The following is a 139,187-nucleotide window of genomic DNA, read 5'->3' as shown; positions in this document are numbered from 1 at the left end:
CAACAAAACAGATGTAGTTATTTTAATAAAGTCATTGTAACTTAAGAAACGATTAAGTACTGTACAAATTACTACGTATATTAAAGTATGGCCTCGAAAAATCGAATTCTACGTGTACGCTAAGCACCTTGCAGTTTAGGAAGCGTCTTTAGCAGCTATTTCATTTGAGAATAAGTAGCTCTGTCTGTTTCGCACATATATTAAAAGAAATATGCACTTTTAAAATATTAATACTTCGTAATATTAAAACGATGCCGCCTTGTGCAAATCTCCATATGTACTCTGTGAATCATATGAATTTGTTGATGTAAGTTACATAATCCGGTTTTAACCTATCAGAGCCGCATTCGCTCCACTCGACAGCCAATGAGAATGCCCAAAAACCTGAGCGTTTCGTGTGACGGACGGACAGACGCCGTGCTTGCATTGATAGTTTAGGACTAGCGCTCTGGCCGCGGACGCTAGGGCATGGTTGGTTGGTGTAGTGTGGGCTGACGGCCTCCGGTGCGCTGCGGCGGATTAGAGAACATTTCGAAATCAAAGCTAAATGCATTATATGCATTACGTGCCCTACCAAGTTCGCGTTCCAAAGATCTCTCTGTACACAATATTGTTGGTGTGTACGTTCCCGTCCTCATCGATGGCCTCTGGATCCACAGCAATTTTGATCGCCTTCCTTGAAGTCACTCTCGACAACGCCACATAAAGCTGCCCATGGGCGAATACCGGTGATTCCAAGTATATACCCACGTGGTGGATCGATAGTACTTTGGCCAATGGTAATAGTCATGGCGAGCGCTGGAGCTACGGGGAACTGTTTACGCTTGAGTTTGAGCGGGAACTCCTTGTCATCGTCCTCACCATAAAAGACGATCCGAGGAATGAACACCTTCTTACCCTTGAACGGCCCGGACATAATGCTGGCCTCGACGCTTCTCTCGCCCAGTGACACAACCCGAAGCCGCGCTCCGTTGCAAAGTCCTGCGTCGCTATTCAGGTTTCTAATCGTGATGATAGGTGTTCCAACCTTCAGAACAATCCTGTGCGGAGGGATACCGGAGAAGTTAAGATAATACAAGAGCTCCTGCTCAAACATATTTGCATCCGCGACCCCTTCGAGGCTGCTCCCCGAGAGATACTCCTTCGTTTTACCCGAAAGCCGTTTTGCAACCATGTCGTTGATACGCCGAACACTTGTATTTGTGGGGGCTAGTATGGCTCACTCAACGAAGTATTCATCGGGTAAATTCTCGGTATCAACGCCCGGGTACACTGCATCTATGAGTGCGTTGACGTTGCGAACTCGTCGGTCTTCTTCAACTTCGTCCAAATCTCGCTCGTGTTCCTCGTCCGCCGGAGGGGATAGCCTGAAACTTGGGGGAGGCTTCATATCCGCGTCTTCTTCATCAGAGGTCATTTGCTGTACCCGTCGTTCTGGAATGATACGCATGCCGCGCGGGAGGCATATATCGCCAGCACCGATCTCATGGTTGACTGGGTAACGGCCTTCTCCAATTAAAAATAAAAATTCAGAGAATTCCACGAACTCAGCCGCACTGGCCGCGTTTGGGGCGGTGCGGACACGCATGTTCTCGGTTAGCCGCACTTGACGCAAATGCTCCAATAGCGGCGAAGACTTGAAGCAAGCTTGAATCGTCTCCGCACGCGTAGCATCCTTCAGTACAGGTATAATCTGGTGGTGATCACCGCTGGACACCATTACCTTTCCGCCGAACGGCTCCAGCTCGTTCTTCATAATACCCCGAAGCGACCTGTCAACAGCCTCAAAGCAAGCTCGGCTCATCATCGGCGCTTCGTCCCAAATGATCAAACTCGCGCTACGAATCAATTCGACTTTTTGTCTCTGCCATGAAAGGCTGCACGTCGACGGCTCTGTTAGTTTGAGGGGAATCCGTAACGTCGAATGCGCGGTATGAACTCCAGTTGCCAGAGTGGCTGCAATCCCACTCGAAGCAACCGCGATGGCAGCCTTACGTTGCATCCAAACGTGAGCGATTATTTGCTCGAGTAGAAACGACTTTCCTTTTCCACCCGGACCACCCAAAAAGAACAGCTTCTCCCATCCAACCGGTCTGCTCACAGCAGCAATAACTTGGTCAAAAATATCCCTCTGGTTGCTGCTTAAGGGGTCTGCTTGCTCCGCAACATGCTCCAGTTCGTTTTGGGGGTACGCGTCAATCTCTTGCTGGACAACATCAGCAGACGCTGTATCCGGATCGTCCATTTGAGCAGATACATCGTCGTAATCGGCTAGCAGAGGAAGGCCGTACATCTCGAGGGACGTTTGGCTCGGAACCAAGAAGTCAGCCAAGTTCTTCGACACCTTGTACTCCGCCATTCGAAGACGCGCCTCCTCTTCGCGTACATTATGCAGGTCTGCGTCTCTTACCTCAATGCTTCGTGCATAATCCTCTGACATATCCTTCTTGAACCTGTCCCATTGATCTTTGGCATTGCCAGGCATCGAGTAAACCAAAATGATGCCGAAGAGTTGCGTAGCTGGTACGGCATCTTGACCTCGGCGGCTTCGCGTAAGCAATGTATCCACTCGTCGTCATTTTCCAAATACCCAAGCGCCAAAGCTGCTTGCTGATATGTAGGATGTTCCGTACCATCAACCGTTCGAAGATCCGCAAAGGATTTAGGCTAGCGTCGGTTACACAGGAGAAGTCGCAAGTAGAAGCGTTCCGGGTCCTGCGGAGATACGTGTACCAAGCGTCCTAGAGAAGCAACGTACTTCTTATACGGTTCCCACGTCTTGTGTTCCGTCCACTTGTACTTCCGCGGTACATCCTTGTACAGTAGAGTGGCCGTAGCTTCTGGGTTACGCGCGCACAGCTTGAAAAACCCCGTCAACATTGATCTGTCCCCGCGGTTAATCAAGTTGTGAAGCTGGGGGTCGTCGCTTGGTCGCGATAAGCAACCATGCTCATTCTTTCCAAGTGGATAGGTAGCGTCACGACAGAATGTGTTGATCCTTGTGTTGGATGCATGAATAGCCGCATGCAAGCTTCTACCGGAGAAATATACCTCCCGAGGAGATACAGAAGAATTTCGCTCGCCCAAATTTTTTCGCCTTCAATCGTTATTGTCGTCATGTCTGAGCCCTTGTAGACGTACTTGTAGATGTACTTGATGGCCTTGTTCGTGGCACCAATCTCGACCGTACTGTGGCAGTTTGATTTCTGCAACAGGAACGAACTGTACGGGACCACCCACTGATTGATGGTCGCGTTGTCCCATACGTTCCCCTATGGCACAAATTCCATCCGGACGGCGACCAGGATTGCACGTGGGGTATTTGTCAGGGGTCATCACCGTTTCGTCCGCGAGCGCCTTTGAAAACTTCTTGGAACACCTTCCGTTCTTCATGCACGTGCAGCTCGGGCTCTGTTGACCACAGGGTCCATGCAGCATATTGGAAATCACCGTATCGTACAGCTCGGGGTACTTCTCTTTATCCGGGAGCTCCGAGGACACCAGCTTATCGACGTCTTCCTTGGTAGTGGGCTTGTCCTCCGGACGCAGGATAAGCAGTATGTGGGCGTGGGGAAGACCACGCTTCTGATATTCCACTACATGGACTCAAGCGGCTTGAATCCCCAGCACACCCTCATCGAGATCCTCGTTAAGAGCTTTTAGTTTCTCCTTGAACACGCGAGCCACGATGTCCGGTCGGTCGGATTCTTTCTCCCCACGGCGTAAGCTTTCCTTGATCTCAGGCCAGGTCGGGTTGCATGTCATCGTAATGAACAGGTTCGGGGCTCCTGTTTCACGGACGATTGCCATGGCATCCAAGAAGTGTTGGTACATGTAGCGGGGACCACCTGTAAACCGTAGAGGTATGATGATCTTGCGTCCTGCCTCACCCGCATCTGGCTCCGCTGACTCCTGCTCCGTATTATTCCCACGCCGAGTCCTACGTATGGCGCCTCGTCGTCAGCTGACATTCTGTGATTTTCAACAGACTCGCCACGCAACGCGTCCGTGAGTCCTTGGAGAGTTTCCAGCCTATATTGAAGTTGGTTTTTCTTGATGAAGCGCAGGCGCTCTTGTTCGCATTTGGACCATTGGTCAACGCAGTACTGCTGCGTTAGTCGCCCACCGCGCAGGATAAGAGAATTACTAACCGTCCGGTCATAAAGCAGATACGCCTCATATTCCCGAACGGACATCGTCAACGGGTCATCGTGGCGATCGACGGGATTATCAACGTAGGGAATATCGTAAGTCCATCCATTCTCCCCATAGGGTGACAGTAGAGGGTAATGCAGCGGGTCGTAGGTAACGCTCGTCTCAAAGATGGCTTGAAACCTCCTCCTGTCGTGTGTAGGATAATAGTCCGATGCTCAGCCGCGTTCGTGTCGATCACAACGGCTGCCACCTCTGATGCCGTTGGGGTGTTACGCGTATCCGGACTCGCATTTCGTGTGACGTGCAGACGCAGCTTAAGGTGATCTCCCTCCGGAAGAAAATTACTCAAGGATAATGACGGATCATGCTCATCAACGTCTTCCCCTGCCACTCGGCGTCGTTCGTGCACCCTGATGGCTGCTGCATACGCATCCCAACCACGATCTATCAATAATCTACGCTCGTTGATAGATTCTTGTGTGTACGGGTTGTGAGCCACCATCATCTGGTTAATCGTTTCCATAACGGCTCGATCGAGGCATTGGGTCATGTTCATACGGCTTCTCACACGTGCATCCATGTCTGGATCGTTAAAGTAAACTCGGGCATACATGGAGCGGCCGAAGGTAGGAGGTAGCAACGATCCATTGCGGTGGCACACTGACCCTTGTACACGGAAGTTGTAGACACCATTTCGTGTCACGCTTTCATCGACATTAAGAGGCCGAGACCGCGAAGCTCCTATGGACGTAAATGCGAATACGTTGTTGTAGGCCCGGATTGACCGCATGAAAGTCGGGTTTTCGAAAAGTGTTAGAAGCGCATCAGGTGCTGTTCGCGAAGTCGGAACGAACACCAGTCCGTTACGACAGCAGCATCCGTCTGTCTCTTGCGGAAAGTTCCAAGCGTTGTAGTAGTGACAACTCGCTTGTTCTCCCCGTTGTCGTCCGTGTAACGCGTAACGTAATGACGGCCACCAGCCACTGTGGAAGGGTCAAAACTGTCGTGGTACGCGAGGCCCTTCTTATACTGCCGAGATCGCCTGCGAAACCGCTCTTGTTCCTTTCGTTGCTCCCTTTGCTCACCCGTTATGACCCCCCTTCGTGCTAAAAGCGCGGCAGCTTCTCGGGAGTGCTGTGCTTGTCGATGCTCTTCGGGCATGTCTCCTCTGTGCTCTCGCCGTGCAGATGCATCTCGCGCGCACTCTGCTTGTCGCTGATCACCTGACACTATGCTCTCTCCGTGCTGCAGCATTCTGGCAGCGCTCTACTTGCCGCTGTTCATCCGACATGCCTTCTCTGAGCTCTCTCCGTGATGCAGTGCTCTGGTTGCGCTCGGCTTTACGCTGGTCATCGGTCATGCATCCCCTGCGTGCCTCATGTGCCGCCGCATCGCGATTCCTAGCGTGCAGGCGATAGTCCTCTGTACTTGTGACTCTATGGCTGGCTTGGACGTTTCGAAGGTGTTCTTGATGAATTTCAAACACTTCTGGTGGCATTCTACCGCGCCGTGCCCTTGTTCGATCGGCTTCTTGTCGGCGGTCTCGGGTAACCTGAGACTCGGATCTGTTAGCTCGACGAATTATTTTCCTGTCCGCGTCCTTCGCTCTTGCCCGTTGTTTTTGTGAGTTCGTCATAGCTGCTCGACTAGTCTGTGCTTTTTCCGCATCACGCGCACATTTAACCGCAGCTCTATCGTCATCTGCATTCCCTGACGCTCCAATCTGAAAACCGCGAGCATTGACGCCAGGGTCTTCGCGATGTGAGTCGTCGTTGATGCTCCGCAGGATCATCTTCTTCTGTCTTCTCATCACGCTCTACCGCCGGACCAGATACTCTCATCTGTCCGAACTCAGCTGGTGCTGGGACTTCAACTAACTCGAGCTGCTCCAATTCTTCAATTGCCTTGCGATAGCGGGTCACTGCCTTACGAAGCCTCTATTTACGGAGTTGTCTTTCCTTACGCGACTCTTCGTGGGATTGGGATGCGCTCTCACGCCGGGCTCGCTGTACGCGATCATCTAGTTCCTCGCGGGTAATTCTAATCATTGGACAGAGTAAGTCGAGTTAATTCTACAGCAAAGCCCGCTACTCAGTTGTTGGGAAACCTTTTTCTTTTCGTCGGGGCTCGTGCTATGTCCTCGTATCTTGAACTAGAATGTCGCCTGATTTAGATAGAACAAAATCGAATTGGCTATTAGACTCGAAAGTCTAAGTGCACTGGGAACGGTTCTACAGCTATTTCATGAATATAAGCACCAGAACATGGACACGGTAGCTTAAGCAACGTGGTATTCGAATAGAACCCCGATCTTTCCTTTCCAGTACTAATCCAGAAGCCCTTTGTGAATATAGCACACCACTGTCATTTCCATCCCGGCTCCTCGGATTACAAACAACTTAGGGGTATCGTCACTCCAGGCAGCTTGTCGGTCCAGTCAGCTTTAGCTCAGGCCCTCCCATTGGCCGACGTGTTACAGCCCTCAGCTCACGTTCCGCGGGTCCAAATTACCTTGCACGGCTGTGGACCAAGCAGCTGTACATGGTAATTCAGACGCCGCATCGCGCTGTTGCCTCTTGGGTACGTCAAAGCTGTTGCCTCAGCCTCTGCAAATGCATTGAGTTCTCCTTCGTTCTTGTAGATCTCCAGCTCTTCACGCTTACTTCGTCCACTCGCACTGCTGTCGATCGCCGGCAACGCCAGAGAGCTCTTGGTCCCATCACCACAGTCATCATGATCGACAGCTTGGTGACCACCTTTTATCGTCGAACCCCTCGCTTCCGATGGCGAGAGCGTTACGACCTGAGTCTGGCAGCGGCTTAGATAACTTCAACGCCTCGTTCTCTTTGAAGATTCCAACAGCCCCCTCGAAGTCTTGCCCAGTTGACCCACCCGTAGTTGCTCCCGAAGTCGCTGAAATGCCACACGCTGTAGTGGCTTCGTCAAAATATCATCAAGTTGCTTCTGAGTTGGGCAATACTGCATCGCTGCATCCCCTCGCTGAATCACATCCCGGATAAAGTGATACCGGATTTTTATGTGCTTGCTCCGAGCGCTGGCTATCTCGTTCTTTATCAATTTAAGCGCTGACTCTGTAGCACGATTGTCTTGTCCTTGGCCCACAATCCAATTTCAACGAAAGTTGTTTCACCCATATAGCCTCCTTCATGGCCACTGCTGCTGCGACGTACTCGGCCTCCATCGTGGAGAGAGCTACAAACGTCTGCTTCTTAGAAGCCCATGCGATAACGGCACCATTAAGCATAAGAACTGCTCCTGATACTGACTTCGCATCCGATGAGTCTCCTGCCCAGTCGGCGTCCGTGTAAAATGTCGCGCGCCATTTGCAGCCTGCACCTTGCCCACTCTTAAAGAATAGTCCAAATGATGAAGTGCCACGAAGGTAGCGCAAAATTCACTTGACTCCCGTCCAGTGACTTTGTCGAGGCCGGGCTACAAATTTTGCCAAGTAATTGACTGCAGCGGTTATACCTGGTCGTGTACAGTTCGAGATGCACAACAATAATCCAATTTCCTTCCTCATCAACCCCGTATTCATCATCATCTCATTGTCGTCAAATGATTTCGTCGTATCCATGGGTGTGTGTACCGGTCTGTATGATGCCATTTCCATATTTGCCAGCAATTCCTCAATGGTGTCGCTTTGGTGTAGGAAAATGCCTTCATCATTGCGCTTGATACAAATCCCGAGGCATTTTTCTGCATCTCCCATGTCCTTGATGTCGTATATCTGGCCCAGTAATAGCATAGCCTCATCGCTGTCAGCATCGTCTTCACTAACGATAATCACGTCACCAACGTAAAGTCCGAGAACATAACCTTTTTTGGAACATCTCCTTGACGAAGTCTTTGTTTCCACTGGGATGCAAGTGCCGCAAGGAATCGCATGCTTGTGATTTTCAGCACCGGTGAATAAGTCTCTTCGAAATCGATACCAAAACGCTGTGTAAATCCTCGAGCTACCAATCGTGCATTAAACCGTTCCAGTTCTCCACGTAAATTAATCTTGATACGAAACACCCATTTTGACGACACAACGTTTGCTCCGGCACCACCCTTGACGACTTTTCATGTACCATTTGATTGAAGTTCCTTTTGCTCCTTCTCGATAGCCTCTTTCCACTGCGGCCATTCTGGAGTCTGCATTGCTTCGTCCAGATCACGTGGGGTTACCATAGGTGGCGTAGCTGCTGCCAACAAAAGTGTTGCTGATCCTGCAAATTCTTCGATGAGTTCCTGCGGCAGCGAGAAGTCGCTTTGCCGCTTCATCCTTTTACGTGAGCCGAAAACACGGCGAGCTGTACCGGCACTAATAGGGTGCCCATGGTACTCGTCTTCGCCGCTGTCTGAGGTTTCACTGAGGTTGATAGTGGCGTTTATTACGCTTCCGGTTTGACGTATCATTTGGAGCGGGGATCTCAACGAACCCTGGGGCACTGCTTGTTTGTTCTGTTTGTTGTTCTGGTACGGATTCTTCTGCAGGCTCTTCTTCAGGCTGTGCTTGTTCCTCTTCAACGCTGAGTTGGTTCAGTGCTTCTTCAGTCTCTTTCTCGCGGATGTCCAGCTCCTCGATGTTCTGGACGTCGGAGCTAGCGATAATCTTCCGAGTACGAGGCAGAAGAAGGCGATAACCCTCCTGGTTCTCTGAGATCCCGATGGCTACAGCTTTCTCCGCTCGGCGCTTGACTGAGGCGGCCTTTGTGTGCGAGACGTGCGCTGTGCATGTAGAACCAAACTTTAATATGTGGCTTACTTTTGGCGGCTTTCCAGTGAGTACGTCCAAAGGTGGTTTGTAATCTGCGTTTGCTCTTGTTGGAAGTCGGTTGCGTATGTATGAGGCATACTTGACGGCATCTCCCCAGTATCGTTCTGGAAGACCAGATGCCCAGACCATGGCACGACCTGAGTTCATCAATGTCCTGTGCATGCGCTCGGCCTTTTCATTTGACGCAGATTTATCCGGAAGAGTTTCTTGATGAACGATGTCGTGTCGACTACATTGTTTAGTGACTTCATGACCTCGAAACTCTCCGCCACCGTCCGACCTGATCGTCTTTACTGTGACTCCAAACTGGCGCTCAAATTCGGGTATGAAGTTCATGAGGTGTTTTGCCGCTTCATCCTTTGTCTGCAGCAAGAAGACCCTGTTGTAGCTCGATGCATAGTCCACAATTGTAAGCATGTGCTTGTTCCCGTTCCTGTCCAGTTGAATTTCTGTCTTCAGGTCTACGCAGAGAACTGCCCCAAGTTGGTCGGTGGGTGCGGATGTAGATGTATCTACTGTAGGCTGCTTCGACTTGCTTTGCTTTGCTTGTGCGCAGGACAGGCAGAATTTTAGCTTCTTTGAGACGACATCCATGTCCTCCGTCAAACCGTGGTTGTACATACTTAGGAGATCCTGGAAATTGAAGTGCCCTAGACGTTCATGCCAGTGCTGTAAGGTTGCCTTCGTCATCTGCGCAAACATCACTGCTGCGTTGCAATCCGTGCGTGCCGTCTCGCCGTTCAGGATCCACATTTTACCTTGGCGTTCAGCAATGGCGACTATGTCATCACGCTGATTCGTCAGCGTACACGCTGATGCTCCAAACGAAGTAGTGATCCCGTGTTCCCCGAGGTCAGTGAATGAGATCCAGTTGCGGTCAAGACCTGGAACTTGGTGCACTTCGTGTAAAAGAACGGATTGCGTAGTAGATCTATTGCTTGCGCGGACAATACAGCTTCCTTTAACGTTAGCGTGGAGCAGGCCACCATTTGCATTTCTGATGATCAAGTCAGATGGCGAAGTGCCGAACAGCGGAGTGCTCGTGTAGCACATGTGGTGTGGCGCTCCTGAGTCCACCAGCCAGTTTGTTGACGTTATCTCTCCGTGCTCATTTGCCATCCACAGCCCCGCGCTCTCATCGTCACTTTCGTCGGCATCGCGTTCTAGGCGCTGAGCTTGGGAAACCGAGGCCTGCTGCTGTTTCTTCGGCTTCTTACACTGCAAACGCTTGTGGCCTGGTTCTCCGCAGTTCCAGCATGCGATTGTCTTCTCGCTTGTGTTTGCTTGAGCGTTGTGATTTTGCCTCAAACCTGGACGTTGCTGACCAGTGGTTTGAAATTGTTTCTGCTGTTTAGGGCTGTTACCTTGACTACCGCGCTTCTTAATAGTGTTGCCGTTGCTGTGGTGCTGTCCTTGCTGCTGAGGTTGGCGAGATACACTCCCTTGGCCTCCGGGTCGCGCACTACCTACGCGCCGTCCGTCATCCTTGAGACGGATCAGTAAATCGACGACCTTGTCTAGCTCGTCCATGTGATTTGTGTTGGTTTCGTCGATCTTGCTGAGGAGAGTTGACTTCCCCTCCGGGCATGCATTGTTGCAGACCGTTTCTAGCAGTAGCTGCGATCGATCTCCCACCATTAAGCGCTCGATAAACTTGAGGTACGTGATGTACTGCTTCCACGTGTCTTTTTGTCGCTTAGGTGCGTCCATGCGTCTGGCCAGCTCATACTGGCTTAAGTGGCAGCCGAACGCTTTCTTCAGGTGCACCGTCAGGTCCTCGTAGCTCACCTCGCGGTCGACCACGAAGTCATGGTAAGACCGGCTTGCTTGGTCCTCCAAGAATGTGCCCAGGACTGGCGCCTTTAACTGGCTTGACCACGTGGACTTATTTAGAAGTTTTTCCATTCTGATTGCACCTTCAATTTCGTTCAGAAAATCTTCGAGTCCAGCTCCTAAGCCAGGATCCTCCTCCTTGTCATTGAACCGTCGGCAGTGAATGTCCTTAAGCTTCGAGGACTTCTCAGCGGTCCCTGGTGAATGGGTCGGCTTCTGCTCGACAGGTGGGTTGATCTCTTCCACCTCTTGCGCTTGCGTCTTGTACTCTTCCTTCGTGCGACTAGGTGCAGAACCAGTCGTTTTGCTCTTTGGCGTATCGTCTAGTCTGGTAATTCCGTAGTTGATGACTTAGTGATAGTTGACTGTTGGGCGATAATTGGTCGATGAAGAACGTTCAGACTGGTCATTTGGGACATCGCAGATGCCTTCTGTCCCCAACCTGAGGAGCTTTGATCGTCACGCTCCGACTGCTTGGGCTCTTCGACTTCTTCATCTAACTCGTGACTCTCATAGTGCTGCTTGCGAAGTGCTGCTTGGAGTGCAGCGAGTCTCTGCTCCGCCCGGTTTTTCTTGGCCAGCATACCTTGCTGCATTCGGATGACTTCCATAGCATCGTCCATACGGCTCTGGACTCTCCAGGCGCGCCGTTAATACCACGATCATCTCTGCGTCCGAAAGCTGTGTGATGCGGGTAGATGGGCTTGATTTTTTCGCTATATCCGGTGAGGTCGCATCTGCGATGCTTCCCGTCGTGTTGGTGTGCCGTGGCCGTCGCGGTGGCGTGCAGAATGCTTCTTGTTCGTGCACTCGCTCGCGTACTGCTTTATGTAGCTCAGTGTGGACGAATTCCAGGTTTCGACGGTGTGCTCGCTCTGCTCGTGCGATCGGCGGCATCGCTTGAGGACTATCGAGGTCCGTGAAGTCGAGCCGTCACGCGACCGACATCGTCGACGTCTTCTAATTGGTAGCGTGCGGCACTTGGGCTCAGATCCTTTTGCAACTCCAGAAACGCGCGGGGAATTTCCTGCCGTAGATAGAAGACCAAGTGAGCAGTTGATGTTAAAACTGAAAGTGATTTGAATCGTTAGCTTCGTCGCCGCCACTACATCTCGCTACTCCTGCGTACTTACCTGACAAGCACCATTGCGACGTCACCGTACATGTAGGAACGATGCGTCTTCCTTTCCGTCTGACGTCATCGTTCTGCAATCTGCAAATGCATTGAGCTCTCCTTCGTTCTTGTAGATTTCCAGTTCTTCACGCTTGCTTCGTCCACTCGCACTGCTGTCGATCTCCGGCAACGCCAGAGAGCTCTTGGTCCTATCATCACAGTCATCATGATCGACAGCTTGATGACCACCTTTTTATCGTCGAACCCCTCGCTTCCGATGGCGAGAGCGTTACGACCTGAGTCCGGCAGCGGCTTAGACAATTTCAACGCCTCGTTCTGGTGAAACGTCTGGGTTGACTTTGAAGATTCCAACACAAACGTCGCTCGGCAAAGATGTTTACTAACTGTTTCCAACTGAGAATCATCCAGTGCATAGTGATCCATGAGTGTCGTAGCTTTCTCCTCGTCCACGTCTGTCTCTGATGAATTTTGAATTGCGGAGGATCGCAGGAGCCGGAGGTCGAGGTGCTTAAAAACTAAATTACTCGACTGGAATCGCGATTCCACCGTTGAAAGATAGTTTAGAGATGAGGCGCGGCCACCAATTAGGAAGAAAAAATCTCCATTCGAAAACAACGAAGCCACAACATGGTAGCGAAACGCCACAAAGCGTTTACTCTGGTCCACTTTGTCAGTGAGTTTGATGTGGTTAAACGCCATCCCAATCTCATCGATCATGATGAACAGCGGACCAACTTCATCCGTCAAATTCTTCAAAACAATTCTGTGGTCACCGTGGGGAGACGAGAAGGCGAGAAATTCGGGTCTGAGGCCAAGATTGTCGTCAAAGTAAGTGTAAATTCCACCAAACATATTGATGACAGCCTTGTTACCATCAAACTCGCCATTTATGTCCAAGAGTTGCCGCGGAGTGAGCTCAATCTTGATCGTGTGGCAGCAACGCACAGTGTCCCAAAAGCCTCCTTTCTTTGGCTCTTCTTTTGTAATTTCCCCCATATCTGTCGGCATATCCGAATGTATTTCCGACCGAATGCTGTCTTTCCAAGGCCGAACACGTTATCCACGAAAGAAGTTATCCATGTGCTTCTTGCTGCGCGCGGAAATATTTGTTCTTGTGAATATCCAGAAGTTGTCGCGTAGTATCTTCACGATCGATGAAGAATAATCTTTTAGTCTTTGACAATAACTCGGCTCTTCTTATTTCCAGTCCCACTTTGAAAGATCGACTCGGCGTCGTTTCGTTGGGCTTTCACAGCTGTCGCTTTGATGTTCGCTCCATACCCTTCGATGCACAGGTACCGGTACTTCCACGACGAGGGCACTCTCCCCAGTTTTGCCATTCTCTTCAATACGATCACCCGTGTCTTCCTTTGGAATCCCCGTTGGGCCACTATATACTTCCAAATTCCTGAATACCTGAGATTTTTTGGCTTCACATCGTTGAGTTGGGCATGATCAATATTATTCTAAACTGCGGCTTGAAGATCAGCCACCGTCTTTCAATCAAGTAGGGGGGGAGAAAAAGGAGATGTCACCCGCAAGCGGAGAGCGAATATCAGCCGGAATCAAATTCTAGGGACTTCCACAATGAGCGCGTCGCCTTCAGTCATCCCATCGCCATCCAAGCTAATAGACGACGTCAAGAGACCTTGTTCCGGATCTCGGTAAGCCCCCCCCCAGTCCTTGTACATATTAAGGTAGGACGCATCAACTCCTTCCGTTTAACCGGTGCGTGGACCCCACCGGCTCCCCACATGGATGCACCAGCTGAAATCACACAAGCATCGCTTTTTTTTCTTGCAATATTTGTGAGATTTCCAATTGGTGTTGACTGAAATGCGATCCGAAAATAGGAACTTTTGTTTTTGGCAAAATTAGAAAATGGGATCTATCGGTCATTTATTCGGATTCAATGCGGATAGCTTACCGGTATTATACAATGGAGCGCTTTTCTGTATTTTCTAAAGGGTTAAAATAGCGCTTGGTGTCGTTTTCCTGGTTGCGGGACTTCGAGGTGGTGAAGCTACTTTTAGCCATTCACATACGCTGTTCACTCGACGTCGAACGAAACCAAAACTAGACCCGGTAAATTGAAGAATGGGCCTCTTTAAGGTGCTAGCGAGTGCGCTGGGAATGAAGAAAACGCAGGTCCGTATCCTCGTTGTAGGACTTGACAACAGTGGCAAAACGACGCTAGTGAATCATCTGAAGCCCAAGAAGAGCCAATCTCGTGAGGTCGTCCCCACCATCGGCTTTCAAGTGGAGGAATTCACAAAATCCAATCTCAACTTTACTGTTTTCGACATGTCCGGTCAAAGTCGCTACCGAAGTTTGTGGGAGAACTACTACAGCGACGTTCAGGCAATTATCTACGTGCTAGACTCCACCGACGCCATCCGTATGTGTGTGGCCAAGGACGAGCTAGAGCAGCTTGTTGAACACAAGGAACTGTCATCCAAGAAAGTCCCGATCCTTTTTTTCGCCAACAAGATGGATCTGCCGAGTGCGCTCACACCCGTCGAGTGCATGCAGCAACTCGAACTCGACAGTCTAGGGAGCAAGTCCTGGCACATTACGTAAGCAAAAACGAAAGTTCCTATTACTCTCTTTTTATTAACTAGCGTTGTGCTGTTCCTAATACAGTGCAAGCAACGCTGTTACCGGTCGTGGAGTGGAAGAAGGCATCGAATGGCTTGCCGACCAGTTCGCTAAGGGTAAATCCCGGAAGTGAGCCACGAGTAGCTAGAGCTTTGATAAGAATTGTATTACATTCGACCTTATGTCTTTAGCCTTTAAAGTATTCGTGTAGACATTACAAGAAGCAAGGAAGGAGAAAAGATTAACTCTTATGTCCTAGGAAAGCCTACATGAACTGCTCAGCTGGCGTAGCGGCCTTCTGCTGCTCGTTAGAAGTGGCGTTGTTGGCCTTCGGCACCGGCAGGAACAGCTTGAACTCAGGTGGCAGCTCCTCCTCAGAGTAGAGGCGGTCGGAGAAGTAGATGCGTCGGATGCGGCAGTTGGCGTGAATCTGCACACGCAGCGTCTCAATGTAGTTGGTTCCGTACGCACGACGCGTAAAATCCGAGAGGTTGAACTGGATCTGGTTCCAACCTTCGTCTAGACGCATGGGCATGGTACAGATGAAGGGTTTGACCCTCGTGGAGCTCTGGTAGTTGCTCGCTCGAAAGCGACGACGAACGTTCTTATCGTCTAGCACTTGCACTTCAAAAGTAAAGTACTTTTTTAGGTTTTTGATGATCATAACGAGGAACGGCAGCTTGATGCCAAGCGTCTTAGCCGGTTGGGCAGGACACGTGATGAAGTTGGTGCTGACGTTCGTGCCCATGATCTCCAGCACTGACGACTGGATGTCTTGGTCCGTTATACGCTTGATGTGGCCATTGCGCACCTGTTTGTCCCATATCTGCAGCGGCTTGCTTCTGTAATTGACACAGATACACAAGGAAAATGAGCGATGAGAGGAACACAGCGTTCACACGGACGTACCCAATGCTATAGAGGATGGACAGGAAACCCGACTGGAATGTGTTCTTGAACATCGTGTGCAAACAGCGAACTAAAGCACAGCGGCGCACGAGGAGCGTACCAAATGCGACGACACGTTGGACGGTTATGAAGGACGTCGCTTCATCATAGGAGTTTCGGTGCGTTAAAATAAATTCGGAAGATACTACTACTAGTAGTATAAATTAAAATAAATTTGGAAGATATTATCGTAAGTTAATGTGACCCACACCATAAGTTACTTGTCATGAAACTAAAGTTCCCCACTGTCGGTCGACAACAATGTTACATGTCATCTACCCTACTAGGAACACTGTCCTAACAACAACGGCAGCCAACGACCGGATAATTATCGCAACTGACCGTAAATACGTCAAACTTTTCCAAACTGACCGTAAAACATACACATGTCTATAAATGCTGTTTGATTGGTTACATTTGTTGAAGTTCACTAGTAAAAAAAGATCAAGCGAGGACGAATCCACATGTACCGCTCCATTACATAGTCGCTCACTCTACAACTATCATGGAACCAGGCAAGGTTAACCTTCAGTCCAAGTACGGGAGGCAGTCAGTTACATTTAGGGATGTATTTCTATCAGCGTCTGACAGTACAGCGTTTCTTCGTGCTTACGCTTTCAACGAGAATAAGTCAATGGGCTTTATTACCACACCACTCACCCCCCACATGGGGATCAAGCAAGGATGTTCAGGTAGCAGTAGATCCCCTAAAGACGCAAAAATTCCTCAGACGCTTGTATCTACGTAACATAGTTGACATAAACAAAATAAATTTTGAGATTACACACTGCTAGAGAAACACTCGTCCACGTACCTGTACGACGGTCCTGCTCCCCCAAAGCCTGGTATTCCTGTGAAGTTGGCTCGCTCTCTCCTCACGTACGGCTTGGTTGCTGCGAGCACAAAGTCAGTTATTCATTCCTGTGACGCTGACTCATCTGCTTCTTACGTCTTAATTTCCTTCTGAGAACCGTCTCGCCGTATTCAATATTAATCCTGCAAAACCAGCAGCGACAGTTGTCTTTAGTCCACAACACACACGCAAAGTAAGTGAGATACTCAGTCTGCACATACCCGTCTGCAGAACTTTCGTGGTCTCTGTGTACTCTTCTTGCTACCAATAGATCCGATCTGGCACTGAAGCAGTCTTTTTCTTTTGGATACTTGTTCTTCACCGCGTCCCAGTTGTACATCAAACCTTTTATACTGCGATGTCTCTTTACTTCATGTACAAACGCCGGCTGTGTAAGTTTTACGGTCAGTTTGGAAAATTTTGATGTATTTACGGTTAGTTGCGATAATTACCCCCAACGACCTGTTTTCAAACCTTTTCTTCTTTATTTTTGGTGGTTCAAGAGAACTAGACGACGTTTGCTTGTGTGGCAACGCCCTCTAGCCGCCTTCCCGATACTAACTTACAGCTTGGGGCCGAACTTGGAGTAGTCCGTCACGCCGGGGGACACGTACTTCTTGAAGTTCTCCTGGAACATACCGGCCAGCTTCTTGGCCGTGACGTCGTACGCCTCCTTGTCACTCCAGGCCTCACGCGGGTTCAGCACGTTCTCCGGGATCTCGCCGAGCTTCTTGGGCACGGAGAAGCCGAAGTTGGGGTCCTCCAAGAACTCCGAGTTCTTGATGGAGCCGTCCAGGATGGCGTCAATGCAGGCGCGCGTGTCCTTGATGCTCATGCGCTTGCCCACGCCGTAGCCGCCGCTGGTCCAGCCGGTGTTGACCAGGTACACCGACGTGTTGTGCTTCTGCAGCTTCTTCTGCAGCAGGTCCGCGTACTTGGTCGGGTGCAGCGGCAGGAAGGCGGCACCGAAGCAGGCACTGAAAGTGGCCGTGGGCTCCGTCACGCCACGCTCCGTACCGGCAACCTTGGCCGTGTAGCCGGACAGGAAGTGGTACATGGCCTGGCCGTCGCTCAGCTTAGACACGGGCGGCAACACACCGTAGGCGTCGCACGTGAGGAACACGATGTTGTTCGGGTGGCCTCCGCTCGAGGTAGGCTCGTGGTTGGGGATGTGGTAGATCGGGTAGGACACACGGCCGTTCTCCGTCTTGGACGTGTTGTAGAAGTCCGGCTCCTTGGTCTCGGCGTCCACGTACGTGTTCTCCAGCAGAGCATCGCGCTTGATGGCGTTGTAGATGTCCGGCTCGTTCTCGGCGCTCAGGTTGATGGTCTTGGCGTAGCACCCACCTTCAAAGTTAAAGATTCCTTCATCATCCCAGCCGTGCTCGTCGTCACCGATGAGGTATCGGTGCGGGTCGGCCGATAACGTCGTCTTGCCTGTGCCGGACAGACCGAAGAACAGAGCCGTGTCGCCGTTCTTGCCCTTGTTGGCCGAGCAGTGCATGGCCATGATACCGTCGAGCGGCAGCCAGTAGTTCATCATGGAGAAGATGCCCTTCTTCATCTCTCCGCCGTACCACGTGCCACCAATCACAGCCACGTCCTTCTCGATGTTGAAGGCCACAAACACCTCCGAGTTGAGGCCGTGCTTCTTGTAGTTCTTGTTCGTCACCTTGCAGGCGTTCACAATGGTAAAGTCCGGCTTGAAGTCCGCAATCTCCTCCTTGGTCTGAGGACGCAGGAACATGTTGGTCACAAAGTGGTGCTGCCACGCGAGCTCCGTGATGAAGCGCACTTTCTTGCGCGAAGCCGGGTTGGCGCCGGCGTACCCGTCGAACACGTACACCTTCTCGGCCTGGCCGTAGTGCTCGCTCACGGTCTCGTACAGCTCGTCGAACACCTCGGGGCTCACGGGCTGGTTGATGTCACCCCACCAAATGTTCTTGCTGGACGGGGCCTGGTCCACAATGAACTTGTCCTTGGGCGAGCGGCCCGTGAACTTGCCCGTGTCGATCGTGTACGTACCGTTCTTGACGAAGTGACCCTCGCCGTTCTTCTCCTCGTGGACGGCGATCTCGTCGTAGCTCAGGTTGCGGTGCACCTGCGTCTTGGCGTTCGTCACGCCGAACTTGTCGATGCCGAGCGACGCAGCAGTCGCGTTGGCGAACGTGCGCAGACCGAAAGACGACGAGAACGCCGGCGATGACTGCGCCATCTTCATGGCTCCGAGGCGCTGCACACGCAGGCTCGCACGCAGGGCAGAGGTGAACATCGTGAGACTCTCGAGTGGCTTCTAGGACGGAGGCGAAATGAGATGTGAGCGGAGAAAGATATAAGGTCGCTTCGCATTTTGGGCTGCTGACGTTGGTGGGATCACAGACATCGGATGGGCGATTGGCGGATAAAGGACTCACCATTTGGTCCAATCTCAGCCAACTCGAAAGCGCAAACACCTACCCTCGAGGTTGTGTTTTGGCCAATGGGAGTTAGAGATGTGTAGAAACACGCGCGCTGCTTGGACTCGATTGGTCAAAGAAAGCCTGCTGTTTGAATTCTTCAACTTGCGCGTGCGTGGCACGGACGAGGCCTGCTGCTGGCCACCAGTGCCGTCATGTTCGGCGGCGCGAAACATCGGCGCGTCACGCAGCGAGCGTCTTGCATTGCAGTTCCCCTTTCAGCAAAGCGTATGATCGGACAACAATTGGAAGGCAGCCTCCGGCTCGCCAGCGACAGCCTCAACTCGTTGGTGGACATGCCACAACTGTGAAGGGCGGCTCTGGTATTACCAGAGCCGGCTTACCAGTGGTAAGCCTGTCAGTGCCGCTTGTGACGCGCTTTTATCACGAGGTCATAGCAATCGAGAGAGCAAGGTAGATTTGCACCAACTTCAGCCTGCACTTGCTGCAGTGACTGCAGGCCCTGCAGTGCTGGAAGGTCGATCCATTTTGATACTGTACTGCTCCGTCACATGCAGATATCTACAGTGTCCACACTCAAGTTCACCCAGAGATCCCTAGCCATGCTAGCTGCATGAGTTTGCCGGCGAGTCGGTAGTTAGCACGAATCCAGCAAACGAGATGACCAGCTCAACCTAATTGCGGTTTGTTACAGAAAGACACATGTGGAGATCGCACCACCGCATACGCTCAGTCGTAAAGATACGCTCGCCAGCAGCACGCCAAGCACCAAAAGATTATTCCTGCCCGACCTGCCAAGCTGCGTAGAGCGCAGCATCCACCACGAACGCTAATCAGACTAATTGCTGGACGACGACACATGATTGTGTAGGTGAGCTGCATTGCAGGCATTGTTCCAGACACCATACAGTCCACAACTGGAAGGACGTCTGCCTTAGATTCCAGACACGGAGGGTCCAGTCGAGGCAGAATGAGAGCGACTGTTAATACTCAAGTTTTATAATCCCGACGTGACCATGGAAAATCACCATCTCAACTGTGGATTGTGGTGCGTTTCTGAGTGTGACGAAAGAGGCGTGTGCCGTCTGGACTGAGCGGATAGCTGCGCGGATGTACTTCACTAGTATAACCAGCAATTGCAATCACCGGACGGCCAATGATGTTGGTACACAGTGCAAATGGGTAACGTGTTCTTTTCAAGGTTTGTCTTGCAGCCTTCACAGCACATTGTGGCAGTAAAGTCAGTGGATGAGCCAACGAGACTGCAACGCCTCTCGTGGCAATAAGACCGACGGCGTCAGCGTGTATAAACGAACAGGAGGCGGGTAGCTTTGGCAATACTAACAGTAGATTGACATCAACAACGCAGCATGTCTCGAAAAAAATATTTGCTGTACAATATCTATCAGGCACTTTGCTGCTCTGTCTTCTTCTCTTCGTCACTAACAGCGGCCATGACACGCTTTACTTCTTCGCCAACTTCATTTACGCCGAGTGCACGTTCCAGGATTCCTGCAGATTTCCGTTCACGTCGCTTGGGTGGCTTTGGATTATCGTGGATACTTTCGATATGATGTTTCAGAACTGTCTTGTAGCCGAACCGAGCCGTACAACCGTCGCGCGGACACGCAAAGCGCTTTGACTTGCGTTTGTCGTGCACTGCGTTATAGTGCGCCATCAAGTTCGATTTACGCGTGTAAGCCTTGTCGCAACCGTCCATTGGACACGTATACTGTTTGCGCTCATCCAGTGACTCGAAATGAGTGCGCAGATGTACTCGCAGATACTGTTTTCGAGTAAAAGTCTGGTCGCACACAAGACACAGATGTGCTGGTGTCTCCTTGGCTTTAGCATCGTCCACAGCATCTTCTCCGTCCTCATTACCATGCTCGTTTTGCTTGTGAGTCTTCAATTCCTCTTCATCAAAGCATATTTCGCCACAATCGCAGACGTACACTTGGGTATCTGCATCTTTATTAGCTTCATGCTTCCTCTGGTGGCGTGTTAACCAGAATCTTTTAAGAAAGCGCTCGCCACAGTCCTCACACTCGAAAGGCAATACACCAGTGTGGACGTACGAATGAGCTTGAAGCTCACTCTTCTTCTTGAACCCTTTAAGACACTCGCTGCATTCGAATGGCAGATTCACGTTCCGATGTGAGCGCTTCATGTGTCTCGTTAGGCCATGATTGTATGTAAATCTAGCCTGACACAGCTCGCACTTGTATGGCTTACGTTCCTCCAGTGATTGAGTCGACCCTCGAACGTGGACTGTCTCGACGTGACGCGTTAGATGCTCTCTCTTCGAATAGCGTTTATCGCAGCATTTGTATTGACAAGCGAACGGACGGTGTCGCGTGCTTTGACTGTGTGTGACTAGCGCAGTTAAGAACTGGAAATGTTCGCCACATTCTGCACATTCGACATAGACGTTTTCGTTCTTGACGATTTCTGTGGTGCTCTCGTCTTTGCTTTTCATTGGCACGTCTGAAGCAACATTTTTATCGCATATTTTACACACCTTCACGGATACATTTGGAGCTCCATCTAGGCGTCGACGCTTGGCTGGTCTCGAAGCAGAGGCCGAAGGAGTAGCGGGCTCTGACGGGAGCAGCACACGCACTGCTGACATGCTACGACCGAACCACTGGTGGTGGCGTTTGCCACACTAATTAAACGCGTTTCACTGTGTCATTTGTGTCATACAGTACTAGCAAGGTGGGATAAATATTTGGTTCATTTCTACAAAAATGATACCAAAAAGAGGATTATAAATGTTTGGCTCATTAAATATTTACGCAAAATGCAGATGCCATAGCACATATGATGTGATTGCACACCAAAGAACCATGATACATGCTCGGTACAAATTTTCGAAAATTTGAAAGTTATGTGATTCATTGAACAGGACCAAAATGGCAAATTTGGTCGGAATTCACAATTCTAATATTTATACTTCAATAAGTCCCGGTGATTCGTTTGACAACATGGTGCAGATGGCGAAAGCACTCGTCGGCACTGGCGCGGCGCTGTCGCCGCGAGCGTTGGCCAAGCTGCAGGTGCAAGTGCAGGCCATGGTGCGCTGTCTCAACTGCCCCGGCGGACCTTGGTACGAGTAGCAGCCGCGTTCTCCAACGTTAATTGACTGGCTGTGCGGCTCACATTATACAAAGGGATGTGGGTGTTATGCTTACGACAGACACGCATGTGCAGAAGCTTAATCGCAGATTCCGCAAGAAGGACAAGCCCACGGATATCCTATCTTTCCCTTTCCACAAAGTAGGAGTACACACCCAGGCTGCATTGGGCAACAAAAAACTCACTTCGACTGCTACTGTAATTATGGCGACGGAAGGTGCGCGCGCCCGGGCGATTCCCGCGTATAAGGGCCCGGGAGGAGCGATACCTAGGAGACATCTACATCAGCCCGGCATACGTGCAGCGTCAGTGCGAAGATCCGCAGCTCGAAGAGATCACAACGCTGGAAGAGCGACTACCGGTGCTAATGGCACACGGACTCTGCCACTTGTTGGGGTAAGAACAGCCACGATGGTAACGAGGAGGTTTTTTGTCGACTGATGACATTGTGGCGATGCGAGACAGCTACGACCACGAGATGGACGACGACTACGAGCGCATGCAAGGGGCCGAGAACTATATTCTGAATCGCTACCGTCACTTCCTACCAACTATTTACAACGTCGACTGAAAGTGATCCGTAGACGCCGTGGCAACTCAATAGATTGTTGCTCTATCAGTGCACCGAGTACCTGTGACCAACTCAAGCACTCGTAAATGAAAAAGACGGAGAAGTGATGCTCTAATTCCGGCCCTCCACCATGTCGTACACCACGCTCGTCGCCGTCTTCATGATCATTGTCGTAAAACTGGCGTGCAGAAGACGCGCCAAGAACCCCGTGGTGCCAAAGGCAAGCACCTGGTTCAGACCACCGGCACGGTATTGTTGTCGGAATAATTCCACCACCGGCACCTTGACGCCAGCCTTGGATGCCTGCTGGATCTGTGCCACTAACACGTCCATGGGCAACGTCAACGCTGCGCTGAACACACCGCCAATCAGCGACGAGAACACCTGCTCGCTCGTCGTGAGCACACGGTCCGGGTCGTTGCGCTTGTATACGATGTTCTCGGCTTGGACGGAGAAGAAAAAGCGCGAGGACCAGTCAGCAACACGCTTCACCGAAAACATGCCGGAGCCCTTCATAAGCGCAGCGACGCCTTCCTTTTGTATAACCTTGAGACCAATACGCATGGAGCGCGACATAGTCTCGAGCGGCGTCATTTGCTCACGGAAAATGGGATCCGTCATGACGCGTGTCTTGAGCAGCAGCGTTGGGCTGAGCACAAAGCCCTGGAAGCCACCACCGATACCACCGGCAATGACCTCGGCTGTGCCTTTGCTGATCTTGTCCGTCTTGACCATAGGGTTGAGTGACGTGCGGGCGACGGAGTGACCCCAAGCGAAGACAGATCCCTTGGCCACTCCCTGCAGGGCTCCCCATGGGAAGAACCCGTCCCAAACACCCACGACGCCCTTGGCGTGCATGATCTCCTTGGTCAGATGCACGTACGAAAACTGTGGCCTGGTCTGCTTCATGATCTTGATGAACTCCAGGTAGTGACCCAGCGCGAACTCGTACGCGAGGCACACGCCGGCACCGACAAGCAGCTTCACGCCAGCCCTCTCGGGTTTGTGCTCAGATTTGGCGCTGAGGGCCAGCGGTCTGTACGCATGGGGACCGCTAAGCATGAGAGGGTGGAAGGCCCCGGCCTGGCGGTTCTTCTGCCACAGAGCGGAGCCAGACACGGAGCTGTAGAGCGCAGGGCCGAGCATTGGAGCTTCCGGGCAAGTTGGACAATGGACTCTCCAGGGGAAGCTAAGTCACTTTTCAAAGATCGGCTGCACAGATACTTGGAATTTGTATTAATTTTTGCGGAAAAGATTGCATCAATACAGCCACCACGACGTGGTCCACGTGTTTCTCTGCCAACTTTTAATACGTGTATGAGCAATCGCTGCGAGAATATCTCGAGCGGCAGATCCCGAAGGCGACCCAGGGCGGCGCACGACGCACCCAAGTGACCATCCCATACAATGCATGCCGACCTATTCTCTAGATTTTATATCCAGAGTTTTAGGGGGCGAGTTCTCTGCATTTTACATGTATCCGTAGTCCATCTATTGATATCTATGGATGATAATCTAGCTATTTCCTATACCCTGTCATAACCGTTTTGTATCGTTTGAGTGCTCAGCTAAAGTAGCTAGATAAAAAACGCTACCTTTGCACAAATAATACTCTCTCCGTTTCAGATTACTTGACCAAATTAAAGTTGTTCGAGCTTGCTGACAAAACTTTGGTCGAGACCAAATACAAAACGCACATAAAAATAATCAGTGCGATTAAGCACTCCAAACCATATATTTTAGATGTTCTTAATTCACACTATATTTATTATAACCTAGCAGAAAACAAGAAAAATTGAATCAGGATTTAATGTACAAATAGGAGGCTGAGGTTTCATTTATTCATCAAATTTTCAAGTAATTTGAAACACGATGTGATCAAGTAATCTGAAAGGGAGGGTAGTGTACTATGCACGTAGGTTGACCCATCTACCAAAGATGAAGACAAACTACCTTGCCAGGCTTGTATGCGATGAAACGATATTGTAACCTGCCAGAAACTATTAATCCAAGCCGCACACGCAGCATTACAGCTAATATCTTTTTTTGCGCGACAATAACCAGATCTTTGCGTCGGATTGAGGCGAGAGCGAGCATATTTTAGTTAGGTGTCCATTATTAGTCGGACACGGGGTACGTTTAGTAGTGCGCTGCAGATGTAACAAAGATATCTCGGCACTGGTATCTGCGGCAGTCTGTGGAGACGACGAAGCGACCGATACGCAACCAGAAGTGATAGCGCAGCGTCACGTCTACGTGGATTCGTACGGGCAGCTAAATTTGACCTTTGCACTGCACACCACACTTTAAAAATCTCATTAAACTGTTCTCAAGATCTGTGAGCAGGAGGTGATAGTATCTCGTATTTGGTATATAATTTGAATTTTACAAGGGAGCATCAGTCATCAAAATTACTCCACCACCGCCGGGATGCCCGCGCTCACATCACTGTCGATTTACTCTCCATGCTGACGAGCAGCGCCTTCGTAGCTGTCCTGCTTGTTCGTAGTCATGGCGCTTGTCTTTGTGCTCCGTTACGACCTTCGCAACTAAATATATCTATGTAGAGGGTCTCGAGATCAAACACAGTTTCAAGGAAGCTGGCGCTTCCCTTGACCTTGGTAAATTGCTTGCTCTGAGGCAAAACCCAAACTGCCCACACTAGCTACTCTTTGCGTACATCTATCGCCCTCTAGCTACTGAATAGGATGTACACATCTCTCAATTATCTATGCCAGCTTGACCTCACGCTCTGTGCGGCCCAGTGCAGTGGCCAAGGCTTTTACTCCTATGCACAGCCACTGCAGAACGGCATCTTCGCCAGGCATCCCGAAAAATAAATAATCTCGGAAAAGTATTCATATTTGGGTACCAATAATTTATTTTAGGAAGAAGTCGTAGGTGTACCCGATATTTATGCTCAGTACTCTGAAAAATCAATACCTTATTTTCCCTCCCCCGTGACCATTCATCGCATTTATTCCTTACTGAAAGCTCTCTGTCGCATTTTCAAACCTGCTACCAGCCTCCCAACTTCTCCTATATTCCCAGTCGCCACAATGACCGACAACCTGCTCTCTGCGCCGCCCACAAGGCCCACCTTCTCGCCCAGGCAAATCGCCACCTTCTTCTTCTCGCCCTGCGCTGATGAAGAAGGTGTGCCAACGGGTGTGTATGCGTGCAAGTATTGTGGGAAGTGTCGCAAGCTCAGGCCGAAGACGGGCTACTCTAACCTGGTCTCGCATGCTCGGACTGCGCACCCGGACTTCGAGAGCGCCGTGCGTGACGAGAAGGCATCCAATCGTTATCCCTGGCTGCGTTGGGTCATCACGGTCAACCTGCCGCTCTCATTCTGCGAGTCGAATGAGACCCGACGGTAAGTATTTCGGTATTTTATTTTAATATTTGTATTTGCACTCTAACTAATTTTTTACATAGGTATACAAAGCTTAACCGCATCTCCGAGGAGACACTGACAGCTATCATGGAGGCGGTGATAAAGGCCGTGGAGAAGGCTATTGGGGACGAGATTCTGAGAACTCTGGTCTCGTTCTCGACGGTTGGACCCACGGTACGGAACGCTATTTGGCGGTCTATGCATGCTACGAAACCTCGGCGGGCTTGCAGCTCCCACTTTTGTCGCTAGCCCCTGTGATGGATGAGCCCGACGACCAACTCAATGCGGATGGCCATCTCACGGCAATCAAGCGATTTCTGTCTTTCTTTGGTAAGTCAGTGTCCGGCTGTCTATTTTTAGTCGGTGACAACTGCGCGGTAAACAAACGGCTGGCCGATTTGCTTGGTGTGCCGCTTGTCGGTTGCACAAGTCACCGACTAAATCTTGCCGTGCGGGACTTCTTGGAGCCCAGCGAGGACGACCTCGAGGCGGTACAGCAGCTTATGCGTAAGCTTCGCACTCTTAAGCAGGCGGCGAAATTACGGTATGTTGAGAATCTGACTGTATAAGGCTTTTATGCAGTAATACTAATGTATGTGTAAACCATTTTGCAAATTTACAAAAACAGCACCAAAACACCACTTCGGGCGGTTCTGCGACAGGATACACGCTGGTCATCGACTTTTTCGATGCTGAAACGGGTACTTTCGCTTTGAGAGTTTATTTCCGCCGACGATGACGAGCTCGCTGACTATCTACAATCGCGGACAGCGCACCGGAAGCTTGCCGCGCTACTCGCCAGCCTGGAGGATGTAGAGTCAGTCTCCAAGCGTTTACAAGCTAACGGGCTCACCTTGCTCGATGCACGAGATCTGTTTGACGGTCTGAATGAAATTCAGCCGTCATTTGCGAAGTACATCGGTAAGTTAGCAAGATTTTGCCTATTTCAACTTTTACCTGACATTTTGTTTCTCTAACTGTTATTTTGTGTGCTTGGTATAGCCCCCGACGCTAATATCGTTCATTCGCCCGACTTTGAGAAGGCTGTGGTAAAAGTTTTGGCAGGCCACACTGCCCTACTCACTGATGCCGAAAATGCCACGTTAGAGCCGTTTAAGCGTCGAGCTAGTATGGCCTCGGTGTGTGAGCGTGCTGCGGTGACCAAGGAAGGATTCGCTGAGCGAATTCTCAAGCGCCGCAAAGCTCCTGCTGCACTGGCGACATACATGCTGTTGGGGGCGATTCCGCCGACTTCCAACATTGTAGAGCGATTGTTCAGTATGGCACGTGCAGTTCTGCGTCACGAGCGCCACCGGCTGTCGCCTATTATGCTTGAGATGATTCTGTTCTTGAAGGTGAACAGCTCTCGCTGGGATGTAGCAACTGTCGAGCAGTGCCTTTGGGAAAGCTACTGATGACTAGCATGGTCGCAATAACTTACTGTGCTACTGCTTTGTTTCCAGTTATTTATTTTCTATTCTTTGTCTGTGAGCGCAAATACTTATTTTTCTTTCCAACTTGCAATAGATCTATATCGTATTTTCGGGATGCCTGATCTTCGGACACTCCAGATTTAATGATATTATCCTAACTACGAATGTGCAATGGGCTAGCTTTACCCAGCCACTACAGTGGGCGGTAGTAGGGATCTTCTGATTGACAGTGACAGATGCCGATAACAACCATCAAGTGACGATTGGAGTTCAGAATTGCTGGTCCGAGCTGGTAATAAATGCAGGGTATGTATTTCCGAGTATATAGAGTATGTATACATAGAGTACAGACAAAGAGTCAGTTAGTCAGTCTAGATTTTGCTTAGTGGAAAGGAATCTAGTTGGCAGAAGCTTTATGGAGTGCCAGCTCCCCCAGTTGTGTGTCTACTTAAAAGACCTACTACAGAATGCTGTAATTTCTTACTGATCTACTTACGTACTGCTTACCCGTGTTCTCGACCCGGAAAGGCGCAGTTCTGCAACGTACTATATTAACTGTACAAATCACAGCTCGTGCAAAAATCCGTGGAGAGATAAGAGCAGTCTCGTGATCAGTTTGTGACGGAGAAGCACGCGTATCACTACACCACGAAAAAACGGTGTTTCTGTATATACCTGTCAAGCATAGCAACGAGTGGAGGACATCGATGAGAGTATGGAAAAGGTGACTCCTATTAGGGCGTGTTCGCGTTGTGCCTGAAGATGGAGATGATCGCATCTCACAAAATACGTCGAGCAATTGATTGGCCAAAAACCATTTGCTACAATTGCACAGCTGGAGACTAGAGGTGATATCCTTCTCCACCTATTGGAGGTGGAGACAGGAGACGGAGATAGAGACGAGAGGCTCACAATTTGTAATGGAGGAGAATATTGAAAAAGTTATGCAAGCTGTGTGTGCTGCAGAAGGACAAGCGGCTGTACTACTAGTCACCGACGACGAGCCCGCCACTACGGAAGGGCCAAGGGAGGTTCTTACGGTCTCTTCGCTTAAGTTTGAGCCCACGCTTCAATCTGCAGCCTACTCCAGCTGGTTTGAAGACAGTGATGTATAATGTAGCGCTACACTTATACACAGTACTTTTGACTTGCACTGGGTAACATCTACCTCGAAGCCACCCATACGGTGAGTCTCAGCAGCTAGGTAATCCCACGCAGCACTAAGGTGCTTTTATTCTTAGCTCCATCAAACAACCCCTTCAGGATGTCGAATCGCAATCTGAGCAGCACCTCAGCCGCCTTTACTGTCCACGCAAATTGGTGCTTTGCCTCATTCCTGCCTTGATTCCTGCGGCGTGGTGCATGGTGGTACGAGTGTATACCGGTATGGTAGCTGCGTCGTCTTCTGGTTGAGTAGCGTCTCCAGAGCCTAGCTGCATCATTCTTCGTTCTACATGAGAGCGTGGAGATGAGGAGTGACTTCTCGGTTCTAGCTCCGTGAGTGCCAAGCGCTTTGTGTCCACACATGGTCTCGGCACCTGATTGGTTTAGAGTGCACCTGGAGAAGGATACGTAGCGATGCAGCTGGAGGTGGAGATCATAAGACATCACAACCATCTCCATCCCAAGGCACAACGCGAACACGTCCTTAGGCGTGCATGGGAAAATTATGGAGTACGAGATTACAAAACAGCAAGTCCAAAATAAGTAATATTGCATTACTAATTAACTGCCTGCTTAAAAAAAACTGGTTTATTAGATCTAGGACAAAGTCAGAGTCTGGTGCAGCACAAATATTCATCTCAGTTTAATTAATACCTTTTCTTGTCGTTCTGAGGCTTACGCATGTTGTGGCACTGAATGAAGGCTAGCATTACACAGCGAAACTAATTCGGAATAATGATCCACTGCCTCCGCACTTTTCTTCTTACATTGCAAGGAAAAATTGGGAGCGCGGCTTCTTTAAAAACTAAACCGTAATAAATAGAAGCAACCTTCTATCGTCATATCGTATTGAAAAATCAATTTTTTCCTTCCCCTTACCCTGATAATTATCTACCTACTGAGTCTAATGGTCAACTCGGTCTGCCGCTTGCAAAAAGCAGTATGTGCGAGAAATATTTATTTGGTTTTCAGTGATAGACTGGCGGCTACGTATAGCTCATCGATAGGGCGTCCAGGAAACGTGAGTAGCTATACTAATAAATATTGCGTGTAGTTTTTTCCTAACTACATTTAAGAAGGAGAATACATTTAATCGTTTCTAAGCACAAGGAGCGTTTCTAACATGGCGACCTGTCGACCACCTCAGAGTGTTAAGACCTTCAGAACGTTCCCCTTACTGGTATTGTGCTTTGCAGATTGAGTGCCCCTCCGTTTTATAGCGTAGATCGAGCATGGACGGAGCATAAAACCTACCATAAAATGAGATGAGAAGAGGCAGGCATCAATTTTATCTATCCATCTGCTTCTCCTTCATTTCTAGTTCATAAGGAGTAAAAAAGTGATCAAATTAATGTGATTGGGAGTTTTGATTGGACAACAAAAGCGTTTTTTTTACTCAATATCACTTTAATTTAATGGCCTTCTCTTGGTCATTAAAAAAGCGATGAAGGGCGCATCAAAGAGGGTAGCAGTGACAATGACAGTAATATTGGCGCGTGTGTGAGCGACAAGCATCGCTGGCCATCTGAGCCAGACGGTTCTCTATGCAGACGAAGGTCTGGTTTCGGGATCTACGTGAGCCCGCTTTCGCTAAGAATGATCTGGCGTAGCCATTACGGTGGCTAGAGTAGATTCCATAACAACCAACGCTACTGGAAGGCCAAGTTTGCGTTTGTTACGCATGTCGTCATGCCACACCGCTTCATTCGGAGCTGCTTCTGAGCGTTCAGGATCGTCAATTACCTGGTCGCTGCAATTATCGCGACTCTCATCAATGTACAGGTCACCGCCGTAGCTCAGGCCCTCATCTTCATCGCTTGCCAGCCTCGATAATCTTCCCCGGCAACGCTGCCATCGTCACTTCCCTCCATTTCAGCTGAACCGTCTTGTATCTCGGCCAAAGGTACACCACTTTGTACAAAAAACTGGTTCCAAAACCCCTTTTTGTCACCGAGATACTGCAGAAGCAATGGCCAGTTGCTAGAATAGCTGATCGATTTTTCAGCAGTCCCCGTGGTGACTTTATCTGCCTTGATTTGGCCGAAAAGTGACTTCACAACGTTGAATTTGTTTCTAATTTGACCAACTGAGGTATTGGCGGTGTGCTTCTCGCGGATCTGTGCATGGCAAATATTACCTAAGAAATGCCCATAAGTCGTGATACGAAGATGGAGTAGTGTTTGCATACGTGCGTTAGTTCAGGTAAGGCGCGAGGGGGGGGGCATCCGAGCTGTTACAATGGCGAGGCAGCTGGGGGAATGCAAAACAAGCGGTAACCGGTAAATAAATAGGTATTGTGATCGGTACGAACTCGAACGACACATCGCTTTAATTGATCTTTTTGGTCGTTAATTCGATTACATCCTCACTTAGACTCTCTTTTAATGGACTAAAACTATATTTTGGCTAAGCCCCGCCAGCTCCGAGATTTGTTTTAAAATGGACTATAACTTTTGCTCTACCTAAGCTTTTTGAGTAAAGTGCAGACGCTCAGCTCTACGATGATCTGTGTAACTTCATTTGGAGGTTAAATAGCTAACGATCATTTCGTTTCGAATTACCTTTTCAAAACGACAAACATGGTCGATTTACAGGATATCGATGTGAATTTGATAGTAGATCGATACCAAGCGGTCGATTTGGCTGCCGTCACCCAATCTATCAGCCAGTCTAGCTTAATTGATTTGTACTTTTCAGATTTAACAAAACGGCCTCTATTTATTATAAAGCGAGCATCAGGCGGCCAGATCGAGTGATTTGTTTTGGGTCAAACTCTCCGCAGGCGCAATTCGTGTTTGGATCAACTCATACGCAACTTGCTCATATTTTGACCAATAACAAGACTACTTGCCGCATACGTCGGATTTGGTTCTCTACAGCCTTCCGTTGCGACACTTGCGCAGCCTTGTCCTGGAATCATTGTTGTGAGAAAGATAGCAAGTCGGAGGCACCGAGATCTTTGGTAGTGCTGCTTTTGTGTCCAAGCTGAACAATCGCGAGTAGGTACGGGTGCCCAAGCGTGTCATCTGCACCTGCACCACCCACTGACATGTATCCTGCAGATTTCGCTCTCGTTCGAAGAGAAGCAGACTGCGAAGCCGCCACTGCTCTAACGTGCTTTGGTACCGGTACATGATGTGTGAGGAGGATTTTACAACAAAATTTAAATCTATACAAGTACGGAAAGTTTGTGGCGTGACAGGGGCGAGCTATTGGTGTGTACAGTATGTGAATGACGCTCATCACGGTGCGCCATGAGCACGACAGAAAAATAAGCTACAATTGACGAGTCATCTGATGAAGATGATATCTTGAAGCACCTAGACGTTGCCCTCCGACGCAAGCAGCAGGAAGAGCAACAGCGTACGTACAGGGTCAACACGAAACGCAAAAAGGGACCGTACGCATTTCCTGTAGCCCGTGAGATCCGACGTTCAAATACCGCTGGGCACAGGAGCTTCGGAAGGCATTAGGTGCCGAGGGTCTAGACGAAAGTGCGACTAATACTGGTTCAGAATATTTCCGGAGAGTAGATACATATTTGAGATTTATTAAACACTACAGGAGGTCATGGGAACCCGTGATGAATCCTTTCCTGACAGCTCGCGCGACAGTATCAAGCCCCACCTTACATCATCGAGTTGGAGAATATTTCGTGCTTCTCGCGGCATACATTGCTACTTTGATCACAATGGATATCCCAGTGCTTGGGTTGCTACTTGCAAGGATTGCATACGTAAAGATAACCTTCCTAGGTTTCCTATCACAAATGACTTTTGGGTTGGAAGATTGTCGAAGCATATTGATGACCTCACTTTGCCAGACTACTTCATTACTCAGCTTGTGAGTATGACGATCATCACGCGGGTGATGCAAGGTGGGCTTCATCGTTGCATTTGGTCGAATGTCTTGACTTATGATTGCTCGCCGAGACCACCCATCACATTAGAAAACAGATCATATACCTTCTTCACGTGCACGTCCCACGAAATGTGCCCCAGTCTAGATTGCCTCACACAAGAAACCGAGGGTGACTTCACCCTCGAGACCTACGATCATCATACTCAACCCCAGGCGGCTTCATCAAGTATTCGGATCGGCATAGCTCGGTCGCTTCGCCCGGAAATCGACAATTTGCTACAAGGGGGAGCGGTCCTGATGCGTGCCTCTCAATTTTGCGCGTCCGATATGCAAGTCAATCCGGAATTTAGGAAATCTCCCTACTCACTCGCAGCTGAAATAGAGGAAGCAGTACATAACCCGGTCGAATAGCAATATATATTCGACGCTTTAATACATATATTTTTTTGTTTTTAGTATATTTGCATTGAAGCGTTAAAGTCATAACTTTTTTACGATGTAGAAAATGCAATTTCAAACTATGCAGCATTGGCAGCTTCGGCTGGGCCTCGAGAGTGCTTGGACCTGGAAATTTTTCTGGGTTGCCACGAATCGTTCATTGGACGCACGGACACGACAACCTTTATAAAGACGGACCCCGACTTTCAAATAATCTGCTGGTTCTACGTTGTTTCACCTACGGGGAGAGCAACGAGGCAATGGCCGTTGTAGCTACAGCAAGATTGCTATTCCGTTATGTGGTATGCGCGATTCGTGGGCAAGCCGCTGGAGATGACGTTCTTGGTGCTGTTGACGGAACCTAAAAATTGCACTACGTCGGGTGGACATAAGTGGACGTTAACACGTATGGCATTCGACTTGATGGACGTGAATACCGCTATTCGCTTGTGCCATTTACATACATGTTCGTGAAGTCCGAAACCATTATAAGCAACAGAGCGTTGTTTTCGTCAGTCCGCACTGGGGTCCTGAACTTCTTCCCTATGGATTTGAACCTAGCATTTGAATTCCTGGATCATTCTGACGCTATCGCTGTGTTGTTTTCAAAATGGTGCGTCTGAGTTATTCCGAAGCAAACCTAACTTGATTTCACTATGTATTATCAAGAAAAACTGACTTTTGTGCATGGATGTATGACATTTCATACAATGACTGATTTTTATACTGGGGAAGTTTAGGTTTGAAACGTGTGTCGCAGGCTATGTATTCTACACAAAGCTGTCGCACCCAGCACTGATGTCAGCGGCTCGTTCGCAGCACTTACCAAGACACAAGCCGCCGAGTCCGCCGAGTCCGCCGATCCTGTCGCGCTGCGCAGCACCTATCCGCCAGTCTCGCTTCGCTGCCCCAGTCCAACGGCTGCGCTGTGCCCCGCTACTCCTGGTCTCACGGTGCTGCGCTCCCCTGCCCTCTGGTCCCGCTGTGCTCCATTGCTCCAGTCCGCCGGTTCACTTCGCCGCGTTAACTTTGTTCGGCGTCCGGTGTCCGCTCCCTGGCTAGAAGCTGTTTAGCTACGTGGCGAACGGTAATATGACGTTCAATTATATTGACGAGCTACACAGTACTGCTGCTACAAGATATTACGGGCCCGATCGATATAATCTTGCAGAGGTCTACAAAAAAGGCCCCAAGGTCTATGGATCGATATATTACGAGCCAGTTATCGTGGGAAGAAGCTGTAAGGAGTGAATCACCTGCTTTGGTATACCGACAGGCATGTAGCGATGTGGCTGGCTGTCGGAGGTACCATAAAATTCCAGCCGATACCGAGCACCTCTACGACATTTTGATGACGGTTAACATTCCGCTAAATGTCCGAGAGGGAGTGAACAAACAATGGCTAGAAAGTAGAACAAGTCCCCCGGACCAACTATTCATCGACCTACCAGGATATTACTCTAAACTTTATATTCCATCAAGCCAAGGTTATATTTTCGAGCTGAATTCTGGTTTCAAGTCGACAACCGAGAAACACCCGTGCATGTGGATCATGGACGCGACGTGTCCTACATTCCTCCAAGCGCTCGGCACTGCTCTAAGATTTGGGTTTTCTTTCCACCCAAACACAACCGCACCGGTGCTTTCAAGTTGGGGGAATAAAAAGAAATCCTTTAATCGAATGGTGGGGGGCCATTTTTGGAGAAGCTTTAATAACTGAAAAGGTTCGGATCGACTCGTTTACCTACGCCACTAAATCGCCTCTGGATCCCGATCCAAGTAATGTGTCCGTCTTGGCCAATCAAAACGTGAAGAGGTAGGTTGGTCTCTAAGCCCCACGTTTGACGTATCTGGTCGGAGGAGCGGAGGAAATATGTATACCCCCTTACAAATTCAGGATGTGGGCATATCACACGCATATTATCATTCTATACGACCAGTGCAATCATTGCAGTACAATGGCCTCGAATAGCGCTTCCTGAATGCTACTAAAGCGCTAAAATAGCTACCAGGCTGTCGCTGTGAGCTCGCTTTTTTAAACTTGCAGCCCAACATTTTGCAAGGGGATCCAATAATAATAGGAGAGGGTGAAAGCATACGTCAATTAAATGTACATGTATTGCATTGTTTAATACTCGCTAGCAGCTGCGGTCCGACAGACACGATAGCCTTGGATCTTGACATTTCGCCACACCACGCTCGCCATATCCCCACTGACAGCCTCGTCACTCATCGTGGCTGTGAGTGTCGACGACAGTTCGCTGCCTCCAAAGTCAACTAGCTCGCAGCCCACCCATCCACTCTGTCTACAAGCGCGCCCTTCAGATCGCTACCTCCTGCCGCTGCCTTCAGCTGGAATTATGCCCGAGTTCCCATGCTGTCTGCCTGCAGCCCGTCACACTCAAGTACCACAGGGCGGTTATCACAACAGTGGTAATTTTGTTCTTGCCTCCGCTGCGCACTTGCAGCTGGTCGCTCGTCATCCGCTCAGCGTAATGGTTGCCTCTCGCTCCAGGCCCCCTCGCAGTCCTCCTCGCATGCTGCACGCTGCACTCCTCTCTTCAGCTTTCCTTCCTCCCGGCTTCCCACCCTTGTCCCCCATTCCCGGCTTCCTCACCCTCGACCTCATCCCGGCTTCCCCACCCTCGTCCTCCTCGTCCCCGTCGTCCTCCCACGCTGCCCTTCCCTGACGCCTCCTCGCTTACCCTTTGCCACTCGCCACCCCTCGTTAAGTGAATTCTTAATGTAGCCCACAGCAAATAGTGTAATTATTTATTTATCGTTTTTGAGAGAGAAATACAAATCATGTACCATACCTGGATTTATTCGACCTTCGACCGGCTCCGACCTGTACCAAAACTAGGGAACATCATATCATTTGAGCTGTTAAAACAAATATATTAATTTATACCTTGTGTTGTGGGCCATACATTAGGTGCTGTGGGCCACACTCGGTCACACACTTCATTTTCACACAAGCGAGCAGAGGTGTCGGCGAGGCGGCGTGGTGGCGTGGCGGCGTGGGGGTGGTGGAGAGCGGCTGGACGCGAGCGCCAGTAGACTAGAGGTGAGAAGTGTCAGCAGGCGGGTGAAGAGGAGCGGTAGCATGCGGCTAGCGGCGTGGATCAGCTTGAGGCTTGCCCGGCAGGGCGGCCGGCAGGCTGCCTGTTAGGGTGTCGTCACATCATGCTCTCCTGGGCCCCGCCAATCCAAAGCGCCGGCGCCAGGCCTCTGCTGATCCCTCGAGTGCGAGAGCTGGCTGTTTGATGCGCACACGCTTTCATCAACCTGCTCCACAAGTTTAACTCACTCACTTTTTGAATTGAATTGATTTAGACTCAAACGTTTGCCGTGTATACTGTCTTGCTACCTTCAGGCAGCAACGTTTTGATTTTTTTTCTAAACGACGATGCGCTGAAGCGAGCCGATATTGGAATCGTGCAGATCTTCTCCACATCACAAAGTCGAAGCTCATTCCCTTTCATAAACTCATCTGCTACTCGTTTCATGAAGTAGATTGCGAAGACACCACAGTCGTCGGAGTTTTTTTCATCAGATTTGTGTTAACGCCACGGACGCTAAATTCAGTCGGCTTCCTCTCAGGATATGTCAGCTTCATTTCTTCATCGAAGTAGCCGCACAAAATCTTTTGTACAGTTTTAACCTTTGTAATACCGTATGAGTCAGCGTGAACCATGCAACGCTTTAGATGTTCGACAGCGAGAACTGGATTTTGAGCGACTGCAAACGTCCAGTGTGATCCCATAAAAATTGGGATGATGAGCTGGTCATATTTATCGTAAGGAAACGAAGCGGTGATCCCACAAATGGATGGGTGAGCCTCCGACATATTCCGACCCATATTCTTAAGCGCAGAAAATTTATTTCCAAATACATTCGCGTCCAAAACATAAATTCTTCCGTACGCAGGAATGTGCTCCCTAATGTAGTATGTAATAACCACGTCATTAAGCCACCTTTCAGAGTCCAACGTCTCAATATTCTTTTCCTGAACGACGAGGCGCATTTGGTTTCTGCCTGGTGCAAAAAAATGTAGTCTGTGTCTTGCGCACGACTTGAGACGTCACAACAAATTATGCGCTATCATCTACTTCGTCATCGTTATTAAGTAGTGAAACAATGTCAGATGGAGCAGTCGCCGGGTCAGACTGCGCAACGGGATTTTCCAACAGTTCGGCTGGCATTTCAAGCGGTGACTCGGAAATGTCTATTGACGGCTTGTCACCACCAAAATCCACGATTGGCAAATCACAATTAATCACACCAGGGAATGCTGGTTCGTCCACAATTTTCTCCACTCTTTGGAACTCACTGTTCTTCGTCTCAGGTGGTGTCTGCCGAAAATTATGAAGAGCAACGTGACCCACAAGGTTGTGGCGCCTCAAAACCCAAGACAGCCACTGCCGTTGAGCCCATACGACAATCTCTTGAACTCAGAAATTCTTTGGTCACAGTCTTGAAGAATAACACTACGAGTCAATTTAGAGTCACAATCACTGAACAACTTGATCATGTTAACAATTTCCTTTTCAAATTCACAAGTTTTGGGTGTGGGGCCGGGATTGACCGCAATGCCGCTGTCAATTCGAGAATAAAGCTGGTCTTGTTTTGCGACCCACCCGAGCAAGGTTGTTCGGGTTATATTCAGCTGACGCGACGCTTCCGAAGTACTCCAGCCTTGTACGTCCATGTGCGCTAGGGCCTCCACTTTCTGCAAGTCGGAAAACGGACGTGCATAGTTCATCTGCCCGTTTTGAACTGTGTAAATCGCAACTTGAATGGTGTGGACGGGTTACACGACAGGGTTGTACGGGCTACACGACACCACGTGAGGATTTCGTGGCGTGTACCCAGGTTACTCGACACCCTTTGTATGGGTTGTACGGGCTACACGACACCACTGGGCTAGCAAACCAGTACGGCCACTACGGTTTTATCAGGGTGGTTGTGGTGCTGAAACAGGGTGCGCATTTTCGCAGTACAAACGTGTACGAAATTCTCTACATTTGTTACGGTAACTAATGCTTGTGTCTCACGATGTTGCAGCTACTGGTTGAAGGGGGTCCTGTCTATCTGGATCTTAAACAGCGCCAGCATTAACCAGACGCTGGTAGCGCGTGATCATGTCGTTTAATTCTCCAGTAGCGTGGACGCCATGAAGGTTCTTTCGAACAGCAGTGGACCCACGTGACATGATATTGCGCTGACGAAGGAAGGTAATTACCGCCGTCTCAGCCTGCCTTTCTCTCGCCAAAACTTGCTTACGATAGTCGCATGCGCTTGGATTAGGGGAGAAGCCGTCCCCAAGAAACAATTTCAGGTATCCGACGAGCTGCCTCGCGCTTGATCGTTGTTGTTTGGATGCAGCGGTAAGAGAACGGGGTTCTTGAGCGTACCAAACGTATCATGTCGCGTGCAGGTAGGTCACAGAAGTCCGTCGACGCTTGGTTGGCTTGGCTGGGTCGGGTTCAGGATCATGCTGACGTTTGATGCTTAAACGTTGCTGCACAGCACCTACCTTCGCTTCTAGAAGATCCATGCGCTCATCCTGCCTCTTAACGTGCAGAACGAACTGGTCAATGATACGGCGCTGGTGTTCAATGATATCACATTCTTGTCTTGGTCGCCGGTTCGATGTGGGATTTATGTCTTCCTTGTCTTCTGGCAGACGTGTTTTCGTAGCAATATTCTGAGCAGCCAGGTGGGACGACCAAACCAATAAGTCTGCGCGTGATGACCCTGCCAGAACTACGCTTGCTTCGATGCGTTTTACAGCTGGTACATCAGGATTAAGATGATTAGCCGGGGATAATGCAGCAACAGGTAACCTGTTAGAGCGTCCAGAACATGGTGGCTCACGTTATATTGGGCTCGTTCTAGCTTCAGGTACGTCGCGAAGAGATACTGCTGAGCGGCTGCGGTTTTTTCTGTGTGTGTGCATCAAAAGACTTCAAGTCCTTCAAAGGTACCTTCGCTTCTGTGCTGTATCCGCTGAGGGCCCTGCTTACCTTGTGATCCTCGTGGCTTGTGTTGAAGATGTGGTTAAACCCCTTGTTTGCTGTACTCATGTTCCAGGCACCACGGTCGAAAATCCAGCGATGCGTGAGGCCGTCACAACCGTTGACGTGCTGCGCTCCGCCTTGGCAAAACGAATGAGAAGAGAGGGCGACCTCGATACCAGCGGCGACAGCGATTCGGTCAAGAACTCTGTTGACATGGGAGTAAATGGTGGGCGTCTTCCCAGTCACGACTGCTCCGCCCGCCGCAGCAGCCACAGCGCCAAGTGCAGCGTAGTCGTCAGGATGGTCGAGTACCTCCAGGAGCGGCGTCGCGGGGGACAAGGAGACAGAGGCTTCGACAGGAAGCGACGGCAGATTATCGAGCAAGTCGACGCACGGAGCGTATTGCACCAAGAGTACCAGAGCCATAGCGTACACCGGGCATGTGATGAAGTCTTCGTCGGGAAACAGCGACAAGCCTTGCTCCTCAGAAGTCTTGAGCCGAATGAAGCGCACGAACGGGATGTCTGCGGCGTCAATGGTGAGGTTCTGCTTCTGGACGAGGGAGAAATCGGAAGCGCGTCCAAACAGGTACCACAGCATACATAGTAGCGCTGCATCTTTATAGTCGCTTGAGGTAGTCGCATTCTGATACAAGTGTAGCACCATTTTTCGCAAACCTGCCTTCGTGCATGGTGGCGCCTTGCTCACTACCTTGCCCACTACCTTGCCGTCTCTTTTATACAAAAGTTCTCCAGCGACTTCCCCATACTTAGCAACTTTGCCTCGACAATGTGCCGCTGCGTGGGGAAGAGCTCGAACAGCCACATCTTAGTCTGTCTATATTACTGCATGGTAGTGTTGCGGGCAAGCTGTTTACCCTTCTTGCCTTCGTTAAAGGCAAGATACATGCCAAACATATCCAATATAGACACAAATGATTTTCCACTATCATCTTTCGCAGTGAAGCTCCTGACATACTCAAAGTCTACAGACTCACTCTTTACAAAAGCCTTGAACGTTGCGATGGCGGTTGCCTTAGCTCGTTTTGTGTTTCCAGGCTTAAGCTCGTCCAGTCCCATCCTGTCGGATGTATTGCAAACATGCAAGTGGTACGTCCGCCACTTAGTTTTTGAATAGGCATACACATATTTTTTCGTATCCTTCCGACCCGATACCTGGTTTAAATGACCCTACCCCTACGCAATTTTATTAGTGGAAATACACGTAACACTGTATTTCCATTGCTACAATAATTTCAAATTCCGTAATAGGCTGTTCAGGAGCATACAAAACTTAAGTAAGGTCGGATAAGTGATGATATTCATCCTTTGGTTTGGTACAGGTCCTATAAGGTCGGAGGTCGGATAAATTTAGGTATGGAAGGGCGGGAGTGGAATAGAGCAAACTACGGAAAGGAAAAAAAGTAACTTCCTGGTAAAACTATCGTCTCCGGAAGCAACAGTTCAAGCAAGCAAAGCAGCTGAAGGTAAATGGGACAAGAAGAAACGCCTTGCTCAGAAATTAAAAGCTGCTAGATAGGCAAAGAAGTGAAAAAGTTTGGAGTAGGCTCCTATAGCAAATATATGTTGATAAATCTCATATAATTTTACAGAATGTCTGCAGCCCCAGCTCCAGCTAAGTGCTCTAGTATTCTCTAAAGCCACACTTGTTATCTATGTCATACATTTGACAAAGTGATTTACATAGCCAGATAGTTTTATTGTTGAGGCAGCGTCAATTGACATTTCTGATTTTCTGCTTTACTTTTGCCGGACAAAATACAGCCCTAGTCGTAGTTTTGGGATATACGCAAACCAAAAACCAGATCCATTATCTACACCTGACCCTACACTATTTTTAAAGAGCAGTTGGCTTTAGGACAAATCTTGTCCTGATTGGTCAAACGCTATACAGTATCAGCATCACGATAGAGAGTAAAGTCTTTTTGGTTTAAAAAATACTGTGTAATATCGGTCAAAAACCGGTCCTTGACAATCGCTATACTTGATGTTTGTATCAATGGCTTCATCTTGACTTCACTAAAAAAAGCGTGGATACCGATATTTCTACCGACTTTGACAAAATGTGGGATAAACGAGCTGCGAATTTAGTCCGAAGCATAATCCGCGCCCGTTCCGGAGCAGTGCCAGTTGGCATCAAGTAGCAAGATTTCATTGTTTGGGCTGTTCTTTGGACCGATCGGTCGCCCCGGTGCTATTGTGTTAGCGCGCTTGCATCAGCGCGGCACGCAATTTGCGTTGGACAAGCGACCGTAGCACGCAGTTTATCGAGGTTGACCACCTGAGAATCACAAACGTAACTTACAATATGCTGACGACCCTATCTTCGATACGGTATCGACGATACTGAATCACAGGACACTGAGCTTGTTCTCAGACGCCTTCGTCGCACGACCTTTCCAGGTTTCCTTGCAAGCAGGGCCAAGCTGTGGTATCACCGCAGCCGTACCATCTACATCGGTCGACTACCACCCAGACGGCGTAGGGTGGATACGAAGCTTTTAGATACTTGCTCGATAAGGGCCCCAGCTACATGGCGTTCATTTAGCCAATTATGCTGAGTATGAATCATCGCCAGTCCTCAATGAAGGTAGCGTGCGCCAAGACGACCACCGACGTCAGTCCGATCTGAGTACGCCACATTGCGAGCTTCGACCACCTACGATCGTCGCTGGGCAGCATTTCTTTCTCCGTTGGCATCACTCTCACTTTTCAATTTGCAAGCACCCGTAGACCCAACGAACCATGAAGCCATCGACTACCGCTCTTACACTCATGGCCGCAGCTTTGGCGCTGTCGTCGTCGCTTATTCCGGCCCAACAAACTGGAACAAACACAAAGGAAGTGCACCCTCCTTTGACGTCCCAGCAATGCTCCAAGTCCGGTGGCTGTGTCACTGAGTCTACTTCGGTTGTGCTGGATGCCAACTGGCGCTGGCTGCACCAAGTGGGCGACTACAAGAACTGCTATAGCGGCAACCAGTGGGACACTACGCTGTGCTCTACGCCCGAGTCGTGTGCCAAGAACTGCGCTCTCGAAGGTGCAGACTACCAAGGCACGTACGGTATCACCACGTCGGCCAATGAGTTGCAGCTCAAGCTGGTCACTCAGACAGCGTACGGCGCGAACGTTGGCTCTCGCGTGTATCTGCTTGACGCTGCAGGCTCCGAGTACAAGCAGTTCAAGTTGCTGAACCAAGAGTTCACTCTCGACGTCGACGTTTCTAAGCTCCCGTGTGGCCTCAACGGCGCGCTCTACTTCGTCCAGATGGACGCCGATGGAGGCAGCGGACGCTTCCCGACTAACAAGGCTGGAGCTGGCTACGGTACGGGCTACTGTGACGCCCAGTGTCCGCACGACATCAAGTTCATCAACGGCGAGGCCAACACACTGGAATGGGGTGCCACAAGCCAGAATTCGGGTGGTGGCAAGTACGGCGCCTGTTGTGCAGAGCTCGACATCTGGGAGGCTAACAGCATGAGCAACGCCTTCACCTCGCACCCGTGCACTTCAGAGGGACAGTCGCGCTGCTCGAGTCCTGAGGAGTGTGGCAGTGGCGATGGCAACCGCTACAAGGGTGTGTGTGACAAGGACGGCTGCGACTTTAATCCGTTCCGTATGGGTAACGAGACCTTCTATGGCCCTGGCTCGCAGTTCACCATTGACGCCACTCGCAAGTTCACGATCGTCACGCAGTTTATCACCAGCGATAACACTGCAACCGGAGACCTGGTGGAGATCCGGCGCTTGTTCAAGCAGGACGACCGTGTGGAGTCGATGCCCAACAGCGTGTGGTCTGGCTTGAATGATGTCAACTCCATCACGGACTCCATGTGCGAGACGTCCAAGAAGGTGTTTGGTGATCAGGACGACCACGCTGCGAAGGGTGGACTTGTACGTATGGGAAAGCAAATGGCGAACGGCATGACGCTCGCCATGAGTCTGTGGTCGGACCATGCCGCGTACTGCCTCTGGCTCGACAGCAGCTACCCCGCTGAAGCTGATGCCTCCAAGCCTGGCGTAAAGCGCGGCTCGTGCCCGACGTCGGGTGGTCGTCCTGCTGAAGTAGAGGCGCAGCATCCGGATGCCACCGTCAAGTTCATGAACATTCGCGTCGGAGACATTGGATCCACGTACTAAGACACTTTTGCCAGGTATCTAAACCAAGTAGAAATAACGAAAAGTTATTCGCACGTCACAGATTTCCAACTTCAGCTTCAGCTAGATGTGGTCCACATTGAAAATCAAACAGCTTAAAGTTTGTAAGGCGTACTTAGTTTAAGATAAGATCTAGTGGGCAACTGACTGGCTGACGCGCGGCACAGTCAATTTGCCAACTCCATTTTCCATTTTGAGCAGCAGAGCACCTTTCCTTATCTCTTTTTACGTAGTATGAAGTTTCTGCCTCGACGCACCTCACAGAAGTTCACTCAGTTCTCCGTCCGAGCTGTTCTTTTTTTGGTGCTAAACCAACTCAGCTCGCCTGCTTTCACGCCGTGCCTCACTCCTCCGTGGCCGGTGTGCAACAATTGCGAGCTCACATACTCCAACAAAAGTGCTTTTTTTAGACAATTACAGTAGAAATAGCGTTGTTGCACCTCATAGAAGATATCTTTGTCTTCTGAAATTATCCGTGTCTTCAAAATCCAAAGCAAACACGTGTCATAGATTCGTAAAAAAAAGTATTTTCAGAAAATCAAAGGAGCGCTCGCGTGTGCACCCCGCTCCAGCTTTTTTTTCCTGTCCACTGCTCACCGTCGGATATTGGAGACAATAAATTGATCTCTGTCATGCTCTGGCGGATCGTCTAATTAGCAGCCACGGCATCAGCACGCGTCTGCTCAAGTGGCGAAGCCTTAAGTTGCACGAACAGCTGTCGCATTCTAGAGACGTCCTCCTCGTCCTCGGGTGTCTTCTTGGCAGGCACAGCGACCGGCTTGGGGTCCTGCTTCTTGGGGTCTTTCTTGTTGCTGTTGAGCGCGTCCAGTTTCTTCTTGCGACTGGTTTCGAGATCCACCAGCGTCACCACGCGCTCCCACGGGTTCTCGTTCTTCAGATCGGCCACCATCTTCTCCAGTGTGGCCTGCTCGAACACGCGGTTGGACTGCATCTTGGACTCCTTGATGCGCTGGCGTTCGGCCAAAAACTGGGCCATGTTCTCTTCGGCCTTAACCTTGCATTCAATTGCCACCTTCTCCTGCTCCTGAGCCTTCAGCGCGATCTTCTCGTCGTACTCAAGCATAAATTTGCTGTCAACAATAAAATACACTACAGTCAGTCTCTGTGTTATAGTTCCCAGTTCACAGCCAACATACGTGAGCTCGTTGTCCTCTTCAACGACGGGGATCTGGGCAGAGATCTCCATTGGAGCAGGAGGGATCTCAGCCTGGAAGTCGGCAGGTGTGTCAACGGGTGCAGGGGCAAAGTCCATGGGCTGGTAGCTCTCCTCCATGGTCTGGTCAAAGCTCTGCTCCGTGTGCTCTTCGTACGCTCCATTCGTGTCGGCATCGGTGGGCTCCACCGCGTAGAAACTGCAGATAAAGAATGAAAATGCGGATTAACAAACGTCGATAAGATACTCTAGTAATAACTTCATTTCTTACTCTCCACTGTTGCCAGCAGGCGGTGCAAAGTCCGAAATCTCCTGGGGCACGTCGTCCTCCACGGGGTTGCTGTCTCCGAACGGGTCTGACATCTCGATCTCGGTCAATCTGAGCTAAAAGCTTGCAAATGCGGCGGTTCAGTCGTGCACGTGGGATTTCGACTTTGGCTCCCCCCTTTTTACTGAAACGACGAAAACAGCACATACAAACACCAAGTGATCGCAATGTACAGCACACGATTATCTCGCAGGGCTTCAATTTGAGGTTTTTCCAAAAATAAGCCACCATCGGGAAGCAGTTTCTAAAATCAACTAATTTCTAAGCAAACCGAACTTAAGCAGAACCTACCACATATGTGGTCTACACCAGTGCGTGTGGTGCACATTCCGTCGAATCGACTGGTGGCTAGCGTTTGTAGCCCTCCTTTGCCAGACCCCAGCGAGTCGAAAACGCCGCCACAGTAGGAAAACCAAGCCAATCCGACGTCAAAATGGTCAAGCAGAAAAACCACACCGCCCGTAACAACACGGTGAAGGCCCACCGCAACGGTATCAAGAAGCCGAAGAACCACCGCTTCCACTCCACGCGCGGCGTATGTCGTTTCCCCACTTCATTCCACTATGCTTTACAGAAACACTGACCTATAGTTTTTCTTCATACAGCTGGACCCTAAGTTCCTGCGCAACCAGCACTGGGCCAAGAAGTTCGACAAGAAGCACCGCAACCGCAAGAACAAGAACAAGGTTCGAACTTCGTACATAAATGAACTTTGTCATCGTGTTGCTTACCGAATTGTAACCAATGATACAGGAGGAATAAGTTAAGCGCCATGGACACTAGTCGACGGAGAGTTTCTCTATCTTGCGGGTTGCTCTTCCAGTGATCGCCAGGGCTCGGTATAGGCCGAGGATGGAAGAAAATGGAGTGTTATTCCTTCTTTTCCTTCTTCTGGATGAGTGGCGAGTTAGGGTCGGTCGTGGTTGATTGGGACGTGGCGCTACAGGGCACGGAGGAACAGGTTACTGGGACGTTGTGTCTGGAGGCGTCACGTCTTCGCTTGGAAAACCGAAAATGCAGTCTAAGAGCTAGGGGGAATGGCTGTTCCTCCCTCTCTTTTGTTTGCATTGAACGTCTCGACTTGGACTTGGACTATTGTTTACGATGACAGGGAGGCTAGAGCTACAGATATTTAAGACAGGGGGTGATGGTGTGGAGTATACTGAGCGTCGAGAGAACGGAGATGACGATCTATTCTATTTATCTACATTCTCTGAACCAAAGCGTGAGCATGGAAAACAACAAAACTGATCCGTTCTCAAGATGATCTCAGTATACTTCACAGTACGAGATACGTGTGTATACTGTATATCTCACATGTTGGATGACGAAGATGATGATTTCTAAATCTTATCTACATTTTCTGAAGTAGCTTCAAAAGCTGCTTAATGAAGATACAACTAGGCGTGATTCTTCATCCAAAAAAACATTCTTACTTAATTACTGTAGTAAATCTGATGAATGAAAAGTCGTAGTCTATTGATTAAATCAACCGATCCATCTTATTCTACCTTCACTGTCTTCTCCTTGGTCTCAACAGCGTGCTCTTCCTTCACGTGTTCCTCCTTCGAATCATCAGTCTTGCCGCTCTTCTTTGCAGTCTGTTGACCTGGCACTGGTGGGTCGATGATAGAACGCACATTGTATTTCTTGAATCGGTGAAAGTCCGTCAAGATGCTGAAGCCACATGTGTTCCGAAAGACTTCAACCATCAGGACAGAGCGGGGCGCGGTGAGATTCACCTTGGTCTTCTCTTCACCAACCAGGTCCACAAGAGTGTCGATGACGTCCATGCTGATCAGGTTAGTGCAGTTACGTCGCTTGAACTCAACAGCAAACTCAAAGGTCTCGTCCTTTCCAGCAGCTTTCTGCTCGTCCTTAAACGCCTCCAGATGCGCCTTTATCATCGGACCAGCAAGTTCCTTGATGGCCTCCACACTAGAATAGCCAACCTTCTCCAATGGAATCATCCTCTGGATGAACCTGGACGCAAAGTCCTTGGTGCTTTCCACTTCCTCAAACACCTTGCTTAGAAGAGCAGTGGGCGACAGACGGTCGTCCTTGAATTGGATCAACACGGCGCCTTTGACGCCTGTGTCGAGGGCCGTGAACCTGCCAGTTTGACGCTTTTTGGCCTGCGTTTGCAGCGCTGCAATCTCTTCCTGAAGTTTCTTTTGCACGGAATCTCCTTCACCTACTCCGTCCTCCTCGGTGTCCTGATTCGCCTCTTCAGGCGCTGGGAAGAAGCGATCGGCCGCCTCGTTCAGAATATTCAGGGCGTCACTGACACTCTGTCGTTCTTTAATTTTGTCGCACGTCACCAGGACAGCGCCATGGCCTTTAGCGTTAGCTGCAGCACCCAGAGCGCCCTTATGGCGCTTCTGGTTGCCGTCACGGCCGCTCATCCATTGCTTCTTGCGCTTTTCGCCACCTTCGCGTGCCATGTTCACCACCCGAAAATGACTCAAATCAATCAAAGTCTATTGTCATCCAATAAGATGACTGGAAAAATATTTACTGACCACTATCAACCAATAGAAATTAGTGAAGGTATTGGTCGTCAACGACTTTGTCATTTAGCTAACGATAAGCAATGACGACTGCACTGGCGGACCACGTGCTGCTCCTGGGCTCGAGCCAGGGGAACGAGCTGCTCGTCGCTGATGCGTCTACTGGCGGGCAACTCTATTGCTTCAAAAACTGTCGCTCGGCGCTCAATGGAGTCCACCCAGTGCCGCGCACGGACCACTTGGTGGTAGTGCAGGAAGGCAAGTTGGCGCTCAACCTCTGGAACTGGGGCAAGGACATGCCCGTGTGGAAGTGTCATGTGGCCGAGAAGATGGGTCCAATCACGTCTTCAAGTTGCGGCAACTTCCTCTTCGCCGGTGCTGAGTCAGGCAAAATTTACGTCTGGGACGTCAAGACTGGCGAGCTGGTGACGGTATTCGACGCGCACTACAAGCGCGTGTCGGCTTTGGCACTTACGTCGGATGATTCGCACTTAGTCACAGCAGGTGAAGACGCTTTGGTGCATGTATGGAGACTCGTGGACTTGCTAGACGAACCAGACGCAGCTTCGAGCTTCCAACAAGGTGTCACACCCGTGGTGAGCTTCACAGACCACGTGCTACCCGTCACGTCGCTGCATGTGGGTCTAGGCGGTGTGAATGCCCGCATCTACACCTCCTCTCTGGATCGTACGTGCAAGATCTGGTCGCTCAATTCGCCTCAGTGCCTGTACAGCGTCTCCTGTCCGTCGTACGTCAACGTGTGCATTGCTGACCCCATGGAGCAGCGGCTATTCATGGGCTGTGGCAATGGACACATCTACGCACTGGACTTGAATGCTGCTGCCACATCCGTCACAGCAGCGACGGCACGTGTGGCTAATGCTTCGACAGGATCTTCGTCTACCAACGCTGCTCCTTGGGGTCCCGAGGCGCTGCTGCCGGATTCGTTCGAGGGTCATGAAAGCAGTGTCACTACACTGCAGATCCACGCCAGTGGGGCCTTCTTAATGTCAGGAGACGAGAGCGGGGCTGTGCATGTGTGGGACAGCATCAGTCGCCAGTCACTACGCAACATCAAGTTGTTCAAGGGCAAAGTCACAGCGCTGGTTTTGCTTCCTAGACCACGACACCTTTTCCGTCAGGCGAAGACAGCATTCAATATGGAGAGCGAAGACTTGGACGACATGTTGGCCACACCCCTACCAGTCGCCCCGCTCAAGAAATATATGAACGCCACCGACAACTAGTAGTGTTGCTATTCTGTCTGGTGCTTCATAAAAAAATAGACTTTGCATGCATGTATTTCTTTTTTTACATTTACTTGCTCTTTATTTCGGTCTATGGGACGCGGCGAAGAAAGGAGAGGAAAAAGCACTAGCAATCGCCTACGATGATGGAAGATGGAGCGATAAGGGAGGCTCAGCCTACGGGGGAATTCGAGGAGGCGTCGACGCCGAAGCTCCAGGAGCGGATGGATAAGGCTACTGAAGACCAGGTATATTCAGATTGGAGAAGCTCGTTTGCATACAATGCTGATACGTCTGTTGAAATGTAGGAACGGCAACTGGATGTGATCTTCACGGGCGTCAAGCGTCTCCACAACACAGCCAAGGCCACGAACGATGAAGTGGTCGCGCAGAATGTCATGCTGGAACAAGTGAGTGTGCAGGTCAGCGACACCGAAGTTGCCGTGCAGCAACAGACCAAGGCAGCGCGTAAAGTTGTCAGCGCACACCGCAAGCTCGGCTGCTACTACGTCATCATCTTGCTGCTGACTATAGCCCTGCTCGTCGTGATCTTCATTTAACTAACAGTTAAGATAACAGCGAATTTGCACTGCATTAGGGGTGAAAATGTTTAGCATTAATTTCTTAGTGCAACTTTAGCTATGTGGGCTGGACAGAGCATTGTGGTGGAGAAAGCAGCAGGAAGACGCTTTTCAGCACAATGAAAGAACGCGCTATCTCTGTCGGAGACTCAAGCAGCTCTCAGCACACGACCAGAAACAAGCATCCGCTTAGTAACGGTACGTCTCCGGCTTGTAGGGACCCGTGGGCTTGACGCCAATGTACTCGGCCTGCTCGTCCGACAGCACCGTCAGCTGAGCGCCCAGGTTGTCCAGGTGCAGACGAGCGACCTTCTCGTCCAGCTCCTTCGGCAGCACGTACACCTTACCGGTGGCGTACTTGCCAGAGTCACGCTCCTTCCACAGCTCAATCTGAGCCAACGTCTGGTTCGTGAACGAGTTGGACATGACGAACGACGGGTGGCCCGTAGCACAGCCCAAGTTAAGCAGACGGCCCTCAGCTAGGACGATAACAGCGTGGCCGTCCTCAAAGATGAAGCGGTCCACCTGAGGCTTAATGTTCTGACGCTTAGCGATCTTCGTGACGCCAGCCATGTCGATTTCGTTGTCGAAGTGGCCAATGTTGCCCACAATGGCGTTGTTCTTCATCTTGAGCATGTCCTTGGCCATGATAATGTCCTTGTTTCCCGTCGTGGTGATGAAGATGTCGGCCTCCGACACGACAGTCTCCAGACGCACCACCTGGAAGCCCTCCATGCACGCCTGCAGAGCGCAAATGGGGTCCACCTCCGTCACGTACACGATGGCACCGGCAGCCTTCATAGCCTGGGCGGAGCCCTTGCCGACGTCACCGAAGCCGCAGATCACGATGCGCTTGCCAGCCAGCATGACGTCCGTGGCACGCATAATGCCATCGGGAAGCGAGTGACGGCAGCCGTACAGGTTGTCGAACTTGGACTTCGTGACCGAGTCGTTGACGTTAATAGCGGGGAACAGCAGCGTGCCGTTCTTCTCCATCTGATACAGACGGTGGACGCCCGTCGTAGTCTCCTCAGACACACCCTTGCAGCGCTGGGCGATCTGAGTCCACTTCTTCGGGTTCGTCTTGAGCGTACGCGCGATGATGTTGAGCACGCACTTCATCTCGGCGTTGTCCGTCGAGTTCGGGTCGGGCACGGCGCCATTCTCGGCGAACGCCTTCTCGGCCTTGAAGCCCTCGTGGATGAGCAGCGTCATGTCGCCACCGTCGTCCACGATGATGTCCGGGCCGTCTCCCTTGCCGTCGTCCGTGGGCCACGTGATGGCGTTAAGTGTGCACTCCCAGTACTCCTCCAGGGTCTCGCCCTTCCAGGCGAACACAGCGGCTGAGCCGTCGCGAGCGATGGCAGCGGCGGCGTGGTCCTGCGTCGAGAAAATGTTGCACGAGCACCAGCGCATGTCACCACCCAGAGCCTTCAGGGTCTCGATGAGCACAGCCGTCTGGATGGTCATGTGGAGCGAGCCAGCCACACGAGCGCCCTTAAGCGGCTGCGAGGCGAACTCCTTACGGCTCTGCATGAGGCCGGGCATCTCGATCTCAGCGATCTCGATCTCCTTGCGGCCGAAGTCAGCCAGCGAGATGTCCGCCACACGGTAGTCTCCAAGTGAAGCCATTGTTGAAAGTAGGGGGGGGTGAAAGGTGGCTGGGCTTGTGGACGCAAATTCCAAAGTGGCCTGTCGCCGAGAAGGCTTAGGTAGAGGAGGGCCCTACACCAATCGTTACAGGTGGTACCTCACTTATCGAAATATGCATTTCAATAGGATACGTATAAGCTGATAACAGATCTTTCACGAAGTACATAAGGGTACCGGTAATCAATATTTATTTTTTGATACCTGTCTAAATATATTTAGCTAAGCTATTTAATAACCGCAGGTAAACTTTGGAAAATATATTTTTGCACCTCATCCCTGATCTGCATCCGTTGTCAGAAACTCCCGCGAATCTTTTTGCAGAGGCATCCGAAGGCGATGGCAAACGTAAACGACGCCTTGATGCGCCGTGGGAAGCTTGAAGGCAATGCATCTACCGCCAAACGGAAGCGCACCAGCAAGAGCTCCTGTGACGACAATGTTGCTTGCAAGAAGTCGAGGAGCTCAATGTCCACGTGGCTCTCACCTGCAGCTCAAAGCAAACCCACCAGATCAACCATCACGCCCGAGCCGAAAGCTGCAACTTGCGTAAAGGAATTAATGTCTCCGAGCAAGGCTCTCCCTTCGACGCAGTCGTATATTGACGTGGGTCAACGCAGCTTTGGCAAGCTCGTCACTTGTTCCAAATGTGGACTGCTGTACACAGCTGGGGAGGAGGAGGACGAGAAGGAGCACCAGAAATTCTGCAAACGGATGAAACGTGGCGTCACGTTCTCTAAGTGGAAGAAGGAACGAGTGCTGAAAACGGTTTCAGATACTAAAGCACGGATATTGGAGATCCGAGGGGAAGACCCTAGCTCACACGTCAAGAAGCTGCTGGAGATCAAGGAAGTACTCGACGACGCATTGGGTTTTGTCGAAGAGAAGGTATTCTTGCAGCGCCCCACCTTTGTATACATCCAGGACCGTCAGGTCGTTGGGTGCATTAATACGGAGCGCATTTCAGAGGCCTTTACTTTGGACAAGACTGCTTCAAACTTGGTTACCAAAGATGACGAGAACTCTGTAGCTTCTGAAGGTGCAGTTACTGCGTCTATCGATTCGAGATCTGCGGTTGTCGGCATCTGTCAGCTGTGGGTGCACCCTTCTTTCCGCAGGAAAAACATCGCAACAAGAATGGTGGACGTTGTACGCGAGAAGTCAATCTACGGAATGCATGTGGCCAAGGACCAAATTGCCTTCGCGCAACCGACGCGAAATGGGCTGCAGTTTGCACAAAAATACATGGAACCGGCCGAGGTGCTTATTTATTGAAGAGAAGTTTTTCTCATCGATAGTTGGGAGGATCTGTAAGCTAAAAACTATAACATGACTACGGTAGGGGATTTTGTCTCGAATCCTTTGCTTTGGAAATGAGCGAGGCAAAGTGAAAATTATACTGGTAATTCTTGCAGGTGCAACAAAAAAAGTTGCCTCAAAATTAAATTTGCATTTCAAAACTTGGTTGATAAAACCTCGAAAGGATGTCAACTACACATGGCAAGCCCGCGGGGGGCCTGGAGTGCATGGCGACGATGGACGACATCACGGAAGAGGACGGCAACTACTGCGAGTTCCAGACGTCGCCCAGCGGTTTGTGGCATCCCGCGCTCTTTTGCGCGGACGTGGTGGAGCAGCTTCTGGCATCGCAATTCCACACGTACATGAAGAAGGTTCAGGAGGCGGACTGCAAGGCGGAGCTGCGTCGCCTGGTGGCAAAGGGGCCTCCTATCTGGCTGGAGGACAAGCATGCTCTGCCCATTCCTGAGGGAGACACACACATCACAAAAGTGTGGTCTGCTAAAGACAACGAGGAACGCAGTGCCAAGCTGGACGGAGCTGTGGAAGGGGAAGCTCGTGATTCTTTGTGGAAAGAGCTGCGGCAACTCATGGATGCCATGGAGGAAGACAAGGAGGAAGTTCGATAAGCACAGAGACGGGATAGATGATTTCTGCGAGAATAGATTCATCTACCGGTAGACATTTCACTAGAATTTTTTCGTACATTATCCGATATGCTGCTCAGTAGATTCGGTTGGAGTGCGTTGCTGTGCTCAAGCGACGTGTGAGCAATTGTTGCGAGGTCACGCGCAATCGATAAGTCGTAGCATTTTTGCTTTTATCCTCAATTGTTCTTATAAACAGTGTGCTTCCCATCCGATTTCTTACGCCATCGAGTGGGTCACCTAAAAGTGAACATTTGTGTCTGGTATTGTGTGACGCGGAACTGCAGCAACGAGAATGTCACTTTTGATGCCAGGCACTCAAATGTGGCAGCTACGAGCAGGTCTTACTTAAATATGGCGAGGTGTAGCTGCGCTTCAGAAATTTGTTGGTTGCATGATTCTGACAGCACTCCATGAAATTGAAAATACTGTTTTTTTTAGATCGTCGTGGCCGGTGTACCAGACCAATATGCGTAGACGTCGATCGCTGAGTCACAAGAGGTGGCAAAGTGTTCGCCGCCATCACTTGATGCACCGCAGACAGGAAACTCTGAAGATGAAGCAAGGGTTGTAGTCGTAATGGTGCGTGATTCTGTGTCTGCGTTTGCTCATTACTCCCGCATTTTCCGTTGCGCAAAAGTCATAAAACTAATATCAAAGCCGATCCGATCTTCCAGTGAGCGACGCACCATGAAGCTCAGTTCGCCAACCGAATACGCCGCATGCTGATACTGAAGATACACCGCGTGTCTTCGTCGCCTTTACCTCCACAGACGTGCGTGCCGTTTAACAGGAACCCACCTCGTTTAACATCTACATTTTCACAACCGACACCTCCGTAGAGCAGGACCTCTCGTCCCAGCTATCCGGTTCAGGTTTCGAGCAATACGATCGCGTGAGGTCTTAGCGGCGTCATGGTCGTCTAGTGGCCATTAAAGCGGCGCTTCCTCCACTCGATCTTTGGACGCCACGCAGGCGGCAGCGGCGTGATGATGACATTCCCAGTGTGCCGTGAGTAAGAAAATAGAATTGGTCCCACGTCGCTTTCAGCCAATAAAACCGTGTATCACACCTTTCGCGCCGTTCGATTGGCTCACCACTTTAAAGAACAAGATGAATAATAGCCAACCATCTTGTGCAACACACACAAATCAAAATGGCTGGTCTTCAGCCAACAGAACTGCACCGCCACAACCTCTCTACGCACCACAAGCGTACTTTTTTGTATCCATGGATCTCGGGTTTTCCACCGCAAATCGATCTCTCTTGTTTTCAGTATGTCCCTCCTGACATCATCGAGTTTTGCAACAAAACGTCACTTTTTGCAGCCAACCTTTCCCTTACAAATTCCAAGTCAAGATTATAGCGATGACGATGACATCAACAGTGCTTCGCCAAAGTACGTCAGCCACCACACAAAGAAAAGCCGAAACAATGCGCTTTCATCTATAGAGCTCTTCAACGCCATCGTCTATGGCCGCTATCAGTCATTCCGAGATTTCCAGTCGACTGCGCACGTGCATTCCCACCGGCAAACGCCAGATCCACGTCGGCAATCATGATGTCTGTATCGCAGTTCAAGAAAGAGGCCAACTGGTTCATGGTCTACTACCTGTCGGTGGTCCACCTCGGAGCACTCGAAGGTTTACGTCGTCTCTTCTCCTGCAAATGGGAAATGTTCCCATTATTCGTCTTCATCTACTACCTGACGGGTCTGGGCATCACAATGGGCGCTCATCGTCTATGGGCGCACCGCAGCTACAAGGCGCACGGCATCGTGCGCTTCTTCCTCATGCTCTGCAACTGTATGGCCAACCAGGGCACCATTTTCCACTGGAGTCGTGACCACCGTGTGCACCACAAATACTCGGACACGGTGGCGGACCCGCACGACTCTGGTCGTGGCTTCTTCTTCGCTCACATGGGCTGGTTGCTTGTCAAGAAAGACCCGCGTGTGCTGGAGGCCGGTACTAAGCTCAACTATGACGATCTGTGGGCTGACTGGACCGTCGTGATGCAGGAGAAGCTCAACCCGTGGGGCAATTTATTTATGTGCTTCGTCTTCCCCACGATCGTGGGCGTACAAGCCATCGGCGAGGACTGGAAAAACGCGCTTTTCGTCCTTGGTTTCCTGCGCTATGTGGCTGTACTTCACGCGACGTGGCTCGTCAACAGCGCCGCTCATTTCTATGGCTACCAGACCTATGACAACATTCCCCCGCGTGAGAACTGGTTCGTGTCGCTCTGGGCTATTGGCGAAGGCTGGCACAACTGGCACCACAAGTTCCCGTACGACTACGCCACAAGCGAGTTCGGCGCCACGGCACAGTTCAACCCTACTAAGCTTACGATCGACTTCATGGCCCTTCTGGGTCTTGTCACGGACCGCAAGCGTGCCACTGAGATCTGGTCAAAGATCAAGGAATCCAAGGAAAAGGGCTCCAAGTTCCAGGATCCCAATGGAGACGACCCCAACCAGGCTTTCTCCGAACTCAAGGCCAAAGCCAATTAAAACAGCCTAGTCAGTCAGCATGTTTTGTACATCCCGGTGTCTTCGCTTGTGGTGAGGAGCATAGGATTAAGAATATTTTCGCTAACAAGCTTACCTTATTGATCGAAACAAATGTGCTCTGTTTATGTGAGGATCTACTTTTGCTTGCCACATTTCGGGATAATTTTAGTTTTGTGGCAGCTTTGCGAGTTGCAAGTTGCAACTTTTGACGTGATGACAGAGCCCCGGCCACTGGCAGGCAGGCTGCCAGCGGATGAGAGTGCATCTACTGCAACAGAAGTCGAACAGCGGAAGAATCCGTTAGAGAGGGTCAGTGGAGATGAGCCTCAGGATGAAGCTGAGACTCCGTTTGTGATATCAAAACCTTTGGACAAGTTGAAAGCCTTCGCGTTGCAACTTATGGAGCAGTTTTTCACGCAACACAAGCTAGAAGAGACTTTATCAACGTTGCAAGCCGAACTCGAACGAAAAGGAATTCCCCGCCCAGACGACCAGCTCTGGTTTGAAATGCACAACAGTTGCCGCGTTGCACTGACTCGAGGAAGTTCAAGTTGCAGCAGTACGTTAGAGAAGCTTTTAGCCTTCTGCGTGTCACCCCAAGCAGCAAGAACAGCTAGATCACTCGTATTGGATGTCAAAGCCCCACCAGTGTGCCTAGCATCACCGCAACCTAAGAGTATCTCGAAGCTTAAACAGACGTCTTTTTCACTGAAACAAGCCTACAGTCAAATGCTCTCGCCTGTTGTTCGACCAAGTCAAAGACACAAATACGGGGCCCCTTCAACACCCGCTCGTCCACAAACTAATGCTTCGGTATCAACGACTAAAGGAGAGTTATCCAGTGCACTTTCAGAGCTTGAAGTGGACAGCGTTCAGAATGACCTAAGACCGTCTTCATCTTCGGAACTAAAACCTGTTGAAACCAAGCAGCTGTCATCCAGCAAAAAGCGTAAACCCAAGAAGAAACGGACTTATGACAACGAAAGCAACAACAAAGCTAGACCCCATCCAAGCCCACATCCTGCACGGACTGAAAGCTCAATGGTGATGGCGTTCGACGAGCAGATCAAGCGAGACTTATCCTGTGGTCGCATTTTGGCTCGAGAGCTCCGAAATCTCCGTGTTGAGCAAGCAAAATGCAACTCACTACGTCGAAGTACTGCATCATTAGAAACAGTGCTGGCACGACATGACCCATACGATAAAGAACTCGTTCGCGAACGCTATGGCTTCATCCATCGTGTAGAATGTGCATTATGTGCATTCCCGTTTTTGCCTGTCAACTTGCCACATCGAGTGTCTTTCAAGTGCATCATGGATTTACATGCACTCTGGGGCTATCAACCTCCTCAGCGCGAAGTCGCAGCTCGGTATCGTCCACCATTTTGCTATGATGCAGTTAGTGTTTGTCGGATGTGTGGGCCAATTCTCTTCGAACACACCACTGCAACTCCCGACGCCTACAACGATCAAACAATTGCACGCGCAAGTTCACTCAGTGGCCTTGCAACTCCAAAAGCAAAAACGCGAACAGTTGCCGATTCTTGCGAACGACAATCACTCTGTTCCGATCCGTATGCTTTGCCACCATTATTTGGTGACGATGTGATCGAAAATGGAGACAGCTACACAAGCGAAGAAGTGGCCAACGAAGTGCTGCAAGGCAACGGCGCTGGAGTTATGCAAGAGTCCCCTGCAAAAGCAATTGTATACTCCCAGCAACAAACCGACACAGTGGCGTTCATGAGCTCCAAGGAGTGGGAAGTTATTCACCCATTGCGAAGCAACATTCGGCAAGTCATGGAGAGCACGGTTAACCACAAAGTAATTAACAAAACTCAGTAGATGGATGGAAACCATGGCATTGCATTGACATTTCGCTTAACAGCATAACGCCTCTAGCAAAATGACCATACGCTTAAGCGCTGTCCTCGCCCTGGAACTGGTACGTCACGTGGCACTTGCCGCAGTAGTGACGGTCAAAGTGGGTGGCCATGAACACACCGGCACCGCACTGAGGCGCAGGGCACTCCTTCTTAAGGCGCTGGATCTTGCCATTGTCGTCCACCTTGTAGTACTTCAGCACAGCAAGTTTGACCTTGCGGTGCTTGTGTTTGATCTTCTTAGGCTTGGTGTACTGTTTTTTCTTACGCTTCTTGCCACCACCACGCAGACGCAACACCAGGTGCAGGGTCGACTCCTTCTGGATGTTGTAGTCCGACAGAGTGCGGCCATCCTCGAGCTGCTTGCCGGCGAAGATCAGACGCTGCTGGTCAGGCGGGATGCCTTCCTTGTCCTGGATTTTCTGCTTGACATTGTCAATGCTGTCCGACGGCTCCACGTCGAGCGTGATGGTTTTGCCCGTAAGGGTCTTGACGAAAATCTGCATTTTCTGTTGAGGTCAAACACAGCGCGTTAGCCTCACAACAGTCTACAAATGCCCTTACCACGTCGGTGTTTTTCGGCCACTAAGCGTGAGAGAAGAAGACCAGTCCGAGAAGAATTATTCTTGTCCACTTCCGTCTTCTCATTGGCTGAAATTCTTCCTCAAGCTTCTCTCGCCGCTCGTGCTCTCCGATGACCGACGCGGCTTTGGGCAAGTAACCATGCATCATACATATACCTACGGATCAAGCATCAGCGAGAGGCCATACAAGACCTCCGCGCCGACGCCTAATCCGATCCTTGATACACGCAGGACGCGGATGATTTCTTGCAAGCGACGGCTGCTGGACATGTGAGACCCACCCAGAGGCGTTAGGGATTGGCAGCGCGTCGCTTGACCCGAAAGCGCTGGCGTCTGGAGCGAGTGGAGCATCGAGGATCGGGATCCGCAGGTCTTGGTCATGGACGCGAAGTAGAGAGCAACATACCGTCAGGCGGTTTCCAAATCCAAACTGGCAAATGGGCCGAGCTGCTCAATGTTCCGAGTTGGCTGGCAACCACCCGATTCTTTTCAAAACCGGTATGGCTGAAGGTTAAGTACGGCTGACAATGATTGGCTGAAAAATGAGGTCTTTGAGCGACGCGGATTAGTTGTAAATTAGTTTACTTTGTAAACGTATTTACTTTAATATTTTGAGAGAGAATTAAGTGATAGACCTTTGATAACGAATGCACTTCAACTGTCGCCGTCGGCTAACAGACGCCGTCGGAGCTAACGGTAGGTTTAAGGCGTACCAAATACAGCAGACAGCAGCCTAATTGGTGGCTCAGACACCGCGTATAGTGCTAAGAGCTCCCTGGTGAGGCAAATTTTATTGGACAGAGAATTAATTGCATCAAAACTATGCTGTCGTATCAGCTCAGCATGTATTTAAGCCAAAATGTGATGCTGGCCCTAAGGATTTCTCGTCGGCAATACGTATAAGATTAAACATTTTCTTCCAAGACTGAAGCTAAGCTCCAACCCAGAAAAAAGCCTTGCTGCAAATTTAGAAATGCACTCTTTTTTTAAAGAGTTTATTTCTAAGCCTTTTGAATATATAGTTTTGCCTCTTTCTAATTTTAGTATCTGACAGCTTCTTTTGTCAAGATGCTGGTACCTTGTACCGATCTGACCTTCAACTTGCTGTTCCGAGAGGCCATTTTTAGCTTGCGAACACTTTTTGACAAGGCCTAAAGTTGAAGGCTGTCGAAGTTGTTCTCGTGTTGAAAAGAACTTGCGATACTCGTGTGTTAAGATTCCTCCAGACGTTGCAGTAATTGACGGACACTCTTCATGGGCACACTTGAGGTGTTCTCTCACGCCTACTGTGCTGGCAGGAATTCGTGTGTGTTGGTGGATGCCTGGCTGGAACTTTTCTTAAGCTTCTGTACTTTGTTAGTGGTGTGTGGTCTGCTCGTAGCTTCGCGCTGTTGCTGGATCTGTGGACGTAGACGAATCCATCGCGTGCTAACTAGAACGACTCGAGGAATGGCACGGCGCATACGTCGTCGCTTACGTAAATGTGGAATCCGAATCGCTGGACGAACGTCACCTTTGCCACTTGCGGTGATTAAGAAAGACGCTACTGCTGCACACATTCACGGTCACAAGAACTCTCAACAGCAGGGAGAAGCCTTCATCTTGCAGACACAGCGGATGCAACACATGGACCTTGCTGCACAATCTTCACCACTTACGGAAGAGCTATCACAACCACAAATTCCTCCACTTATGCTTTCCGACGGCCATAACAATGTATTGTCTTCTGCCCTCCCTGAAGAGGAAAAGCGAGCTGCTGTTTGTGCTGGTTCAGTGACGGTGAAGAAACGTGATTCAAGCAAACCCATGGTCATAACCAGACAGCGATCAAAAAGTGCGATGGACCCTCCCAAGTCGCCTACCAGCTCCAAAGTACGAGCCGTATCAATCTCCGTAGCACGGAACCCACGCCACATTCTTGGCGTGAGGATAAGTGGGAGTCGCACAGACTCCGCAGATTCAGCCATGTCGTCAGAGCGCTTACGGACCAACTCTTCCAAAAAGTGGTTCCAAATTTTCAAAAAGCGAATGCCTTCTCGTGCGCATTCCCAAGCTCTTTTCAATGAACCATCGTACGCCACAAAGAATGGAATGGCCGAATTGTCACCAGAAGACCGAGCTGTAAATGAACGAAGAGCCAGCATGCAGTTACGAGATAAAAGACGCGTAAGTGTCGGCGTTAGTTCCCATGTACAATTCGAAGTCGGTGGTGATCAAGCTTCAGTATATGAAGTCAAACTACGTGAAGTGAACCTGGTAAAACGATTAGCCTCTGGGCCGTTGAGCGAGGTGTATGCAGCGATCTGGCGTGATACAAAAGTTGGCGTCAAATTGCTCATGCCTCGAGAAGGTGTCGTAGACAATTTAGAAGAGGCGGTCAAGAATTTCAGACGCGAAATTTGGGTTATGCATGCACTGAAACACCCAAATATTGTCAAATTACTCGGTGCAAGTCTGACGCAAAGCTGCTATGTTCTCGTTATGGAATACATGCCCAACGGTTCCTTATACGATTACTTACGAGATGCAGCTAACTTCTTCCCGCACCAACTTATTGTCACTAGTGCCTTTGACATTGCCTCCGGAATGGCTCATACTCATGCTTGCGACGTATTACAACGAGATTTAAAGTCCAAGAACTGCCTACTCTCCGAAAATCTAGTCGTCAAAGTATCCGACTTTGGTCTCGCACGGTTCAAAAGTCTTCAATACGGCTCATACACTTGGGTCGGCACGCCGTTCTGGGCTGCTCCAGAGGTGATTCGACACGAACCTTACGATGAAAAAGCAGATGTTTATTCGTTTGGTATCGTGCTTTGGGAGCTCGTGGAGCGCAAAGATCCTTATGACAACCTTAATGCCTTTCAAGTGCCACTTCAAGTGGCAAATGAGGGCCTCCGACCGGCAGACTTCACACGACCAGCACCTCTTGGACTCGAGCAATTGATGCGTCAGTGCTGGGATGCTGATCCCGAGCAACGTCCTTCCTTCGTTGACATTTCCCATACGCTAGGCACATGGCTAAGGACCAAAAGCTGTCAAGGAGACGACGCTCGAGTGAAGAGTATCGCTGAAAACGATGCCAGTATCGACTTGTCTGCTCACATTCAAAGAGGGAAAATTACAGCTACACAGGCGGAACTCCATCGGTTCGCTGAGTCTCACGACGCCAATGCCAAGGTCATCCCGATCACGCTGTCTTCTCTACGTAAAGGACTGTCGACCTCTAGACTACAGCGTGCGCGGTCCACTAAAAACATCATGACAGCGAGTGAGTTTGAGGAATTACGGGTCAATTCTACCTTGGGAATCCCCGGTCTCGAGGAACTTGGAGGATCAAAAGGTAAATTCAGCAGTAGTGGCTCCATTCCCCAGCGTAGAAGACTACCAAACATCCATTTCACGCAACTCGAAGCCAATTCTGACACTGAATAAAGAGCTTTTGTTTGTGAAAAGCAAAAAAATGGGTAGTTATTGATGCTGTACAGTACATGCTTCAATTTGGGTAATTTGAACAATTTGGTACAATATTCACATCGCTTCACTTGAACCGATGGTAGATGACTCCATCCGCTCCTCGAGGAGATGAGCAATTGGACGCAGCTCTGGCGTCACTCGGAGGCTGCGAGAGCACATTCGACTCCTGCGAGACTGGCGGCTGCGGTACCGTGATCGTCGCTGCCGACTTGCCACCGTAGCTGCTCATGGAGAACGCGCTCGCTAGACTGTGACTGCTGTTAGTGTGGAGCAGGTAGTTCCGCAGCAAGCGCTGGTAGTATTCCTCGTCCAGCGGCGGGGACGCGTCTTTGGGTTTCTTTATCAGCGCAGACTGACGTGGTAGCCAGAAGCTGCTTTGGTTCTGGAAGGTGTGGGAGCCACGACGTTCCATTTGGGTCTGCACTTGACTCGCACGTGTTGTTCCAATGCGGAAGCTGTGCGTGTGTGCTATAAGACTGTGGTTAGAAGGATATCGTCCGAGTTGGAGCGAGTTGAAAGGCGTAGTCGAAGTAGACGCCAAGTCCGCAGACGTAAAGGAGCGCAGGGACGTTCCTGCGTTCGAAGAAGAGACGCCAGAGACGATCGAGGCAGGGCCTCGACGACGCACCTGGTAGTGCTCTAGCACTTCCAGCATGGTGCTAGGCGTCTCCACGTCTTCTTCTTCGTCGGCTTCGTGGCCGGTAATTTCGGGCTGCACATTGGCCCGTTTTTTAGGTCGAGCGTTGAGACTCAGACGGTGTTGTTGGTATTTTTCGGATTCTCGGGAAGACAGTACCGAAATAGACGACATTTCTGCAGCCGCCAATAGTCGCTCGGTATGCTCAGAAACCCGAGGCGGAGGCTGCTGCTGATTGGACCCATCAGTGATAGAAGACGCCGTGATCGTCGGACGGAAGAACGTCGGCGCACGTTTGCGCTTCTTGGCTAGTCGCTTAATCAGTCGAGCGTTGATCGTCGCGCCCGACGGGATCACAGCACACACACAGGCAAGACAGAAGGTCTCGGTACAAGGTCCCGAAGTTAAGCCTGTGGTGGGATTCCCTCCATTAGGGTGATAGTGCGCGCAGAAGATGGGCTTTGTCACACGACAAGTCCGACAGCACACCTTCCAGCAGCATCTGCAGCTCCGTGGAGCGTCCCAGAAGAAGAGCGAGCGAGCACAGACGCCGCAGCGTTGTCTCGAGTGCGAATACTCGACGGGCTGCTGCTTCTGACCAGCTAGTAACAGGGACAAGTTCTTGGCCTGGCCGCTCTGTACTGTGTTGGCCATTGACGTGAGCCATTCAGCGATGCAGTTGTCTCCGAGTAGCGGTGACAAGCGCCCACTAGCATTGAACTGACCGTGGGCGAACATGGCTACACGATCGTCACCTACCCGCTTGAACACAATTGCGAGGGAAATAAACCCGCGAACAAAGGACCCGGACCCGAAGTTAACAGAACTGGCACTACGGCTACGGTTCTGATGCCCTTGACCCACTGGCGGCCACGTCGCCCCCGTCGGCGCGTTCGTATCGAAGCTAGACACTGCGATCTCGTCGGCTAAAGGGTCAATAGAATGCAGTACCATGTAGCCCATGTCTTCTCCCAGTTCGTCTTTAAACACGTCCATCTTCTTGAAGCATACAAAGTCTCGGTGTCGACAGAAGCCAAGACCTGGTAGCTTCAAGGCCATCCACACAATTCCCGAGAATTGGAATGGCTTCGTCTCGGTACTGCTCTTATCCACCTGCAGCACTCTGGCGTCCAATGAGCGAGGACTCAGCAGCATCTGCAGGACTCTAGCGGTCCTCGTGGAGTCCGCGTACAGTCCATTCATCACGTCTCCCAAGGAGCCGTGTACAGTGCCAATAGCCTGCACGGTACACGTCCGCTGCTGCCGCGTTTTCAAGCGATAGACCCTGATATCGCTACTCTCACGAAGAAGTTTCCATTGCCGAGCCTCCACGGCTGTCAGACGACCGGGAGAACGTGTTCTGGGCAGCTCGTGAGCTGGTAGATTCAATGGCGAGCGACTGATTCGGAAGCGAGAGCGGCGTTCGCGCTCCTGACGCTCGCGGAAGAGCTGCAACGTGGCGTCCAGCCGCTTGTTGCATTGCTGATGATAGCGTCGCAGCCGCGCCGCAGTCACGTCGTTGAGCGAGTGGAGAAGCGGGTCCGAGCCCTCGTCGCCCATTTCGAGCGTGAAGGCGGAGACGAGGCCATTGCTGACCGGAGGACGCGCCACGTCCACCATGCACGCTTAAGCTCAAGGTGGTGAATTCGGTTGTGAGCCAGAGTGCAAAAGTCACGTCTACTCGTTGAAAATCGAAGGAGAAGGTGGAGTTGACTGTGTTTCAGTATACCTTGCGGAGACCATGTTCAGACCACAACATATCGCAGCGGCAGCTGGAAGTATCTTTTTGCTTCAGCTCAGCTCGAGGCTACCGGTACTTGCATAGGCGATCAAGTAGCTTTGGGGGCGGTAGAGAGGTCGATACACGTTCTTATTCAGCAGAGCCACAGATCGGCAGCCCCGGAATGCAACACTTTGGCTGTGTGTGTTTGCCCGTGATTCTCATGGTTTCTCCGTAAATTTTGGTGCGGGAGGTATCGTACCCATCTTGGAAGCATCCAAGCCGAGCCACTGGATTGCCGCAAAGCGCGCGAAAGCGAGCGCAAGAGCCTGGTCTGAGTTGAGTCTGTTGTGCCGGCAAAGACACGGCAGATTCGATATCATGTTCGCTTTTAAATGAACTTTGGAGGTCTTTGAAGTTTACAGTTCGTCTACAGTTCCTTTGGACAAGAGGAGTTACATGAATGTGCTGCCTAAAGCACTTGGCTGTGCGAAGACGGCTTCGTTATCGCACATTGCATCAAGATCTGCTTCAAGAGTCCCAACATTTTGGAGATTGCCTTCCATAATGAAATGAAGTCTATTTCTAAGCACCACGGCTCATCTGCCATCATCTTGTTGTCGTGAGCTTTGGTCGCGCTGAACTCGGATGCCTCTGCCTCCGTTGCCACCTGTGTAGAAGATAGATACCGATAGTACCGTAGCGACGAAGCGGTAGCCACCAATTTACTTCCCAGTCGCAGTTGCAGCAGTCGCGCCTCGGTGCTCGTGGCCATCACCTGTACAACGTCTCGGCAGCCATCGCCTCTGCCGGCGCTGAATAGCAGACCTGAGCAGAGCCGGAAGCAGTTCAGCACAGTTAATTAAATGCTTCGTATTCACCGCGGCAGAGACTTGATGCATTACTGTATTGGATACCGAGTAACGCAGGACGGTTGCAGCTTTCGGAATGCGTAGGCTGATTTGTGCTGATTTTAATGCATAAGTCGGCGCACCGAGAAACGGGCGGTAGCTACACCATTGCCGATGGTCCATCGGAGCTTAGAGCTGGTGCGAATAGCTCTCTTCATAACGCTTGCACTTCAAGGATAGCGTTTCGATGCCAAGTCTGGGTTACGCCGTAGCTTGACTAAGCCCACTTCAACTTCACTGACCAATCTTAGAGCTAGGATTTCCCCAGTTACAAATTCTCAATGTGCGTTACCATGCGATGCATTTCTTTCTCATGTTGGTGTTCAACCATTGTCTGGACGTGGCCGCAATGTGCGTTAGTGACATCATGTTGGTCATGTCAATAGGTGAAGGAACTTCAAAGAATGTGGGGACTGAAAAAATGTTGGCTGCTTCTTGAGGGGAAAAACTAAACTCTGATGGAATCCTGAATTACCCAAAAATCGAGAGACTTTTTAGATGATAGTGGAGATATAACTAGACATGAAGCTATAGTTGCTCGCTCATCCATGAGAATTGTTCGAGTTGTTAGAGGACAAGCAATTTGCTTTTGCACAGCAATTTACTAGCCCCAGTTTTGAGCATTTAGCGCCTTGTTAGCTCACGCATCTGGCGATTCTGTATTTTGCATTGGCCGGCTAAGAGTTGAAAATGCTGTGGAGTCGTGAACACGTTGCTATAGTAGTTTCAGGCAATCCAGTGTTAATCCGCACCCTTCTCAAACAGTCCGTGTGTCGAGTGAGAGTTTTGTACGTATTTTAGAAAAAACGTGTATTGTGGGTTCTACTCAAAATTTCCCTTGGCGGTTCTTTGAATGAACCGCCGCCGAATCGACAGACTACCCAAACAGAATAAAAATAATCCAATACGAAGTGTTTCCGCTGATAGCGCACAAGCATGGTCGATGGAGCAGCCCCAACAGAATCACGGCTGGAAGGGACCCCACGAGCGCATGTATCGCATTCAACTAGGTCGGAGCTGACAGAAGGAGTAGCGGTATCGTCTCCCGCATTGTCTACAGCTTCACGTGAGTTGGCTCAGCCTTTGATATGTTTGATCTTAACGCACTAATTACTTCGGTACGTTTACTGCATCTAGGACGATCTCGTACCAGTAATTGTGCTTCGCCTCGGGTATCGCCGTATCCACAACGCGATCGAACCCCGCCGCAACGTCTGCAAGATGAAGCATCGCCTGCTACCAACGCTGCATCACCTTCGGCTCATCGAACAGCAGCACAGCATCGACTTCAGCTAGTCATCCAACCAATCGTCAAGAATACGATTGGCCAACGTGACACATCGGGTGAGGCCCTCGATGTGTTTGCTGTGAATGGTGCCACATTTAACGATATTATACGTAAGATCTGGACCAAGTTCAGTTGCCGAGTTAAGGGGCAAGCAGTAAAGCGTGATGGTACCTGGTCTGTCGAGGAGCCATTGGAGCAATCATGGTCCAAGGTCATGCAGTTTGAGAACGGTCGTCACCTAGTTGACAGCACGAAGAATAGCCAGGCCTGGAATCGCTGGATTGCTTCAACGCGTGGCGAAACTGTGAAGTTGATGATCTACCAGTATGGGCTAGCTATTGCGAAAGCACAAGATCTCGAAAAGTTTCTCACAGCATGCATTCGCCCGGTACAGACCGACCGCTCTGGCGCAGCAGTGAAAGCTTGCTTCAGGAGGTTGTTGAAGAGCTGAAAGAAATTTGGCGTGCAACATTTCAGGCTGACCCAATTGTGTGGCGAATGTGGGCGAATAACATTGTTCGATCTATGGATCGATCGACATGAAATCGTGAGATATTGAAAGCTCCACCGGATTACATCGCGCGACTGCTTCGTCCCGCCGGGGTGGAAGCTGACCGGCACCTGTCGAATCTCACACGGTCTTCAATGAAGGCGTTCGCCGCTGTTCTTTCGACATCGGACCACTAGGATCAAAATCTCCTTGAACCTTCCATCCGCAGTGCTTGAATATTCGCTCCATTCTGATGTCTTTGAAGCGTTGAAATGTTTCGACGACAAATGGCAGGAGATCACGCTTACTCAATTCCACGTAGTACCTCTGGAATGACTTCTTGATGTAGCCAAATAGGAGCTCAATCGGATTGAAGAATGGGCAATATGCCGGCAGGAATAAGGGAACAATCTCAATACTTCTCAAGAAGTGAACGATTTCAGGGTCTCTATGAATTGATGCGCCGTCTAGAATCCATTCCGAATGAGAGCCCGGATACTGGCGTACATTTCCATCTGCTGAATATGCGAAGTCCTTGCAGCACTTAACGAACTCGACTCTATCAAACGTGCCTTGAACATCATAGTAGCCAAGTACACCACTCACACCAATAAATGCGAGAATTGATACTCTGGGCTTGCGCTGAAAGTCGCCTTGGATAGCAATAGTATGCCCCTTTAGAGAATACCCCCGTTTCCGAACCATCCCTCGATTATCAAAAGACACTTCGTCCAGGAACACGAGATTGTGGTGGCACCAGTCAATATGACTCAGCTCCTCAACGAAGCGAAAGATGTCCTGCTCCTTAATGTGCATAGATCGTCTCTCAAGCACCTTTCTCGTTAGTCCGCACTCATGAATGATGCGCCATACGGATGCCTTCGACATTTCGATGCGATGAGCACGTTTGAAAGCCGCTTGTGCTTCATCAAGATACGCTAGCGGTCGAGCGGCGTAGAAATCACACAGCCACTGTCGGTGAGACGCAGTGAATCTCCTACTGTCGGAACTCTGATCACGCTCGTATGTCCCAGTCTCGTCGTAGACTTTGATCCAGTTCCGGATCGTCTTCTCCGACTTATTGTACACCTTTGCGAGTTCTTGCTTCGTGTACCCCAGACAGTAAAAGCCATAGAGGCAATGAAGACAGTATTCTGATGCGCGTGCTGTTTCGTCACGGCTTCCTCCATCTTTAGTTGCAAGCAATACCATCAAATTAGGACAGGAAGACATGTGTTTTGACCAATCAGATCAATGAGCTTATTGCCTGTCGGTTGGCCAAACCCACCCAAATCGGCAAATTTGGGCGAGATTCACAATAACAACGCCTCAAAAGACAGTTTACCCGTAGCTAAGGTTTAAAAGACACGGTACAGTGTACCAGTGCGCTTACAGACTGTATCGAAGTGTATCGAATAAAAGCCTGTTGGGACAAGGCAATGCCTTAAGCATGCCTTAGGCATGCTGTAGCTTTTGCTACTTCAATGCTGTCGAGTCGACAGCTTCGAAAATTTGGTTTTGCCAGTGGCAATCTGCCAGTCTGCCGCAGACTGTGCCACACAACTCAGTTTGCAATTGGTGATCCAGAGTTAAGTCGTTCTCGTCAAATCCAAGGCTAAGGGCTAGTCGTCTCAACGGAGACTTAAAGCGGTACACAAATATGTATTCTGTAATAACCTCAGTTGTGCGCTTAACCGGAGCGTATGAGGTGTGCTTTTGCTTTTGCAGAGCAAGCGCATCATGGGTCGACCACTAAGTGCATCTCGGACCCATTTCGTTAAAGTTCCCGGCGTGAAGGCTAATAAGAATCACTATTTCGTTCGCTGCAAGCACTGTCTTACTGCCCATGTAGCTCGATCAAAAGCGCGCACGCTCCAAACTCCAACCAGCCGCGAGCCGGATTCCCCTTCGCCAGACATGATGGTCGGAAGAGTCGAGAATTTCAGGAGCCACCTTTTGCACTACCATGATATCGCTGAGGAAGATGCTCCATCAAAAATACGACCTCTTCCACCACCTCCACCACCCATGATCACGCTACATCAGCGTCGGAAAGAGGAAGATAGCGATCAAGAACGCCACCCCCCCCCTCCTTCTCTACCGATGAGTCGCTTTCAACTGCGTACCTCCGCATGTATCCCCCCAGCAACAGCGCCAGATTGAGCCAATACACTGGGGATCCAGAAACTGAAAGAGTCGCTTGTCGCGGGATGCTCAATGTACGAGTCCGGTATACCAATGACACTTGAAACTCCAGCAAAAAGCGTTCAAAACCCTCTCGACGTGTTCTTGGCGGACGTATCTTTAAATTATTCGCTAGGGAATTCTCGGAGCTAAGTGCTGCCGCGTTACGCAAACTTCAGGAGTCCACTGGGGGGCGTGCTAATTTCCTCAGTTATGTTTGGCAAAATATTGCTAAGACGCCTTTGCTTGGTGTGCACCTTTCTCTATTTGGGAGAATACATATTTAGGGCATGCACGGGGTCGGGTCTGAGCATGACGATGTCGCAATAGCTCGGCAAATAGAGAAACTAATTATAAAGATGAATCAGGAGGGGTGGAATATCGGTGCTGCCATAACGAACAACGCTGGGCAGTGCGCTCGAGCGTGTCGGATCTTGGCTCTGCGGTAGCCAAACATTCATTTCGGCAAATGCTTCGCACACGATATCAACAATCTTGTCAAGGCTGTCTTGAGAAGAACCGGCTTTTACGCAGTTGCAGACGAAGCGTCCGCTGCAGTCAAGTCACTAAACAGCTCGACATCCAAGTGGCTACCACGTGTCAACGAGGTCATTGCCAGCACGTACGAGCTTCGAGGTGACAAGCCTCTTGCATTGCTCACACTTTGCGAAACCCGATGGAACTCAATGCAAGGCTGTTTTGCGTCTTTACTTCATGTCAAGCCCGCGTTAAAACAATTTGTGGTGAGGTACCAGAACTACAAAGACCTCCCACGCGCCGTTCGTGTATTCAATAATGATATCTTTTATATCTCACTGGGGGACGCTGAATTGACGATAAGACCATTTTGTAATGCTTCATACATTCTTCAGCGCGATAAAAACACTGGTATTGTGCTACCGTGATATTTTTGACGGGTTCATCTCAAGCCCGCACGCGGATGGACTAGTTCAGCTTGTAGAAGAACGCTGGCAAGATTGCGAACAGCCGCGACTTATGCTGGCGCTGTTCTTACACCCTTCCCACGTTAATACCGCTAGAGCCCTTCCTCACACAGCTATTTCATCGGTCACAGCAGCATGCAACTTTGCGGTACTGTATTTCCAGCGTTTTTTTCGTTTCGCAGTCTGGGTCGACTTCGGGCCGGTGGTGTAACAGTGAGCTGTATGTCGAAGATGACGAGCCGTTTTCAAATCAGTGACTTTGGTGGGGATGCCACAAGCTCCTGTAAGTATGCCATGGATTTAAGAGCAGGTATAAACCTGCCTGATCTTGCGATTGCTGTGCTGTCAATCGCTGCAAATACAGCGACTTGTGAGCGGTATTTCAGTGAGGTCGGGCGAGTTCATACATCAACGCGAAATTGCCTCAAACCTGATAAAGCAAACAAGTCTGTAGCAATGCGCCAAGCTGTTCGGGATCGAGATCGTTTCCGTAAAGAATCAACTACGGATGAATGTCATGATATCGATGATGAGTGTACAGAAGAAGATAGTGAAGGCAACAAATACGTTAGCCGCATTATCAAGCCTGACGAGCGTCCTTTTCGAAGAGAAAGTTTGGCTTATGATCCCACAGCATTGAATATGCCAGTAAGTGAAGTTTCAATTCGCTCCTACGAAACTTCAAGTCGCCATCTCTCCATGAACATCTCTTCGACTACTCCAACTCATTACGGTGCCCATACGCCAAGCCGCCCATCCATTCCAATTCATTCACATAATCGCTTATTGAACATGCCGGATTCTCTAGCAATAAGCGAAGATCTACCTGGTCAGTTGAACCCGAGCCGAAGGTTGGACTTTTCGAGTGCTGGCACATATCAGATGCAAGACTCTGCGATTTTTGTAGCACCTGTCGATGGAGAGCGAGCCAATCTCGATTCGCCACATTCTGTTGAGTACTCCAGCAATATGTTAGCCAACAATGACATCCTTGCACATTGGCGATGGTTATTTGATAAAATACCAGACAGTCAATCAATAGATGGCACCTCTGCGATCGATGGACAAGCTATCGACGGCGCCGTACAAGAATCTCGCATGTTTGGATAATATGTCGATAATGACCAACCTGACGTAGTGATGGATGGCGAAGATGACTCTATTCGACTCCGTGGACGACCCAATCCACCTTACAATGATCCACAATTTCCCAAGAAAAAACACTGGCAGGTATGCGAGGCAAGAAGGCAACCCTGAAAAAGTTGTTTTACCTACCGAGCGTGACACCTGTGTAGCTCAAAACCGCCATCGTTTTGAGATGCTGTGTTATCTGTGCTGACTTTGGAGACTTGGCTGTGCGCTTCCACAGCCAAGCTTCTCAGTTGGTAAGCCAGTGGCGACTCGAAACAGCTTTCCAGGAAGGGTCCACATCTCCATTACATGAGTCTTCGGTTTGTAGGTATTTTCAGGGCTTTGATGATAAACCTCATACAACATGCTATCAAAATAGTTAGCATGCACTCGCTCTTGTTGTTGTTTCAGCTAATAAGAAGTACCGTGCTTGCCAAAGAGGATCGGAACTGTGAGCTCTTTTTTTTTCAAGTAGGCGATCATTGCTAGCGCCCGGGTTACGCATTCACTAACTTTGATACGGGGAGGTGTGATCGTCGTCGTGCTGTTTTCACGATGAAAGCATCTACCGTTAGTACAGTAAACGAGCAATGCTTAATTAGAAAAGCGCTAAAGTGTAATAAACCGAATACTTTAAGTATTTAAGTAAGACTGACTGACGAATGCTGCTTGAAAACTAAGGCTCAAATTGATAAGCAAATGTAAAAAAAAAGTCTGCAACGTCACAATCATCGTAGTACCACCGGCATCCCACATGCATAACGGCAGCGAGTTATATCCAGAAGAGCACGGCTCCGCAGATGTTCCACGAGAGCTCCAGTGTCAACAGGTAATTGCCCGCTTTGCGGTAGCTCAGTCGAAACGTTTTGGCTGTCGTTCTATGTCGCAATTATAGAAAAATCATTGAATATACGGGCTTCTGTTCTTTGGCTTCTGCAAGATGATCGTCCGATTTCTTTGGCATCTCGGTGAAAATGTCAATCAGGTGCAAATTGTGCTTGGTTTGTCAGAAGACGTCGTCTCTGGTGTGTCACATGCTCGGCAACGTCTTGACCACATGCCACACAGAGCCACGAACCCCTTTCAACACCATCAACTCAGTGCTTTGGTCAATGAAGACTTACAAGTCCTCGTAGCGCATGCTGCCACAGTGCAGCATCTTGGCAGCCATATCGACGTCCACCACTTATCGCGTCGATAAGCTCATTGTCCTAGGTCAGCCGGTCACACACCGGTTTTTCATCGGCCGGGGCATACACCAGTTCCATAGTCGATTGTATTGCAAAAACCGAGACAATGATATTGGTACTGGACGCTCCTCTATGCCAATATAGACTTGGTTTTTCTCGTCATGCGAGTATATAGCTACAATCCATATGCCGCGCGGTCGAGATGATGCTGGTTTCCGCAGAGCTTAGCAGAAACTACAGCGTTGTAAGGCATACAGCTCACCGCCATCACATCGTGTACGTGGTTCTTGGGTAGCCTTGTGTCGAAAACCGGTCGATCCAAGTAAAACAAATCATCGTCTAGCAACACCAGCTTGATACGCATGGCAATACGTCACTCGTTGATGGATCTTGACGAAGCGTTTGCCTCAAAGACCTTCTCGATGCTCACCCTGACCACAGATCTGCTTCGAAAGCGCCTTTTTCGGTATATCTACTAAAAGCCCAGCTCGCCAAGGCTGCTCACTCCTTTCATCAGAGTAATCTGGACACTCGGTCAAGCCACAGTCACGTCGATAACCAGTACAGGTCAATGGAGCACCGAAAGACGTCATCACAGCTCTTAATATCATTGGCCTGGCCCCGCGCCGGCACCTCTAGCTAACCCGCTCTCAATATAAGTCCCCGTGGATGAGATGAGGAAAAAACGCTACTTAATAAAATCAAGTCAAAACGATTCTCGTATTTACGCGCAGCCTCTTCGTAAATACTGTTTATACACCAATAAAAACGTTTTAACAGTATATACGTCCCATATGTCTTTAATCAGATAATTTTTACCAGCACTGATTCCAACGCCCAAATTTCTCGTCTGAAGCAACCACGTTGTCTACGACATCTTCTCGGGGTACAAGCAATGTGACGCCGACTTTGGTATCACACCAGATTGCTGCATACTCCTCGCTCAACGAACCTGAATCTAATATAGTTGTAGTACCATAAATTATAAGGGGCACATATCCATTTGTCCCAGTTATTTCTGAGCTCACTGCTGCAAAATCGTCATCGTCTCCCGCAGCATTTTAATGTTTTTTTAAGCAGTAAATAAGCGAGCAAACATGAACATTCGATCAGCATTAATCAGATGTTTCAGGAAATGTACATCTTTACAGAAAATGTTGTAAACAAAAAAAAGAAAAATAAGACCTACTCAACGCAAGTAAGCTTGCTCTTACGGTATAAGTTTGGTTTTGTGAATTTTGCATCAGTTTCTACAGACCTCGTGTAACGGGGTACAATCCAGTGTACCTCAGATTACATAAAGAGCGACCCGTCACTCTTGTGGACAGCTGGTACCTGGTACCAGGTGCTCTAGGAACCAGACACTTAGCTCTACTAAAGGTAGCCTCTAGTTTGTAAAGGATCCAAGCTAATTTTTCTTATAAATACATCAGTTTTACATCTACTCTATCAAGTAGCAAACCGTTCCCACTGAGGCCGGGAGCACGTGGACTAACGTTCCCTCGGGTAGTAAGTACTCTTAAGCACTTCCTATGTGACCCCGTCACACTTGGTAGCACTTGTTGGTCAATCCAACACCTTCGCGGATAGATTGAGCTACCTGAATCCTCTGTGCACTCTACGTTTGAGCCACGATGGATCGAAGCGAGCTTCCTGCTTGAACGACTCAGAGTACGAGTCTGTTCGGAGCACAGGAGGCATCTTTGGACAAGATGTCCTTCGCAGCTTGGCCGCGGCAACGCCTGCTGAGCAACACGAACACGTGGCTGCGTTTGAGACCTACGAGCGTGGTCTCATCGCTCACGTCCGCATGAGTTTGGAGGCCTCGATGGCCGCTCCCCAAGCAACCAGGTCTAAGCTGATAAGGCTGGCGGTCCCCGCGTTTGAGGGGAAGGAAGAAAAGAACCTTCACTTCTGGGTCTGTGAAGTGGAGATCGCCATGAAGGCGGGTCTCATCTCGGACGAGCCACTTCGGGTGACTTGTGCCCTGTCCAACCTTGGTGGACGTGCCAAACACTGGGCATACACCAAGGAGACGACATCCTGGATGCTTTGCATCCTGGGCTCAGCTGTGTGAACAGCTTCGAGCCGCGTACCTACCGGCGAACAACGAGTTCCGTCAGCGCTCACGCTTTCTCACGTGTAAGCAAGGTAAACGTGAGCTGCAGGCATACATGCAAGCGATTCGCACGTTGGTGGCATCTCTGGCAGAGAATCATCTCCCTAAAGAAGAAAAGACAACAGGTTTCATGGACGGCCTGAAGGTTGGTCCTGCTCGCACCCAGCTATTCCGGGTGCAAGCTACAACTATGGAGGAGGCGATTCGAATCGCCCTCCAAGAAGAGTACAGCCACAAGCACTCTGGTACTCCTCGGGAAGAGGAACATCGCCACGATGAGGATGGCGTTCTTCGAGAGGCGGAGCATCGCATCAATGACGCTGTTGCTCCTACTGTCACGCAGCCCGAGCCCATAGGCTTAAGCTCAGCCAAGAGCTTGGGTCGCTGCTACGGATGCGGCGGACATGGATACTACCAGTGTATGTCCCTCACCAGTCTTCGGGAAGAAGACAGCCCGTGGACCCAGGTCCGGTGGCGCAGGCCACGGCCAGGTGAACGAAGACCCCCCGCCCACCAGTAGAGGCGGTATGTCCTACTGAAGAGCGCACATTTTTTTGTAATGGATGTGCAGGTTGTGCGCACCACAAGACTTAGCCCAGGGGGACGTGGTTCTTTCAAACCGATGAAGGGCAGTGATGGATGCTGGTAGTACACTCGGTGTACGGGGGTAAGGTACCCCTTGAGCGTTTGATAAGTTCTGGGGTGCTGATACGCCGCTGGAATTCGCCTGGCATAGCGTCACCCGACTGCACTCTACGCCGGAGTGGCGGTCGTGGACTGGTCCTTGGTGGACTAGCCTTTGGTACGGTGAAGGAAGTACCAATGGCCCTCAACGGACCTGAACGTTTGGATTCGATGAACGCGCGCACCGCGGTGCCGCTCGCAGTTCTTGCCATGAACAACATGGCTGTATCGAACATTAGGCGCAGCCCGGACTTTGGTGTGGCAAAGCTGAGAAGGGCCTGTCAGTCCAGGTCTATGGCGGAGCACTGGTGGGTCATGTTCCCACCTCCGTCATGCCTTTGGGCGTCTGATTCAGACCACCAGGACGCAGAAGCGTAACGGAGTTGTCGACGCGCTGACAGCTCTGCGTACAGCAAGACCATGCTCCGCTACGGTAATGCCACGGGTCTTTTACCCAGCGTGAGGACCTGTTGCGCCAGCAGCTTCCAACGCCGAAGGTCGTCGCGCCGAACGGTCTTTGACAGTGGTTATGCCTTTAAGCGCTAACCAAGTAGGTAACTTAGGACCACACGGTCGACCAGACGTTAACTGAAGCGGAAGATGCTGGGTACGATCCCTGTGTGGGCAACACAGTCTCACACGCAGTCGACCAGACTATGACTGAAGAGGAAGGCACTGACCATGCTTCCTGTGTGGGTAACACAGTGCACACGAGATCTTGAGTGCCTCTGATGTCGTCACCGAGACATCACGACGTGGGAGACGAAGTGCCACGTCACGTTAAGCTCCGCAAGTCGGGTCTAAACCTTGCTCAGACCTACGTCGCTTCAAGTGACTCGGAATCCAGGGCCCGGACTCCTCTGACTCGGTCGGTGGACACCAACTCTGCCGGTGTGTGTGCGGGTCTGCCACGCCAGCTGATCCCAACACCGAAGGTCGTCGCGCCGTAAGCGCTTCGACAGTGGTGGTGCCGAAGAGCTATCACCAGGTGGGTATCATAGGTCCACACTGCGGGTAACAAGTTCCGCAAGCAGCGAAGCCGCTTAAGGAGACCAACATTCGGTGCTCCGAGCGTGGGTATCAGAGTTCCACTCAGACCATAACTGATAAGGAAGTCGCTGTATGCGCTTCCGGTGTGGGTAACAGAGCTCTACACATCAAGGCGGGTAGCACAGTTCCGCAACCAAGGTGGGTAACATAGTTCCACACAGCAAAGGTGGGTAACAGAGTTCCACAACCAAGGCGGGTAACATAGTTCCGCACACAGAGCCACTGGCTCGAGGCGCGAGGCTATCTTGGCCTCGCCAGACGTGAGCAACTCGCTCGACATCAAGTCGCGCAGACTTAAAACTGCTGACGCAAAGGCTGGATGCCTTAGGTCGGCACGGCCGACGCGGTCGCTCATACCAGCGCAGTGCACGAGGCGAATAGCCGTCGTGCCTGCCAGTGGCTATCACAAGTCACAAGAGACTCAGTAGTCTCAAGGTTAAGTAGGGGAGATGCGTGGAAATACCTTTCATCCTTGACTTTTCACGAGGCAGGTAGCCGTCATGCTGCCAGTGGCTATCACAAGCCACGAGAGACGCAATGGTCTCAAGTGTAAGTGGAGGAGAGGCTTGGAAATTTTTTTCCTCCCTGGTCTTGAGGTAAGACCAAGTTCCTTACGGAACCAGGCGTCGATGTACATCGACTGCAGGCTGGAGGCGAACAGCCAGGCTAGAGCTGGGGTAGCTCTAGCAAAACAAGACAGAGTGGCGACGGAAGCCACTGGTGCTAGGCGCCTCGGAAATGCTGAGCGAATCATAAGTGCTGTAGCCACACACGAGACGAAGAGCAGACCTGGTGCAATCACGGCACCGGTACCTTGTTCATAAACGACCTGTCGAGAAGGGTGAACGGAAAGTCCGCTGACAAAGCAGTTGCGGCACTTGATGTACGCAACGCGCCGGGTAAAATGGGCCGTGGCGTCATAACCCAAGTGTGGTGCACGAGTGCACATACAACTGACCAGGTGGTGGTTGAGGCAACGCACGCAGTCGTAACTGGTGCCGCGCCGATCATGACACCGTGGTGATGACTGCTTGCCTCACCATGGTTCGGTACCGCATGGGTACTCGATCTCAATGCCAGACACCAACGCCACAGTGACATGGTGGTGCGATATGCCCCACCACGGTCGAGTACCATAAATGTCCATGGTGTCTATGATAGACACTGGTAAAAAATGGGTGTAAAGGATATGCGCCATACCACGACCTGCTACTACTCTGGGCGTATACGCTGTGGGTCAATGTATGCACGGTGCACAGGTACTGGCTGCTGTCGAGCAGCCTGCCGGGAGTTTCGCGTAATGAACTCGTCGTGCATGACAAACGTGAAGTGCACGGAGCACTCATGGTAGCTGTGGTACGTGCCGTACACAGCGTACCTGGTGTACGGCTTATGGACCTGTACACTGTGCTAGTACATGCGTCGTGCATGATGTGAGCACTGGACACGAATCCGTTCAGGCAACAGCACAGCAGAAGCTGTTGCCGCCAAACATCGCAATCTTGTGGTGGGCGTACCGCAGCAAAGGTTAGTGCCGGACGGTACATGGTGTCGATGGGAGACACCTACACCGCGGTTGTGTACCGTCACGGTACACGGTGTCGATGAAGGACACCTACGCGCCATTGGTATGACAACCAAGACGCGAAGAGAGCGTGGCAGAAGCTCCGCCCTCAAGGGTGGATCCTTGCTCGAGCCAAAGGCATGGTCCGAGGTGAGCTCAGAGCCCCCTCTAGTGCTGGGGCAGGTGTTGCCCCTCTCGGTGTCGTCCCTCGCGAGAGACTCCATGCTCCGGACGCGTTCACGAGGACTGTCATGCCCTTTGATGCGAACTGTGGGCGAATGCCACACGTGCGGATGCTATTGCATCCTATGCCAAAGCACTGTACGCGCGCTAGCGTAGTGCTAAGACAGCTCTGAGTGTAGGCTTTGCGGCCAACAGAGTTGTAAGCATAGGGATGCAAACCCCAGTGAGCTTTAGGAGCACAACTCACTGTGGATGTGACTGAGAGCCGCGCCAGTCTCGTGGCTGCTCAGTGTGAGAATTCACCTTTGGGTGTTTTATTTCTCTCCCTTCTGATTGGAAAATCAGTTGTGATTGAAGAATCAGGTGATTCGCAGTTAAGTGGGGGAGGATGTAGCGGCGCACAATCCAGTGTACCTCAGGTTACATAAAGAGTGACCCGTCGCTGTAGAAAACCGGTACAACGTGCATGAGTGGTTTGTTCCTGCGAGATGAATGCGGGGCGACTGAGCCTCGATTGATGGCTCCGGACGCTTTCGGCCGCTGCGTGATTAACGCTCTCATTGCAGATTGCAGGTTGGGCGATGGAGACAGCCCCTCATCGACAGCTCCGGGCTGCTGAGACACCGATCGAACGGGACGAGCGCCTACAAAAGGAGCGTCTGGAACGCGCGAAGAGGCGTGCGGAGGAGACTCCAGCCGCGCGGAAAAGGCGCCTTGCAGAAGAACGTCAGAAGAGAGCAAGAAAACGCGTCGAGGAGACCTCTCTAGCGCGCACAAAACGTCTCGAGAAGGATCGAGCGAGAAGAGCGAGAGTGAGAGCTGGGCGCGGGCAAGCAGCTCGAGAAATACTTCTTGCGGAGAGGTGGGCTGGTGACAGGGTTCGTCAAAGTGGCCAGCACCGTGAAACCGGGGCTGTGGTTAGCGTCGCTATGGAGTATCTGGGAGATCGAGCTTTGAGTTGTGGAAACTTTTCGGGCGAGGAAATCGCATTTATGGGCTCGTCTCAGCGGTATACAAGTGATCCGAGACTTGCGCTTGCATATAACTACTGCTGCAGTGTTGACCCGGCGGGGTTTGTGTTTGGCGACGAACAACTTCATGGCGGCGAAGGGGACGTTACGCGCGAGCGTCTAATGAATATATTTGATGACTATCCTAAGCCTGGTGATTTGTCGGCGTGCCCGGATCTCGCGGGTGAAGGCGAGTCAGCGTCGACTAATAGATGGGCTTGTGCCTCGTGTGGGCAAGTGTTACTACAAATAAGAACGGCGACAAAGGTTTTTCTCTATTTTGCGGGAAATGCAGAATTTTGCGTTGGGTGGTGCGGGTCGTAGGAGTTTGTTTGCTGGTTGCTCCGAGGCTAGCGTGCGCAAATACCGTCAGGTTTACTTTGCTGGCGACCAATTCTATTATTAGATACCGAAGTTAGTCCGCGATATAGAATCGATCCCTCTTTGTGAGTCGTCAAGAAGATCCAACGACGAGTCCGTTTAGTGCTACGATTACAGCCGTGTTGGCGAACTACCGGAGCTGACCCAGATTGCACTGGACTGTATTGCCCCTGTGTGATGTTTTGGGATGAATATTTCCCTAACAGCAAAGCATTCTAGTGGTCATACTATCGGTTTTCCCTCGGACGGGCCGTCTGAGGTTGCTGCTGTCTTGCCTCGACTTGAACCTGATTGTATGCCGCGTGTAACATTTGCTGGGCCCAAAGAAAAATGGCGGATTCAAAAACGAAAATCCTGAGCCCTTCATTAAATCACGGTCGATTCTGTCTATGAATGGTTCTGTGTGCTTGGTGAAATGAACAATGTTTTCCGGGAAGAGCAGATTCAGGTCGACGACAGTGGACAACACCGTCTCCAGCTATGGACCTCGAGAACGCGATTGACGATAGTGTTCATGTGACTGACGCAGTGGATGTTAACGCAGTGTGCGACTTAGCAACGTCAGAGCGCTTTGTGTCCGGTATACATGTTGTCGTGGTACGCAAAGGGATCATTTAAATGAACAGGATGTGGCTGTTCAACAATCGGCGGTGTTTCCCGTACTGAGTCTGTTTCTGCTGCACACGGGATTGTTGACGCGTTGTTAGATGCAATGCCCCCGGAAACCCAGCCGGACACAAACAATTCCTCTCCTGTCGTGCCGATCAAACGGAGTTGTTTGCCAATGGTGGAGTGGCACGAAAATGCTAAAATGCTTGCTGGTGTGATTCCTGATCTGTTTCTAACGGGATCAGGTCCACTTCCCTCCGGGCCAATGTCTCGAGCGTCAGTTGACCACTTTACGCACTACTGGGATGGACAAAACTTTCAAATGAGCAGTTGCCAGATCACGTCTTTCACGGCCTGGCCTGTCTCCTACTCCCTGATAACAGTTAAAACTTTCGGGGCTAAAGGTTACCTTTTGATAGCAGTAGTGCCTGATAACAGCTGAAACTTTCGGTGAAAAAAGGATAACAGTGAGCGACGGGAATATTGGGTCAGTAAGACTAATCGTCCGTGCGATGAACAGAGTCCAGTGAAGTCTGAAGGACATTTATTTCGCTGTGAATATCAACGAGAGTGTGGGTTTGAATATATACGATACAGTCGTGCACCTCCAATTCGGCACCGATATCAGTCGATACCCTGCCAGATTTTATGATTACGCGAATCGGATGCGCAATTACCTTTGCTCATCACCACCCTAGCAATTAACCTCAACGGTTTTCCCCTCCTCGCCGAGGGATGACACGCCGCATCGATCTGATTTTAAATTTTGGATCGGACGTCTTCATACAAACACACACTTTGATTTTTACCGCCAAAGACAATGGGACATCGCCCTTCCTCATACATGTCCCTAACTCTAGCACAAAAGCAGTCTTTGTGCGAGAAGCACAAGTCAGATCCTGCATGCTTTCACTCCGAACTTGCTCGTTGGGCAACGGAGCGCTTTAAGACCCCCCAAGCAGTAAAGCGCACTACCGTCCAGAGTATTCTTAAGCGGTCCGCGGAAGTTGCCGCCTTGCCGGACACCTATCACGACCGGAAGCGCTGTTGCGCGCCAGCGATTCGCGCGCCTAACGCCAAAATTATGCAGAACATTGGCGTAAATTTTGTACTGAATTAACATTTAAATATCAGTGCTGGATTTGCGTTTGTTTTTTGCTTTACGTTGTGCACTTATGCCCTGGCACTGCCGAATTGGAGGTGCACGACTGTATTGCTAATGACGCAAACCGGTACAAACCGGTATATCATATCCCGGTAAAGCTAACGTCGTAGTCAAAACAACGAAATCTTATAAGCTGAAAGTGCTACTTTATACAGATAAAGAGAGGACGTGAGAGCTTCTTCTGCGGCGGGCCTGCCCGCTGGCCTTACACCGCAAAGCTAGCGAACTACTGCTTATAGAAGTAACGTTTTGCTATGGATGCGAAATAATCCTTATCGTCGAGAAGCAGCTTTCTTAGTGGGTGTCTAAAAGTGAGGAAATCTGGGTTTTATTCGGCGCTATTAGTGCGTGGCGGGCCCATAGAGATGTTTGTTAGTTGGACGTGATACTATCGGACGCTGTTGAAGTCAAAAGCTGAATCTACGATCCACTTTGCTGTGCGCACGCGGAATAGCAGCGAGATGAGTGATCTGCCCCCAAAAACGGATCTTAGCGGTGGATATGCAGGTTCGTATGCGCCTTCTTCTCTTTGTCATAAAAAATCTCGAAATGTCTTAACAACATCTACTGCACATCTTTTCAGGAAGTCGCAGATTTTAGATAAAATTTCCCTAATACAGCGTTGCTCATGCTACTCACCGACATCGTTACGAATATGGATAGTATACAGTGTTTGCTATATTTCCATCTATGGTTCTGTTTCTTCAATAAGCAGGTTTAAAGATTGATCCTGAGCGCGTCTGGACGAATCCTGAGTGCTACTTCATTTATGCATACTTTTGAGCGGGGGAGCGGAGGATTTCTAAGTGGCTATGAATCATGAGTGGATGTATCAATCACGGTAATGAGCACCTACGGTCAGAGATGCCCAACCGTAACCAAGCAAGTTGTCAGTGCCTCTGATCCTACTGTTGACATTGAGTGACACAGCAACTTTTCATGTTAAACACACTTAGCTCGCAGTTGTACAAGATTGATATAGTGTCTGGAGTAGCTAATCGAGCATGTAGAGCATAACGTGTCTCTCCAAAAAGCTATCGGAATGTGTAGTTTCGCAAATGTATGTACGGCCCTTCGCGTACTGAAAGTCATTAGCTGTACCCGCTTAAAAGCAAAGAATCGCAGCGCGGCGAGGGGATGCCATTAGAAACGACGGCCTCTGCTTTAAAATACGCGTGCCAAGTACGAGCTTGATCCGTCGTCACCTTGGCGTACCGCCCAACGTTTTAGGGCCGTTCTTAAGTTCGTTTCAGAATTAAGGTGTGCAGCTTAAGTACGCAAACTTGTGAGAGTGACGGCAAGGTTGGCGTCGTGTGTTGGCACTGCTGAGCGCATTAATCTAGCGCCACAGGCAGCAGGTTTATTAGACGCACGATGTGGACGAGGAGATCGGTAGAGAGCAAGAACAAATGTCTTTGATTTCGCTCAATCGACGTTAAACAGCTGCAAGCGTTTGCAGTTTTCCATCTCGATCGCCTTTGTCTGTGTCACAGTGAAATACTAGAGCAAATACTCGTCAGTCTTAAAGCCTACTGCTTTTCTAGAGCCTGATCGAAAAAGTTATTTGGCTCCGCTCGGTTCACAGAGGGTAAGGTGGCAAGAAACGTACTTGAGTGGGAAAATATCATAATATATCATGTAGTATCTAATATTTTTCAGTTCTCCGAGTTAATATTAAAATATTATGTTAGCTTTTGCAAAAATGAGTTACTATTTGTATTTTATATCGAAAATAGTACTATTACTATCAAAAATATCATATGATATTTGGATACCATTAGCCCCTGGTTACAGACTGTAATACAGTATCGTAATCGAAAATAGAGGCGGTGGGCGTGTTTCATTCTTTGTAGCAGATACTGCGGCTGCGAAGCAGGTGCAGGAAAATCATTGATGTGCTTATTGGGTTAATTTTTTTTTGTGTGGCGGGTAATTATAGGGCGAATTTGTGCAAAGCCTCAAGCGGATATACATGACTCGCGTCTGTTTTGCGATTGACTTCTCGCTATTCGTTCTGGATACTAAGTATACATGTAGATCTGTATTTAGACACTTTGTTCTGACAGCGAATACGCTATCATACTGTGCGAGTCGCACTGCGATCACAAGAAGGATGAAGTCTAAGGCATCTGATGTGCTCAGAGTCTGTTCAGGCAACATTCACGCGCGATTTAATTACTTCGGCTAGTCATAATTTACACTGATGTTACTCTTGGCCGACACAAGCAACATTTGCCTGGGTGTACAAATGATATTAATATCAGATATGCAACATCAAACGCCTTGATTAAAGTAAAAGTGACGTTTCTGATCTAATCTGAAATGACCCATTATGCAGGTTCGAGAGAGAAAACCCGGATACGACAATTCAATGTAGATCTTATCTAGCCGGTGTATCAAGTGCTACCTTCTTTCCATTTGATCCCATATAAAAGGGTATACCGTAAACTACTGGCCCAGTGCGACGTACGGATGGAATGCAGCAAAGTGTTAAAACTAAATAGAAAGTACGAACCAAGATATATTGTAGGGGTGACACCCCGACTCTGTTTTATTACTCTTCGTCCTCACAAACTACTGGGGCGTCGCCGGGTGTTATCTCTCCGACACGAAAGCGGTCGTTGTCGTCGCGAGGACCGCACAGGATTAACCCTGCTTTCTCAAACCCATTGACAACAATACGGGGGTCGATTTCGGCCCAAGCCTCGTTGACAAGCCGAGAGATCAACTCGCGTTTCTGACTGGGTGTCGTAGGAAATGGGTTGTCAATATGATGCTGGCAGTAGGCACTCCTAGATATTACGTTAGAGCAAACCCTTATTATAACAGCAATGAAAGCTACTTACTTGACGTAGTCCTTGAAAGGCTTCATGACGGCAACATCCATGGGCTAAGAGACGCCTGTGATGCCGGGAGGAACAAATTCTACTTGAGTGCAGCAATGCTCTTCTAGTGCCTGTCGAACTGAAGCCATCTTGTGCGTTTTTAAGCTGTCAAGAATTAGCAAACGACATCCATACACGGAAGGTTTCCAAATCTACAAAACGTAGACAGAGGGTTAGATAAATTGCAAAAGATTCATATTATACTTACTTACGCGTTCAATCCAGTCCAGCATCACCGCCTCGTTGCAGAAAGCTTTCTTTTGCACCATGTGCTCAACTGCAGCGGCACCAAAAGAGGGGCTGAAAACCTCCTGAGACACCAGGGACTCCAGCGTAAACAATTAGTTATGGCAACTTGTTTCCGGTCGCTGACGCAGCCAAAAAGACGGACGCTCTAAATCCATTTACAGAACTCCCTGGGAATGTAAGTTTAGAAAATATAGTTAGTCAAAATTAATACGTGCCTGAGAAGAAGTTTACTGCCACGTACCTTGCATAACATCCACTGTTTCTGCTCCTACAAAATCAATTGTAGTACGACCGTTCATATCGATGTATATCGCCGTTTGGTCCATGTTGTACACTGATGAGTACTTTTCAGAACCCGTTTGGCACGATAAAATACCATCCTCTTCTATTGTGCGTTGAATAGAGACCGCAAACAGTGATGCTACAACCTTAATACAAAAGTAAGTGACGTTAGTTTCGGATCCATACGTAAATGTGGAGAAGTACACCACCAATAGAAAAGCAGAGCCTACTTTCATATCAGAACGCTTAGTACGACCCTTGTGAGTAATACGACGAATCGTCAAGCGATTACGCTTGAGGGAACGTCGAATGTACATCAAACTTGCCGCTCTAGAGCGCGACTCAAACAGCTGAGAGTCGAACTTCGAGTGCATTAATAGCAAACACTCTGTAGTCACGCACAGGTAGCAATTTTTACGCATATCACGGATCCAATCCACAAGCCTACATCACAATAAACTAGTATAACAATCATAGTTCATGTAGTCAATGTGCATACCTTTTCTCCAGCTCGGGGTGGCGCACGTAGGTGTGCGAGTGGGCAGCAGTGTCAGCATAACACTTACTGGGCGCTTTAGCCTTTGTCAACAGCACTTGCTTCTTCTTCTAGCGATAGATTGTAGACCGATGAACTTGGACCTTCGCCGCAACGGATGAAGCGGGGCTCGCGCTGTCAAGCAGCTTGAGGGCCTAAACCAGACAGTAACAGGTAGCGCTTTATACGCCAGTAGTTATCTTAAATGCTTGCCTTAAGCTTAACCGAGTTACGGTTCTTGGGTCGCCTTGGCATGTTGTGCCAAAATCGCGAATAGATGGATTACATTTTGGCGGGAAATTCTGGTGAGTAGAGGCCAAGCTGTTGAACTATTTACGCGTAAAAACTAAAAGGGACAAACGACATTTTTACAGCTGTAGCACTGGGCCCGTAGTTTACGGTACCAAGTGCAAGCTGCGCTAATTCAAGGAGGCCTCTGTATAAGCTACGCGTGACGACGGTACCGGTATCTACCAAAGTAGGTAGAAAAACCCCGGGGCATCTCAAATCTTGTTGCATCACATTGACGCCGTGAAGCCCCCAGCTACATGAGGATGCTCAGCGCGCTCTCGAGAGCTGTACGATCTCCTTTCTGCACTGGAAGATTTCTTCATGTTGGGCTTCCGAAACCACGCGTGCTCTTTGAAATCTTCTCAGTTCGGTCCGCCAGAACATCCACAGGGCCGTACCGTCATCCGGCCGCTTCTCGTTCGACATACGCACAGCTTAATGGGAAACTCAATCTCCCGTACATTACCTAAAAAGTCGAAATAGACATCTTTAACTGAGGGGAGAAACCATCAAACGAAGTGATTCAACAGTGATGTTATACGAGAAAAACGTAAGATCATCATAATGGCGAAGAAACAAGAAAAGAACCAGTGTGCTAGAGAGCCATCAAGCCATTGATTACTAGCATCAAGAGTTGAGATACACGGACGCCGTAACATTCGCCAGATTTCCACCTCAATTACCTCCGCACGGGGAGCCTAAGTTGCAACTGGTCCTGCAGCATTCGTTAAAGTCCATTCTTTGCCTTTGGCAGCACGCGCTGGTTGCAATATTTGATGCCGAAGAGACGCCCGCTCACCCTTGAGCTGTGCAGAGTTGCTGCGCATTGATTGCAGTGGCGAGCATCATGGCGATATCAGCAACGGCATATATTACCAGGTTCATCTTCGGAAGCTTCGAGTCGAAAAAGGAGTGAGTTGGAGGGGCCGAATAGCAGAATGAGCTATGCGTCATTAAAGTCGTTGGTACTCCCAACTAACAACTTGGTACTGTAGCGCTCTGCTAATCGTACAGCAGCGTGTAGCTGATGCGACATTTGTTTAGTACAAGGCCCATTCATTCGGCTCATAAACATCGTCAGACAAAATAGTATAAATGCTTAGTACACCATATCGCAGCCGTTCCGACACCCTACCCTTTCCGACATGTTTCCGACAGTTCGGATCCGCCAATCAGATCATGACGGTGTACTCAGATTAAGTACGCTTACACTAAGTACGGTCGCTTTTATAAGTACGACCATCCCAGTCAGCTTTGGAAAGGGAGTTCGAAGGCGCGAGGAAATGCTCTAAAGAGGCCTGTAGGCCGAGAAAACTCATTTTTTTTGTTTAGGGGCATTATAGGCTTCACAGCACTGTGCTCAACAGCCAGCAAATTCATAAATGAGACCCGAAGCCAGGGTGAGGGGCCACTATTAGAGGTTATTTTAAAACAATGACACTTAAGCCAAAAATAGTGACCTCATTGTCGTAGGCCAGTCATTTGGATTAACCTCATTCAGGTTTTTTACTCAGCCAATAAAACAACGTCACTTATTAAACCTTGCCTAGGTTTTTTACTTAGCCAATCATGCAGCGCCACAAATTACCGACAGGGGCCTTGTGGTCTCAGTCTTCTTTTTCCAGAGCCACCCCAGCAGATCTCCCGTAGCAAAGGACCAGTCCAGAGCACAGTATGCCATTGCGCACACGAATATCGCCGGCACTGCTGGTGCAGCGCTCGGATGGTAACGAGTGGGGGGTCCAATTCCCTGCTGTCGGCTTATGATGTTTGCGAAGAGTTGCAATTCATTAACATCTACTCACTTGTCTTACACATGTCCTACGAATTGAAGTATGTCTTGGGTTGATGTAGGCGCAGGATCAGCAATTTTGCTTGAGGTGAGGTGTGTACGGTACGTCGTGATACGGCCGTCGAGGGCTCCTAAGCGATGAAGTTTGCGCATCTCACGCAGTACGCTACCGCTGCCCTTTGCTCGGATCCCTTGTCCACTCAGGAAGCCGAGGACCGCCGATTCTGCACGTTGGCCGACCTCGAGAGCGCGATCCTTGTAGTCCTCCGATCTCTCGTGAAGCTGGAACCCGCCCTCCAGGAAAAGCTTCATGTACGCGACGATCAAGCGGTAATCTGACTTCTTTTGTCGGTCGTTAGAGCTCCAGACGCAAGGCTGCCGTGTGTACCACTCGAACCAGATCGATGACAGGTTGGTAGTCGCTTTCTTTCTGCGTTTCGCTGCAGGTGTTTGAGCTGACGAAACTCGCTCCTGTTCTGTAGTTTGGGCTGGCTCTTCGTGCGCAGGTCGCTTAAGGATGGCAGCCTCTAGCACCAGCAGGCGTGCAGACAACAGCCTATTGCTTTCGATAAGCTCATTAATGACAGCAGCGTGATGACACTCCGTTCGATTGCAGCCGTTCTTTTCAGTGTCCTTCCTTTGTTGAGCAGGTTCGGAGGCGACATGGCTCAGCGCGACCGACCACGCCAGCAAGTCGGTGTGGGAGATGTCAGCTGCTTCCAAGCATTCTTCCACTCGAACAACGAACAAGCTCCTGGGTTCGAGAGTCTTCACTTCCGGGAAATGCCTAATTAGGTAGGCGGTAAGGACCCCAATTATCTTGCGACTCACGTTTAGCTTGTTGTTCTTCAGCCCTACACAGGAAGCGAACAGCAACTCCTGCAACCGGGTCATGCGCTCTTGAGCCCCATGGTCGAGAATGGCAACATCAAGAATCATCGGTGCCTCGTCCGCAGCCCACCCGCTCAAGACCCGTGCTACTTTACGGTCCTCGCGTGGCGTGTTGAATACGTAGGCGAATCCTTTGTTGGTGCGCGTCATGTCCCATGACCCACGATCAAAGATCCACTGTGCAGCCAGCCGCTCGTCCCCGTTTGCATGCTGCGCCCCGCCCCGCCTGAAGGAGTGCGAGGTCAAGTTGGCTGAGGCTCCTGCCGGCTCCGACACCCGCTTCAGGAACCGGTTCACATACGCTTGAACCCCGTCGTCACCGCGAGCTTGGTTGGTCGCTGAAGGGTTGGCTGCAGCGGAGCTCGGGACGCTTCGCAGAGTGGCAGCCGCCGGGTCAGTCATCCCTGCTGCAGGAAGCTGCGAAGAGGTGGCAGCATTGACCGAAGGTACTCGTAGTACATCGAGAAGGGGTGCTGCTGCATCAAGTGAGGGTGCAGACGGTGTCACAAGAGAAGGAAGCTGGCTAAGCAGGAACACACAAGGCGACTCCTGCATCACCAAGGCTACTGCGAGCGTGTGCAGCGGGCAGGTCACAAAATCCGCCCGATCAGGTACGAGCGTGAGGCCTTGCTCCTCAGCTGTTTTCATTCGTAGCATCCGAATGTAGAAAACGTTGTCAGCTGACATTGTAATGTGCTGCTTTGTGACGTAGCCGAGATCTGATGAGCGGCCGAAGCAATGCCACATAAGGCACGCAAGCGCTGCATCTTCGTAATCCGAGGCGACGGATGCTGTTTTGTACACATAGCATATTAGTGAGCGCAAATCCGCCTTTGTACAAAGTGGCGCCTTGTTAGTAAATCCTCCATTATCACGTTTTAAGCAGTGTTTTTCGAGAGTCTTCCCTTGTTTAAGCAATATTAGCTCGGTTGGTACTCTATGATGAGGATACTCATCGAAAAATTAAAGCTTCACGTTTTTAAAGTAAGAAATGGCGGTGTTGGGCGCCAACTTACCTTTCTTACCTTCGCATGTGGCGAGATAGTAGCCAAAACGATCCATCACGGCCGCTAAGCTCTTTCCAGAGCTGTCACTGAAAATGCATGCTCGGACAACGTCCATGGATACATCTTCGATATTAAGCATACGCTCGAACGCGCCTATTCCGGTAGTACGCGCTTTTTGCGTGTTTGTAGGGATAAGTGCGGAGAGGCTCATGCTGGTGGCTGCTTGTCTTTTCTGCTTTTTGTTAACTGGACTTGACTGGTTGAGTGTACCTTAACACTACTGCTCAATTTTAACCTAAAGTAGGAGGTATACCGCATTGTCGGAACCACAAAAATATTGACATATATCTTACACGACTTAAATTCAGTATTGGTTTCAAAATAGTTAGCTCTAGCTTCCGACAAATATTTGTCAGAAAGTGTCGGAATGAAGAGCCTGCTCCTGTGCGACCTAATTGGCTGAATTAAGGTACATTGTAGTATATGATTGGATATTAATCACATATTCACAATCTTGCCTTTGTGTCTGTCGGAAAAACGTGTATATTCAATCATATTGTGCTTTTTGATATTGGCAAAAGATATTAGATTTGCCTTAATAATCCAAAAATTATTTAAACTCCCACATGTGTGACGTCACTCAAGCGCGAAAGCATGACGAGTTTCGAAGTGAGACAAATTAGATGTGTCAAGTTCTCTTTTGAAAATAGATTGTGATTAGAGAAATGAAATCAAGCTTTAAATCATTTTTGGAGTATTAATACATGTTTCTAGCCGATACTGCCAGGTGCAGGAAATGCATTGATGTGCTTATTGGGCTAATTATTTTTTGTGGCGAGTAGTTATTGGCTGTTTGCCGTGTTTTCTGCAACCGTGTAAAAAGTACATGTACCTTTCAAGTCAAAACCGTAAGAACGGCGGAAGGCGTACTCCTGTCCATTTGAAACCGTCGCTTTGCTCACAATTATGTAAGAAGTAGCGCGCTTTAACTGGGACACTGTTTTGATGCCAAACTGGTTAATTTTGCTGGTGCTGCAGACTTTTTACGGGCCACTGGTTGCAAAAAAAGTGATCGGTTGCAAAAATACCGTAAATTCCGGTTGCTATCTAGAGCGAATTGTGAGTGCTGGTCGGTAATCACTGGCTTTAATTTGATGATCAAACACATGCTACAGGTAAACAGAGATGGCGTGAGAAAGCAATTCTCGTGCTTTGAGCTAAAAATGCGGCTATCGACAGATATACTTCATACATCACGATACAGACAACGACGGTGAAATACGACAAAATACGCCAGGACCAACTTGAAGTTCAGAACACAATATTTGAGCAAGTTAAGAACCTTTTGCAGATAAAGCAGTAACATACATTGAATGGTGCAATTGGGTCAGTCAAAATCATTGTGAAAGACGCTGGTAATGCTATGTTAATGTTCGAAGTGGAATGTCAATTGAAATATGTCACTTTCATTTTGTTTTGATTTATACGACAATATTACTATGGAGGATGGCGCTCAAATCGTGGCGGATTTTGCCGTCGCTGTCTGTAGAGGACTTGATTAACAACAAGAGCACTGTACCAATGATAAATTTATTCAATAGTGCTATGTTCTTTTTCTCTGGCAGAATTTCTACCTGATCAATCGTGACTAAATAACTGCAGTGAGATTAATACTACCTCAGATTTTTGTTTCTACGTTTTATCACAGTCGTGCAAATGCAGTAGGCAAAGCACAATAAAGGGGGATTCTTCAATGGTCTTTAATAACTTCGACTCATCTCACTTTATTCAGGCACTCGACTTCCATCTTCCCTCGATCTCGCTAGCGTTTATCAAGATGACACTGCCATCTTGACTTGCCTACGCCCGATCTACTAACCGAATCGTTAGATATAGATGAGTTCCTCAACGTAAGCGCTATTCCACAGAACCAAGATGTCCACAATGTAACTCCGCAACGGATCAACCTAACAACGGCCAAGATGATAAACGTCAGCTTGCGAAGAACACGACAGTTCAGGGACAAGAAATCGATCGCAAAATGCACCACGTTGCCCCCAAACCTTAACTTATCATGCAAAACTTGGTCAAGGAGCTAAACTGTCAGCTGAAACAACTCAAGGCAGCGCGACCGGAGCACAATTCGACGCAGGGAAACGTGTCGACAGCCTTACCGTCTACCGCTTTGCTTTGGTTTCAGAGAAAAACAAGAAGAGGCTTAGGGCCTGAAGGGGTTTCTCAAACGTCGACGTAAACAGAGGTGCTTCAGTAATACCGTATGTTTTGTGATTCTAATACGGCATCCTGCGTGTTTCATTGATTATAGTAGATGCTGCGCCTGCTTCGCAGCCGCAGGAGATGCGTTGATGCGAGACTTGGGCTAAGTGACCGGCTGTCAGTGACAGCCTGTCACTTAGACTGTTTGCTGTCACTGACAGCAAACAGTTTCGTTTGGCACGTAGGTCGAGCTAGCAATTAACTATGCAACGCTTTCTGCTTCCTATTTTGTTCTTTTACTCAGTTCAGCACCTATTTTAGTACTGTCAATGTACTGCAAAAACTCGTCAAACGCACGACATTAGCAGTTACCATACATGTACCGTAACTACAGCTGGATGAACTACGTGTTGTATGTTATCGAAGAGATATAGTACACGACAGCGCAACCGTGCAATTCCTTGGAAGGTAGGAGCCGCAGTAGAAAATCGAAGAGCAGTGTACTCTTGTCCTGTTCACTTTGCTTTTTACCAGCAACACACTACAGCTACATTTCCGAAGTCTCTCCGCTCGCCCAAGACCTCAAGTTCCCCCGCCAAAGTCTCAAGTTCGAAGTCATGAAGTTCGCCATTGTCGCTATATTCGCCTCGATCCTGATCGTCGGAATCTCCGCCGAAGGTTTTGCTTGCGCCGCGGTTCCCTACATTATATGCGACGGTGGAAATAACCCCACAGTCTGTGCAAGTAACGGTGTCACCTACTGGAACAGATGCGACTTCTACAAGGCCAACTGCGACAACAAGGGGCTAAAAGTACTCTACGAGGGCATGTGCACAAGGGGCCGGCGTTTAAGAGATGCCCAAGCTTGACCTGTCAGATTGAGAACTGTTGCCAAGCTGAATCAGCTGCTGATAGGCCAGAATGGGAGGAACTCGAATATGTACCTAGTAACCTTGTGAGAAAAATAATATTAGTGGTACTATCGTAGTACTACTAGTACTTGTTGTAATTCACCGCTCGAAGAGTGCACTACATCATGCAACATTCGTGCAATGTGTCTTTAAGGATGCAATTTGCTCATTGATCACTGTTTTTGTGATTTCTATAACATAACCAGATCATGCAACGTATCTCAAAGTATAAATTTGAGCATGTACCCCAGGTAGTAAGGGCCGCATGAAGTTCTACACTTCGTTTCATCTTCCAACTGGCCTACTGTACTTCGTCGAACGAGTGCAACATCTCCTGTGAAATGAGGAGTATGCGCTAGTACCGGAAGTGGTGCATTTGCATTATTGTAGTCGAATCAATGAATCCAAAAGTTGAGTCAAAACTAGAGCAAATTGCAAGACTACAAAAGCATGATACCTCAGCAACGTGGAACCGGCACAATAAAATAAATTATGTACGAACCAAACAAATCATATTTTTAATAGGTAATCAAGGCGTGAATCCTGTTGTGAATGAAGACTCAACACAATTTACGCCGCCCATTTAAAAGCTTATCTTTTGCGATGCATCTCCTGCCTGAATGTTTCGTTTTGCATCGCTTTAGCTAAACCTATCAATGCGCCCGTCCTCCGACAATTACCCTAACTCTTTAATCATGTCCGTTTATCTGAATAAGCGGAACCTTTTTTGATATCCTGACATGCTCGAGTTTACACGGGACTCCGGCTCCATCTAAAGTTTGTGCCGTGCCAGTCCCCACTGAGACGTTTTTATGTCTACTACCTCCCGTCATGCGTGAGCTCGTCCGAATCGCTGTCTGAATGTGGTGAGGCCACTAATAAAAAAGCTACGCTGACCTAAATATTATTCACTGTTAAACGACAACGTCTTTCAATTAGTGCAGTTATCCAAGATCACTATAAAAAGCTGTATTTTCAAATTCACCATGGCAAAACGGCCATGCTGATCTCCATCAACTTTTTAAGGCTTTGTGGAGGCCTTGACTATTTTTAAGATCCAAGTATCGATCAATTTTAACCAATACTTCAGGTTTGCTATTGACCTTATTCCTGTAAAGCGGAAGCCTGTGTTTCATTAGCATCGCGATACATCCGATGGCGCTTTAGAGCTGCGAGCCCCCCCCCCCTCTCTCTCTCTCTCTGGACCTTCGAGGTCCACGTCCCGGTAGCACCAGGTGTTCCGAAATAATCATTGTATTGAGCTTCAATACAAGATTAGCAGCTAATTATTTATTTTTGAGATGCCAGATATCACTTTCAATACATTATTTCCACTGCGATATTATTTTTCCTTGACTTTGCCGTGTTTCTTACTTGAAAGTAATTTTTAATGGAGCATGACAGCGAAAAAAAGGTGGCTGCAACAATTTTCTCTTTTGGTTTCAGAAGAACAATGAAGTATTATGCAGGCTCCGATAATAACATTAAAAAATATATTATCAATGCCCTCAGCGTTCTTCTGAAATCAAAAGTAGTACTACAGTAAAAGATCTGCCACCAAAATCCCACAAGCACAGATACTCACTCAAATGTAGCAAAAATCACTTTGTACTACTCCGTTCTCCAAATATCGTAATCGCTGCCTTATTTCTCCCACAGTAAAAGCTGTGTTTGTGTTAGGAAAGTAGCAAAAGAATGTATTCTATTCAGTACTGTACTTTCTAACAGACAGCTCAGCTACGCATCCAGCACGTTGTGAAGTTGCTCGACAAAGTACTGAATCTCGTCGATCTGAATCTCCATCACAGCGCTAGTGAAGCCATCCTGTCGAAAGTTCGCTCCAGTCTCTCCAGCAGCCAACTTAAACGCTGTTCCGAGTGTGCTGTAAACAATCACACACAAAATTAATCAGCACACCCACCTTTTCCAAGCCTCATAAAGCCACATACTTCCGATGGATCTCGCCAGGTGTAGACGGACACGTCAAACCCACGACCAAGAAGCAATTCTGCGCCGGGTTTCGCGTGATTAGTACCAGTGGAACAATCGATTTGTTCGTCACTGTCTCCTCTTCTGCGTCCGCCTCCTCGTTCTCGCCGTCTTCCTGTAGTTTCTTCCGGGCTGATGCGTTGACACCGCCCCATTTGCCGCTTGCACGGTGCACATTGAGCAAGAACAGAGCTAACTGGGTAAGCACGTTCGCGTTCGCAAAGAGCTCTTGTTCCCGCTCTGGAACATTCAAACACACGTAGCGGAAGTGCTTGACACGGACGAGCAGTTTTCGCTCCATGATCGAGAGTCCCACACGGACAATCGCTTGCTTGAGTGACATGGACACCTTGATGCCACTTTCCATGAGTTTACTGGATGTTACAGACTGACAAGCAAGCGCCGTGTGCGCTAGCATGAAGTTCTGCTGTCGGAAATCCTCTTGCGAGTCTTCGTCAGCTTCCGCGTCTTTCTCCTCTCCGTCCTTGTCGTTGCTATCGCTAGAGGACAAGATCGAGTCCAGCGAGAATAGACTGGAGAATGTGTTGTTCTGGTGTTGCGTCTCGGCCTCAAAGACTGCCGCGACGTAACTTTCTGGGGCCTCTAGAAGCGCTTGAAGACCGTACACCGCGTCAGCTGCACACAGTTGATACTGGAAGGCAAACGTTCGTTTGAAAGAGCCATAGAAAAGGTCGTGGAGACCAAATTTCGGCGCCATTTCTTGCGTCTTCTCACGTAACATTTGCTTCATCTCCAATGGCATGTACGAGAATTTCTGTTGGCTTTGACGTAGAGAAAAGCCCATACGTGCAAGGAACATGTGCAGTTCTGTATCTCCTGCACCGTTGCCATTGTTACCTGACGCGTTGCGTGCACCAACACGACGAGCTTGGTCGTGATAAAGCCCGAGCTTCGACGCCACGTAGTCCGAGTAATACATGGCTTCATACAGCGACCAATGGCGGTAGCACATGAAGCGATATTCCTCTTCAAAGCTGATCTTCCCGTCGTCATAGCCAGGGTGTCGGTCTTCGTCTCCAGTAGCTCCAGGGCCACTGGACGGCGCGGAGGCATCCACAGCCAAGACCTCGTCCTGGAACCGTGTAACCATGAGGTTATAGTTGTCGGTATCGATCTCCTCTAGCACGAATTGCTTGGTCAATCCAATGATGGCAAACCACAGCAGATCACGCTGTGAGCTGTTCACTTGCTGAGCTAATTCGAACGCTACAGTGGCAGCAGGAGCGCCGTGGAATGAGCCTCTGTAGTATCTCAAGATCTCCTCACGACGTCGTCTTTTAGCCGTCACAGTACTCTCCTCTACTGGCTCTGCGGGGACGAGTGTGTCCACTTGATCCTTCTCTTCACTGTCGTCTTCTTTTCGTCTCTTGGGACTTTGTTCCATGTCTTCGTCTTCATCTTTCTCGTCTCGTTTTCTCTTTTCACTGTCGTTCTCCTCCTTTTCGGTATCTTGAGTGTCTTCTGTACCGAACTCCACTTCAGCTTCGCTGTCACTTTCTTCGTCGTCTTCTTCTTCAGCCTCACTTTCTTCTTCTTCTTCTTCAAAATCCTCTACTTCTAAGTCGGGACCGAACGCCGGATATTCGTCCAATGATAATGCGCCGTCATCGAACACTACGATCTGTTGGTGTTCGTCGTATATATTGGCCAAGTGAATGGGTCGGTGGCTGTCTAATACGTAACATTTGACGTATGAAGGTAGTGCCAAGAGCTTGGCTACGTCCACGATGGCGCCGCAGTTCAGCATGATGACTGAACGAAGCTCTCCGCCGCCTCGTAGTGTCCCGTCGTCTCCGCGGATACGCGTCTCGCGAGCCTGGAGCACGTCCTCGTAGCCTCGCACTGCCAACAGCGAGTAGCTCAACATATCGGCGCGTAGAAGACGCGTCAGGATCTCTGCAGCACAGAGCGCGTCCACATCAAAAGCCACGAGGATCAACACGCTGCAGCTACCACCAGACTGCAGCGCGTCATGCTTGATCTGCCCGTACGCGGCGTGGAACTCCTCTCGCGGCCAGAGCATTGGAAATGTTACACTGACAACGTTCCCGCCAAAATATTTAAGTTCGGTTCACAAGCTAAGTTCACTGTATACGTATAGTTTATGATGTACGTTTGGAGTGGTAGCGTAAACACAACTTGTGTAAGATTTGAGTGGCGCAATACACAAGATACTTTTCTTTCTCAGATGCAAAGTGCGTCGGACGACGTCGAATACAAAACTCCAATGGAATCTTGTTTACCCTCGAAACGGCTGTTCCCAACCCAAAGCTCCACGTGGTGCGCTCATTCTCCGTCTTCCTCGCAAGCCGCAGCAAGAATCTCTTCCTTCCTTTTCTAATTTCAACCATGTCGCTCGACTTTTCCAAGGTGGAGAACAACCCGGTGCCGCTTATCGCGGAGAAGCACAACAAGAACGTGGCGTTTGTCGTGTACCGCAACAAGAACAAGAATGTGGTCGTGTACGCCGCCAACATCCGCGAGGACGGCACGCTGGACCCTGAGAACCCTCTGGATGTGTACTGGATCATGTTCGAGCAGGACGGCTGCCCCCGTGAGGAGCTCAACATGATTGAGCGCAACACGGCATACGGCGCCACTGTTAAGCCTCGTGAGGGCCATCCCGGTGAGTACGAGGTGACGTTGACGTCGCTCAAGGACCGCGTCATCTATCTGTCCATCGTGGACGGCAAGCCCGTGGGTCGTGGCTCCATTAGCGGCCAGGAAGGCTGCACGCTTGAGCGCGTGTTCGTCCTGTCCACCACGTCGTGGGGCATGCCCAAGGTGCAGCACATTGAGATCCACGGCAAGGATGCTCAGGGAAACGCCACCATGGAGAAGAAGATCCCGTAATCGTGCAGTCGTCTCGACGTGGAGCTGACTGTGAGTCCAACGTGGAGTTTGACACTCCCAACTAACAAATAACCAAAAATGTAATAGAAAAAATCGCAACCATGAGACTGTAACAAGACGATCTTTCTTGTCCTGTTTGAAGAAGTTGATAGACTCTTGTCTTCTCGACAGCTGATTGCTGTCTTAAGAGCAGTGTATTTCTAGTGATGACGGCAAAATCATGGTGGCCTGCTCCATTCTTGGCTCAACGTAGTGGCGATTCAGTAGCCAATGGCACAGATATTTATTATTGGGTGTGTGGCGTAAGGAAGCAAAGTCGTTTGCAGTCCAGGCACGTGTCGCTGTCGATAGATTAGCGAACAGCGGCAAGATGACAGATGTCGAGGACTCGGCGGTGAACGACTTCTTACTGATCCTCGAGGAGCACCGCAAGAACTGTGAACGACAGGGCAAATATGTGGAGGCTGAGATCGCCAAGAACCGCCTGGAGGAGCTAAAAGTGCACGAGGAAACCCGACGAAGAGAAGCGATGCGCTCGCGACAGATCGCCGAGCGCCTGGGGGTCGAAGAGGCGCATATGCTCGAGTTCCAGCAATTCAATCAGGTCTGGGATAGAAAAATGGACGAGTACGAGCGCAACGTCGAGGAGCTGGTTGTTAATATGAGAGAGAAACACAAGTCTGAACTACTGGAGTTCCAACAGAAACTACTGGAGAAAAACCAGAAGCCAAAGTTCTCCAAGGACCTGCTCAATCTCCGACGAATTGAAGAGCATCTCGCTCGGCAAAAAGAGTACGTTTGATAAAAAAAAATACGAAAATCCAGTAAAATAACGTTTGATTGCTATTTAGTTATGGCGAAGCACACAAGATCAAGTTGAAATCGGACGCTTTGGAAGCCTGGGAGCTCGAAAAGTGGCGCAACCTCAAGCAGCAGGAGATGTTCCAGCGCGAAGTAACCTTCAAGCAGCGACAGAAACAGGATCTGGACGCGCTTCAGAAGCGCATTCAATCAGGAAGAGAGGAACAGAAGAAACAGCGTCAGATCGACCTCGAAAGGTGCGTTCCTAACCTCCTGGCTCCAATTCACACCCGCGTGCTGTAACTATTGTTCCCTTTAGACTCTTACAGCGGTACCAGAATGTCAAGGCGGAGCTGCAGCAACAGCAAAATTTGGAGAGAATCCGACACGAGAAGTTTGCGCAGCGAGCAAAATGAATTCGCACAAGAACAGTTGAAACCCAGCTAATTATCTTGTATCACTAAGAAAAAAACTCATTCACTGCTAGTTATGGTTCAAAACCACTGCGCTTGTCCCTATGTAATATCTGCGATCATTTTTCCCATGTCGGAAGAGCTGCGATCTTCATGTGTAGCAGCATTTTGACTGTTTTTTTTAGTCTCGTCGAACCGCCTTGAAGGCCTTCTTGTTCTGGAGCACCATGTAGACCATCGGCAGTACCACGCCCACGAGCATGATCAAGAAACCGGTCACGTACGCGCCCGATACGTACGACACGGACACCTCGACTTCGTCCATCTTCGATATCCTCACTGATTGGCGAAAAGACGCATTAACTGTCACTTTTTATTTCATCCAATCATATATTTTTATTTACCAGATCCCACTTGGTGGTCATTTTTGATTTTGAACATTTGACGATGCTCGTCCGGTCAGTGGTGCGCTCGCTCCAGCGAGGTTCTCCTCGTCTCTTCTCGTCTGCTGCAGCCGTAGAGACGAAACCCAAAGGCTCACCATTTGCACGCTACTTCTGGTATACGACTGGCATCATGTTGGGCATCCCTGGTGCTATAGGAGGGGTGTTCGTGTACAACCTGCAGACAGACGACGAATTCTACAACCACTTTAACGACCGCTACCCTGATCTCATCGACACTATCAACGAATACGTGCCGCTGAACGAGTCGCTTCTTGAATTGGCCAAGCGTGAGGATAGTGGCCCAATCGGGTCCACAGAAGACCTCATTAATGAGAGTACGTTGCTGTTTACAGCTCGGATTTGAGTGAAATATTTGCTAATTGACCGTCAATTTTGTAGCTGTGACGGTGGTAGCGGAGCTGCAATCAGGCCATAAGGTGAAATTTGACGTATTGGGCTCGGCCAGTCAGAAGGAGATCGAGGCGCTTGCACTCAAGCAGTCAGCCAAGCCCGAGAACGACCGTGTGGTGAACGTCACCTTTGCAGAGGAAGGAGACGACGCGAAGGACAAGAAGGCGGTGGCACCTACTGCACAGGAAGCCTGGCCACCCGCTCCTCGTGTCACGTGGGGTAGTGCTGCTGTCGCGCAGAAGAGCAAGAAGCCTGTGGACTCGGCCAAAGAACTCCGTCTGCAGATCGAGGAGATCCGTGCGCAACAAGCGGCTCTCGAGGAGTCCAAATATGCCGGACGTGACATCGATGAAGCGGATGAGGAGATCGCGGTGCTAGAGGCGCGTAAGATCGAGTTGAAGGAGCAACTTCCACGCAAGCGCTTCTTGTGGATCTTTTAGACTCGAGATGGAGATAACAAGTAGACTGATGATCCCTCGCTTTTCGAATTATTGCTGATCAGAGTGCATTGCATAGGGAAGGGCCGTCAGTTGCAATTTTGGTCACTAGAACCGAAGCGAGCTCTGTATAACAAATGCAGCAACGGCCACATGGATGTGGTGTCAGAGCCTCATAGAATAATGCTAAAACATTGTGCTGCAAGTTACGGGCCCAAAAATATAGATGACGCCGCAATTATTGCTAGCAATAACTTACATTTGTAGTACGTACTGCTACAGTACAGTACATGTATAATAACTCTCCGATATTGTATAATCCGAGCGAAAAAAGTTTGATAGCTCGTACTTCGATATAAATGAGCTCAGGTTGCCACAAGGTTAAATGAAACTCTGAGAAAACAAAGGAGAACGTATTTTTCTAATTATCATTAGTGCTTACGCCTCTCTTCGGCGGCAACTACACCAATATCACTAAGACCAGGATTGCCGGTGGTATTTTTTTGAAGTAGCGGATTCAAAGTTTAGGTAAGAGGACCGTTTTAATTATCGAATATGGGTATGTAACAGTATCCATTCACACTGTTCTTAATCATTCAACTCTGAAGCTTATCCACGCGGATGTAATGGGAATTTCATCAAGTGCCGTGCGTCGACTTCGAGCGATGTAAACTTTTTTAGGGACTGGCTTGCGAAGAAAAACAAGGACGCAAACAGCAAATACCATTACCAATTAGACCTGAACCAAACGGCCAATGAAAAAAAATGTAGAGCTCTAAATAGCGATATTGGTGGACACTGTTGTGAACAGAGGTGAGCTTGACTTGATTTTGAAAGCCAGTGGACCCGAGGGTACAACTAAACTGGAGACTGCTATGGAGAAGATCATCTGTTCTACGTAATAAGGCCCAGTCAAGTATGTTGGTTTGCCAAATTCGAATGGCTTCTGGCCGTCGATTGAGATAATCGAGCGCTTCCGCCTTGTGGCGTGTGTACTTCAGTTTGGAGGTGATTGTTTTCGTCGAAAACTTGTCGAGTTGAGCCGGGTTGTCGATCAACATTTTCTCGAACTTCTTACTTGGGCCGAATACGTATTTCGCAATCCACAGCCTCTCTTCGTCTGTAGCGTCGTGATTGTTTGGCTTATGATGGCGTAAGTGGCCGTTGATACTAGATATATCTACATCCATGACCTCTCGTGACGCAACCTCCGAGATCGATAGAAGAGCAGCTCCAAGAAGCAGGACGAGGTTTGCACGCATGTCTCGATTCTTCAAATCTGATTTTTGTTGGTCTGTAGGTCGGCTAGGAAAATACTAAGTGAGCGATACAATTGCCGCTGTGAGTGCGGTGCAGTGCACTACTGTAAGTACAGAGTTAGCGAAGGGAATGTGCATGTTTACGAGTCATTCCAGTACGCAAGTACACTCCGTAATACGGCATTTTAATTAACTTCACCGATTTTGGAGATACTCTATCCCCCACTGATGGTACAAGTTCTAAATGCCGCTGTTTTTTAAAACGAGCTGTAAAAACAAACTTGTTCTATGAAAACAGAAAACACTCTCCGCCACTCGAATCAATAAAATCGGCTGAGTGTACGCGGTGATATGATCGCTCAAAGTTGGTCATGGCTAACAACCCATGAAAATCTACACCTGTAGAACACCTACCTGTAATGCATCTGCAGCAAGCAATACCCATCCTTATCATTAAAAGGAAGTATCTATACGTATTTTATGGCAGAAAAGCATGTTGACGGCCGGATTCTGGCACACCCGAACACATACATAGGCTCGCATGAAAAACTCACTTCTATGTTTTTAAGCGACTTCTACTGCTGTAGCTATCTTTTCCTATATCTATATAATCTTTTGTGGTGCTGTACAATGCGAGAAAACAGATTAACGTGCTCATTTCATTGTGCTGGACTTGGGGCAATGTCTACTTATGGAGATTTTTAGTTCTTCGAGTTAGCACATGATAGTTTATAGTAAGATTACACAAGTTGTATTCTAGTATTTATGCTACAAGGTTGCAGCTAGAACGGCTTGGCTCGCTTTTAAGGGGCGCGACAAGTTATCCAAGTTGCCTGGTTACCATTTTCATTAGGGTTGTATTCTGATGCTATCAGATTTATACTTGGTTTTTGTAAAGAATTTACGCATCCAGGTGTGGACTGATGCGTGGATCGACCTACCTGGGGGATAGAGATTAACCTCTGAATACGGTACAGTCTAACCACAAGAAACTTTAGCGGTGCTAACAGTACGTCGCTACTTCGTATATAATACTTGCAGAACGTATTGTGCTTTGCACGTATTTTTTTTAAGCAAAACTGGCAAATATAATACATCTTGCCTTAACTTAAAGTCTAAATTATGGCTTTCTGGTTTGCGGTTCCATTAATTATTACCACGACGTGTCACATTTAGATTAGTTACCGGTATTACGATTTGCGATCGGAGGTGCAAAACGAGACTTTTGTCTTGTTTCTTTACATTTTTGACGGTATCTACTGAGCATTTATTACATGCATTTTACTTCTAATAAGTATTATTGTAATTTTGCCAGACGATGTTTACGAGCAAAATGAATAGGCCTTGTTAGCACTAAACCAAAAAATTTCATGTCGCATCAGCTACGTACAGACAGCGACGGTGAAATCCGCCATACCATACAAATCCGCCACGAACACTTGAAGTTCAAAAATAAAAGATTTGAACAAGTTTTTATTTTAGCCAATGATAGAGTAAATTGAATCGACTGGTTCCTACGGGTAGCATATCACATATAGTTAGAATTTCTTTCACTCTGGAAAGGGCGCCTCAGCGCTCCTATACAATTCTAACCAAGCGCGAAGCAATCGTGACTGCTGAGTCGTTAGGAAGCTGCCAAGCCGCATCAAAGAGACTAAATATCCCTCGCACGACTCTTCGCGACTGGCTAGACGATAAAGAGAACATCCAAGACTTTGCGGGTGCCCAAACCAGCAAAACCTTGAAGGGCCAGAGTGCAGCGCCGTTAATACACTTCTCTCACGATTTGGTAACCTTTATGAAGGATGTGCGACGAGAAGAATGGGTAAACCGCCTTCTTATTAATTTACTTTTTACATTGTGACCTAAAACCGCTTGTTGCTTAGTATTTGTACAGATTTACTGATTCAATATTTCAAAGAGCAGCAAACGCGATGGCTTCAAACGTATCTTGCTGGTAAGGAAAGCGGTGAGAAGGGTCTAAGTGCGTTTATGAGACTATGTCAGCGGTTTGGAATATCTTTTGATTTTGCTGATTTTATATAATTGCTTTATTAAATAGTGTGATAATCGTGGAGCTACTAACACATCCGGTTGGTCATGTATACTCAGTGCAGGAGAGCAGTTTTATGGATGCCAAAGTGTGGGCGATATATGTACGAGAGCTGCTCAAGTTCGAGATCGAGGCACTATCAGTGCTTATACTCGATAACTTCGACGCACATGTTTTAAAAGAAGGACTTGATGTTGTTGTCGAGACAACGTCGGCCCTGGTTTGCCAGCTACCGCCCAACAGTACAGCGGCCTGCCAGCCACTAGACGTTGAGGTTTTCAACTTTGCTTTTTGCTAATTAATTCGTTTTATCTACCAATAAAAATGTGCGACGGATTTTCCTGTCGCAAAAACAAAAAAAGAACTACTATGGAGGATGGCTTTCAGAGGGTGGCGGATTTCACCGTCGTTGTCTGTACTCCATCAGCTCATAGCTCATTCTGCCACGGCCCCTAAAACTAACTCAAACACGAAACTTCCGAAGATGAACCTGGGAATATACGCCGTTGTTGCTATCACCACGATGTTCGCCACTGCAATCAATGCGCAGCCACTCTGCCCAGCGCAAGGGTGTGCTTACCTCTACTCGCAATCAAATTTTGAGACCAGCCAGTGCTGCCAGAAGCAAAATATGGACTTTAACGAATGCTGCAAGGCCAGTTGCATCCCCATGCTGAGGTGAATGAGGTGGATTTTGGGCGAAGGTTACAGCGTCCGTGTATCTCAATTCGTGATGCTAATAATCAATGGCATGAGGGCTCTGTAGCACACTGGTTCTTTTTTTGTTTCTTCGCCGTTATGATGATCTTGAGTTTTTCTCGTATAACATCACTGTTGAATTACTTCGTTTAACGGTCTCTCCATCGGTTAGAGACGTCTATTTCGACTTTTTGAGGTAATGTGCGGGAGATTGTGTTTCCCATTAAGCTGTGCGCATGTCGAACGAGAAGCGGCCGGATAACGGTACGGCCCTGTGGATGTTCTGGCAGACCCAACTGAGAAGATTCCAAAGAGCACGCGTGGTTTCGGAAGCCTAACATGAAGAAATCTTCCAGCGCAGAAAGGAGATCGTACAGCTCTCGAGAGCGTGTTGAGCATCCTCATGTAGCTGGGGGCTTCACGCCGTCAATGTGATGCATCAAGATTTGATACCCCCCCCCCCGGGGTTCTCTTACCTACTTTGGTAAATTTTGTCGTCACGGTAACTTGTACAGAGGTCCCCCTGTAAAAGCGCAGCTTGCACTTCGTATACCCATGTATATCGGATCGCATAACATTAGACAAATTAACAAATCACTTTGATTAGTCGACCCCCTACGCTTACTTTTGAGGGGGACTTCTGTACTTGTTCTCTCGATTTTATATCCAGAGCGAGTCATTCTGACCCAATAGTACGCTAACCTTTTATACTCAGAAGTAAACTCACTTCAGCACTTGATACACCTGCTATATAAGATCTACTTCCTCCGTCCAAAAATATAAGACCAGCGCCACACATAACACTGTCCGAAAATATAAGACTAAGTTCGGTTCGTATCAGCCGAACTTAGCAGATTTATTGCCTTCTGATAGATTCTGTCACTACAAGCTAGGGACTGAGGGAGAATACCACGGCTATCCGTCAACGTGGCTTTCGAAAGATGGGGGATGGCGTACTTGTTGCTTCCGTCAACGTCCATAGAAGCCATCAGCACAGATTGTAGAGAAACGAAAACTCTATCTAGAGCGCTGTAATGAAGCTGCTTGAAGGCTTCGTTGACATTGTTGACCAGATCTTCGATAGTTTTAGCCTTCTTCTTGTGCTGGAGCGACTGTATGGAGCTAAAAAAAACGAGGTCGAGAGCATTAAAATCCGGTGAATTAGCAGGTTGTGGCTGAAGGCGCATCCTCCACCCGCCCTCCGCACATGCCGCAAGTACAGCAGGATCATCCGCAGCCACATGGGGTTTTGCGTTGTCGTGCTGCAAGATGACTCGCTTGCCCGAAGGCCAAAGGGCCTTAATGCAGGGAATGACCGACCGGCAAAGACACTGCCGATAGATGTCACGAGTCACTGCGTATGTCTTCAGTTCCAACGTCCCCACAGGCCGATTCTTGCTTGAACGCTCGGCCGGTTCGTAGATAGCAAATGGCCACAAGCCAATTTTCCCATCCCACACTTTATGTTGCCTAGGATCCCAACGTGGGCGAGCCACAGCAACAAGAAACATAACTTTAACGGTATCATTCTTGTTCTTGACCGTCGTATGGGGATCCTCCTCGTGTTCAGCCAAATAGAAGCGCTGCTTCTCCTTAGCTTGATAAAACCACTTTTCATCCAGGTGCACATACTCCATCATATTGTCGATCTGCAGCCCATGTCTTCCCGTCTTCTGAACAAATCCAGAGGCAAACCGAACTCGAGCAACTCTCTGCTCGTCACTTAGCATCGGTTTCAGGCATGCTGTGTGGCATCTGAACACCCCCGAGAGAAAATAGTCATGCAGAGTAGATTTAGACATACCGAGGGAGTCAGCTAAAGTACGAATGTTGGTTCTGTCTTCAAGCGGCGTAAGTGCGATGGCGTGGTTGAGGTCGAGGCGGAACTCCTCCGTTAGCCTTGACTTGCGGCCGCTTTTCCCCTTTCTGCCGCTGGAGTAGTTGATAGTTTTGCCTTCATGAATATCCTGGGCCACTCGCTGCCACAGCCGCGCGATCTGGCGCTCGCTACAGCTAAAACGGACTGCACAGGCGGCGAACTCTGCTTTGGGCGGCTGCAAGTTTACGCTTGAGCGCAGAAGAGCTGCGACGACTTAAGCACGCTCTTCTGACGTGAGGTTCTTCCTTTTACAGCGCGCGCCGTCGGTGTTAGAGCTCATCTGGACTTGTTGCGAAGAATAAAAGGAAAAATGAAGAATGTGGCCGTTTTGGAACGACCATAGCTCGTCAACCACTCATTCAAAATGCGAGCGAAAAGCACCAGAAGAACCGCCGTGCTTTGACGCATGTTTTAGACCAATCAGACACCAATAAAACGCGCTTTTGACGCTAAAACGATTTTAACTCTAAAACATGCCTTATATTTTCGGACGGAGGAAGTACATTGGATTGTCGTGCCCGGGTTTTCTCTCCTGAACCTGCATAATGGGTCATTCCAGATTGAATCAGAAACGGCACATTTACTTTAATCAAGTCGTTTGGTGTTGCATATCTGATATTAAAATCATTGTACAGTACACCCAGTCAAATGTTACTCGTGTCGGCCAAGGGTGGTATCACTGTAAATTACGACTCGCCAAAGTAATTTAATCCGCGTGAATGTTTCCCGAAGAGACTCTGAGCGCAGGTGATGGAGCAGGGCACATCAGATGCCTTACACCTCCACCACTATCCTTCTTGCGGGTGCAGTCCGACTCGCATAGTATGATAGCGTATTCGCTGTCAGAACAAAGTGTCTAGAAACAGATCTACATGTATACATAGTATACAGAACGATTATCGAGAAGCCAATCGCAGAACAGTCGCGAGTTTTCCAATGAATTCGCATAGGGGCAAATGTTGAAGTGTATTTCGCCGCACCTGGGCGAGGCGGGGCGGCGGCTGCCGTTTCTTGAGATTGCCGCAAGGCACGCCGGCGAAGTGGTCTCCTTCTGTTGCCGCATTTAGCTAGCACATGTACCGCGAGAGCTCAGGTGTTCCTTTGGCCGACAGAACTATGTATTCCTCAAACGCATTAGACAGCTACCGGCCCATGATCTTGATGACGAGTCTATCAGCCCCCGCGTTTAGTATGTAGCGCCGCCTATTCAAACCGAGTGAATAGAGAATCGCGCCGGATCATATCTCGCCTTTGTTGTCGCGAGCTTTAAGGTCGTTTCTACATCCGAAGACGTTATTCCACCACTGACCAGCGATAGAGCTGGATCAGAACATCTAGGCCGAAGAATTCAGCAGCTTTATGAACCCATCTCGCTGCTCGAACCGGGCAGAGTAATCGATCATTTGACTTGCTGTAATATCTAACTTCTTCGCGACCAAATTGGTTGTTTTTGGCTCCGTTGACTGTAATACCGACTACCTTGGCCTGTTTTGGTGCTGGTTATTGTTCGTGCTGGTCGAAAAACTGTATCCAAGATAGTCGGAGAATGTAGCTGTGAGCTTGTCGGCCAATAAACAAATATTCCGAGCGCCTCAACAAGAAGAAGTAGCCTAGAAGAAGACCACCTCATAGTAGTTGATGTCTGGGCTGTGTAAGGTCGAGATCTTCGAAGATGTGACGAAGCAGACGAGCTGATAGTGGTTGCTGTTTCACGACATGATTGATAAAGCGCCGAATCCCCCGAAGTAAGATCGAGTGACTAGCATTCACACCTGGGCCATACCCCGCAGTGTTGCGGTAAAACCAGCGCATCGCACATAATTTAAAGCAGATTGTTGAGTAAGTATTTTCTTTTTGTGCTCCATTCACCCCATACCGCCACAGGTAAACTGCGAAAGCGCTCAGTTGCTCTGCACTCTTGTCAACCGAGTCCATACTCAACCACAGATTGACCTGCATCATAGTGCACCAAGCTGTCATTGCGACCACGCTCTCGTGTAATGGTTCCGGGAGGACTGGGCAAGTGCCCCAGCGCGGAGTAACGCTCCCAAACAAGCGAGAGATCTCTTGAGTCGGGAGGGATCTGAACCTGCTTCCAGCCATACGACATATTAGAAAACGCTTTCGCTAATAATGGCGACTGCCACACCCTGCTGCCTGCGTCCGCCATTTCGTTCTCCACTCCAGCAACATGTTCCGCTGCTGAGTAAAACCCATGTTCGACCTCACATAAACTTAGTACACGGAGTAGTAATTGGGCGGAGGGGGTTACGACTTGTCCTGCGATTGTTCCAAGCCACGGCTGCGGTTTTATCAATCCATAAGCGCACATGAGCGTCGATGTCTTTACGCGCACCGCTCCAGACATGACCTCATGCTATTGAAGCAAAAACAGCACTCATAAGCTCACGAACGTTGATCCCAAACTCCCCGTCACCGGATCTGTTGAAGTTGGCGAAGCGTTGGAGCTCATTTGGCCTAAATTGAACTTGCAAAAACTGCTGTTTAGCTGAAATAGAGCGCATAATCCGCGGTCGCTTGCATCCATGTGAATATCACAATCAGGATCATGGCAACATGAAAATCGGGTCCGTGGGAAAGAATTGAGTTTCTCAGAGTGTAACACCAACTCAACCAACGGAGGTCATCCGTGGCTCTGAAAGAGCCACGACGCTGCGTTATACCCAAAACGTGGTGTTCGACGGGAAAGATCAGCAAGCCGCTGAAAGAAGGACACGGCTGGTCGAATACACTTTACCACGTGTCGAAGGCTACCTAAGCGCTTCTGTTATTGTGTCCGTTGTGTTTGAATGCCATGTCGTACACCCGCTGAAGGGCTTTTGCTATCTTGTCCTTCGGCATGGATACGGTCAATTTCTGAAGATCTACTCCAGACCTAGAACCTTGTCCGCCGTGAACCAGGGGGTAAACTTCTTCTCGTTGCACGCATCAGTTCCTAGTATAGATATCATTACCATTCTCAGCGCCAATTGCGCATCGAAAAAGCGCATGCCGATGTCAGGTTCGATGACAATATGATCATCTCACCAGGCTCGAGCATCAAACGGCTCGCGTACTACATCACTGGACGATAATAAATTAGTATTAAAGTGTTTGATAGCGGCACCTGTAAAGCAATACGATGCTGAGGCGTTTTGCAATCAAATGGGCAATATAAGCCAATCACCAATACGTTGAACTCTGTAAATGTTCCTGCAAATCGACGAACATCAGCGGCAGCAGTTGGTATGTGTCGGAACGCGCCATTAACGTCTGTAGTCAGAATCATCTGCTGATCACGGTGAGAATCTTCGACGCCCAAAATACGATTTGAAAGTGCGTCGGGACCATCATATGTGATGGATACATCTTGATCAGGGACCGTGTTATCATTCACCGAGCTTCCCGGAGAAAATGATAAGTCATGAATGATACGAGGATCAACACTCAGGTCGACGTTGCCTATCTGCACGGCACCGTACGGACTACACGTCACATTCTCCAATATCGGTAGCAATTCGAGATCTAGTACTAAATAGCGATCGGGGTCCTGTGCAGCGCGGGGGTTCTTCACAATAGTTCTTAAAGCACGGCAAGCTGATCCATGATTTGGGGGCGCTTTGTGTTGCTTTTCGAAAGGCTACTTCCATTGCGTCCTTACTCCGTTGTAAACTACGCTGCCCGACTGTGATTTATAATTGTAGTTCTCCCAAGCGGGTTGGCCCGTCGATGTTCTTGTTGGACTGGAAGCTTCGCCCCGGAGAAGACGAACGAAAGCGGGCAACTGCATATTTGTCAACGGATAAATTCACTGTAGACCGACAGTTTATTTCGATCCAACAAATAAGTTGTTTTTCCGTTGATTAGCGTTGAAGCTGGGTCGGATATCGTGGTGATAAGTCAGCTCGTATAAGTTCTCGAGATAACGATGCGGCTGCACTGCCGCTGTGTCTCTGTCAAACGCCGATGTGCCAGCACCGTCTGATCGAACTCTCGTTGACGTCGCGCTCCCGCCCCACTCAAGCTCGTTTGTGCTAAACTCCATGGCATCGAAGACATCTGGCTTATGACAATTGGAAGAACAAGTGAATCAATTCTAATTTGTGAGACCGGTGTTTCCGATAAGGGTGGCAGTGTCGCCAAATGCGCGGTGGTACTACCTTCTACAGTCTTACATGAGGGGGATTCTGAAGCTGCCGCTGCCCACGCGGACAATACGCTGTCACGCTCGTCGTCGGAGCCGTTTAGACGCGATACTGCTGTACCTTAAACTTGGTATTCTTCAACTTTTGCTGCTGGTGATGCATAGTGTGGAGCTATCGAGGTTTGTAAATCAGTGCTTTCGCACGAGCGGGGATCTGAACGTTTCGCGGCTGGCGCGTATAAGTCAGTCGATAAAGTCCTTTCGTGTCCACCTCCCAGTTTACCACACGAGGGGGAGCACTTAGACCCCACTGCTCGCGAGGGAGAGGTATCGACGGGATGGCTTCCTAGCGACTCGCAGGAGGAGGAAGTGACTCGCTCCCTGCTCCTGAAGATGAAGTGGTTGGCGCATTCGCTGAACCTTTGTTTTAATCAATCAAATGCGAAAATATATTACTGGCAGAACTAAGCTCCGACGGTTTAAACTCTGACCAATGGTAAGTGCACTCCTTCGAGGAGGGTATGGTTCTTTTACGTTCCACCAGCAGCCACCTTCACTACATGTCACTTGCAATGCCACCAAACATTTTGCAGATAAACTCCTGCATCGCTTGTGGTAATGCTGCCGGCCTGAAGTGACCCGATTAAGATCGACGCAGTTGTCATTTTCACCACGGCAGCCGTCAGCCTAAAGTTAGCTCAAGCAGATTTCTTTACCTCCCTGGTTCGGAAGTGCCTTGCGGAAATCGAGGGGATTGAGCGCGATGGACGTTTCTCAAGCTTGCCATTTCTAGTCCCAATTGATGGCTAATCTCGATTTATAGTGGTGTGTGCTGCTTTTCCGCTCGCGACACGCAGCTCCTGCCGCATAATTAGCTGATTGACTCGCACGTCCGACTCATGGACGACACTAAACTGCGACTTGATGATTCTTACACTCTCCCCGTTTTTGTTGAACACGTGGACGCGGAACAACTCGCGGTCGTCGTCCAAAGCTACAATTTCAGCGACAGCTGTCACAATAGCTTGGAAATCGCTAGTGCGTAGCTCGGCGAGGAAGATGACCGCAGCATGGATCCACTCCTGGACCAATGACCGATACAATTAAAGTGCAACATTGTATAGTATGTCAACAGCACCAACCAAAGTAGATACATCATTGGAATCTTGGGGTCTTGGCAGTCCGTTCTTTCTAAAACAATTACTCATATCGTGCTTCAAGACACCAACACGTTTCTCTTGTTCCGTAGTTCGAACGAAATGAAGAATGGAGAGACCTCTTGTTCCAAGGTCCCATCCAAAAAGCCCACGCAGGATAGTAGGATGTACAAAGAAGCTAAACTGTCTCCAGTTAATTTGAACATACTCCACAAACCTTTGTGCCGTTATCGACATGTACTTACCGTTAATAAGTGCCTGGTGTATGCTTGACTGCGCTCCCGTTGGGTGAAATTGGCCCTGATCTTGAACCTCGGTGGCTTGGGAACGCGACAGACTTGATGCGTCCACGGCAGATCCTGTACGTCGTAGCGCGATCAACTGGTCGACGACCTCCTGCAGCTGTACATCCCACGACATTGAGACTTCAACTCCTGTAAGCGTTTAATAACGTCCCTATTCTCGACAGTGGCGCTCGTCAATCGCCGGCGTTTTACGGCCGGCTCTGTGGATAGCCTGGAGGACCTTTTAGCCTCTTCAAGCTCGATATCGTCTTCGGATTCGCTAAGTTCATCACTGAGTACCTGTTCATTTGAGGTTTGCTGTGCAGACTCACTTTGTCTGGCGTGTTCTTGTCTAATAGCCGCCGCGCGGGGCTCGTCAAAAATGCTGTGGCCCAAGGCAACCCAATGCGGCGCCGTGCGCTGTCCGTCTTTATCGTAAACGTAATCGAGAATGTAACGTACCGTCACTTGGAACACCTTAAAGCTCGTAATATGCAGAAGAGGCACCGTGCTTCCTTCCTCTCCAAATAAATTCTTAAAATTTCGCGCCGCAGACTGGCCGACTCCGTATAATTTGTAGTAAACCTGATCATGCTTCTGCTTAAGCTCGAGGGGCATGACCTGACTTACACTGCGACCACCACACGGTCGCGTAGCGTAAAACTCGACAGCGACATTCTGTATGGAGTCCCGTTTGTGGCCACAGAAAGCTGTGCACCGTCGAAGGTTGTGCCACAGTGGGCCTCTCTATCCCACCTGTAGCCAGTTACCAGACCATAGTCCCAGATCCGTGCGCCTCCCGGCGGCACCCTAGAAGTGCAGATGGCACTGCCAACGTAGGTTCCATCTTGGGGCTATATCGGCAAGCACTAGATCTACCGTTTTAACCGAACGACTTGCCCATCGCCCGCTCGGAACGAGCTTCACCTTGATCTCCCGCCGCGCGCTACGCCTCCTTCGGAGACCCCGTACGCGAAGCCCACCACACCGAAGGTGCCCAGGTAAAGATAATAAAAGGAGTTGCTACGGTTAAGGTAGGCTGTCCGAGAAGGTTTCTTTGGAGGTTCTTAGCTGCGAGAAGAATCGCAAAGTGGTCTAGAAGATAACGGTCTCCTCGAGCTGGCTTAGCTGCGACATCGGATAAATACGCTTTCCTCCTCAACCTCGCACCAGCCCACTACATGTATATCGGCTAGACACTTTGCACAAATTCGACCTATAATTACCCGCCAAACGATATATAACTAAACCTATACGCACATCGATGTATTTCCTGCATCTACCTCGCAGCCACAGTATCCGCTTCAAAGAATGAAGCACGCCAGTCGCCTCTAATTTTGATTACGATACTGTAGCAGTACTGTAAAACATTTGTGCATGCGGACGCACAAGATTGCATACAAATGAAAAACCTCATGCTTTGAATCTTACCTTTTCTCTACTCCTATGCAAAATGCAAATCTTCCTGCAGATCCACTACTGCTGATCATCTGTCTCGTTAATGAACTGGTTGATGACATCGTCAGATTCGTTGACGGTCTCTTCAACCAGTTGCAGTCGCTCCAACGCTTCAACGAGTTGGTTTTCGTGCTCAGTTGCCGGACTTACCGCAAGCTGGCGTTTAAAGCCGCTTTGAATCACCGAAGCGCCGAGATCGTTCCACGCTGCCGTAACCGTAGATAGCATCGTTTCTAGAGGGAGGATTAAGCTGAAATTTGCCGCCTGAATTTCCTTGACGGAATTGTTGTAGCTGCTCCGACACGTGCTGAACCCAGCGCTTTCGAAGGCGTTCTTTAAGTGGTCGAAACCAGGATATATCAGCTGGTTGGCACACAGAAGTTAATTCAGGAGGAACTTTAAGAAGGTGCACATTTAGCAGCTCTCCATGCTCAAGAACTTCATCAGTCCAATGAGCCGAGAAATCATCCCAAAGCAACAGTACCGGCTGTGCCTCATCTCGATTTGCGAAATGGTAGTCCAGAAAAGCGACGGATAAGCCTGAGTTCCACCACGCAGAGCTGTTGCCATAGATTTGCAGAGCAGCATCACTCTGAATTGTTTGCATTGTTTTCCACAAGAAGTCTCCAAAGCCATGTTGGGCCACGTAGTTGTAGGCCGCTTTGTCGGGGTTGCGCGAGGGCTCAGTCTTAACCACGAAAAAAGGGTCATACTGTTTTCCAGTCGAATCTGCCAGAAACATGCCTGTCAGGCGTTCCTTGTCCTTTCCACCACATCTGACCCACACTGTATTGACACCTTTTCTGTCCACCGTCTGCTTGGGCAGATACTCGAAGCAAATGCCGCTTTGGTCTGCATTGTAGAATTTATCTACACCAAGATCATTTTTTGCTTGCTCTACCTCTTGCCAAAAGTTGTTGGCAGCGTCTTTCATGGCAGCAGGGGTTTTCTGGCCTTGACGAGTTTTTGTTCTCAAAGACAAGCCATGACGACCTGCTGCCAGCACCAGCTCCCAGTGAAAACACCATCTGCTACGCCTTCGTCACGGGCAACTTCCTGAGCTTGAAGTTGAAGCATTAGACGGGACACAGGGATACCCTCACCACGTAGCGAATTAATCCACTCAACGATGCTTTCTTCTCCAGACTTGCTGATTGTTGTTGCTGTTCCTTGGGCTCTGTAAGACCTCGAATTTGCCGTAGCGGTGGAGGCAACCATAGCTTCAATGTGTGTACGCTGCTTCTACCACTCGTTGATCCGCTTGCGCTTTGATACGCGTTTTGCTGGGATGAGTTGGCAGTAAAATCTATCGAGAGTAGCATCCATGTCATCATTGTTGTCACGAAGGAAATTTATTACGTCCAGCTTTTTAGTGTAGCTCTCGCACTCGCGTTTGTAGCCGTTTGGCTTTTGCCCAGCGCCACCAGGAGCGCGGCTCCGCCCTCTTGCCATGCTGGCACTTGCAGGCTCTGAATGTGAAAGGCTGGTTGTCTGCTTGCTAGTAGTTTCACCGCGGCTTTATCCTGTGCATAAATAGTAGAGTGGGTAAAAATAGGTAGGTCCGCATGTACAAATGCTCCATAGTAAGATTTTTTCAAATAGCTACATCATTATGATTGGCTAATTCTGGCGTCCGGATGGACAAAAGGTCCGGATGCACAAATGTTTTACAGTAGGCTACACCGAGCATTAAAGAAAGCAGCACACAAATCCATGTTTTACACGGAGAAGCTCTCGATTCTTCAATAGTTATCAGTTAATTACTCTACGCTTTCTTCTGTACTTATTATATTCTTCTCTAACGTTCGATCAGGTCAACACCCATTTTAGTACATAAAAATCCAGAGCTTCCCTGAGCAAAGACACGCCACTGTTTTTAGTGTATCTTTGCGCAATACCTAAATTTGAAAAGTATGGGGTACATTAAATCGTATGCCTGAATGGCCATCACACCAGTTGCTAACCCAGCTATAAAGAGCTACTGAACTCGCCAACTTTTCGGCTCGTTCGTTTGATCCTACAACAGGTGTCTGAGTAAAATAATCATTATGTATGCGCAATGAAAAGAAACATGTATCTCCAAAAATGGTTTACATAAAATAAAAAAAGATTAAATGTCTCTAATTACAATCTTTTTACAAAAGAGAACTTGACACGTTGTACCGCATCGCCTATGTCCTAAGCGAATGCCCATGTTCGACGATTACGGGTAAGATTACTAGCAAATCTCATAATTAGTGCTAAAAAGTAAAAAAAAATACCAAGCTGATCCAGTTGAATGCTCCGTTCGTGAATGACCTGCCTCCATTAATTCCAAAGTGGTCCGCTGGTGAGATCTGCTAATAGCATTTCGGTCGAACATCTCTAGTTTTTTGTAATCTGTCGCTCTTCCTATTGTCTCTTTTATCAATCCCCATCAGACGGCTGCCTATAATTAGCTCGCGGACGGACATATTAACCGTCAGCCATCTGTTTTAAATAAAGCGCTTCCTCGAAGTTCGCTTAGGACAAAACTTCGCTTGCGATGCGGTATTTGTCTTGTATCGATATGCTTTTACGCTTTAGTGACGTCACACATGTGAGGGCTTGTACAAATCTCACCAAGGTTTTGGATTATGAAAGCAAATCTAATACTATAAAGTATCGTTTTGCCAAAATCCACCATACTCGTGAGTCGTTCGAATTTAACCGAAAGTGCCAAAAAGTCTGCAAAGCACAATATGGTATGGTACTAAGAGTTATACTATTTTGCCGGACGATGTTTACGAGCAGAACGAAACCAGAAAAAATCATGTCACATCAACTACAAGCCGGTGCACTGCAGCACAGTCACCAACTCAAATGATTCACAACTCATTCCGCTATTCGGCCCCTCAAACTCACTCCGTTTTCGACAAGAAGCTTCCGAAGATGAACCTGGGGATATATGCTGCTCCTGCTATCACCACGATGTTCGCCACTGCAATCCATGCGCAGCAACTCTGCACTGCTCAAGGGTGTGCGTACGTCTATTCGCAAGTAATTTCTGAGACCAGCCATTGCTGCCAAAAGCAAAGTATGGACTTTAACGAATGCTGCAGGCTCAGTTGCAACTTAGGCTCCCCATGCTGAGGATATCGGGCGAAGGTTACAGCGTCCGTGTATCCCAGCTCGTGATACTAATAATCATTGGCATGATGGCTCTTAAGCAAACTGGTTCTTTTCTTGCTTCTTTGTCACGAAAGTAGTGAGGAAGCGTAGGGGCGTAGACGGCGAGTACGGCGCCGTAGACAGTTGTAGGGGAGGAGAGGAGTTGCTGCTCGAAAGCAAATTGAGAAGTGATTAATCATTTAGAGTTGGCGGCGGCAAGCTAGTAGCTGCCGCACAGCCAGTAGTTCTTGACAACCGGATATTCACGCACGTATCCAGGTCCATCCTAAAACCTACTTTCTCAAATCCCGATTTTCTCTATAACTACCAATGACAGCCTATGAATCCTAATTCTTATCTTGGTCGGAAATTTCGCACAGCGTCCCATAATCACAATTTCCGGCTGGAAGCTTGATTGTTGCAAATCCATGGGATTTTGGACCAATAGGATTGTAGTATGATGTAAAGACACGCAATCTTAAGTTTACGCTGATCAGAATAATCTGACCAGCTGAACTCAAATAAATGACGTGGCTGGTCACTGCCATGCCATTGGCTAGTGACCGCCACGTCGCATGACCTCCCTTCGAAAGAGCCTCTCCTAGAGAAAAGGGTTCTCTTTCTTCTTTGACTTCCAGTAGAGGTCAATGAGTCCGGGAATTTGCGTTAGATTCTCTACGGGCTCCCAAGTGGCTTCCTTCTTGGTTTCACCAAGCCACCAGATCTTGTACTGCGGTTCTCCCGTGTACTTGCGATGTCCAATGACGGCTTCAACAAGTTGGCCCTCGGTACCATCGGCTAACACAACCTTATTCACCTTTTGCCTCCGCTTGTGGTCTTTGCGGTACGGCTTCAATAGTGACGTATGGAACACCGGATGCAGCTTCAATCCTTGCGAGAGTCCTAGCTCATACGAGTCTCGAGACACCTTCTTTAGTATCGGGAAAGGTCCAATAAATCTTGGAGCTAACTTCTTCGACTGTGCATACCCCTTGTGGCGGATGTCCATGTTCTTTCCGTCAAGTAACACCATATCACCAGTCTCGAAGTCTTGGACAAGTCTGTTCCTGTCGTAATAGTGTTTCATGCGTTCTTGGGCTTCACTCATACGGTCTTGTGCTACCCTTGTGGAAGACCTCTTGCCGGAGTAAGAACTCTTTTGCTGCTTTCTCCAACTTGTTGAATTCCGGATCTAACGAATCCTCGTCGGGCATGTACGGAATATACCCAAGATCCGCTTCAAACGGTGCCATTCCGATCGTCGAATGCACACGTCGATTGTAGACAAACTCTGCCATATGAAGAAACTCATTCCAATCGTTCTGGGCTGGGTTCACGACTCCACGAAGATAATCCCCGATAAAACGGTTCGTACGTTCCGTTTGTCCATCCGTCTGTGGTCTAAATGCCGATGACAGGCTATGCTGCGTTCCCATAGCAGATATAACAGCCTGCCAAAACTTGGACGTAAATTTGGAGTCACGATCAGACACAATCGTCTTCGGAAGGCCATGATCTTTTGCATGTATCTTCTGCGCTATCTGTCGTCTGCGTTGCAATGAACTTTGCACGCTTGGTCAATCGATCCACGATGACCATGATGGCATTACAACCATCCTTGCTGGGAGGTAAGGACACAATGAAATCCATCGAAATGTCGATCCATCTACCTCTTGGTACTTCCAGCGTTTGAAGTAATCCCGGCGGTTTCACTTGTCTCGCCTTGTTGCGCTGACACATTTCACAAGTGTTGCAATAACGCTGGATATAATCCATCATCTTCGGCCAATAATACTTCTCTCGTACTGCGACGTAAGTCTTGTACGATCCAGGATGGCCTGCCGTTACGGCATCGTGGTTCTCGCAAATGACACGGTTTCTCAGATCTTCGTCATCCGGAATATACAGTCGCGGACTTTCATATTCACCGGTCAGGTAGTATAAAACACCATCACTGAGCGAGTAATGCGGAACGTTGTCTCCAAGCTTAAGCTTATTGACAATTTCCTGTAAGTCCTTGTTTCATGAATACATCTTCTTTGCGGACTGTGCCACAGTCACGTTGTTCGCTACCATGGTTGCCACAATCTCACGGTTTTGAGCCGTATCAAGAAGTTCCTGAAGGCTTACTTGCGCAGCCTTATGCCCGAACTCAGGGTTTCTTGATAATGCGTCTGCGACTACATTTGTTTATCCTGGGATCCACTTGAACATGGGTCGAAACTCCGCGAGTTCATTGAACCACCGCGCAATGCGTCTATTCGCTGTCTTCTGCGTAAGAATCATCTCGATGCTCTTATGATCGGTTTCGACAAGAAAGGGCTTGTCTAGCAGATATACACGCCATGTCTTCAGAGCATGCATGATTGCGAGAAGCTCTTGTTCGCGTACTGGGTAGTTCAGCTCTGCAGGTTTCATCTTCCGGCCAGTAAAGGCAATTGGATGTTCCAACTCTCCCTCCTTTTGAAATAAGACTCCCCCAATTGCGAAATTTGAGGCGTCCATTCGAATACCGAAAGGCTTGGTGACATCAGGAAGACGGAGAACCGGTGGTGATGACAAGCGTTTCTTTAGCTCATCAAAACATCGCAGAGGGTCCTCATTGAGTTCGATCGCATCTCTAGAGCGTTTTCCCTTGATACATTCGTGCAAAGGACCTGCAAACTGAGCGAAATCCTTGCAAAATCGAGAAACGTAGACAGTTGTCCAAAGAAAGCTTTCCTTTTGCTTCTTTGTCTTGGGAACAGGCCAATCTGTGATAATCTTCACCTTATCGGGGTCCATTCGAACGCCCTTGCGTCCGACAAAGTCACCTAAACATGGGATTTCGTCGACACAAAATTGGCACTTGGACAGCTTGATGTATAGCTTCTGCTCTTCACATCATCTCAAAACCCTGTCCAACGCGGCAATATGCTCGTCTACATCTTCACTCTTGGTGTACACGTAAATGTCGTCGAAGTAGATCCGCATCACGTCACGTAAATCCCTAAAAACCTTCTGTAACAACCTGTTAAAGGTTTCAGGGCTACCGCTGAGTCCCATGGGCGTGACGAGATATTTAAAAAGACCGTCTGGAGTCTAAAAAGCAGCAAAAGGTATATCTGATTCACGTAGCTTAACTTGGTAGTAACCCCAGAGTAAGTCCATGCACGAGTACCAATAGCTGCCGGCCATCGCATCAAAGGTGTCTTCTTTGCGAGGCATCGGAATAGCCGGTAGAACCGTAGCTAAATTTAACTGACGATAGTCGTGCACAATTCGCCATCCGACTGGTTTCCTCACACAGAAAGTCGGTGCACAAAACGCTGACGTACTTGGTCGAATGATGCCAGCTTGAACCATCTCTTTGGTCCATTCCTGTATTGTTTTCTTCTGATCAGGACTTTGTCGTTATTGTTTCACCGAAATAGGCGAAGTATCAGGCTTGAGCAGAATCTCATGCTCAATCCCTTCACGTACTGAGGGTGTCTCATCCGGAAGTTCCGTGCGAAAAACCGTATCCGCAAACTTACGTAGCGTATCGTACGCCGGATTGTCCTTGAGAGCATCCCATCCTTGACTCTTGAAGCGTTCCGCCTTCTCCGAGTCATGCAGATTGATAGCAAACACCGCTTTGATGTCCTTGTCCCTACGCAACATTTGCTGGAACTGGTTGGACAAAGTAACCGTCGTTCGTCCAAACTGGCCGTTGTGGCCATGCTGCCGATATTAGTTGTAGATCTCACGGCTCTGTGCAATTCTGGCGCGGCGTTGTCCTGCCACCCAACGGGCTGGACGTGTCTTCGGCAGTCTCAACTTCACAGTCTGCGTGTTCTCCACGTTGATGCGAGGTGCAATCTGTCCAGTACTCCAGTCGATGTCAGGGCTCTGCTCCCGCAGCCACATCATGCCTAAAACTATGTCCTTTCCCTCAGGAACAGACATGACGTGGAATGCTCCCGTTGTTAAGGGAAATCCTGGTAACTGTAGAGACATCTCTACAGTCCGACGTGGACGATGCACAATCTGATCATAACCGAGATCAACTTGCATCATGTCACCTTCAGTGACATCCAACTCAGGCTTCATCACTAGCTCCTCAGTGACGCCGTTCAGGCTACTGCCGTTGTCAATGAATATCGTGACGGGCCTCTCTTGGTCTTCCGTGTTGAATGCTCGAGCTTCAGCCTCTAGGATCGCATACACTGCGCCCTGCATGTACCGGTTCGCTTCCGTATATTTTGGCTGAGTACAATCTGGAGCAATGTGACCAACCTTGTCACAATTTCTGCACGTAGCCGTCTTCTTCCAACCATCGTTCTTGCCCTTTTTCTTTTCGTAACGCTTGTTGTTCTGCTGTTTCGATTTAGGCGGATAATGCCCCGAGTCCGCCGACCCTTTGAAGGCTTCGAAGGTGCTCGAGGAGGTTTCCCTGAGTAGTGCGCAAACTCGAAGTTCGAAGCAATTTCAATGGATTCTTGTAGCGTTGAAGGACTCTCTTCTTTGATCTTCTTTGCTGTTTCTTCACGTAACCCGTTTTGAAAGAAGAATCGTTTCTCCAACTCACTGATCGTCAATTCTGTCTGCGACAGCAAGTCTTGAAACTTGGAGACATACTCGTGAATAGTCTCGGTCTGTTTGAGACGAAACATTCTCTCGCGAAGATCATACTCGAAGTCCTTGGTCGAAAGCGCGTGCGCAGCTGTTGCTTAAACAACGACCACGTGGGGTTAACACTCGCTCTCTCACATTCGGCTATAGAAGCGCGATACCAGTTCAACACTGACTTGTCTAAGTTGCTGGAGATTATCGTCACATAACCTGACGATTCTGCCTCCATTAACTCACGTCTGCTTGCGTAGTACTGCTCGGTGGCAAAGATCCACAATTCAATGTCTTCACCATACTTTCCTTCATACATCGGAGGGTCCTTCTTCTTCTGCTCACCCTGGCGGCAACGAGATATTCGAATCTCGCATTAGCTTGTTGCATTTGGGCTTGCATTTGCGCTTGCATCTGAGCTTGATACTGCTGTTGCTGCTGCATAATATATACGAGCAGCTGCTGCATGGACATGGTCTCAGGTCCAGCCGCATCCTGAGCAGCATCAGTAGCAGGGGAGGCTGACTCAGCCTGTGCATTGGCACTGGCCCCTTCACTTGACGCTTGCGATCTGTATTTGTTCGCATCGTGGGTTGGGTAGCTTCAGCGTCGCTCGGAGCACTAACACGGCTCTGTTGACAATGACGAGGGTTCGGTGACGGGCGCTCAGCTGCACGACTCCTTCTTTGAGCCATTACAAGCTGGACTTCTCAGCGCAAGTCTTTTAAGATACCAGAACCCTATACCGAAGTAAAACGAAGCGAAAAAAGGTTCCGATTAAAGTTCCTCCCTACAATCTACGTTTCTTGTCTACGTGGATGGAGTGATCAAAAGATCCTTCAAGAATTTATTGGGTTTGCTCAATACGTTTCTTGAGCAATTCACTGAAGTCGTGAATGACGTTCCGGGCGGCTGCGTCCTTAGAATCCGGAATTTCGTTTCGGATCAGGCGGACGAGCTTAAGTTGCTTGACCGTTGTTAGCCACAAGTCATCTTGGTCGGAAATTTCGCACAGCGTCCCATAATCACAATTTCCGGCTGGAAGCTTGATTGTTGCAAATCCATGGGTTTTTGGACCAATAGGATTGTAGTATGATGTAAAGACACGCAATCTTAAGTTTACGCTGATCAGAATAATCTGACCAGCTGAACTCAAATAATTGACGTGGCTGGTCACTGCCAAGTCATTGGCTAGTGACCGCCACGTCACATTCTTTGCCATTATGATGATCTTGAGTTTTTCTCAAATAACATGACGTGAATTACTTCGTTAGATGGTTTCTCGTCTCTGTTAGAGACTTCTATTTCGACTTTTTAAGGGAACGTGCGGGAGATTGAGCTACCCATTTAGCTGTGTGCATGATGAACGTGAAGCGGCCGGAAAACGGTACAACCCTGTGGATGTTCTGGCGGACCCAACTGAGAAGATTCCAAAGAGCACGCGTTGTTTCGGAAGCCTAACATGAAGAAATCTTCCAGTGCAGAAAAGAGATCTTACGGCTCTCGAGAGCGCGCTGAGCATCCTCGTGTAGCTGGGGGCTTCACGCCGTCAATGTGATGCATCAAGATTTGATATCCCCCCGGGGCTTTCTTACCTACTTTGGTGTTTTTTTTTCTGGTTTCGTTTTGCTCGTAAACATCGTCCGGCAAAATAGTATAATCAGGGGCTAATAGTAACGAAATATCATATGATATTTTTGATAGTAATGTAGCTATTTCGATATTAATAATTTATAGTAACTAATTTTCCAAAAGGTAACTTAAAATGTTGATATTAGCTCGGAGATTTAAAAAATATTAGATACTATAAAATATTTTCCCGCTTAAGTACGTTTTGTTTACCACCTTACCCTCTGTGAACAGAGGGACACCAAAGAGCAGAGCACCCTAGTAATAAAAAAAACTATTTGAATTTTATTGACGGAATAACGGATCTCAACGCACTCCGTACAATTTGAAATTGTATCGATAGTAATTATACTGGAGTTCACCAGTTTTTTTTTTTATAGTAACATGCTCTTCGTAGAGCGACAACTCACAATAAGCTACAGAAAATCGTAGTTTATGCGTTTAAGATCGCTTAAAACCTTTTCGGCAACATATATGTCATAAGCTTATTTAGAATTAGTTTTTCCATGTACAAAAAACGATTTGTTTTAACCCCAGTGTCGTATATATTTATTTTTTAATCCAGTAAATATTAATGTAGAGACTATTATGCACTGTTTTTTAAGCTCATCATTATGATTTAGGATAAAAAGGCTATGCCAACAGTGAATCTATCCAATACCGGTTTATTTCTGGTGAAATTTGTAACAGCTCCCACACGTCTGACGTCACTAAAGCGCGAATGCTTCTAGGTCTCGGACACTGGTGATAGCAACGCCGTTTCATAGATCAGCAAAGTCGGTTAGTCCACGGTTCTTCACAAGTCATTGGTTCCACGTGAGCTTTGACTTTGTTGTGTCTTCAATGTGCTTTTTTACATGAATCGAATTACTTTGCTCCACTGAGATGCGTCAGGAAGCTCCCTTAGCCACGTATCATCGGTTTTTATAGCTCGGCATTTCACTCGGAAGCTGAAGGGTCTCAGAGGTTTTGTATAGCTTCCGTGAAGGTGCTACCAATGACAATCACGTCATCGAGGGTCTCCCCAAAAATGTCACGCTGACCAATCGTAAAGTTTACAATTGGATGCGCAATGAGAAGGTAGATCTGAGCCTGAGCGGGTGTAGGAGCCAAATACAGCAGTGCCTCTGGGGAAGCACTTGCCTCAGCGGGCCCAGTGCAGCCGAAGGCTGCCACATCGCTGGGGGAACTTGTTGCTGAGCAGGTGCAGGGGCTGAAGGCTGCAGCCAAGGCTGTAGTAAGTGGTCAGGCAGTGATAATGCATACAGAATATCACTGTCTGCTCTTTCAGCAAGCGCGGCTACTCAAAAAAGCATTAAGTGCACGTCTTCAGCAAGTTCGAGCGTACTGTTGCGAATTGGGCCAATCGGCTGGAATTTTTCGGCGCATGGTATCGATATCCACGAGGGTCTTCACAAATAAACAACGCACATGGCGTTTCCATTACTACCCGGAAAATCTGTTTGCCTACCCTGAGGAGGTTCTAGATTCTCTCACGAAAGCTCGCCGCATTACAATAGCCAAGAGCTCGGTGTGGCGAATCATTCACGAGTGCCGCTTGTCGTGGAATGTCTTGGAGCGCCATACCTTGTATATAATAGAGCAAGAACGTTTTCGTGTTGAGGTGCTCAACCACACTGACTGGTGCCACAAAACCCTTTTATTTCTGGACGAAGTATCGTTTGACAACCGCGAAATGCTTAGGCGACGCGGATATGCACTACGAGGGGAGGAAAGGCGCCATTCGAGGCGATTTTGAGCATAAGACTCAAGGTTATATCTTGGGTTTTCATTGGTATAAACGGAATACTCAACTATTTTGACACCGAAGGCACCTTTGACCGCGTCAAGCTCACTCAGTGCAGTCAATATTTCGTGCACGACTCCGGTGGATGCGTGTGCCAATTTCCTGATCTTAACTCTCTAGGTGGAGGGGTTATGAACATTGATCTCTCCGGCGGAGCGCCCTCGAGGTGTCGCGTATCGCGATGTCCCGGGCACGGCAGCACTCGCCAGGTCTCCTCCAGCTAACTTCGCCCCTCTTCACGCACCACAGCCTCGAGACACTGCGGCTGTTCGTGCCTTCCTTAATCAGCGCGAGTGTGGGACTCGCTACGTTCGGGACCCCATCGCAGCGGCGGTTGTCCATCAAAAAGAATAAGCAGACCGGCGGGGACACCGGAACATGGAAACGTTCCCTGTTGGTGACCATGTGTTGTTGTCTATAAAGGAGATTCACCAGCCCGCTGAGACTAATTTGGGCGCGAATAAGCTCGCGCCGAGATTTATTGGACTAATCACTGTAACGAAGGTATTAGGGGGGGCTTACACGCTCCTACTTCCTACCGCACTACGCCTCCATCATACCTTCGACGTTGGAGGACTCCAACGTTATCACCCACCAGCCATCCCTAGCGCCAATTCTACACCCGCGCCTCCGCCTCCCATCGATTATGATGTTTTCGCTCAGGACGCGGAGGCTCCTTCAGCTCCCGGCGCAACTCCGCCATCTCGCGTTCCAGACGGCTCAGTCGTTCCACCGCGCGCTGCCGGCTCCGAGCGATCTCAGCCTCCTCGCGCTGGCCACGCTGCACGGTTCTAGCGTGACGGCCCTGCCCCCTCGTTGATAGTGCTAGCCACGTCCGTCATATCGTGGAGGCGATATTGAAGCACGACGATCACCGTGCCACATCCCACCGTACGCGTACGGGTCGTGGGTCTCCCGCCCGTGACGTTTCCATCCCTCCGCGCTGCCAGTATCGCGTGCGTTGGCTTGGTACAATGGCCGATAGCTGGGAGCCTCGAGCGGTGCTTCTCGAGGACGTTCCGGACTGTGTGGCGGTGTACGAGGCAACCGCTCCAACGGCGGCAGGTCTTCCGGGTGGCGCGGCCGCCCGCCATGCCTAACATCGCTCATGGCTCTATGGTATTGCCCAACAAGTTTCCGCTCAGCCTCAGAGACGGGATACTCTGCTACCTCCTGCTCCCGCGCACCCTGACCGGGCCTCGGGCGACCGCTCTCCGAACACCAGGTGCACCCACTGGCGTAATGCACATAACAGCAGCCGCGGTCGGCGTCATAAGCCACGTTGTGATTTCGCCTTGCTAGTGCGCTCACCGAGCGCTCTTCATGGTCCGCTTCGAGTCTTTCGAGGGAGGGGACGAATTTGGCGGCGCCTTCTGTGTTCCAGCGGCTCACGAAAGACGTCCACGCGTTGTCCAGCGAATTCAGGGGCACTGTCCGTGTCACCCCCGACTTGCTTGCTACGCGTTCGTCGGTGTCAGTGGAGCAAGCTCCGCATCTCGTCGTCACTCAGCGGCTCGCGCAAGCCGCTGTAATCGTTTACGGCCCATCTTCCCAGCTCCTTCGCGTACGTGTCGAAGTCCCCTGTTGAAGGTACGGGTCTCTCCCCCGCGCCCGCCTCCCCACCGGCGTCCGCCATTGATCCAGTAATCCAGTCCTGTTGTGCTTCAGCTCAGCTTGTTGAGTGACCACAGTCGTAACGGCCACATGCGTATCTTCGAATATTAGTAGGGGGTGGTGTGACAGGGCTCTGTCACACGGTTGTCATCGTGAGTGCACGGTGACCAATCAGATCCCAAGACTATCGCTGATGCCTGTGACGGCCTTGATGCCGTTACGCCCATCAATCAGAGTTCAATTTACCTGCTTCCTGTTACTACAGTGTGTACTTAGTAACGGGTTGTCTTTAGCCCGTTACACATTAGTCCAATATGTTCGGGGAGTTTCGATGCAATTGAACGCCTCACTGACACCGCCACCCTGTCCATGCTAGTGGGTAATGTCTCCTCTAATATGGGATCCAGGCTGGAGTAGCTGACAAACATTTAAATAATTAATTAACGCAAGAAATTGGTAAGATTTCTTGCCTAGTAAAGAAGTTATTATACAGCAAAATATAAAAATATTGTCTTGCATCGCGGCTCTTACAGAACGAAAGTGGTAGGTTGCACTGGATAATCCAGCCCATCCAGCCGAATAGATTCTGGAAAGAATTGCGGAGGCAGTTGACGATCGAGCCAGTTTGCGCTACCGCTGCCTCCAGCATCACCACGTCGTAGTCGAGATGCATGTAACGTGAGGCTTGTGTAGCCGCTCCGATGCGTTGGCTTCCGCAGCGTGCCACAGCGGCAGCGGATATATTCGAAGATCACCTCGTCATGTTGGTCACGGCAGGGGTGGAAATAGAAGGTCACTACTTGGACATTGGAGTAGGTCGGGCTGGGAGGGCGAGTTACGCGAAACATGGTCGAAAAAGAATCGCTACGTCTGCTTGTTGAAATGTCCTAGAAGGAAATGTGAGAGGCAGGTTGGAGATCGACAGAGTCCTCGGCAAAACAGAGCTTTTGAAATGATTAGCTGGGGAGAAAAAAAATTCGTGGAGTACCTAAATAAGTAATGCAATAAATATTTTCCGGAAAAATTAATTATTACATTTTAGGTTTTTGCTATCGAAATAAGTAATAAAAAAATATTTATGTAAATAAGTTTATTGACCATGCTAATTTCGGGCGGCAGCTTAATTTCGTTTTCTCTATCTACCCCACACACACACACACACACAAAACAAGCATGATGTAGTAGCGCAAACGAACCCCGTCAATCACGATCCCTAAGTATAAAAGAACTAAGAACTGCGAATCTGCGGGCCCACCAGCCCGCAAACCAATTCAAACGTACAATTCTGGGTAAATCATCGTGGGTCACGGTTTTATGAACTCGCATTATCGTAAATCCACCACCGGCCTCCAACCCGGAGCGATTTTTGTTTTTTCTAAATTGCATATGCAACTTACCATGATTTGATGTTTGTATATAAAGGGTTGGGCCACTGGCGGGAAACGGGGTAAAGTCAGTCGTGAATGGGTATAGACCAGACTTAACTGTGCATAAGGTGCATATTGGGAGCTGAATTGACCTGAACAGTCTGCATAATGCAGCATTACAGGACTGGTAATAGACAGACGCTGTACAGATACGAGCCGTCCGCATCGGTCTGTGCATTTGGTAGAGTTTTCATTTTTAGAAATTTTGAGGTGAAAACCTCCCATACAAAGTGTCATAGTGTCCGATGGGGGGTCACCCACAGAAAGTAACGCCATCAGATGATGCGGTGCTGGCAGCTCGAGGTACGTATACTCAAATTAAGTGAAAAGATCAGCTGACAAAAGAGTCAGATGGATTAGGCACAGTGTCAGATGAGCAAGCAATACCTTGTGCGGGACGTTCGCGCAAGCAATCATCCTGATTTCTTAGACTGCATATATTCTGTTCAAAGCTTTTTATTTAAGTTACGCGAAGCACAACAATGCAGTTTACCAGCTAATTGTCCGTTCTACGTCGCTTTCCTCTACTAGCCGGATCCAGTGGTGTGAGAGGCGTGACAGGCGTTCCAGGCGTTGACGGAGCTTCAGTCGACGTGTCTGCAGCTCGACGCACTCTGATATTTCTACCAGTGTCGACCGGAACCAAGTTGCCGTTCATTTACTCTCGGTGCCAGATATCCCAGCATGTCATAGCTACTTCGCGTATCTGTCGGCGCGGCTTCATACACAGGAACATTGGCCCCGTGCTGCTGCATTCTTGACAAAAGAACGATGTTGTTGTCGCGCGTTTGTCCGCAACACGGAGAAGCGAGCAGACTTTGCACGCGCGCTGTCGGCGCTTCGGCTGCGTCGTCGTATTGCGCCACTCATCAAGCTGGCGGACAGCGTGAGTAGTTTGCAGACCTCCAGATCCTGGAACGGAAGCGCCTTGTGAGGGTTCGTGTGTACCAAACGTGTTGCCTTCATACATGTCGGATGCGTGCAGCTGTGACAGCTGCAAATGCAGCTTCTTCATGTACTTCACATGCGTCAATGGGCGATACGACTTCTGCTTGTAGTAGGCTTTGTGGACTATGTAGCCATTCACAATTGCTAAGTCAATTAATTCCAACACCAGCGACTTGTAGTATTTTTTGAACCGCACGGCCCGCTGAATAGAGTACCGCTGCAAACGTAACTGGTCGTGGACATCCACGCCCCCCATGAAGGCGTGGTAGTCTTTCACGACGCGTGGGCAAGGAACTTCGACTTTATCTGCGAATTCTTGGCGAGCAACACGATCCATATCAAGACTCCCGCCAGTGCACAGGAAGTGAACCGGCCGCGCGTCCCACCAGCTACCAGCAGTCATGTTTGGCACTAACTTTGATCTTGAAACTTTGAAAGATCCGCGAGCAATAGTAGCAGGTCTAGACTTCTTTTTTCAACGACTCCTTTGCAATAGCCCAACCGGTTCGTCATAATAGTCCCAACACAGTAGAATCCCATGAGCAGCAATTGAATTGCCAATGCCACCGACGTATAGAACCGATCCACTACAGCAAGTCTCATCCCATTCATCCGAGAATCTGGCCCAAACACAGCGAGAAGATTGCGGACTACTGCAGCAGGCCCTGACTTCATATCTATCTTGTGTGCATAGCCGGAGTGCTGTTTCTTACCGCAGTAAACCTCGAACCTGTATAAATGCAGCATACACATAGCAAAATATCCAGCTTTAGTCTGCATTATTCAGCATAAGAAAAACTTAGAGCCAAAAAAAATACCTGATGCAGTAGGCGGTCACCACACTGCACAACATAAAGAGCTTCGTGCCCCACTTGTGGGGTTTGTCTTTCATATAGACACGCATCTTGTTGAGCTACGAGCGGCTAGGAAGCATCGCTTCATCAAAAGGCAAGTGTGCTGGAGCCACATACCCTCGCTCAAATGACATTGTAGAACTTCCACAACTTTGCGAATCTTCCATGCTCTATCTGTGACCGCCCTTGGATCAGAGTTTGGATTGAAATGTAGGTTTCAAGAAATCTCCATAAATCTATCGCGACGCAGCACGGATCCAAACGCTCCACGTGGAATACCGCCTTCATCAGTAGTTTGCCAATGGTTTGCAAGTTTTTCGCGGTTGGGGGCACTCGTGCGTGCAATTAGGAGGCCGATAAAGCGACAAAGCTCGTGAGGTTGTATCTGTTTCGCACCTTCTAGCTCTGTCTTGATGTCTCGCTTGGTCTTCTTTGGTAGTTGAGGATTGAGCCGGCACTTGCTACGGTAGTGTTTGTACCGTTCATCAACACGAAGGCGTGCCATTTCACGCCCATACTCGTTGGAGCACACCGCAATGTGCTGCCACAGCACCACTGGTAGAAAGAAAACGAAAAGCGCAAGCGGAGAGTCAGCATTGCGCAGTGCATCAGCTGTGGGGCCCGAATACCCTTGCCGTAGCCCAGGGTAGCTTCGTGTGTTGTCCACAGGCTCGTACGGAGTGTTCATGTAGCCAAACGTATCTGGTCCCTCCACATCTTCCCAACCAGCCGCGGCCATTTCACGTAGAACATCGCTCTTGAGATTACCAGCTAACACTGCGCCCCCTCCTCCAAAACTAGATAGGAATCGCTCCGCGAACAGAACTTCAGCAGCAATCTCAGTCTCAGAAGCTTCCGATTCGTCTTCATCAGGTGAAATGTACGTCAGCGCATTCGTCATCGTCTCCACTGTCTTCACCCATAACCAAATCGTCTTTTGCAGCATTTTCACCAGATTCCATGACAGCATACTCGGCAGCGTCGTCTCCATCACACACCGTATTGAGCGAGTCGTCTTTATCAACAAGTAGCTCACTGCTCACTCCTCCATCTTCATCTTCATCGTCAACTCCATCTCCAACACTACCATATATAAAGCAACGAACCATACACAAGTCAGTGAAATGCACCACAAGATACAGTACTATATGCAGCACAAGATGCAGCATAATATAAAACGTACCAGGCTGGCAACGCTTCCTTTCTCGACCGATTCCACCGACACATCGTCCACAGTCTCCCCGGCTTCAAACTCGGAGTCGTCGCCGAAGTTGTCCGGACTACCAACGCTGACATGGGGTGACGAAGCAGTCAGTGTCGTGTGTGGCGGAGGTGTAGCCGCCATAGGACTCTCAGTATCAGCCAATGAGCGCCTCGTAGGCCGCGAAGACCGTCGCCCGGGGATGTTGGGGCACTTGCAGGGACATTAGGAGGTGCGCTTCGAGACGGTGAAAGCGTTTGAGATGGCTGCGAAGGAAGTGGCACTCTCTCAGCTTCGTTGTGACCACTTGTCCCTTTAAAATAGGTGGCCGTAGGTTTCGCGAACGACTTGAGCAGCGCGCTCTAGCTCAGCATCACCACGGGTAGGTAGACTGGATGTTCGCGCTCGAGTACGTAGCTCTGTGTACGCAAACATGTAACGTTAGTTACCAATTGATAATAACATCACTAAAGTACCTTACCGTTCGCATAATACTCCAACACTGCTTTTTCTCCCAGGAAAACGTCGACTCCTTCGACTCCGTCGGGGTTGCATCCGGGACGGACGTAGCGATATCTGTCGTCAAGGCCACGGCTTGACGGACGCTTGTTAGTCCAGCCTTGGGCTCTCAGCTCACGCCACACCGACCGCCAGGAAAGGTCACTCGACGTCAGGTCGACGTCACGAACTTGTTTGTGTCGGGCTCGCACCATCTTGGGTCTCCACTTGTGTCCTAGGCGCGCAAAATCTCGAATGAAAAAAATATCCCCCCGTCGGCGAGTGGCTGTCAGCCGTTACCTGTCAAATTTGCTGATGCGCATCAAAATTGTTTGTCTCAATTTTCTAAAATATGAGCGACTTTCTCTTGCCAGAAGACTGATCGGGTTTTGGTTATGTAACAGAAAAAGGTCATTTTGCCAAGAGCGCTTATCTTAAAGTTTGTATACCCGCTGGCGAGGGAAAATACGCTCAATACAAATTTTAAGTCTAAATTGCTCTTATGTAGCATAATGCAGTTTATGAAAAAAAAATAAACTGCATTATGCAGCACGGGTTGGAGGGGTTAATACTTCAAAATTCAGCAAATTTAATATCGTTTTGCCAAAATCCACAATACTCATGAGTCGTTCGAGTTCAACCGAAAGTGCCAAAAAGTCTGCAAAGCGCAGTATGGTATCAAGTATTCGTTCTATTTTGCCCGACGATGTTTACGACCTTGTTAGCACTAAACAAATGTCACATCAGCTACACGCTGCTCAATACCAACAACTAAAATGACACATAGCTCATTCTGCTATTTGGCCCCTAAAACTCACTCCGTTTTCGACACGAAGCTTCCGAAGATGAACCTGGTAATATATGCCGTTGCTGCTATCACCACGATGTTAATTACTCTACGCTTTTTTCCGTACTTATTATATTCTTCTCTAACGTTCGATCAGGTCAACACCCATTTTAGAACATAAAAATCCAGAGCTTCCCTGTGCAAAGACACGCCATTTTTTTTAGTGTATCTTTGCGCAATGCCTAAATTTGAAAAATATGGGGTACATTAAATCATGGTATGCCTGAATGGCCATCACAGCAGCTGCTAACCCAGCTACTAAGAGCTTCTGGACTCGCCAACTTTTATGGCTCGTCCGTTCGATCCTACTACAGGTGTCTGAGTAAAACAATCAATATTTCTTCGCAGTTAAAAGAAATGTGTATCTCCACAAATAATTACATTAAATAAAAATTGATTTCATTCTCTAATTACAATCTTTTACAAAAGTGAACTTGACACATCTCATTTGTCTTGCTTCGAAACTCGTCAAGCCTCCAAGCTTTAGTGGCGTCACATATGTGGGGGCTTGTACAAATCTCACCACGGCTTTGGATACTTCTGTAAGCGCCAAAACGATAATAGTGATATTAAAAAGTGACAATGTAAAAGAATCTCTAAATTCCATTCTGTTTTTCAACAAATTGATCGTTACCATTAATAGGTTATCTTAAAGCGTTTACTACTCTCCATAATATGTAAGTAAAGTATTAGCCTCAATTCAAGGGAGAAGAGGACCTAAAGGGGATGGTATTTCTGGAGATTGTAGAGGCAAGGCTCAGGAAAATAAGTAGTATCCTAGGAGGACAGTTAGAAGAGCTGTATCACATATTAATTCGTTTAAAAATAGTTGCCCGTAGCACAAGCGACTTTCAGATCACATTACGACACACCGGATCCCTAAACAAAAAAGTATAAGGCATCTGATGTGCCCTGCTTTATCACCTGCGCTCAGAGTCTGTTAAGGCAACATTCACGCGGATTAAATTACTTCGGCTAGTCGTAATTTATAGTGATGTAACCCTTGGCCGACACAAGTAACATTTGCCTGAATATCAGATACGCAACACCAAACGACTTGATTAAAGTAAATGTGCCGTTTCTGATCCAATCTGAAATTACCCATCATGCAGGTTCAGGAGAGAAAACCCGGGCACGACAATCCAATGTTGATCTTATATAACACGTAAATTTAAGTGCTGAAGTGAGTTTACTTTTGAGTATAAAAGGTTAGCGTAGTTTTGGGTCAGAATGACTCGCTCTGGATAAAAAAATCCAGAGAACAAATACAGAAGCCCCCTCAAAAATAAGCGTAGGGGGTCGTCTAATAAATTTGCATAGGGAAATTTAAGCGATTTGTTAATTTGTCAAATGTACCTTCTTTCCATTTGATCCCACATAAAGGGTATACGAAGTGCAAGCTGCGCTAATTCAAGTAGGCCTCTGTATGAGCTACGCGTGACGACGGTATCTACCAAAGTAGGTAAGAAAACCCCTGGACATCTCAAATCTTGATGCATCACATTGACACCGTGAAGCCCCCAGCTACATGAGGATGCTCAGCGCGCTCTCGAGATCTGTACTATCTCCTTTCTGCGCTGGAAGATTTCTTCATGTTAGGCTTCCGAAACCACGCGTGCTCTTTGATATCTTCATGGTTGCGTCCGCCAGCACATCCACAGGGCCGTATCCGGCCGCTTCTCGTTCACCACGCACACAGCTTAATGAGTAACTCAATCTCCCGCACATTCCCTTAAAAAGTCGAAAAAACGTCTCTAACAGAGACGAGAAACCATCAAACGAATTCATTCAACCGTAATTTTATACGAGAAAAATTAAGCTTATCATAATGATGAAGAAACAAGAAAAGAACCAGTGTGTTAAAGAGACATCATGCCAATGATTACTAGCATCACGAGTTGTGATACGGACGCTGTTACCTTCGCCCGATATCCACCTCATTTACCTCGGCATGGGGGGCCTAAGTTGCAACTGGTCCTGCAGCATTCGTTAAAGTCCATACTTTGCCTTTGTGTAGTGGATGCGAGCGTTTCACCTTGGCTCCACCGCCAGTGGTACGTACCCGCTAGCCACAGAAGGGATCACAGATGACCAAGAGTGTCCGACGGCTGCCAGTCTGGAGGACGTTGAAGTTACTGTTATATTGGTTGGCCAAGCTGTCAGTGCTTGGGTCAGCATGCATGAGGATAGGTAGGCCGAGCTTACATGTTTCCTTTGGGCTTGATTGTTGTGGTTCAGAACAGCCTCGGGGCTGGCCACTTCAGTCCGTCTCTCAATCTGGTGACGCCAGATTGACTGCCTCCCATCTCGGTGAGCTGAGGGATGCCCTTTGCATTGAGTGAGAGTTGGTGGTTCCCAACTCGACCTCACTTCACATTCTGCTTTCAATCACTCAAGTGGTTGCAAGTTACATCAATACATTCGACTACTTTCCGTGCGGGTTAGTCCCCGCATCGTCGTGTGCTCAAGTTTTGGCTTTCAAACCCCGGGAAACACTACAAAGAATTCTTTAGTAGTAGTTTCCACTGATCGAGCGAGCCTACTCTTCGCTGCGCTGATCTGTGGACGCTGGAAGACCGACTTTAAGCTACTACACTAAGATGATGACTCGTGGCAATGCTGGATCCTCCGGTGGATCGACTGGAACAGTCCCGCTGTCTACGCCGATGGTCCCGCCGAAGATTGAGTCCATTTCTCACGAAGCACTCGTGAAGTGGAAGCGTGACCGACGTGAATACGAGGACAAGCTGCGAGCTCGGTGCCGTATATCGGGTGAGGACTACGACACCGTCGTCGAACCCATTCTCAACGCGTTCGAGCCGGATCTACTCGAAGTGTTCTGTGACCTCAAGTTACGCCAGACGTCTGCTGACGTCACTGAGGGGATGCTGATCGCGGAGATCGAGCATATTGTGGCGAGCGTGAAGAACAACACGTTGCCAGACATCAAAAGTCTGTTCAAGAAGGAGTTGAAGATGAACATGGGGGAGAGCGACGTCGAAGCCCGTGTACTCGACTACTTCAAGATTTACAACCGGATCATTATGGACAATGGTCTCACGGAGTGTTTCAGCCAGACGGACGGAGTCAAGGAGAAGTGCAAGAGATTGATAGCTTCGATGCAGCCCAAGACTCTCAAGATGGAGGTGAAACAGTGTGTGCGTTTCACACACAAGGCCGCGTCCGGTGACCCAAGACTACTTTTCGATCTAATTGTAGAGAAGTCTACTGAGCATGAGCGCCAGTACCAACGTTTGAAGCAGCAGAGGGAGACGCCGTTTGGACGCGAGCAGAAGGAGTCCAAGAAGAAGAGTGCGCCCCCACCTGTGAACACCAAGAAGCGTTGGGCACAACCAGTCGACGGTGGCTTCAACGACATCGGCTAGCTCGAGCACGAATGCAGTACAAGCTAGGCCGCAAGGTGAGCAGAAGCCAAGGACGTCCGGTGGACCACCTGGGCCCTGTCTCAAGTGCAAAGAGATGCACTGGCTGCGAAATTGCCCGAAGGCAACTGAAGAGGAGAAGAACGAGCTGTTCAAACGTTTCCGTGAAGCGAGACACAAGAAGAAAGCTCGTGTCAAGCGTCTTGGCGAGATGATTCCGACTTCAGATCGTATGGTGACTTTGAATGTGTGCTGGAACTCCCGTACTGTCCAGATAGCGGCTCCGACCATACAGTAATTGGTCGTTCGTACTGGGACAAGTTGTGCCTCGCTGATCCAAGCGTGAAGGCTGAGCCATTGGAGGTTCCTATTCGCAACCAAGCTTTTGGATCGTCGTGGGTGTCGGCTGATTCGAAGGCCCGACTACATGTGATGATTCACACTGCCGCTGGACCTGTCAAGCCGATGGATCCTGTGGATGTTTTGATCATGGACGTCGATGATGACGAGTTCATTGTGGGTAACGATTTACTTGTGATGCTGGGTATTAACGTCGACCAGCAACTGGAGCAACTGGCTAGCCGTGGAGACGATGAGACTAGTGGTGATTCGATTGAGTTGGAGGCGGACGAGATGCCGTTCAACCCAGATGGACCCTCATCAAGTGATGATGATACCTTTGCTGCAGTGGATCGTTTGATTTCTCGTGCGGTGGAGAATAATTTTTTCCCTATGGATCGAGCTGAGCAGTTGTGTGCGATTGTGCATGCCTATGATGTGTGGCGTTTGGAGCTACGTGCTGATCCGCCGGCTAATGTGCCACCGCTGGGAGTGCGTCTTCGCGAAGGAGTTCGTCCATCCAAGTGTAAGCCGCGGAAGTACCCGCCACACATCCGAAATTTTCTCCGTGGATTTAACTCTCGTCTGGTTGCCTTAGGAATGGTGTACGAGAATCCCAATAGTCGTTGGGCAAGTCCTGTGTTACCAGTCAAGAAGTCTGCGGACCGCATGGATTTGCGCCAAACTACGGACTACCGGGAGCAGAACGAGAAGACGGAGGTGATGGCGGCTGTCATGCCCATTTTGTCGCTAGTTCTGGAGAATGCACGTGGAATGAAACATTTCGGTTTATTTGATTTTCTCAAGGGTTTCTGGCAATTGCCTCTCGCTGAACTTTGTCAGGAGTTTCTCTCGTACATGACGGACGAGATCATTTTCACACCTCGGAGAGTACCCCAAGGCTGCAGTGATGCTGCAATTTTCTTCCAGAAGACGATGGAAGAATGCTTTGCCAGTCTGCTGTACGAGCATCTACTAATTTGGATTGATGATTTGCTCCTGTCTGCTGACGACATTGATGTCTACCTCGAGAAACTCGCTGAGTTCTTCTCGCTGCTGAATCAATTTGGCCTCAAGCTGAGTGCCAAGAAGTGCAGCCTGTACCAGACTGAAGTAAAGTGGTGTGGCAAGCTGATCAATAGCCAAGGTGTACGTCATGATTCTGAGCGGATCGACACACTGAGAGCCATGCCATACCCGAAGACTGCTGCGGAGCTCCAACAGTTTGTCTGCGCAATCAACTGGATGCGTGAAAGCATCGTGGATTACGCCAGAAATGTTGCTCCGTTGCAGAAGCGTCTTGATCAAGCCCTGGCCAGCACAAAGCGAACGAAGCGAGCTGCTGCTGGGATCGAGATTGAGCTCACGGAAGAATAACGTCAATCATTCGATGACGTGAAGGAGATGTTAGCCTCGGCGGCTACACTTGATTTTCCTGAAGATTCGGCGACGACCTGTCTATTCACGGACGCCTCGGACATTGGCTGGTCCGTGATCGTCACCCAGGTCGTGAACTTTGATTCGAAGGTGCCTGCTACCGACCAGCAGCACCAACTACTCCAGTGTTTGAGTGGAACTTTCACTGGAAGTCAACTGAACTGGACCGTCATAGAGAAGGAGGCGTTTCCTATTGTCATGGCTTGCGATATGCTTGACTACCTTCTCCTCCGACCCCAGTCATTTCGCATATACTGCGATCACCGCAACCTAATTCATGTGTTGGCGCCTCATGAAAGTGTGAAGAAGCATATCAAGGGCAAATTGTTGCGGTGGGCTATGAAACTGATGAATTTCCGTTACGAAGTGGAGCATGTTCCGGGCCATGCCAATGTATGGGCGGATATGATCTCTCGTTGGGCCGGAAATCACTTTCCGGCAGCTACAGTCAAGCGGCTGAAGGTGGTACGTCGGCGTACGACCCCTGCCGTCCAGCCTACAGGACCGACGCCGATGAGACCTCTGGACGACGAGGATTTCGTTTGGCCAACTCTTGCCGAGCTATTCGACACGCAGTCGGAGTACGCAGCACCTGGAGCAGCAGATCGGAATGCTGACGGGTTGCTGACTATTGACGGCAAGATTTGGGTGCCTCCCGACGCCAAGGACCTCATACAGCGACTCTGTATTGTGGCACACTGTGGTGCCCAGGGACACCGTGGGCAGCATGCCATGGTGGCTCATTTGGGTCGTCTTTTCGCTATCGACCATCTATCGGCTATCGTCGCCTCTTTTGTGGGCCAGTGTCTGCTGTGTCCGCATTCGAGAGGGGGGAAGATTGTGCCCAGGCCGTGGGGCGAAACGATGGAATGCAACAGTCGTAACGGGGTGCTGCATTTCGACTTCCTCTATATGGGTCAGAGTTATGGGGACAGCAAATACCTGCTGGTCCTCAAGGACCATGCGACTCACTATAGTGAGCTGGTGGTGGCCGACACAGCCGACAGTCAAGTGGTGACTGAGGCGCTGCTCGCCTGGCATTCACGATTTGGCATTCCACCAGAGTGGATATCTGATCAAGGAACGCATTTCAAGAATAAAGTGGTGGCCGAATTAAGTCGACGTCTGCGAGTGCAGCAGACCTTCACTCCAGCGTACTGCCCTTGGATCAACGGTTCCGTGAAACGCGTGAACAGGGACATATTGCAGGTGATCAGAGCGATGATCTTGGAGTACAAGATTGGATACAAGGATTGGGTGTACCTAGTGCCAATGGTACAGTCTAACCTGAATCATACGGCGGTGCCGTCGTTGGGCAATCGGGCGCCACTGGAGTTATTCACGGGCCTGCCGTGCCCCACACCGCTGAGAGAATTCTACTCGCCCGAGAAGGATGAGTTACAAACGGTTCCTGAGTGTGAGAAGATTGACGAATTCCTGAGCAAGTTGCGTGATAGCATACAAGCTATGCATGGACCTGTTCAAGACCGTAAGGAGAAGCAGCGCTTGCTGAACAAGAAGCGTGAGCGGGGAGAGAATCTTGTGAATTTCTCTGTTGTTGACTTCGTTCTACGGTCTAGAGTCGATGAAAAACACGGGAACAAGCTACAGGTGACCTGGATTGGTCCCTATCGAGTGGTGCGTGCTGATGCACACTCGTTCCGCGTGCAGCATTTGGTGACTGAAGAAGAACTGGATGTGCATGCATCACGACTCAAGCTGTAATGCAGATGACAGTTTAGCGGTGACAGACGAACTCTTGGAGCACGTTGCTGCTCAGGGTATTCTGCTGGCGATTGATGGCCTCAAGGAGCACAAGTGGAATGATGACATCAAGGACTACGAGCTCCTAGTGGGATGGAAAGGGTTACGGACAATCGAAGACTCTTTTGAGCTGATGCTGAGCCTGTCCAAGGAGATTCATGTCCTGGTCAATAACTATGTGACTCAAGCGGGGGATCAAGAGCTGAGCGCGTATTGGATGCGTGTGAGTGGCGAAGGAGAACAGAGCGTGGTGTCGGTGACATCGGCTGGTGTGGCTCCTGAACCCTCGATCACAGACACATCGACACGGCGTCGAGCGTCTGATAAGAAACGGCGTCGTCGGTCAACAGGAACGTCTCGTAAGAGACAAACTGGAGGGGACGACGTACAAGCTGTGGCGAACAGGATCTTGCCGGAGAATGCACCATCAGGGATCAGGGTCTCCGGTGGGAGCGCCCAGGCTTCGGAGGGCATGGCGTCCCTGTCGTCGTTCACGCGTAGTGGGCGACGCATTCGTCGTATTCGCCGCCTGTACAAGAAGTAAGGTTGGGCGATACGATGTGCAAGTGTTGTGCAAATACTTGCAGTGTTGGTATCTGAAGCTGTTGAGACTCGGCGCTATGCAATAGCGAGAGCAACGGTGGATCCAAGCTTCGGAGGCTGTGTAGTGGATGCGAGCGTTTCACCTTGGCTCCACCGCCAGTGGTACGTACCCGCTAGCCACAGAAGGAATCACAGATGACCAAGAGTGTCCGACGGCTGCCAGTCTGGAGGACGTTGAAGTTACTGTTATATTGGTTGGCCAAGCTGTCAGTGCTTGGGTCAGCATGCATGAGGATAGGTAGGCCGAGCTTACATGTTTCCTTTGGGCTTGATTGTTGTGGTTCAGAACAGCCTCGGGGCTGGCCACTTCAGTCCGTCTCTCAATCTGGTGACGCCAGATTGACTGCCTCCCATCTCGGTGAGCTGAGGGATGCCCTTTGCATTGAGTGAGAGTTGGTGGTTCCCAACTCGACCTCACTTCACATTCTGCTTTCAATCACTCAAGTGGTTGCAAATTACATCAATACATTCGACTACTTTCCGTGCGGGTTAGTCCCCGCATCGTCGTGTGCTCAAGTTTTGGCTTTCAAACCCCGGGAAACACTACACTTTGGCAGCACGCGCTGGTCGCAATATTTGATGCCGAAGAGACGCCCGCACACCCTTGAGCTGTGCAGAGTTGCTGCGCATTGATTGCAGTGGCGAGCATCGTGGTGATAACAGCAACGGCATATATTACCAGGTTCATCTTCGGAAGCTTCGAGTCGAAAAAGGAGTGAGTTGGAGGGGCCGAATAGCAGAATGAGCTATGCGTCATTGGTACTCCCAACTAACAACTTCGTACTGTAGCGCCCTGTTAATCGTACAGCAGCGTGTAGCTGATGCGACATTTGTTTAGTACAAGGCCCATTCATTCGGCTCATAAACATCGTCGGACAAAAATGTATAAATGCTTAGTACACCATATTGTGCTTTGCAGACTTTTTGGCACTTTCGGTTGATTATGGATTTTGGCAAAACGATATTATATTGGCTTATACTTGAAGTATAATCCAAAACCGTGGTGAGATATGTTTAAGCCCCCACATGTGTGACGTCACTAAAGCGCGAAAGCATGACGAGTTTTTAAGCGAGACAAATTCGATGTCAAGTTCACTTTTGAAAATAGATAAGAGAAATGAAATCATTTTCTATTTAATGTAAATCATTTTTGGATTATAGAAATAAAATCAATTTTTATTTAATGTAAATCATTTTTGGAGTAGCAGATACTGCCAGATGCAAGAAACGCATCTTGCAGGTTTAGATCCATGTTCTCTACGTCTTATCAATGCAGGTGGCACTTCAAATGACGCGGCTAGCACCTACGCTCAGGTTAATGGCTACGTGGTTGGTCGTCAAACAGACTGGTGGTCATGCCGCGGAGCAAATCTTCGGGGTTTTACTTGCAGTTCCGTCTCCCTCACAACACAGGACAAGTGGCAAGTAACAGAGACACTCGAAGCGAAGACGCAAATTTCGATGTTCCCAGTAGCAAACGTGCAGCCTCTGGTGTGGTGTTGGAGCTGGCTGTGTGCGGATCCAACACGGCTAAGCGAGCGGTTGGACGTCGCAGATTCACCATAACGTGTATCATCCGACAATGGAAGCGGCTATTAAACGACTCAAGCAACAGCAGCTACGTGCGCGGTCCATGACCAATAAGAAGCCGAGGGTCACACTAACCAAGACGAACAGCA

At 49.2% G+C, this 139,187-nt stretch overlaps 32 protein-coding genes across 32 annotated transcripts; 17 read left to right on the top strand and 15 right to left on the bottom strand.

Moving 5' to 3' along the window:
* Positions 1-11,681: 11,681 nt before the first annotated feature.
* On the bottom strand, positions 11,682-12,917 carry PITG_10213 (uncharacterized protein; the record flags this gene model as incomplete). The annotated part of the gene is made up of 3 exons (XM_002902688.1): positions 11,682-11,801; positions 11,938-12,097; positions 12,154-12,917. The coding sequence occupies 3 exons, from the start codon at positions 12,915-12,917 to the stop codon at positions 11,682-11,684; spliced, it is 1,044 nt and encodes a 347-aa protein (XP_002902734.1).
* A 1,089-nt stretch (positions 12,918-14,006) lies between these two features.
* Positions 14,007-14,640, top strand: PITG_10212 (ADP-ribosylation factor family; the record flags this gene model as incomplete). The annotated part of the gene is made up of 2 exons (XM_002902687.1): positions 14,007-14,485; positions 14,553-14,640. The coding sequence occupies 2 exons, from the start codon at positions 14,007-14,009 to the stop codon at positions 14,638-14,640; spliced, it is 567 nt and encodes a 188-aa protein (XP_002902733.1).
* A 132-nt stretch (positions 14,641-14,772) lies between these two features.
* On the bottom strand, positions 14,773-15,469 carry PITG_10211 (uncharacterized protein; the record flags this gene model as incomplete). Its single annotated transcript, XM_002902686.1, has 2 exons — positions 14,773-15,349; positions 15,417-15,469. 2 exons carry the CDS (start codon positions 15,467-15,469, stop codon positions 14,773-14,775), a joined length of 630 nt encoding a protein of 209 aa, XP_002902732.1.
* A 1,302-nt stretch (positions 15,470-16,771) lies between these two features.
* Positions 16,772-18,610, bottom strand: PITG_10210 (phosphoenolpyruvate carboxykinase; the record flags this gene model as incomplete). The annotated part of the gene is made up of 1 exon (XM_002902685.1): positions 16,772-18,610. One exon carries the CDS (start codon positions 18,578-18,580, stop codon positions 16,871-16,873), a length of 1,710 nt encoding a protein of 569 aa, XP_002902731.1.
* Positions 18,611-20,130: 1,520 nt separating this feature from the next.
* Positions 20,131-21,357, bottom strand: PITG_10209 (uncharacterized protein; the record flags this gene model as incomplete). The annotated part of the gene is made up of 2 exons (XM_002902684.1): positions 20,131-21,165; positions 21,259-21,357. The coding sequence occupies 2 exons, from the start codon at positions 21,355-21,357 to the stop codon at positions 20,131-20,133; spliced, it is 1,134 nt and encodes a 377-aa protein (XP_002902730.1).
* Positions 21,358-21,712: 355 nt separating this feature from the next.
* Positions 21,713-22,263, top strand: PITG_10208 (uncharacterized protein; the record flags this gene model as incomplete). The annotated part of the gene is made up of 3 exons (XM_002902683.1): positions 21,713-21,834; positions 21,899-22,004; positions 22,081-22,263. The coding sequence occupies 3 exons, from the start codon at positions 21,713-21,715 to the stop codon at positions 22,261-22,263; spliced, it is 411 nt and encodes a 136-aa protein (XP_002902729.1).
* A 282-nt stretch (positions 22,264-22,545) lies between these two features.
* PITG_10207 (Mitochondrial Carrier (MC) Family) lies at positions 22,546-23,580 on the bottom strand (the record flags this gene model as incomplete). Its single annotated transcript, XM_002902682.1, has 1 exon — positions 22,546-23,580. One exon carries the CDS (start codon positions 23,578-23,580, stop codon positions 22,546-22,548), a length of 1,035 nt encoding a protein of 344 aa, XP_002902728.1.
* Positions 23,581-41,515: 17,935 nt separating this feature from the next.
* Positions 41,516-42,910, top strand: PITG_10204 (exoglucanase 1, putative; the record flags this gene model as incomplete). The annotated part of the gene is made up of 1 exon (XM_002902681.1): positions 41,516-42,910. The coding sequence occupies one exon, from the start codon at positions 41,516-41,518 to the stop codon at positions 42,908-42,910; it is 1,395 nt and encodes a 464-aa protein (XP_002902727.1).
* A 525-nt stretch (positions 42,911-43,435) lies between these two features.
* PITG_10203 (uncharacterized protein) lies at positions 43,436-44,539 on the bottom strand (the record flags this gene model as incomplete). The annotated part of the gene is made up of 3 exons (XM_002902680.1): positions 43,436-44,019; positions 44,086-44,301; positions 44,374-44,539. The coding sequence occupies 3 exons, from the start codon at positions 44,463-44,465 to the stop codon at positions 43,578-43,580; spliced, it is 750 nt and encodes a 249-aa protein (XP_002902726.1).
* Positions 44,540-44,807: 268 nt separating this feature from the next.
* PITG_10202 (uncharacterized protein) lies at positions 44,808-45,505 on the top strand (the record flags this gene model as incomplete). The annotated part of the gene is made up of 3 exons (XM_002902679.1): positions 44,808-44,965; positions 45,036-45,116; positions 45,184-45,505. 3 exons carry the CDS (start codon positions 44,864-44,866, stop codon positions 45,190-45,192), a joined length of 192 nt encoding a protein of 63 aa, XP_002902725.1.
* A 427-nt stretch (positions 45,506-45,932) lies between these two features.
* PITG_10201 (uncharacterized protein) lies at positions 45,933-46,874 on the bottom strand (the record flags this gene model as incomplete). The annotated part of the gene is made up of 1 exon (XM_002902678.1): positions 45,933-46,874. One exon carries the CDS (start codon positions 46,872-46,874, stop codon positions 45,933-45,935), a length of 942 nt encoding a protein of 313 aa, XP_002902724.1.
* A 149-nt stretch (positions 46,875-47,023) lies between these two features.
* On the top strand, positions 47,024-48,187 carry PITG_10200 (WD domain-containing protein, putative; the record flags this gene model as incomplete). Its single annotated transcript, XM_002902677.1, has 1 exon — positions 47,024-48,187. The coding sequence occupies one exon, from the start codon at positions 47,024-47,026 to the stop codon at positions 48,185-48,187; it is 1,164 nt and encodes a 387-aa protein (XP_002902723.1).
* A 143-nt stretch (positions 48,188-48,330) lies between these two features.
* PITG_10199 (uncharacterized protein) lies at positions 48,331-48,747 on the top strand (the record flags this gene model as incomplete). Its single annotated transcript, XM_002902676.1, has 2 exons — positions 48,331-48,435; positions 48,496-48,747. The coding sequence occupies 2 exons, from the start codon at positions 48,331-48,333 to the stop codon at positions 48,745-48,747; spliced, it is 357 nt and encodes a 118-aa protein (XP_002902722.1).
* A 210-nt stretch (positions 48,748-48,957) lies between these two features.
* PITG_10198 (adenosylhomocysteinase) lies at positions 48,958-50,400 on the bottom strand (the record flags this gene model as incomplete). The annotated part of the gene is made up of 1 exon (XM_002902675.1): positions 48,958-50,400. One exon carries the CDS (start codon positions 50,398-50,400, stop codon positions 48,958-48,960), a length of 1,443 nt encoding a protein of 480 aa, XP_002902721.1.
* Positions 50,401-50,757: 357 nt separating this feature from the next.
* On the top strand, positions 50,758-51,693 carry PITG_10197 (N-acetyltransferase, putative; the record flags this gene model as incomplete). Its single annotated transcript, XM_002902674.1, has 1 exon — positions 50,758-51,693. The coding sequence occupies one exon, from the start codon at positions 50,758-50,760 to the stop codon at positions 51,691-51,693; it is 936 nt and encodes a 311-aa protein (XP_002902720.1).
* A 209-nt stretch (positions 51,694-51,902) lies between these two features.
* Positions 51,903-52,346, top strand: PITG_10196 (uncharacterized protein; the record flags this gene model as incomplete). Its single annotated transcript, XM_002902673.1, has 1 exon — positions 51,903-52,346. The coding sequence occupies one exon, from the start codon at positions 51,903-51,905 to the stop codon at positions 52,344-52,346; it is 444 nt and encodes a 147-aa protein (XP_002902719.1).
* A 1,519-nt stretch (positions 52,347-53,865) lies between these two features.
* PITG_10195 (acyl-CoA desaturase) lies at positions 53,866-54,988 on the top strand (the record flags this gene model as incomplete). Its single annotated transcript, XM_002902672.1, has 1 exon — positions 53,866-54,988. One exon carries the CDS (start codon positions 53,923-53,925, stop codon positions 54,874-54,876), a length of 954 nt encoding a protein of 317 aa, XP_002902718.1.
* Positions 54,989-55,917: 929 nt separating this feature from the next.
* On the top strand, positions 55,918-56,749 carry PITG_10194 (uncharacterized protein; the record flags this gene model as incomplete). The annotated part of the gene is made up of 2 exons (XM_002902671.1): positions 55,918-56,633; positions 56,719-56,749. The coding sequence occupies 2 exons, from the start codon at positions 55,918-55,920 to the stop codon at positions 56,747-56,749; spliced, it is 747 nt and encodes a 248-aa protein (XP_002902717.1).
* A 45-nt stretch (positions 56,750-56,794) lies between these two features.
* PITG_10193 (ubiquitin, putative) lies at positions 56,795-57,265 on the bottom strand (the record flags this gene model as incomplete). Its single annotated transcript, XM_002902670.1, has 1 exon — positions 56,795-57,265. The coding sequence occupies one exon, from the start codon at positions 57,263-57,265 to the stop codon at positions 56,795-56,797; it is 471 nt and encodes a 156-aa protein (XP_002902716.1).
* A 1,332-nt stretch (positions 57,266-58,597) lies between these two features.
* PITG_10192 (protein kinase) lies at positions 58,598-60,778 on the top strand (the record flags this gene model as incomplete). The annotated part of the gene is made up of 1 exon (XM_002902669.1): positions 58,598-60,778. The coding sequence occupies one exon, from the start codon at positions 58,598-58,600 to the stop codon at positions 60,776-60,778; it is 2,181 nt and encodes a 726-aa protein (XP_002902715.1).
* A 5-nt stretch (positions 60,779-60,783) lies between these two features.
* Positions 60,784-63,077, bottom strand: PITG_10191 (uncharacterized protein; the record flags this gene model as incomplete). Its single annotated transcript, XM_002902668.1, has 1 exon — positions 60,784-63,077. The coding sequence occupies one exon, from the start codon at positions 63,075-63,077 to the stop codon at positions 60,885-60,887; it is 2,193 nt and encodes a 730-aa protein (XP_002902714.1).
* Positions 63,078-65,031: 1,954 nt separating this feature from the next.
* On the top strand, positions 65,032-65,827 carry PITG_10190 (uncharacterized protein; the record flags this gene model as incomplete). Its single annotated transcript, XM_002902667.1, has 2 exons — positions 65,032-65,098; positions 65,226-65,827. 2 exons carry the CDS (start codon positions 65,032-65,034, stop codon positions 65,825-65,827), a joined length of 669 nt encoding a protein of 222 aa, XP_002902713.1.
* A 26,932-nt stretch (positions 65,828-92,759) lies between these two features.
* On the bottom strand, positions 92,760-95,173 carry PITG_10186 (cell division control protein 45; the record flags this gene model as incomplete). The annotated part of the gene is made up of 2 exons (XM_002902666.1): positions 92,760-93,022; positions 93,090-95,173. The coding sequence occupies 2 exons, from the start codon at positions 95,171-95,173 to the stop codon at positions 92,878-92,880; spliced, it is 2,229 nt and encodes a 742-aa protein (XP_002902712.1).
* Positions 95,174-95,499: 326 nt separating this feature from the next.
* PITG_10185 (uncharacterized protein) lies at positions 95,500-96,003 on the top strand (the record flags this gene model as incomplete). Its single annotated transcript, XM_002902665.1, has 1 exon — positions 95,500-96,003. The coding sequence occupies one exon, from the start codon at positions 95,500-95,502 to the stop codon at positions 96,001-96,003; it is 504 nt and encodes a 167-aa protein (XP_002902711.1).
* Positions 96,004-96,352: 349 nt separating this feature from the next.
* On the top strand, positions 96,353-97,547 carry PITG_10184 (uncharacterized protein; the record flags this gene model as incomplete). Its single annotated transcript, XM_002902664.1, has 3 exons — positions 96,353-96,795; positions 96,855-97,061; positions 97,124-97,547. 3 exons carry the CDS (start codon positions 96,374-96,376, stop codon positions 97,218-97,220), a joined length of 726 nt encoding a protein of 241 aa, XP_002902710.1.
* A 117-nt stretch (positions 97,548-97,664) lies between these two features.
* Positions 97,665-98,536, top strand: PITG_10183 (uncharacterized protein; the record flags this gene model as incomplete). Its single annotated transcript, XM_002902663.1, has 2 exons — positions 97,665-97,998; positions 98,063-98,536. The coding sequence occupies 2 exons, from the start codon at positions 97,665-97,667 to the stop codon at positions 98,512-98,514; spliced, it is 786 nt and encodes a 261-aa protein (XP_002902709.1).
* A 3,663-nt stretch (positions 98,537-102,199) lies between these two features.
* On the top strand, positions 102,200-102,505 carry PITG_22911 (PcF and SCR74-like cys-rich secreted peptide, putative; the record flags this gene model as incomplete). Its single annotated transcript, XM_002902662.1, has 1 exon — positions 102,200-102,505. One exon carries the CDS (start codon positions 102,200-102,202, stop codon positions 102,503-102,505), a length of 306 nt encoding a protein of 101 aa, XP_002902708.1.
* A 4,781-nt stretch (positions 102,506-107,286) lies between these two features.
* PITG_10182 (uncharacterized protein) lies at positions 107,287-108,460 on the bottom strand (the record flags this gene model as incomplete). Its single annotated transcript, XM_002902661.1, has 4 exons — positions 107,287-107,357; positions 107,450-107,477; positions 107,631-107,674; positions 108,364-108,460. 4 exons carry the CDS (start codon positions 108,458-108,460, stop codon positions 107,287-107,289), a joined length of 240 nt encoding a protein of 79 aa, XP_002902707.1.
* Positions 108,461-109,351: 891 nt separating this feature from the next.
* Positions 109,352-110,604, bottom strand: PITG_10181 (uncharacterized protein; the record flags this gene model as incomplete). Its single annotated transcript, XM_002902660.1, has 3 exons — positions 109,352-109,539; positions 109,948-110,104; positions 110,449-110,604. 3 exons carry the CDS (start codon positions 110,602-110,604, stop codon positions 109,352-109,354), a joined length of 501 nt encoding a protein of 166 aa, XP_002902706.1.
* Positions 110,605-114,285: 3,681 nt separating this feature from the next.
* PITG_22910 (PcF and SCR74-like cys-rich secreted peptide, putative) lies at positions 114,286-114,555 on the top strand (the record flags this gene model as incomplete). The annotated part of the gene is made up of 1 exon (XM_002902659.1): positions 114,286-114,555. The coding sequence occupies one exon, from the start codon at positions 114,286-114,288 to the stop codon at positions 114,553-114,555; it is 270 nt and encodes an 89-aa protein (XP_002902705.1).
* Positions 114,556-123,209: 8,654 nt separating this feature from the next.
* PITG_10179 (uncharacterized protein) lies at positions 123,210-124,229 on the bottom strand (the record flags this gene model as incomplete). Its single annotated transcript, XM_002902658.1, has 3 exons — positions 123,210-123,418; positions 123,484-124,050; positions 124,100-124,229. 3 exons carry the CDS (start codon positions 124,227-124,229, stop codon positions 123,210-123,212), a joined length of 906 nt encoding a protein of 301 aa, XP_002902704.1.
* A 13,805-nt stretch (positions 124,230-138,034) lies between these two features.
* PITG_22909 (PcF and SCR74-like cys-rich secreted peptide, putative) lies at positions 138,035-138,265 on the bottom strand (the record flags this gene model as incomplete). Its single annotated transcript, XM_002902657.1, has 1 exon — positions 138,035-138,265. The coding sequence occupies one exon, from the start codon at positions 138,263-138,265 to the stop codon at positions 138,035-138,037; it is 231 nt and encodes a 76-aa protein (XP_002902703.1).
* Positions 138,266-139,187: the final 922 nt, after the last annotated feature.

The sequence above is a fragment of the Phytophthora infestans genome, genomic scaffold, assembly GCF_000142945.1.
Source record: "Phytophthora infestans T30-4 supercont1.17 genomic scaffold, whole genome shotgun sequence".
NCBI classification, from domain to species: domain Eukaryota; phylum Oomycota; class Peronosporomycetes; order Peronosporales; family Peronosporaceae; genus Phytophthora; species Phytophthora infestans.
Note: the sequence above shows the minus strand (reverse complement) of the source record. Positions and strands in the feature narration are given on the sequence as shown.